Source organism: Euleptes europaea, chromosome 5, assembly GCF_029931775.1.
Source record: "Euleptes europaea isolate rEulEur1 chromosome 5, rEulEur1.hap1, whole genome shotgun sequence".
Classification (NCBI taxonomy): Eukaryota; Metazoa; Chordata; class Lepidosauria; order Squamata; family Sphaerodactylidae; genus Euleptes; species Euleptes europaea.
The window spans coordinates 40,579,167-40,723,345 of NC_079316.1; the positions used below are offsets into that span (position 1 = coordinate 40,579,167).

The window sequence follows — 144,179 nt, forward strand, 5'->3', positions numbered from 1 at the left end:
TGGTTTTAACAGCGATCCATGCAAGGTCATTTGCACAGATATGTAAAAATGAAGACAGTTAAATTATGTTTCTCGTTTGGGACATATCAGTAACTTTCAGTTTTCCAGAACATCCATAACAGGGACCCTTACAGGGCAATCCTAAAAACGCATGATATACCTGAGTAGGATTCTCAATAGACCTACTTAGGATTCCTCTCTTAGTAACGCGATCCTTAGAAGTATAAATATGAAAAGGCATGAGAATTTGGAGAATTACAATGTAGATAATGGGTGTCATATGGAGGAGACTGATTGCTAATAGATGTTTGGGTGGATAAGGAAGGGAACATATTTGACTTCAGAGGAAAGCTTTTAAAAGCAGATTCTAGTCTACTTAAAAAATAAATATCCACCAGTCAGATCAGGCTAGCCTGATCTCAGAAGTTAAGCAGGGTCAGCCCTGGTTAGTATTTGGATGGGAGACCACCAAGGAATACCAGGGTTGCTGTGCAGAGGAAGGCACCGGCAAGCCACCTCTGTTAGTCTCTTGCCATGAAAACCCCCCTAAAAAGGGGTTGCCATAAGTCGGCTGTGACTTGAAGGCACTTTACACACACACAGTCGCATAACCTTACTGGGTAAAAACTATCTGGTGCTGGTCCATGATACAACTCATTAACTCTCTAGACTGCTTGTGGCAGGCTAAGCCTAGCTGTAATGGATTTTCATGGATGAGAACAGCCAACTATTTCTGTTTCGTCTTCTTTCCCCAGATACTGCTTGTACCACTTCTATGTGCGGGCAAGAGTCTTTCAAAGGAAAATGTTTGTCAGAGTCAATTTCTCATGTCATGTTTGCTAGCGTTCCCTTTTTGCCAGATTAAGTTGATTTGAGGAACAACACCTCACAAACAGTTTTACATGTATGTTAGCTTGCTTGAAACATTAAACTATAGTGCTGCTGTCTGTCCCAGTAGACTTGAGAATTTCCTTGGACTGGTAGATGGATTTATGGAGGGAAACCGAGGGTGCAGGCAAACAATGACAAGAGATTGCCCAAGGTTTCTATTTTCATGTTTTCTGGGGGGTACTGGTGTTTCTTGCTTCCTCTGGGATCCACCTAAAGCATCCTGCACTCATCCTTGCAGTACACCTTTTTATGACCTCATTTTATACAACATCCCTATCTTTAGCTTTAAAAAAAGTTGCCAACAGCTTGCTGCGGTGATATCCTTTATATACAAACCTTGTGAAGGATGGCAATGCCACTCCAGTAAGAGAACTCTTTAACTGTAAATCCCAGCTTTAACTATCGGTTTTCTCTTGCTTCCATTCATAGCTTTTGAGGATCAAATGCTTTTTAGATATTTGCTGCATGGGGGAGATGTCACTGGAGTTTTGTCAGCTTCACTTGGAATGTTCAAATATTAGCGGAACTAGAAAACCCAGGCCTCAGGCCAATGGAAACAGAAGTGGCTGATATTCCATAGAGATACGTGGCCTCGTTTTGTGAACGAAGAAGCAAACCTCGTTAGAATTAATAAACAGGAATGCATACACAATATATTTTGTACAAAGGCTGCAGCAGTTACAAAAGTCAATCTGTAGCAACTTTATTTATCAATGTATAGCAACTATATTTATCCAAGCAACGTTAAATGATCTAGCTAACTGGCATATAAACAGTACAGTCTTGGGGCATTTTCACAGGTGATGGTGCGATCACTATATGAACCTTATTAAACTAAGTTCAGTGGTCTCCATTATGCATGTGATAGGAGCAATTCAGTTACGAAGGTGCCCTTCAGGGTATCTGCCAGCCAAAGTTTCTCATTGTGCAGTTCGGACTTAAGTTACCTCATTTCATTGTTTGTGTATTTTATGCATCTATTTCCCCCTTTCATTATCTGTTTGCATGAGCTTAGGCCAAGGTAAACAAGTTTATCCCTAAAGGATGTGAAGCCAGCACGTGCTCTCACCCTTTTTTCTATCCCTCATTTTCTATAAATGTTATTCAAAAATCACAATAGCCCTTTAGGTTATTACTGTGCAGTTGCACAGGAAACAAACCAGGATAACCCATTATGAATCAGGTATCCTCCTTACGTGTACAAGATTTTATTTTGGCTAGATTTTATGTTGACAAACCATGAGAAAGGTTAGCTAAGGATAGGTACAAAGAAATTGAAGCCATAAAGCAAAAATTGTAATAGCATATCCCCAGGGCTAATCCAGAATTCATGTTCTTATGACATAAACACAATGCATCTATTAGAAAAAAATCTTGCAAACTGAGTAACTGGTTGTTCATTGTGTATATAATATTCTGTTAAAAGGACAGTGCACAGGATTGGGCTGGACATCAACATCTCTACACTCTCTTATTTTCCTGGGTGTCCATTGGCTGTAGATGCATGATAATTTTCTCCCATGGTGACTGAAGGGAACCTTCCTCTACAGAGGCAGCAAATCTCTGAATACCAGTGCTGGAAGGCAGCTACAGGGAAAGGCCTCAGTATCTGTGCCCTGTTTGTTTGGTCATCCAGGGCAACTGATCGGCCACTGTGTGGAATTGTATGCTGGACTAGATGGACTAACAGTCTGAGCCAGCAAACTCTACTTATATCCTTATGTTCGAATGTACAGACAAAAGTTAGGAATCACACAGTAAATGGATGTGCATATATACTTCTGGGACTACATGGCATAGTTCTTAAGTACCAGTGAACCAAAGAAGCTTGGAGCTGAAAACTCAACCAAAATAAATACAAGATATAGGATCCCAATATCATCCCCAGATATGTCTGTTTTTCAGTTTGACCTAGAGGAACAACTTGGTATTCTGACCTCTCATGCCTCAACCACAAAATGTTCTTCCCTGTCAGTAAAAGGTCTGAGGTTAACTTTTTTTTTTGCTGTTCTGATCCTCATTTCCTTTAATCCAGTTATCTAAATTGCTGTGCAGATAAAATTCTTTTTCTGCTCTAATGCTTTTACACCAAACAAAATAAAGTCATAGAACCATCAGGAAGACCTTGGCAACCCTCCTCAATTCACCCTTTATACAGGGTTAGATCCATTCCCCCCCCCCCCAGTAAAAAACAGAGGAGGGTGTCCCCTTTGGCTGTGTTTGGGATCATGAGAGCTGTGTGGACATGAGGCATGTAGGATGGGGATGCTGGAGAGGAGAGGGATTAGATAAGATTTCGTGAAGAAACTAGCTGGATTCAATCCATAGTCCTAATCCAAGATATTGTGGGTTATTGCATGGTTGGTTCACTAGCCTGCTGACCTGAATAAATTTCTTCTTAGCCTTCCCCTGGCCTGCAAAAAGAAGCAATGTGGAAGAAAATGGGGAATTATAGTAAACAGGGAGCCCACAAGTTCTGTTTTCCAAATTTCAATAGGAGCAATTGTGTGAACATTCCCCTCCCGCACTGAATTGTCTCAGCCTCATGATTTCCTGCTGTACCCTGTGTTAAGTCCAATGCCAGTTCTGAACAAATAAAGCCCCCATTTTAACTGGATATAAAAGAGGATTGCTGAAAATGCAGTGTCATTCCTTGGTGTCCGGCCAGGCAGTGTTCCTGAGTCTGTTCAGCTGGCAGACAATTCCCATTTCAGGATGTGTCATCTGAAGTAACCTTTTACAACTATAGGGTAGCCAGCCTTCATATGAATCCTTTTTTTAATTAAGGAGATGGAGATTTCTTAAAATTCTACCCTTATCGCAAGCTTGTCCTGTGACATTTACAAAGGCATACAGGGCAGAGGAAGGGGAACAGTACAGTCTAATTTGGTATTTATCTCTTGTGGCTTGTCAAAAAAACTTATTGCAGCATTTATAGTCATAAAGTGGACTTGTAATTTAGTGTTAGAGCACACCCCTTGCATTCAGAAGGTTCTACTGTTAATCCCTCAGAAGAGACTACAGGTCTATCCGGTCAGACACTATAAGAAGCAGCTTTATGTGAGCATATACATAGCAATACATTTGTGGGTTTGGAATCCCCCATCCCCCACTCTGAAGAGTGGTATCTAATTCACATGGGCAATCTTATGGGACTGCAAAGCTTTATACGAACACGTTAACTGCTATCTGTTATAATAGCTCTCCCTGAGGCCCTTGTGAAATATCAGAACATTAGTCACATCTCAATAATTGCGTGTGTTCTATTGACATTGGCTAAGGATTGCTGATAATATATGGTGACTGTTTCACAGCTGGATTCATCCAGGCAGGAGACATTGTGAAATGCTGACCAGGAGAGCCTTCTTTAATTTAAAATATAAATGCTGTAATGAATTTTCTCAAAATGTTATTTATCACTGACAGCCTGATTCAATCCAAGTGGCTTTGCACAGATGTGAAGATACTAGATTTCTCTTGCTGTGGTGACGCAAGAATGTTTTGTCTTGTACTGTTTCAAGGCAGATGAACTGTGCCAGATTCCTCATGGGTTTTCAAATGAATGGAAGCAATGCTGGAAGGAATGGTGATGATGGTATTCTATCTGCAGTTCTGGGATCTGGATCCCACCTGCACTTCAAAAAATGAGTCTTAAACACAAAATTTCCGTGCACATTCCTCCATTCACCAAACTCAGAAGCACACACATTTCAGGAATACAAAAAAGAGCAACATACAACACCTGGACAAGATGTTTCCCAAAATAGCTTTCCATTATATATGCTGGAACCAGTGTGGTACAGTGCTTAGAGTGCAGGATTAGCACCTGGAAGATGAAAATTTAAGTCTCCATTCTTCCATGAAATGCACTGGGTATCCTTGGACTAATTGGTCTCTAACATACCCATGTGGGTGCTGAGAAGATAGTATGTAGGAGAGAGGAGCCAGCTATGACTTCCTTAAAAGAAGGTTAATATAAAGTGTAATAGACAATACACATTCTGGCAAGTACCCTGGAGTCAAAACACCAGGGAGGGGAACACCAAGATGTTGCAGAAAAGTAAAGATAATAAACAGTAAACAAGCAAAATACAAGCCAGGCTTCAATGCAAAGGTTCTAGCCACTGCTGAAGGGTAAATTAACAACTAGACATACTGGAGTAAAGTAAACAATTTCTTCAGTCATTTATAACTGGGAATATTGTGTGACTGGGCAGTCCAGTAGACTTTTTTCTAATGCACCAATGAAAGCTCATCCTCCAGTCTTGTTCTAAGACCTCCCAGGCTAATAGAGACCAGTGCAAACATTGTGTGTGTAAAGTGCCGTCAAGTCGCAGTCGACTTATGGCGACCCCTTTTGGGGTTTTCATGGCAAGAGACTAACAGAGGTGGTTTGCCAGTGCCTTCCTCTGCACAGCAACTCTGGTATTCCTTGGTGGTCTCCCATCCAAATACTAACCAGGGCTTACCCTGCTTAGCTTCTGAGATCTGACGAGATCAGGCTAGCCTGGGCCATCCAGATCAGGGCAGTGCAAACATTACTCACACTATATAGACATCACTTGATTTCTGTCAAGGAGTGATTGTTGTATTAGGTTTACTATATGAGATAGTTGAGTCATATGGAATACTCCATAGCAGTGATGCAGTTCCTGGCAGCATCTTTGATGTGGATTCATGGTTCAAGTGATTCAGCTAACTCATGTGATTGGCTCATTCATGGGAGAGGCTCATTAGGAATGATATAACTGTATGGAATGTTGCTGCCTACATTTTTGTTCCTTCTAGCTTCCTCTAACTGGGCTATGTAATGTTTGCATCATTCCTAAGGAACCTTTGCTTAAATCCACTCTAGCTGATTTACCTTGGTTTAAATTGTCCAGTCTTTCTCCAAAATTCCAACTTGCAGACCAGTGTTCCTGGCTGAAATGACTAGAAAAACACTAACTAGCTGCAAGGATCCTGACTATCATTTCTTCAAAGGAGTTGACTTCTTTTCTGAAGGGCTGATGGTGAAGAAGAAAATCCTGCAAAGACTTGGAGTAGTCCTTGAGATATAGAGCTTGGCACAAGGCTCTGTACATATGCTGGACTACTTGGGAATTCAAACAAATTGTCCACCAATCTCACATTTATTCCAGCATTCCACCAAGGAGCTCAGGGTGGGTGTACATGGTTTCCCCCCCCCCTCTCAACAGATCTCTGAGGCTGAGATAACAGTGACTGGCTGAAGGACACTGATTGCTCATAGGTATTTAAATGCTGGTCTCTCTAATCTAAGGTTGCCAGCTGACCTGTGGACAAATGTCCTATCTCCCTTTAATTTAGGCTTAATGGGATTATATTTATCAGGTGATGTTATTCACTACCATGTCATGAATAGGGTTGCCAACAACCTAGAGAGAAAACATCCTGCTGCTTTAATGGAGACTTAATATGTGAAAAATGGGTGGTTTAAGATTGGTTTAAGGTTTTCATTGAGCTGAGGAAAATGTCACCTGGTAAACAATAGCCTAGCCCTGTTAAAGGGACAGGACATTTCCCCCCAAACCTACTCTGGTCCTTGCTCTAGTGCTAGTCCACTACAGCACTATCCTTGCCATCCTTGGATAATCAGCAGAAAGTGAGAGACTATTCACTTCTTTTCTCCCCCACCCCTGCATATGGCAGAGAAGTTGGAAAGGGATCTTTCACACTGCCTAGTGAAGACTTTCTCCTGATTTCTGTAGCATATACCAGGAACTCATGGGAGGGGTTAGTTTCTGCATGAAGCTCTGGAGATACTTTGAAGCAATAACAATCTCTTTTGCTGCTTCAGTGTGTTTTCAAAGTCCACTATGTTTGAAATATCAAGCCAACCCCTTCCCTGAATTTACTTGGTTTCCCAGAGAATTGATGTAAGTGGTGATGACCACAGTGATTGTAAATAATGTCTGGCAGCCTAAGCCATCTAAAATGTGTGGTTTTCTATTTATACTTGTCCTTTGCTACTATTTGTAGATGGGTATAGGATCTGGCTACTCACTACTTTCTGTTTCTGCCTTTGTAGTGTTCTCAAATTCACCAATCTACCTTTGTTCACTGAAGCCGAAGTCTTACAGGAATGCTGCTGTGTTTTATTTCATATATACTAGACCTGAGTAATTCACAATTATCAGCTAAATATCAGTCATAAAACCATGGTTTTTACAGAAAGTTAAAAATAAACTAATAGAACTCTTGGAATGTGTGACGATAGCCTAGTGTTCTTACATATGGTATTAATTAGAACTGTTTGGTTTACTACCCAGATGAACAGAAGGTGTCTCTGTTTTCTCCAGGAATCAGTTCAACTGATATGCAGCAAATACTAAGAAGACTTACTTGAAAGTAAGCTTAACTGAGCTCAGTGGGATTGCTTCCTGGCTAATACATTTTGGGTGGCAACCATTGTGTTCACCTCAGTGTTTAATAAACACCCTAATAACATTCTGGGGAAAAAAAATCAGAACTTAGAAGGTTGGTAAGAGGAGGCCTGCTTTTCATGGTAAGCTTTCAGAGCTATTCAACTCTTGGAATGCTCAGTTTCTTCTATATACTTAATTAATAGCTAGCTGATTCCCTCCCAAATCCAGTTGGACCCTATCAGCTTCTGCTGTGGCTGCTAGTTTAAGGCTTTTGTGCTCTTTAATGATTGGAAGGAGCTAAGATTGCCCCTTCTGTCTACTTTTAGGAGATTTAGGTGAGTGTATAGCATATGTCCTCATATTAAAGATATGTAGTCTCAACTCAGCTTTGTTGTACTGCTGGAAAATGCTACACTAGGTTAGTTTATAATGAAGATGATTTTGCCTTCTGAGTTGTGGTTGGGGGTGCCATGTGCCAAGCAACTTAAAAATGCCCTAAATTGTGTCCAAGTAAGTTAAATTTAAAATCAAGTTTTGGGTTTTTTTTAAAGCATTTATTGTAGTGATGTTCGTTTCGTAGTTTAAGATATGAGAAACTGCCAATGATTTTAACAGGGTTTAACTTTGATAGTGAAGCATGGTTTGGAGTCGTACAGCAAGACTAGTGGTGCGAGTTTTTAAAGAGTTGGGTATAGGTTTCCTGGTCCCAGCTTGGGTACCTCACAGCTACACATTCCATAAAGGAGATCCATTTGGTCTCAGTTGAGACTCCTCCCTCTCCATCCTGCCATTTTCCTGTGCCAAATCAGTGCTGGGAGGGGAGTTATTTCCCATTTTTTCCTGCCTCACATAGAGTATTCTATGCATGTGCAATAGCAAAAATGGGGAGATAATTCCCCTCCCAGTGCCGTTTCTGCACAGGAAAATGGCAGGATGGGGAGGGAGGAGCCCCCACCAGCAGTGGCAGTTTGAGCCTAAATGGGCTCTCCTTTATTTTTTTGACAGTTATTCCTTGCAGCTGCCATGTGGCTCTTTAAAAACCAGCACTTCTGGTTTGGCCCTAAATCCCATTGAAGAGAGGGATTTATTCTATGCAAGTCTGCATAGGATCGTTACCATATACTGCAACTACTTTGGGTGTTCATATATTTTATTTGTAAAAGAACAGTTTTTTTGGCAAATGTATTATTGTGCTTCAGTCTGTCTCCCTTGGAATGGTTGAGCTAATGTGACTGTTTAAGCTCATGTGATAATTTAATATGGTGCTACTTGCCCTTCATACTAAAATGTTGGGAAAACATCTCCAGACCTTTTGGTGAGAAACTGCTATGTTTTATTATTTATTATTGTTGTTGTTGTGCTTCTTGTTTCCTGAATCTCTCCCCTGTCCCAAATTTCATCTCTTTTTGGAAACAATTTGAGAGTCTTCTGAGAAACATGATACTAAACTATAAATCCTCAACAGCAGCTAATGTGTAGAATTCATTCAGGCTCCATTCATGTTCTTATAATTGAAATTCTCCAGTGGTATTGCCACATAGTTTAAAGAGATCTGTACTCCACCAAGCCTCTTTTACCACCAAAGTCTTTTAGCCATTGTGTTGCTGAAAGCTATTGTCACATGATCAGCAGATGATGGTGGAAGTTTGAAAGTGAAGAATGCCTGTTCTTGGTGGGGAGTGTTCTTTCCTTTTGTTATTGGCAAACTAATCAACCTCACTTTGAGTGCTTGACTGAACTGTAATACTTCTTCCAGATTATACGAGCAAGCCCCTTCCCCAAGGGATGCTGGGCAATCCCTTAATCGCTCATACAATTGGTAACTCTCTTCAGTGTTATAGTATCACTCTTTTTAAGAAAGTAGAAGTATTCATTGGTTTTTACACATTTTGTTGGCTAGGGCTATAGCTTTTACTGAAGGCTAAAATCTGCTTTTAGTTGCCCGGTTGTAACTTGCATGCTTCTGTATGAGGAAGTTGAGTCTGCAGACTGTTTAAGCAGGTCGGAGACCTAACAGTATCTTTTGCCAGTGCAAATAGAAGGTATTCTGAGATTGGCTGAGTCAGACTTCTATCTTTGTTTTTCAAGAGATGAGCAACAATAACACATTTTCAGAAGTATGTAGGAAATATTATAAAGGAACTAGGGAATGTAGATAAGCATCTTTAGGCTGATAGTAATTTAAAAAAAAACACATACTGTGGTGACTTTAGAATTGTACAGAAAAGGATGATTGGGTTCTCTACTTGGCTTGTCTTTGTCTATGTGTACCCAGCCCATTATTCAATATTTCCAGCTCTTACATATTCTGTCTCATTGTTCCATTCTGATATTCATATTTGTATATACGCAGGCGCATAAAGAAACTTTAGTCTAAAGAACTCTTTACACTGAAGTAAATGTTTTCTCCTGCTTTGGTTTTATCCATATAGTTTTTAGAGGGCCAACCTCCCATGTAGTTTCTGAAAAGTAACAGTACCTCTTCAATTGCAGGAAGTACTGATAACTTACACAAGCGTGCATTCGGATGTTATGATAACTTAGCATACAAACCATGGTTTGATTGAACTGTTGTGTGGAGTGATGTCTGAATAGACTACCAAAAATATGGTGGTGGTTTGATAAGTTTGTATTGGGCTTAATTGCTATGATTTATTTATGTCGGAATTCAGAAATTCAAGTTTGTTTGACAGCACCAGGGAGGAAGAACAGAGTTGGCTCATCCTAGCCTTCCCTTCCCACCCACCTCTCCCCCCCCCCATTTATTGCAGCTGACCAATATCAAGTGGACTGATTGCATAATGAAGCTTTGCTAGCAGCCTTGTGAGCCAAGGGAGCTCTGGAGGCAAGCAGCAGACTTAAGTAGGATTGAGGAACAAATTGTAATATATTCTGTACATCTGATAGAGAAACCATGATTTGTACAACAAACCACATTTTACTGTAGCATCTGAAAGCAGCCACAGTCACTCACAGTTATGTACTTATGTTAAGTGCATTCAAGTCACAACTGGACTATGGCGACCTCAGCAAGGGGCTTTCAAGACAAGTGAGAAGCAGAGGTGGTTTGTCATTGCCTTCCTCTGCAGAGATTTCCCTTGGTGGTCTCCCATCCAAGTACCGACCTTGCTTAGCTTCTGAGAGCTGATGAGATCAGGCTATACCATGCTGCCTACCTTCCCCAACCACAGTTAAGACACACTGAAATCCACCTCAAACAAAAATGATTTATAGTGCTTAAGTAAAATTCCTGGACTGTTATCAAGCCTCTTTAGAAGTAAGCTAAGCAAAATGCTTTACATTTTCTTGGTGGAGGTTTAGCAAGAAAAAGAGGAAGAAACTTTTGGTGGTCTTAAGGAAAAGAAAATCAACCTCCTTAGTGTGGTTGGTGGTTCTGTTTAGCTGGTCATCCTGCAGTATGGTGAAGTCTCCTGGCAAGTTTGCCAAATTGGCCTCAGAAGTGATGCTGAGGTCTGATAGTCTTTTTTTCCCTCCAGCATCCACTTGGAAAAGGGTGATGAAGAAGAGTGTTAAGAGATCATTGCAACTTTGTTTTCTTATGCTTCCTTCTTCTGAAACAAAACAAGTCCAGCAGCACCTCAAAGCCTAAAAATGTTTATTCCAGTATGTGCTTTTGTGAGTCAGTGCTCACTTCTTCAGATAATGTATGTAAAGAAGTGAGCTCTGACTCATGAGAGCTTATTATTTAATTAATTAATTAATTCATTCATTTATATCCTGCCTTTTCCTCCTATACCCTGCCTTTCTCCCCAATGGGAACCCAGAACAACTTACATCGTTCTCTCTCCTCCATTTTATCCTCACAACAGCCCTCTGAGGTAGTTCAGCTGAGAGAGTGTGACTAGCCCAAGGTTACCCAGCAAGCTTCCGTGGGGTGAAAATACATGGTCGCTTTAGCCTCCTTTATTCCCTGTTTCAGTCAGGATCGAACGCACATTCGGCGAAACGCAGACGTTCGATCCTGGCTGAATCCTGGCTGAAACAGAATAAAGGAGGCTAAAGCGAACATGCATTTTTGCCCATATAGTGCACGTGGGGATTCAAACCTGGATCTCCCAATTCCTAGTCCAACTTTCTTAACCGCTACACTTCACTTGCTGTCATACTGGAATAAATGTTAAGTCTTTAAGTTTCTACCGGGCTTCTTTGTTGTGCTACAGTAGACTAACATGGCTACCCCAATGGAATTATCATGGAAGTCCCTTCCAGTAAATGTTTCCTTTTTTTGCAAGAGAAAAAAAGCAGTTCTTCAAAAAAAATTTTTTTACAGAAATTGATATGAATCTGGGTTGGGTCTTAGCCAAAATATGTATTGGCACCATATTTATCAAAGTATTATAAAGTTTGTTCCGTGAGTTGTGTATTTTTTGCTGCAGGGCTGTACATTAATGGGCAAGTGGGTCAGACTTTCTTCTGGGGATATAATGAGGACAGTATTAGTTCTCAGTAATCTCCCCCACCCCCTTAACCTTATGCTTGATTTGATGTTACAGACATATTTATTTAGAAGTAATTCCCATTGTTCTTGATGGAGCTTACTCCCAGGTAAGTGTGCATGGGACTGCAGTCTTTGATGAGAAAGTGGGTGACTTTTAAAGTGGCAGAAACAAATAGCTGTCCAGAGTGAATGCAGAGAGCAGATACAGAACAGAGTTAGCTGAGGGAGAAAGAATGCCTGTCTTTTCAGGACACCTTAATGCAATAAAATAAAATAGAAAATAAGTGGAAGAGAAGGAGTATGAGGCGGCTATTAAAGGTCCTTTGCATGTAGAGTAGGGGTGTCGATCTCGATTGTTACAAGGGCCGAATATGACATAAATGTCACTTGGTCAAGGTGGGCCATGCCTCACCATCCCAGATTGAGGGTGGGGGGTGGCTGCCTTGCCAGTCTGATAAGAGCTCTCAAGGGGCCAAATCTGGCCCGCGGGCCTTATGTTTGACACCCCTAGTGTATGCATGTTTATATCGTGTATTTCTCCACTCTTTCCCATAATGTGCTAGTATGTTGTATGAGAAATACAGTATCTACTTCAGCAACTAGTGGCAATGATGAAATTGAAATAAAACAAAACAGAAATCGAGAGGCACCTTAAAGACTAGCAACCTTTATTTCAGCATGAGCGCTCCAGATTCAGAGTTCACTTCTTCAGAGGCAAGTGGCAAGGGAAACTCCTTGTTAGCCTTTAAGGTGCGGTTGGACCTTTGTTTTATGTGGCTACAGTAGACTAACAAGGCTTCTCCTCTGGATCTATAATGGTGGAATTAGCCTAGCAGGAGACCTACAAACCTGACCATACCATCAAGTGTTTTTCTTACGACCTCTTGCTAAATGGAGCTCTAAATGAAAATATGTAGCATTATGGCACGACTTTTATCAAGGAACAGTCGACGTGTTGAGATCTCGTATGGCTGAGGGGGATGAATTGTTAATCTTACAGAGAATATTGTGATCACTGTGGGACAACTGCACATTTCCCCTCTTGTCCCTTCAGGCCATATTGGTCCAAAGCTCTAACCAAGTAAAATATGAAAGCTGTAGCACTGGCTTTCTAATGAAAACTTGTTTGTTTTTACAAGGCAAGGTTATGACCTTCTGGACATATTCTCAGTAAATTACTCACCACTGAGTTGGAATAGAATTCCAGATGTCTTCATTCCTTCTAATGTGAGTTCCTGGAAAACATTTTGTGGTAGTTGATTTTACTGGTGTGCTTTGACTTTTACAAAAGAGGGCTCATATTGAAAATGTGGGAGAGATTTATATGATTTATGTGCAACTGTAAGAAAGATTGTGGCCATTTATAAATATGGATATTTTGCCACTTCAGAATTATATTATGCATTTATATGGCACCGTTAATGTGTTGGCGCTTTACAGAATATGAAAAGGCAGATCCTTGCCCCAAGCACTTTACCATCTAATATTTGGTGTAAGGTATGTGGAGCTAGGGATAAACAGGGAAAGAACATGTTCCATTCCACCTGCATATGCTTAGGTATTTGGGCCTGACTGCGTTTTATCATGGAGCAGTAGATATGCCAGGAGATAAATTTGATAAGTCAAATTTGACTGTAAACATTTTCCAGGCTTGTGTGTCCACACTAGCCTAGTTGTTCATGGCAAGTAAAAATTTCTTCTATTGACCCAGCAGGGAAGGCTTGGCACATTAGAAGAATGACTCTTTTTTTTCCCTTTTACATTGTAATACGATTCTGTATGCAGTTGTTGCAGGTTGTAAACGATGTGGGTTTTCCTGCTTGAAATGGCTCAGATTTTTTTAAATAGTGTAGTATACAAAATGTATTAAATAAACATGTTACTATTTAGGCAGCCTTGTGGTAGTCCAGATATTGAGAACAAAGTGAAGGTAACAGTGCATTTCTGAGCATGCTTTAAGTATTGCAAGATTATTTTAAGAATGTAGGCTTTTGAACAGGTTTATGACAGAAAGGATAAATGATTGCATGATTAGATGTATCACAATGCCAATATTTCTGATCTTTTTGGTGCTGTTTCTTTACCAGCATATCAATCAGCATTCAGTTTCTTGTCCAGTTTTGTTTGTTTGTTTATCATTCTTATAACTTGCTCTACCCCAGAACCCTGGGCTCAGAGCGGCTCACATAAGACACAAAAAAGTGAATTTAAATCTGAGTTAAAAAGTGACATTATCTTGAGCACATGTCCGTGTGTGTTAGAAAAGGCCAAGATCACCCATCTCCCTTTGTTGTGTCTGTATGATTTTGCAGAGTGGTTAGTATGTGAAGAAGATAATCCCAAGAGCCTCTCTCAGAGCAAGTATCAAATGTTTTATTCTATATATGAACATAACACCAAAAAAAAAAAAAAAAGATATTGAGATAAAAAAAGCAAAAACTACAGAATAGAGGAAGCACACAGATACAAGTTCTTGCTAAATTAAACACTGGGACTACATACTTCACTCCACCTGAAAGGCAAATCAGCCTTCTCCACCCTCTAGTAAGCAAATGGGCTTGGCAAACATAGATATACTCTCTATCTAAAATTAATTAAGAGATGAGATTATTTTCCTTGATCAAAAAAGGTGTTTGCCAAGTACTAATAGCAAAAAAATAAAACTTCCAGCTATGATATTCCAGTGAGTAATTGTGAGGGCTGGTTATGGTGTATCTTGCATCCATTAATTAGCAACAGGGTGCTGTAATCCATGATTGCTAATAACCAATAGTTGTATAAATATAGGTCCTTGTTGTGCGGTCCACTGACATGGGTGTACTTATCTTGTCACACATTGAGTTGCATTTTAACAGTGAAATAACATCCCCTTGGCTTGATTTTTGCAAGTCTCCAATTTCACTGTAGTGCTGAGAATAACATTCCTTAATATCTTGGCAGTTCCACTAAAAGCACTGAAAAGTGAAACTGACACTCTTTTTCCGGCTTGGATTTGGCTTGCTCTCTGCTATGCGCATATAGAGCTCTTAATCTGATCATTTCCCAGCTACATGGGGCAGTCTAGCTTGTGAAACCATAAAACATCAGAAATAGTTAGATTTTTCTCTAAAGAACAAAGTTTCTCAACAGTTGCATAAAGAACTAATTGGAATATTAATGTATCTTCATCACCATCTCCCCCCTCCCTCCAGTTTTCTGGTATGTATATGAAAAGGTCATAAGAGTGCATAAATTCTGTAAATGCTAAAACACTTTTGAGCAGGAATAATTTCTTTAGCAGAGAAAAAATATGGGGTTTAAACATGTCTTGAATTAATTGCCATGGTGGTTTGGTTTTAGTATAGGTCTCTTGCAAGCATGTGCATACATTTTGCTATGCTTATCAGGACTTTGAAAGCTTGCATGATCTTAGCTGGAGTGAAATCAGGAAAAAGGGAAGCAGTTTGCTAATTAAACAGTGTATACGGTACTTCTGTGCACTGGCAAATTCTTGCCTTCTGCACTGAAGGATAGGAAAAAGGGATGGTAGCACTGCTGATTACCAGACAGGCTTGTACTTCATCACAGGTAAGCTAATGTAGATTGCACTCCGGGGGGAAACCATTTGCCTCACATCCTGGAATGGTTGCTCAAATTGTTCTTTTGACCTAGTCCTCCGGATGTCCATGTGTGCAACATGTACCTGCTAAAACTAACTATCTCTCCCCCCTCTATAGTACAGAAGGCTAATCATTTATGTGTGTGGCAGACTTTCCCTGCTGCTGTGGGAATAAATATAACTTGGATGCTTAGCTTAATTTTCAAAATAACACTGATATGAGAAAATGTCTAAGTGTGTGTGCAAAGATGCCCAAACCTGCAATTCCATAGTTTATGATACACGGTGCTCATTACTATAAGGATAAGTGCCTTATTGCAATAACAAGGTACATGTATTATACAACCCTAAAAATACATTGGGTGGAAATTGCCTTGTGTCAAATGTAAACCCTTGATTTCTGGCATGGTATGCAGTAAAAGTAAATAAATTGTGGACAATATCCTATCCGGAGTAGTTCAGCATCACCACTTAACACTTTATATTTTAAACCAAACACTTCACAGGTTTGGCTGGTCAAAGGACCCCTCTTAGGAATGCTTATGTTTCTGTCTACGCCTTCCCACAAGCCCATCATGAATCATAAAGTGCCCTGTACTATTTATTTAAGGGGCATGGTGCCGTTCAAAGGTGAAGTATCACATTTCACAGCTGTTTGCTATCATCAGGCCATTCATTCCAGCCATGCTAGTCTAGCTTCTCTTACAGAACATTCTTGGATTGGAAAGGCATATTCAGAAAGAAAATGCTAGAAATAAAAGTAATGAATTCTTTCGAGGCAGTTTAAAAAAGAAAATGTGAGTCAAAATGTGTGCAGCCATAGGCGTACCTGAGAATGGAGGAAAAATTCTGTGCAATGTGACTGCCTTGACTAGACTATCTGGGTGGAAGGGCAAAAGGAGTGGAATGTCTGTTATGAAGAGAAGGAAATTGCTGTCTGTATTCTGAATGCTGTGAGCTCCATATATCCAGCTGACAGTTTGACTAGTGGACACTAGCACAAAGACCACAAAGAAGAGTAATTGTAGGATCCTGATTTAAAGTAACTTGGTATACGGTAGATTAGAAAAGTTCTTCAAGAATACATATGTGGGTTATAGGTTGGCTACTTTTTAACTGGAGGTTCTCTGCTTTATTTCAGGAGGGTGTTTTCAGAAAATGGTGGCTTTAAGAGGATCCATGAAGAAGTAAATCCCGTCTGCCCACCAAGCTGTTGGCTCAGTTGAAAGTGCTTTCATGAGTTAACACTGGGCCCAGATCCACCCTTCGTTCCCTGCAGCCAGGTGATCTGCAGCCACGCAATGGGCCAAAAAATCTCAGGGAGCATAAAGTCTGTTGATGTGAGGGAGCCCCCTTACAGACCTGTCAAACGAGAACTGAGGGGCCCAGATTTCTGCAAGCCTGCACGACTGGATATGTTGTTGGATATGCCCCCAGCCTATTTGGAGGTTCAGTACAAACACGCTTGGAACAATGAAGATCGCTCCTTAAATATATTTGTGAAGGAAGATGACAAACTGACCTTTCATAGACATCCCGTTGCCCAAAGCACAGACTGTATCCGTGGCAAAGTTGGCTATACGAGAGGCCTACATGTCTGGCAGATTCACTGGCCTACCAGGCAACGAGGGACACATGCTGTGGTTGGAGTGTCGACAGCAGACGCTCCATTGCATTCTGTAGGATATACGTCATTGGTTGGTAGCAATAGTGAATCATGGGGCTGGGACCTTGGACGCAACAAACTTTATCACAACTGTAAAAATCAACCTGGAGTGACGTATCCTGTATTTTTGGAACCAGATGAGTCTTTTGTACTCCCAGATTCCTTACTAGTGGTTTTGGATATGGATGAAGGGACACTTAGCTTCATTGTAGATGGACAGTACCTTGGAGTTGCCTTCAGGGGACTAAAAGGGAAAAAACTTTATCCTATAGTCAGTGCAGTTTGGGGGCACTGTGAAATTACAATGAGATACATCAACGGACTTGATCGTAAGTGTCTTGTGATTTGTCACAATTTTTGTTCCTTATTTGCAACTGTCTTAGCTTTCCTCCTTCTTCCTGCATGGACTTTGAGGGACAGAGTGTCTTTTTTGTAACCTTTTCTGTTAAATATGCCCACTTGGGAAAGTGGAAACAATATGGCTGCTTGCTGCAGTTTTCATTTGCAGTAACGTGGTGGTGGTGGGGGGTCATTCATACAAATGTCCTCTGTTGTAGAATGAACACAGTAACATGTACTGAAGATATCTGTGCCTGTATTAATTGATGGTTTCTTTTAAAAAGAAAATTTCTTTATGAAAACATATAGTACTTTTCTAGTCTGGAGGCCTGAAATGTACTTGAACAAATGTTAATCTCTCTGTTGGACTCTGATTTAGTTAAAGCTTTGTTTTTGCAAAAACGAATAGGCAACGATCTACATTGACTGAAACCTCTAATTCCGAAACAGTAGTATAAAAAAGTTGCAAAAACAAGTAACTTATTGCAATCCTTAAAAGGTTTCAGAATGATATGTTTAGGAATTGGGTTTTTGCGATTGTTTTATCTCTTCTGTGCCCCAGTTTCGGATGCCTTTCACTAACTCCTGTGAGTTGAAACAGATTTTAGTTTCACGAGGAACATGGGGGAGAGCACAGGGACTTGTTTAGCTCTGTGTTGCAATTGAGTTTTTTTTGTCTCACCTGTCCCCCAGTACACTAATGGGCCAAACCTATGAGTGCAGCTGAACACTGGTTGCGAGTCTTTGCATCTGTTGTGAACCTTCTAGGATTACATTTGTTTATGTCATGCCACTCATAGGCCTGATGCTGTATTGATGAATAATGCAGGAACGCAAGAAGTAATCAGATTATAACAGAGGGTACTTGGAAGACCTATCCAGAGAATTTTTGTAGAAAAAGAATGCATTTTTAGCTGCTGTTCTGAAGTAGTATGACACTTAAAATGATATAGCAGTATGTTGGCATTCAATACAACGTTCACTATGGACTCTTTATTTAAGTAACTCCCAAGCAAATGGTATTTCTTTTGTAATAAAAGCAGACTTCAGAAGTCGTATGCTGTGGCTTACCCTGTTGCTTCAGAGGTGTGCTGCAGCTTTTTACATGAAGTAATTATCACAGTTAAATCTTTCTTCTATGATGGCAAGGCTTGAGAGGGTGAGAAGGGGGCGATGACTTGCTTTGTGAAGCTGCTGTCTTGCTGCTGCTTCTGCGAAATCCAATGTCTTCCACAAAAGTTTAAGTGGGAAGTCTCTCCCTACTCCCCAGAGATTCTTCAATTTACCCTTCTGTCAAAAATGTAGTTTAAGGTGTTATGAAGTCACCCACCTACATGGTTGACCGCTCCTAACACAGCCACAGGGAAAGAGCTATGCATATAAAGTAGCTTGTGTGAAAAAGGCTGAAGCAGTTTTTATTTATGCAGAAAACTCTTTCCTTCCCCCTCCTCCAGTAATTGAGAGTGCATGCTGCTGTGATTTAAGTGTATTTTGAGCCTTGAATGTAGTCACCGGCACAAACCAATTTCCACAGGGAATTTTGCCCACATGTTTGAAAGGAGAGGACATTCTGTAAATACGAAGTCCTGGTTCTGTTGTGCAATGTGCTACCTCAATCATTCCCTGTGTCAGCCCTGTCATATGAAGTGCATCTCCTACATGTGAGGACCTAGAACATGTGTTCTGGGGCAAAAAGGGATCCTTTAGTTTTTTATATATACACTGGCTTCCGGTTTGGCACAATAAATAATTGAGAAGGATGGAAGGGGGACAAGCACTTAACTAGCAAGTAACCTCATTGCCCTATCCAAGAAGAAAAAGATAATGTGGGGAATCGAGTTAAGACCATAAGGTGGCAGGTGTAAACTGTTTAATTTTCAGCATTACCATGGCAAGTTACATATGACAATCTAATAAAGCCATTCACTCTGTGTCTAGTTTATAGGTGTGTCCTCTCATATGGATAGTCCAGAGCAAACCAGCTTGGGGAGACAGATAGGTAAGAGATGGCCTTGAAGGGGTCAGAAAATGCAATGGGATAAATTAGGGGTCCCCAACCTTTTTGAGGCTGAGGGCACCTTTGGAATTTTGAGAAGGGGTGTTGAGTGCCTCCCCAAAATGGCTGCCAGAGGGGGTAAAGCCAAACCTAAAATGGCTGCCCTCAGAGGCAGAAGCCAATAACAAATCCTGTTTTACAATGGTTCCACCTACTTTCTGAACAGCTTGGTGGGCATCAAAGAAAGGACTGTTGGGCACCATGGCACCCACAGGGATCACAGAACAAGAAGGGGATGCAGTGGGAAAGACTGGCTGGCAGTAGGGCAGACCGGCCTAGAAAGGGAAGTGAAAGAGCTAAGGAATGGGGAATTAAACATGGGAGATTAAATTTGGGAGGGAGATTAAATTGAAATGTAAAAAAACAAACCTCTTCCTGACTTGAGGGGGAGGGGGCTGGACATTTTGTGCTCATGGTGCTGGAAGAAAGCTCTAGTGGAAAACCAACTACAGCAGAGATGGTTGGGCCTGGAAAACCTTATTTCTTCTAGATCTGTATGTTTTTATATCCTTGGGGAAGATAAAAAAAAATCCCTCTGATATGCAAGTACCTGACAACTGGTTGCTGTGCTCTGGTGGGCCTCTGCAGCAAGAACCCAGATTAGCTAAGACTTTTTACACACATGGGGGAGAGATTTGAAAAGGAGCAGGTCTTCCTGTGTGTGTGTGTCTGGCTGTATGTCTGAGGGGGAGCATGGCTATGTGAGTGCAGCCAGAGAACATCCTTTTTACATATACACCCATTTTGCATCTTCAGCTAGGAGAGAAGAGCAGATGCCAGGTACCACTGTTTACAAGTAAGGTTAGGTATCTTCCACTGTTTTAATTGTCTTTATTAGTATCTGTACCATAATTTCTGTAGCCTGTATAGAGATGTCAATTGTAGAGTAACATTTTGCATTTAGGAAGCTGACTTCATAGAAACCTGTGTGCTTTGCCATGTCCAACATGACCGAACAACCCATTTGATGTTCCTCCTGGCCTCAAACTGGTGATGACATAAAATGTTTGGAAGGTGGTGGCTGTGATCAAAGGGAAGCCCCCCCCCCAAACTCTTAAGAGTGGGGAGTAATGAGGAATCCCTACTGGGAAGGTAGAGATTCCCTTGGTGAAATGGATTCCTCCCTGGCTTCTGAGCAGGGCTGTGTCCAGCTTGCTTGCAGTGGAGTGTGAGAGGCTTGACAGGCTCAGTCGGGAAAAGTTTCAAAGCTCATGGGCGGCTTCCCCCACTCCCCTTCTGCTCTCCTTTGTTGCCCAGGATGGTGGAAACCTCATGCTCCGAATGATCTTTCCAAACTGGGTGAATGTGCAGTGAAATATCAAAGGAGGCTCAGTATAAGGTGATGCTCATTACAGGGGGGGGGGGCAGAGGAGAGGAACACTTGCTTCATGTAAACAGTAGAAATTAGAGGGGAGCAGAGTATCTGAGCACGCAGTGATTGACTGCAATTGGAAAGTGCTTATAAAGAGGCTGGCAATGATGACAGTAGTTGCTGCTGTCTCACCCACTTCTATATCATCATCAAAGAGAAATGGAGAGACTGGAGAAGGGGAGGAAGACAAATGGGATGTTGAGGTGGTTCCTAGATCTGGGTCAAGCTTGTACAGACCTGGAGTAAGGGGGAAGCCTAACATGTTGGGGATGTGGTAAATGATTGAATGGAAAATATTCATTTTATAATAGTGGTAAAAATTCAAATTCCATTTTGGGTATGATGCGGAAAAGAGACAGCTGATATCTTTGTATAAATCTACAGCCACACTTCATGTGGAATGCTACTGGTATTTGCAGTTTTGGTCACCTCTTCTCAGAAAGGATATTTAGGAAAGGGGAAAAAAAGTAAATTATTCTGATTACCCCTTTCTTAAGAATCTTTTTTATCCAGAAAGGCTGAAGTGGTTGGGATATTTTAACTTTGATTAAAGATTTCTTGGTGGGAGGGGGAATTAAATGAGGGAAGCTTTAAAAGTATGCGTAGGGTGGAAGAAGTGGACAGAGAAAACTCACCCACCCTAAATTTTAGAAGAGACTATGCCCTAAAACTAAATTACACTCTATTTTACAGATCTTTTTGATGCGGTGAGGCTCCAATGTATGATTAGTATGAAGAATTTAGCAGAATAATCAGGTCAAGTGTATAGATAGAAACCCAGATACCGGCATACACAGCAAGTAATATGCCAGTAAACAACATAAAAATACCAAAGAGTCCATGGATATTTCTCCCAAGCTTTTGCACTCACCATCATTTATCACACTGATTATTCTTTCCTGTGCCATAATGCTTTCAGGGATGTCTTACAGCATCTTAGGGCCTGAAGATTCAGGCAGCCTTCAGAAACTGCATTAACACTAAGGTTAAAAGGTCAAGCTGTGCAAGCACCGGGTCATTATTGACCCATGGAGTGACGTCACATCCCAACGTTTACTAGGCAGTCTATGTTTATGGGGTGTACACATAAAGCTGCCTTATACTGAATCAGACCCTTGGTCTGTCAAAGACAGTATTGTCTACTCAGACCAGCAGCTGCTCTCCAGGGTCTCAAGCAGAGGTCTTTCACATCACCTATTTGTCTAATCCCTTTAATTGGAGATGCTAGGGATTGAACCTGGGATCTTCTGCATGCCAAGCAGATGCTCTACCACTAAACCATAGCCCTTCCCCATTTTTTTTGCCATTGCCTTCCCCAGTCATCTACACTTTACCCCCAGCAAACTGGGTACTCATTTTACCAACTTCAGAAGGTTGGAAGGCTGAGTCAACCTTGAGCTGGCTATCTAAAACCAACTTCCATCGGGAACAAACTCAGATCGTGAGCAGAGCTTTGGACTGCACTACTGCAGCTTACCACTCTGCACCACGGGGCTCCAACACAAAGGTTAGGAGTTCCAAAAGAATTTGCTTGGCAAGGTTGCCAAACAGGAATCCCGTCCGAATCTCAGGCAATAACCTAAGAAAGGTCCAGAAGACAGAGCATGTGGAGTGAGTCAGGGAATGACTAGCAGAGAAAGGATTCAGAATACACAGGTAGCATTGAGCTGAGTACATGTAACGGAACTGAGGGAAAGTAAACAAGTATAGATCCTGAGGTACACAAATACACTTCTGGAGCTGAGCATGAGTGAGGGTGGCAAAGGCAGCTATTGTTATAGGAGTTGGGAATGATAAAAACAAAAGTTTTATTTTTGTGGGATTGGAGGCAGGCAGAGGCAACTCTAGGAAGCCTCTGGACTGCTTAGGAGGGGAGGAAAGGAGGAAGGCTCTTGAGGTAGAGAAGACTTCTCAAAATGAGACTGGACAACAAAACCATGATGCTTAGATTGGATGGAAAACTCTTAGAATAGGAACTATGGAACCCACCATGCTTGTTTACATTTCAGTTGTGGTGTATAATGACCAGCTAGTTTGACTAATGAAAGATATGAAGCCTTAATGCATAAATGATAAGCTGGAGAGATGCAGCAATGTAGCTGCAGTCCATTCCTGCCTTTCTCCCATCCTTTCTTAACACCTTTATTTTGAGTGATTAGGTGATCCTCTGTCAGAAGGTGCATGAACACCTTTATTTTGTGTGTTCATGCACCTTCTGACAGAGGATCACCTAATTTTTCTGGTAGACCTCTCTTGGGACAAAAGTGGGCAAGAATTGCTGCAAAATGGCAGCTGGTGATGCTGTAGGCTGGTGACTCATGCTCATGATCTCACATACATTGCAAGCTTAGGCGTTGATATTTGTGTGTGTGTGTGTGTTCTCTGTTTGGAACAGTTTTATTACTATGCTGGTCAAGCACAAGTTTTAGTTTTATGTGCTCCTTCTGGATAGTTACTGCTTTTGAAAATATAGATCCATGACACCTGATGAAAAATTGAATCTTTTTTTTTGTAGGAGAGCAGTTGTAATTTCGATTGAATGACTTGTACTGATAAGCTTCTTCTATCCATGTCTGAAATGTCATTGTTCTCACTTCACTGAAATGATGTACGATAGCAGAATGTCAAACAGAAATAAGATAGAATTCAACTACAGTAGAACTAGATGAACTGAAAAGAACTGTGGTCTTAGACTGTAGTGTGCATAGTTGTCTAGTGATATTACAAGTAGCAGTGTGGCTTACCCGATAGGTGTGTTTATCCATACATGGCTTATAACTTATAATAAAAGTGATGCCCTATTCCCAGAGTGGTTGTTTTCTTTTTATTTTGTGGGGTTGCTTCTAAGTTGTAAGCATAATTCTTCCCCTTGCTTTCTTACTGAAATCAGCCTTGCAGCAGTTCTACTTACAGGAGACACATGTTGCGTACAGAATGTTTTAACCCACTGGTCTTCTGCCTCCCCATCCCACCCACTTTGAGAAATTGTGTTTTGTATTACAACACAACACAAGCCTTTATTGGCCTATAATGTTTTGTATTATATATCCGCTTCTATGAAAAAGACTTATGCAATGATATGTACATAATTTCCATAATTCTTGTTAATGAGCATTGTGGATATAATTTTCACTGCTGCAAGCTTTGGGCTCAATTTCTGTTTGTTCCTGAGTTGTCTTCTTGTTCCTTAAAAGGGTGTAAACCTTGCTTCTGTAGTGTTATGTCAGAGATTAGAATGGGATACAGGAAAAGGTAGCCCTTCTAAACAACCTGTGAAAAAGTACAACAGCACAAAAGAGGGGAACAACTACCCGCTAATGTTGAAAAATAAATAGGAAGTCTATTTAGAAAAAGTATACAGTTACATAGGAGAAATAGGTATACCAGGATACAAGTAGATCCAATAACTACTTGCAAGAAAACATGAATGAGAAAAATACAAAAGCATTGAATTACATCATTGAAATTCAGCCACAATTGTAAAAGATATAAGCCTGATGAATAACATATATTATGGCTACCAGCAGGACATTTTGATTTATCTTCTTTAAAAAAATGTTATTATTTTTTTCAAATATGAAATATGCTTCTTTCTTACTTGCATGAAACCACCAGTAAAATGAGCTGAAGATACCAGTTTCTCTCTAACAGTCTCTCACACAGTGCAAGGTCATAGTGCTGTTACACTTTTTTTTTACAAGAGATTGGAATGGGCCAGCTCTCCAAAGGAAGTTTCAACTTGCTTGGAAATTCATGTACATCAGATCTTCTGACCATTGTGCTTTAGTCTACTGACCAAAGAGATATTGATTGGAAGGCTGAACAGAAGCAGCTCAGAAGTGATCAGATCAGTTGGTGTTTTTCTAAAGTTTGCCAAAAATTTCTAGCAATAGAAAGAAAATGGCTGAACTTATTTGTTCACTTCATTTATACACTGCCTTTGTTGCTAGTGGGAACCCAAAGTGGTTTACTTTATTCTTCTCCCCTTCATTTATCCTTGAAACAACCCTGTGGGGTAGGCTAGGCTGAGGGTGTGCCACTGGCCCAAGGTTACCCAGCAACTTTCCATGGTATGGTAGGGGATTCACACCTGGGCTTCCCAGATCCTAGTCCAACACTCTAACCATTACACCACCCTGGAAGTTAAATGGAATGTTCTTTTATCACATTTATTTTATTTACTCCAATATTTATGGCATGATCCACCATATTGGAACTCCATGTGTACTTTGTGGCAATAGAGGAGTTTCCTGAAGGCCGTAGAATCACAGAGGCCTGGGGCGATGGTGGCTGCCTGAATTTTTTTTTTTTTTTAAACTGACAATGACAGAAGACAGCAGAATGGTGTCAAGAAGTTGTAAACCCGTGATAAACTTCATGCCATAGGAGGCAGTGATGGGAAAAAAAAAGCATTGGGAGTTTTAGTAAAACTGGGCTGTACCACAACAAAGCAGCATTTCTGTTCCCTGCAATAACTTGGGTTGGGAGAAGAATGCAAAGCTGAACATTTAAGTTTTTTTTTTTCTGGCAATGATCTTGGAACATGCAGAAGGAACAGGGCATTTTTTTTTAAAGCTGTACAATACTAGACTGAGCCTTAAGAGCTAAGGTTCAGCTGAACAACTGAATATAGCTGCCCTGCTTGCTGACGAAAGGTCTGCGGGCTTATAAATGAATGGAATGATAGGATTTGTGCTAAATTGAAGCCTTGCTGGATGACATGGAGATGGATGATCCTGATAACTGATTAGGAGATTTAGCAAGGGGGGGGGAAGCACAGGAAAATAGGGGCATCTTGTGGCTCCTACCAGTTTCTAACCTAATTCATATCCCCTAAACTCAGAGTAATGACTCTTCCGAGAATAAAGTGAAACTTCATTTTACTAAGTCCTGTTGAAAGGTAAGACTGGAACTTCCAACCTTATGTGGAGCTGTGACAGCAAGACAGGGCTGTTTTAACCAGTATAAGGTATGTCAGCAACATAAGCAGGCAGGCCAGGGTGACTTGGTTTTGTTGTTCCGCCTGTCAATGGAATTAATTTGTGAAAAATGGAGCCAGATATTAGATGTTTGGAGCTGGCTATATGGTGAGCTTTTTAGAAATGCAGCATAGATGAGCTTGGTCCTCCGTGTCCATTTTGGCAGAGACTTATGCCCCACAGTGGTTTGCTATGCCTTCTTTCCATTGTGGAAGTATCAAAACATAAACTAGGAAAGTTCAGGTGGCATTTGCATTTTGCTGTCTTTTAGTCAAGTCGTCTTCTGTAGTGCGCCATCAGAATAATTTGTCTCCTTGGGCTAATTTTAAGTCACAGTATTTGAATATACTTTCTCTCTGTATTGGAACATTAATTAGAATTCTTCTCTAGCAAATTATTTTCTCCCATAATCTGGTTGTTGACATTTTTCTAATTTAGTTTCTACATAGCTTGAGGCTGCATTTTAAATTGTCATTACAGCAGACAACCAAAAAAGTATTTTTGGCGTTTGACTATTTGTTCCAACTTCTTCTTTTTTCCAGTTGCGCACATTATTAATCTTGGTTCCTCCCCTGTGCTTTCTCCTTCCATTAATTCCATGTCCATTGATGTTTTGTCAGTTTCCTTGTTGTCATTCAGGATTCTCTTACTGTGAAATGCACAGGGCAATGAACACTCCAAAGCCTGGAATCAGTAAAACCAATTAACTGTGTCATATACTTTAGATCTGCCTTTATTCTTCTAGTCAACAAATCTGTTTAGAATTAGATGACACATCTTGTGGGAAGATTTCCCCCCCCCCCCAGCAGATCCTTATTTTAATGTACAGAGCCTTGGGGCTCTTCTGTAGAGTAGACTACCAGCTCATTCCTGAGCCTGGTGGCCGAACGGGCTTAGGAGATGACCAACCCCCCAACGCCAGCATCCATGCCACTTGCACCGTGGAAAGTGGCACAGATGCCAGCGTAGTGCCACTTACAGCGGCATCCCAGGACTGGTGGTGCAGCGCGGCCCAGAGATGCCAGCTCGGCCTCCTGCCAGCGTCCTGCCAGTGCAAGTGGTCACGCTGCTGTTCTCTATGGGGAAAAAATCCTCATTTTTGATTTTTGAACTTTACAAAGCCTTTTTTTAGTGTTTCAGTGGCCGGGGAACCTCTTTGGAGGTGCCGCAGCGTCGTCTTGGCTACGCCATCGCCAGCCACCGCAAAGCTCAGGAATGAGCTGCCCACGGAGTGTGTCATTGACTGGACTAAGGAGCAGGGGAAGTGTGAGCATTTTGACATGCTACAGGTTTTGTTATGGTTAGGATGCTGGCCTCATTCATCTTTGCATTGTTTCATATTGAGACAAGAATATTTATAGGTACATCTATAGGTATGTTTGTTTGGGTCCTGTACTTTATTTCTGCTTGTGCTCCTCTTCACTTGTTCCAGAGACAATCTTCCACTGGAGATCACGTTCCTTTTGTGCTAGCCATTTCTTGGGTCATTCAAAGGCATTGCACATTGCGAGAGGGAAATGTCTGGTACCAGAGGATCGTGTGCTTGTCATTGGAGGACCACTTCAGCAATGGACAAAGAGGTGTGCAAGGGAAAACACAGTATTTGATTTAAGCTGTTGTGCCTCATCAGGTAATAAAAACTGCAGAGACAGACGTGAATTCTCAAAATAATACCCTTCTTAGAAGCAGGAACATTGAGAACAGCTGCAGTCATTGGGCTGATTCACAGACTTGCCTAGCTGCAGATTGTCCTGAGTGTATATGCTGCTTTCCATTCTGTGCATAAGGCATTGTTGAAACCAGACATTCTATACTTAGATGCATGTAGGTGTGAATTTTCATTTCTTCTCCCTTAATTAGTGGAAATGATTATGCTAATTGGACATGTTTGTATAGATAGCTTCTTCAACTCCAGCATAAGCTGTATCTTGCATTAGCTAAATTGTATTTTTTGATGAACAGGCTGTCCTTTCTCTCCCCCCGTAGTACACAAGGTTTTGTAATCCACTGAGCTCTTCTTTCTCTCCCCACCCTCAACAACCCAGGTATGCTTGGTTTTATGTGTTAAATCAGGGATTTTTTTTTTTTTTTTTAGGCTGTGAATATTTTAGTAATTTTTGAGAACAGGTAGTGGAAAAAAGGGCTAGATCCAATCACATGCCATAGAGAGATCCTACAAAATGTTAGAGAAGGTTCAAAGCCAAGTATCATATTGTGATGGAAGCAGATGTTTCCAAATGGGTGCTCACTGCAGACACAAAAGTGATGGCCCCTGGACTGTTCTGAAGTACCACCTGCTCCATTGTGATGAAAGAAACCAGGACTGACTCTCTGCTTTGGGGAAGAAGAAAGTGGATGCCAGGAAACACATTGATGTGTGCCTTGACACCCATTGGCTCCATGCTGGCTATTGCTATGTCAATAAATGGTGGCAATTGGGTTAGTGCGTAAGTTTTGAGGTTGTATACATGGTATATTTTAGACTGAGGTGTCCTGAATTCAGACACAGTATGCACAAATCCTTGTTGTCAGGAAGAATAAAAACTGGATGAAAATTACCTAAACTGGTTTTTACAACACTTCTGTTATTTTTAATGTCCTGTCTTTTTTGTCCAGATGTCAAGGCCAACTCCTTTTTCTCCTCTTCTTGTTGATGTTGTGGCTCCTGGTTAAGGCCAGCTAGATCTTTTTCATAATTTTTCAAAAAGTTTTTTACCTCCTCCTGTGAAGAGATAGTAAATCTGACCTCTTTGTAGGTAAAAGTGAGTCCCTGTGGGAAGATCCAGCAGAATCTTATTCCATTCTTCTTCAATGTCCCAGTAAATTCTTTGTACATATTTCTCTTCATCATCAAATATCGTGGGATATCCTTAAGAATGATAAGAGGATTTCCATTCACTGACAAAGGATTATCATAGAGGATTTGCATAATATAATCTTTCATCCTTATATCATAAAAGGAAATCATAATATCTCTTTCCTTTGTCTTCTCCAAACTGGTGGGTAAAGGAATTCTATATACTTTGTTTATTGCATAATCCAGATCTTGTTCACTTATATGAATCAGGTCAGCCAATGATTTTATGATAGTTATTCTGGTACATCCCATTGCTTCTGGAAAATTGCGAAGAAGTACGTTCGATTGTCTTAATTTTAACTCCATAATAGCCAGTTGGTCCATAACGTTTTCTTGTTGGAGATGTATAGCTTGAGTTTGATTACCTTGAAGTATCTGTTTATTTTTAATATCTTTCTGTTCTTCAATTGCCTTTTTAATTGAAGTATCCATTTTTCCCATATCAGTTTTCATTGTAGATATTTGAGATTTCATATTTGTAATTTCGCTTGCCAAAATGTCCAATTTCTGACTAGTCTGGTTGGTAGTTTGAGTTAGACTAGTCAATATGTTGGTTAACTGAGCCAGACATTGAGATTGTTGCTCATATTGTTTAGTAAAGGCATCCATGTGTTTTGTTAACATTTCCTGTATTTTCTCGTCGGCCTTTCCCATATTTATTTCTGAAAATAGTTCTGACAATTCACCAATACCAAGAAATGCTGTTTTAAATATGTTGGCAGGGTCCAAAACCTTGTAGTGGTTCTGTTCATCAATTATACAGGTCCCGGGATTAAATGGCTGCAAATTCTTCTCTCCGCTGTAAAACAATTAATGTTGTTGTAAAGGGCCATCAAGGTTTATTGACACTCTGCTCGATTGTAAAAGAAGGGGGTGAGCTGGGCATTATTTAAATCGCGGACCTTCGGTCGTCTTGTTTTCCAGTAGTAGGAATATGTTTCCTGTTGCACAATAAAGACGCACTTCAAGCCCTGCGATTTGGTTTCCTGTATGATCTTTCCCTTTCAGTCTCGATGGTTTTCTTTGATGAATCGGAAAGACGTCATCTCCAGAGGAATTTAGCCCATTCGCTTCTACCCCCTTTAACACCTCGGCTTCTAATTGGTAGCTAGAGTGTCTGTCAGCCGTCCCGTTTGTTATGCCAAAGTGGAGATCGAGTAGATAAGGCTCCTGCCGTTCAACTATACTCTTTTTAAACAAACAAAGTCACTTATATTCTGGACAGAGAGATGCAGATTGCATTGATGATTATTACGATCTTCCAGAGCTTCAATTTCAAGGTAAAGACAAAAGAATTCTTGCAACTTACTCAGATGTTGGATGATAAGGTTACGGTGATGATAATTTTCTTAGATGGTGATTGAAGGGGGAGGACTGAACCTTGATTACCAATGAAATGTTCCGGCGATGACTTTCCTTCTTGCCCGCGGGACCGGCATCAAAACTTCCGAGGGGCTTAAAAGCCTCCCTCGGAGAGTTCTGGAGGTCAAACCGCATAAGTGGCTGCAGGGAATTCCTGCTTCCCAAGTCCACTGTTTAGGACCGGGTTGGGGTGCTGTTTAGCACCCCAATTTGAACATTTCTTGGATTTTTCCTGGAGAGTCCAGGAAACATGGCGCTCAGCCCAGCTGCCCCAGCAGGAAGTCCTAGTTTTATAGGCTTTTGAAACTAAAACAAATGGATTCTGTAGTATTTGCTTTAAAAGGCATTTTATCCAATTGCCGTGGAATGTGAGGAAACATCTGTATTCTTGTGTGGCAGGGCAGAGGCAGACATCTGGAAATTATAGAATGTAGCTGCTGTACACTTTGGGCAGAGAGGCTCTCTTTGCCATCCCAAGATGGCAGTCAGTTAATGTGTAGAAGCTTTTATTTGGCATACCCAGGAAGATAGGACAGCAAGTTGGTATTAGCATCAATCAGCGCCCCAAGCAGACCATTAGTTACACTATCTACGCTCATCCTGACTATCACTCAGTATTCAGGAGAATACTCCAAGCATTCTGTTGTCCTAAAATCTCATCAAAGGTTCATACCTGCAATGATCACAGAGATCACAGCAATCAAGTAATATCCTAGAGAGTGAGTCAGGTATTCATGTGCTTTCTGAAGATCCATCAAGCTTCTCCCTCTCTTTTGTCTGGGTCCCAGAAAAGCAATCATTTCTTTCCCCTGGCTATCACACTTTGGTCAGGTTATGAGAAGAAAAGTCACTGGAAAAGAAAAGAATGCTAGGAAAAGTTGAAGGAAGCAGGAAAAGAAATAGACCCAACATGAGATGGATTGACTTAATCAAGGAAACCATGGCCCTCAGTTTGCAAAACCTGAGCAAGGCTATTAATGATGGCACGTTTTGGAGGATATTAATTCATAGAATTGTCATAAGTCGGGAGCGACTTGATGGCACTTAGCACAAAGACATCAATAGTTTCCTTAAACATTAATGTGTCACCACTGTAGTTGAGGTAACAGAATTATTGGGTATTGTTACCCTGAGCAACAGAGGCTAATGACATTATTGTTTGGAACAAGAAAGTGGAGCAATGAGAGGACCATATTCTTTAGGATCTGGCTGTTTTGAGGCTCTACTTGCAATCCATGGGTACATTTTTGAGAATATAGGCATACATTGGATTTGGGGTTATCTTCTACAAATGAAATTTGTATAGGCTAATTGGATTGGAATTTCATATGGTAGAGAGACTTTATCTGTCACCTGAATAAGTCTGTGTTTGTGTGCATGCATACCATCTTCTGGGTCAAACTGCTCATGTATGTTCATGAGAGTCAAAGGGTCTTGATGTCTGCTTCTGGCATATTTGTAGAGCAACTGTAAATGTTTAATAACACCATCCTTATACATTTTGCTGGTTCAGTTCATTCTGAATTTTTCACATTCTTGGTTAAGCACCTTGGAAAAGGAAATAAATTGACTTTTTACTTAGTGTTGTTTCAGCAGATTTGAAATAAGGGTGAGGATTTGCTGAATGCCTTTTTAAATTTTGTGATGTGGGGACTCCTGCTTTCCCCCCGCCCCCCCGGTCTGTCTTCATTGGTATCAATTGTACCATTGTAATTGTATCATTGTAATTGACATGAGGAAAATACACTGCTGGAACCATAAAAACAAAAAACAAAACAAAAAACCCTATACAATGCAAAATTAATACCAAGCAGAATCGTTGTAAATATGATTATTATAACTTAATGGTTAACTATGAATCCTATGAGCCTCTATATTGATAAATAAAAAAGATGAAGGAAAGATTAATATTTAGTGAATATTGTAGTCCTTGATACCAAGGAGTAACCCGCTTTTTAAACTGGGGGCGTGGAGATGGATTTTGAAAACATTTTGTTTTGTGGCATGGGGATTTGGAAGGAAAAATACTGTGCTGACCCTTGGAATCAGCCTAAAACATCTCTTTCGGTTTCAGCCATTGTTTCAAATTAAACTAGTAAAGGTGTGTAAGAGAGAATCTTTTGGCTGATTTACAAAATAAATTTCTGTGAATGGAAGATCATATGCATTGCCTAGATTTTCATTTCGGATTTTGCTGCAGCAGCTCTTGTAAAGTCTTTAAAAAGAGGGTTGATTTTCTTGTGGTTGCAACTAGTACATTGAAATTGGGGCACATACTGTGGCAGCATGTAAATATTCCTTTGGCTCCCAATTCTCCATTGATTGGCTAGCTAACAGTCCTCTGATCAGTCAACAGTTTTCATCATCCAATAACAGATTTCACCATTATTAATTTTTCCCTCTTAAAAATGATTGTGTATGTATATTAGAGTGAGAGTTTTTGCTATGATATCTCAAATGTATTCGTGTCACGGTTGCCCTGTCTGCTATGATCAATAGAATAAACTGTAGGCGGTCAGGTAGGTACTTTGCCTTTTATTTCTCCAAGGCCATTTATGCATGAGAGGTTTTGCCTTGGATTTGCCACTCTCTAGATGCACATTTTCCCCATCTGAATTCTCAAAACTCAAAGATAAGCTCCCATGCAGAGTTTTGAGAATTCAGTTGGGAAAAATGTGCATCTAGAGAGCAGCAAAACCTTCCATGCATAAGTGGCCCAAGTCAGATAAGTGATACTATTGTCAGTTATCTAGATATGACTCCCTTAGCTCATGGCTTATTTCTAACCATCAGTGCAGTACGCAGTCCTGCTATATTATGTAAGTTGGCATGATGATGCTGAATTTTCATAACCCATAAAGAACTTCTATTTAATTGTACTGTGTTTTCCAGAGCCGCTACAAGTAAAATTCTTAGAGATACATTATATTGTTGGCAGTAGCATTTCAATATCTGAAAACTGTTTTAGTGCTAATCAAGGTTTGACTCACTCAAGTATGAGGAGGGCAATAGACTAGCAGATGGAATACTTCTCATCCTTGAATTTAGGGTGTCCAATTTAATTCGAAATTTAGACTTAAAACTGCAAGCAGTTACAGAAAAATAGCTCATGCAAAGCTTACTACGGTAAAAAATCCAAAGGGAAATAACCATAGTTAACCATATGTGAATGTGTACTTAATATTTACCCCTGGGAATCAAATCAAAAGATCAAGCCATGATCTCCAGAGGAAAAGTGTAATGAAGACAGTTCATTTTTAATGAACGATCAATAAAGTGCACAAAACCGTAGTCAGTCACACTGTAACACAAGGTGTAAACGTGATTAGATACCATGTTCAAGGCTTGAGAAATGAATGAAATAGAAGGTAAACTATGACTGGAGAAGAATGGTATGAATATTCTATTGTCATATGAGATGAAGGAAGTCTACACAAAATTATGCATACATTGTTAAATCATAGTTGTAAGTCTTGGTATAAAGAAGAAGAAAATGGATAAATTGCTTCATCACCAATTGCAGAAGAAGCCTTTACAAAGAAGTTAATATAAGAGTTATTCTTCAAAGCCTTGGATAAATCGGTCAGCTAGCTAAGAATTGAGGTCAGCCAACTGGCTTTGTGGTGATCAATTTTGGCTCGGTTGGAAGCATAAAACATGTTTATATTAGCCTCACACCGGAAAATCTGCACTGGGACAGAAAATCTGCATTGGGGCATGACAAGAAATTTCTAGATTAGCAGCTAAATTATTGTTAGAACGGCTATGCTGCAGTCCTAAGAAAACTTTCTTGGGAGAAAGCCCCATTGATTATATTGGTATGTACTTCGAGTAGAATTGCTTAGATTGCACCCTAAATCATGAAGTGACATAGAAAGGTAATTTGTGATTACCATATGCTTTTAAGAGAGAGTGTTGGAATGTAGTTTTATTAATATTTGCAGTCTTATTGAAAAGAAATGTAAGAGATATATTAACAAGGAAAAATATAAATAAGTAGTGCCCAAGATCTGATTATAGATATGTTGTTCCCAACCCTCTTGAACAGTGACCAATGCAATAATTAATACAGAATTGCCCTGGTAAGCAAAGAAGGAGCTTGGTAAGGTTTTTTTTATGCCTTCACCCAATCAGTCACCATTTTGTTTACATACATACAGCCAAGATGACTGAACTGGTAGATCACAAGGAAAAGGAACGCTAAACAGGGACAGGTGGTTACAGAAAGGCTAAATGAATACTTTGGCCTTAGATTTCACAATGAATAATGTTGCAGTATTCCCAGTCGGAAAGACTGACAGTTCTTTAGAGCAGTTTTGTTTTTTGTCTGTTTTTTAAGTTTAATAATTTTATGCCACTTCTCCAGGAAACTGCCCAAGATAGCTTACAAAAGTAATGGACCCTTCAGTATCCAAAACAAATGGGTGATTATGATAAAGATTTGTAAAAATATAAGCAGATAGCCTGTGTATGTTTTAAGTGCTGTCAAGTTGCTTCCGACTTATGGCGACCCTAAGTAGTTAGGCACTTTCTCTCTCATATCACTGGATACAAATTGGCAGATTCAGGAAGGATGCATAAAAATATTTTTTCTCATAGTACATAACTAAGTTATGGAATATGCTGCTGCAAATTTGGTGATGATCACTGGCTTAGTTGAACATTGGATATATTCATAACAAATAAAATCATTAATGGCTTTGAGACATAAGAATGGGGTCTTGAAGAGGATGTCTCAAAACACCATATGCTGGGAACACCCAATGAACTGGGGTTTTTTGGCTTGGTGTATTGATTGGTGCTTCACTAGAACCTGGGGTAACTGGGTTCAAATACGTGCTCTGCCACAGATGCTAGCTGGGTGACTTTGGACCATCACAATTCCACAGCCTAACTTAATCTTATGGGGCTATTGTGAGGATAAGGTGGAAAGGGGGTGGAATGATATGATAAGTTGCTTTGGATTCCACTAGGAAGAAAAGTGGGGTATAAATGGTGGAAAATGCTTTTCATTCTCTTCTTATAGGTTTTCTAGAAAAATCTGTGTGTCACTGGTGTAAACAGGATGGTAGTTAGATGAATCCTAGGGTCAAAATCATCAGGGAAGCTATGTTTATTTTAGGGGAGCATTTCTTAGGTGTGGAAAGAATGCACTTAAGGGCAAGAAAAAAATACATCTTAACATTGTCCAGCACTAGCTCATGTGCATGTGCTTTCCTGAGCACGAACTTTCAAAGATGACCATATTGCATCTTCTGATTATGGTAGCTACAGACTAGTTTTTCAAGTCATGATGGAGATGAGTTGCAATAACTGGTCTGTAGCCAGTGAAAATACCCTGGTCAACATAAAGATGACCACAGTTTGCTCTGAAAAGTAAAAGGTGGAGAGAGGAGGAACATATGAGTCCAAGTGGCAGTGTTAACAAGGGTTGGGAAATTGTAGAATGCTTTGTCTGTACCATTCATGTATTTTGTATGGCTGCTTTCACATGTGATGCTTAAATTTTTGTCTGCATTTAATGTAGCATACAACTTTGAATGTAAAGCCTATACTGACTAGAATGTTCAAGTGATTTGAAGCTGATGTGTTTCCACTTTTGTCCCAGACCAAAACTACCTTCACAAGTGACCCATTTTAAACTAAAAGCCTCCTCCCTTTTGCCTCTCCTTTGTGGATTTAGATGCTTGATAACTTGCTCATTCTGACATTGATAATATTTATAGCCATTTTTCTCTCAAAACTACTACTTTTAATGTGTTGCATGTGAATGCTCAAGAGAGCCAGTGTGGTGTAGCAGTTAAAAGTGAGGAACTCTAATCTGCAGAACCAAGTTTGATTTCCTCCTCCTCCACAAGAAGGCTACTGGGTAAGCTTGGGCTAGTCACAGTTCTCTCAGAACTCTCAGTCTATACAGAGGCAGGCAATGACAAGCCACCTCTGAATGTCTCTTGCCTTGAAAACCCTACGGAGTCGCCATAAGTCTGCTTTGACTTAATGGCACTTTCCATCACCACCACCATGTGAACGATCAATACAAAGTGCAAATACTGAACTCACTATGTACGCTTAATTTCTTTTAATATACTTTGCCATTACTATAAAGAGAATAATTATTTAAACTGGAAAACTTTGATAGACCAGTGTCAAAATAGATATGTAATAATGAAATTCCCAGAGACATTCAGTGGCAAACAACATTTTTAACACAACATGGCAACTTAAGTTGGCTGTTCAACATTCTGAAAGTGCAGGTGAATTTTTCAGCATTAAATGGAGTTAATGGTTTTGGAAACTACTTGAAGTTGTCAGCTAAGATAAGGGCTTTATGTAAAGTTCAACAAAGACCTTTTTGTCTGGTCTACTAGCTCTATATCTTTTCCTCCAAAAAGCTTGGTGGTAAATCTATTTTTCAAATGCTAATTTGATTATCATATCTCAATTCTCAGGGAAGCTTTAGAACACTAAGTAGTATTTTTTTCTGGACTGTCACATTTTGTCATTAAAAATAATCACATACAGAAATGTTCTGTAGAGAATGCTGAACAATATATTCAGTCTGTGACAGACTAATGTTTCAACTGGGAAAGAGAGTGGGATAGAGATAATGCACTTTGGGTCCGCTGTTAGATGTTGTTTTATAAGGTTGAGTACCTCAAGGAATGGAAAAATGCTGTGCTGCCCTTGTCCAAGGGAATAAGAGTCATAAAGCATTTTTATGATTTTTTTCCGGTTAGTATGTGTAAACAATATCTATAATATTCCTTTGGGTATGAGAAATTGATTTGGTGCTGCTTTGACTTATTTTACAAGAGCTTACTTTGCACTAAAAACTGAAGCCAGTAGAGAAGTAGGTGATAACCACTGAGTATCTTATAAGGAAATTGCACACCTTGCAAAAGGGTCACATTTTTGCAAACTCTGGCAGTTTCAGGTGGACAACCTTACTAGACTGGAGAGGCTGTAACATCTTTGAGAGCAACTGGTCAGTTATGACATGAGCATCAGTAGGCTACTTTGTCGTGTATATGGAATGTGTGAAACTGCATTATGTATTGCCATTTGGTGCATTTACAGTGCAATCCTATGAAGAGTTAATCCAGTCTAAGCCCATTGTTTTCACTGGGTGATTTGTTACCAGCCACATACTTTCCACCTCACCTACCTCACAGGGTGTTGTGTCGATAAAAAGGATGAGAGGAGAATAATATAAGTGGCTTTGGTCCCCACTGTGGAGAAAGGTGGGGTATAAATGAAGTGAATAAATAATAAATACAGCTGAAGATGGGAGACAGATAAAAGGTAGGTTGGTGAATGGCTGAGAAGGCAATAATGAGGAAGGGAAATGGGAGAGGATATGGGGGCTGACAAGAGGAGGAAAAGAAGTAGTGTGGGGAGATGGATGCAAGGGGAAGCGATGTGCAGGAAGAGGGGAGCGGCTATGAGGGCTTTCAGGAAAGGAAAAGAGAAAATACTGGGGGAGGGTGAATGAAATACCTCTTGCAAGTCCTTGCGGGTTCCAGCTTGTACTATCTTATTGATACATCCTCCATTTTATCTCTTCTCTTATATCTATGTAAGAACCAACAATAATGAAACCGTGGAATTTCTAGATGCAAGTATCCATACCATGTCATTAACATAATTCCGAACCCAAAAGGAAGGCTATATGTATGAGTAAATGATATATTATCTTTAGATTCAGAGACAGAAAGAATGTAAAGTGTGAATGAATGCCAGATATGGTTGGTCTCTATTGTTCACATTTATTGTTTTGCTTGAGTAGAATTGCTATGGTTGAGTGGTAAAGCATATGTATTGTATATAGAAGGTCCATGCTAGTGTGGTCCTCTGCTCTCCTGTTAAAGGGTATACAGTTATAAGTGGGTGTGGGGGGACTTCTATATTTGCGAGGCACTGCCAGTCAGAGTAGACAAAGTTAAGCTAGACAGGAGAGATGTACATTTGGGTGTGTGTGTGTGTGTGTGTGTGTGTGTGTGTGTGTAATGTGCCATCAAGTCGCAGCCAACTCACAGCGACTCCTGATGGGGTTTTCAAGGCAGGTGATTAAGCACAGGTGGTTTGCCATTGCCTTTCTCTGCAGAGTCTTCCTTGGAGGTCTCCCTTCCAAGTAATGACTCAACTTGGGTTCTGAGATACTATACCAATCCACATCCCATGCATTTGGATATACCTGAGCCAAATATATACCTGAAAAATACCTTATTGGTCTCAAGATGTTATTTGGGATTTTCCGGGATTCCCATAAATGGGTCACAAGAAATCACATAAATATTTGGAATTAATTGGCAGTATTGGAGCCAGTGTTTGAAGGTTCCCAGAACTGTTTTTTTTCCCTTTTTTTCTTTTTTTTCCTGTTTCTGTGTCTTCCCAGGCTCAGTATTGGCTTGATAGGTTGATTTGGCTTAGATTATGCCCTCTTGAATTGTTTTTGTTGACTTTGCAAAGTTGTTTTCTTTGCTTGAATTGCTTCGTATCACGTTTGGTTTTTGCTGTGGATTCTTGGGTTTGACATTGCTGTAGCTTTTCAGCTTGTACATTGGATCAATTCTCTGATTTTACATTTGCTAGTCTTTCAATATTGGCCCTATCTAGTTTGACTTGGACAATTTTTTGGTTGTACATTGGCTTAGATTTTCTGGTTTTACATTTCTAGAGATTCTCAGGTTGTACATTTTTTACATTTATTCCCTACAGGACTCAACAGAGGATGATTGAGGCACCTTGTGCAGGGGCTCATAGAATTGGACCTCTGGTTCCAATTCATTTGAAATTTGGTGGTTATTTAAAGGACAGGCCCTTTAAAACCCTATATGGCTTGGGACCAGCATACCATAAATAATACCTTTGAGCCTACTCAACCTCTACAGTCATCTTCTGAGACCCTGCTTTGGGTGCACCTGTGATTAGACAGGTGACAAGCTGAAAGACGGTCTTCTCAGTCATGCCACCAAATTGTTTTGCCATCTTTCACCAGCAGGTGAAGACTTTTTTTGTTTCATTTGGCATTCCCTCAGTGATCCCTCCTTCTTGCCCTATGTTTTGTTTTTATGTTGCTGTATGTGTACTTGAGCTCTGATTTCAATGGTGTGTCTTTTGTTGGTTTTAAAGGTTTTGAGATGTGATTTTATTATATATGTTTTTAATCTATTGGCCACCTTGGTTGCCCTTCTGAGGGCAGAATGGCAGGGTATAAATGTTGTAGATTAATTAAATTAAATAAATTGATATATATTTAAATTTAAAGGATCTAGATGTAGCATGCTTCTCTAGAAGACTTCAAAAACCTTTTAAGGTTAAATATATGTTCATGTGGTAATAGCATGGTCAAGTCAAAGCTCTGATAGTGCCATGAAAGGTAAAAACAAATTAACCAACAGCTTTCAGAGAAATGTATCATTAAATATGTTAATAATATGTTGGCTAATTCCATCCCAAGACAATCTAGAAAGCTAACCTTTGTGAGATGATCAAGAATATTATTTTTTATCTTGCTTTCTGAGATGTTGCTTATATTGGTTATTAGACTGATTGCTCTTCCTAAATTCTTATTTTTATACACAAAGTATGGGATGTGCATGCTCTGTGATTTCCCAGTCTCCTGTCCTTGTAAGATGATAATGATTCATGGGTACACTGGCCAGCATCTCAGTTGCCTCTGCTTGGATTATAAATAAAACCAGAAATGTCATTCGTTTTGAAACTGAACTGGTTAGTAACTTTTCTAGTTTTTCTTAGCATAGCATTTTAGATTCTTAGAAAGAAAGATTAATATCCTAGAAAAGCATTCAGAAGCTGATTTATGGCCCACAACTGTGCTACAAGTAGCAGTTTAAATATGTATGCAGTCTTTTATTGTGCTCCAAAGAGCCTGGTTGTCAGATAGGGCTTCTGACACCTCCGTTTCCAAACAAGATGGTTTTCCCGCAAACAAGATGAAGTTCTCCGTGCACTCCTTCCCTCCCCGTTTTGCACCCGAGCTTCGGCCAGGGATTTACAATTGTATTGGGACCCGCCCGTGTAAATCTCCGATCTGATATCAGGTCCCACGCACAAAGCCGAGAGCTCGGCAATCTCCTCCACTGATTGCTCACAATTGTTTCTGTTCAGTTTTACTTAAGTCGTTACCGGCAGGAAACGACTACATTGTCTCTTTGTTCCTGTAACCCTATTGTATCAACCCTATATATGTATCCATACTCCCCCAGTTATGTATTCCAGCCTTGCTCGTCTCTTTACTGAAATCACTGACTTTCGGAATAAATCCTTAAATCGCTGCTCTGTCTGGATTTGAGTTCTATTGCCTGAAACGCCGTGCATTTGCTGAAGCCTGACACTGGTTTAGCAATACGTGGAATGGTTGTCCTGTTATCCTGATCCAAGATAAGGGGTCCAAAATTGTAGGTTTAAGAAAATTTATTATTAGTAGATGAATGTTAACTCAGCTGGCATATCTAAAGGTTGAGGCAGATGAAAACTGGGAAGTAGCATATGAAAAGCAGCCAAAAAGTGTTTTTCTATGTTCGCAAACAGAATAACAGAATTTAAAATCTCTTTAAATAGTCGTATTGTATGAAAACAACAGTTCTGAAATGCTTGCTGGAAGCATTAGCTTTTAGAAGGGATCTTTTTTTTTTCTTCATTTGACTGGGGATCCTAGCCACATAGTCATAAAGAAAAATATTTTGTTGCAGCTGCAATAACAGAACATTGCTGATTGCCATTTTTATGACTTAACTTTTTGTTTACCTTTCAGCTCCCAGTTTTGACCCTTCTTAGTATCCCAGATTTGCAAGTAAGCCTGTATAAACTGCTAGTTCCCACCTTTTTCAGATTAGTAGCCAGTTTACCCACATATATCTGTGGACTGGAAAAACCATTTACTTCTAGCATTTCACTGTTGAAATAAAGAGACTAGTGGGTTTGATTTAAAACAAATTGATTTAAATCACAATTTAAAGTAAGACTAAATTTAAATCATGGTTGCAAAGGCTTCTTCTTGCTGGTATAATCTTAATATTTACATCCAGATGAAGAAATTTCTCAACCCAGAATGGGCATCCCTACCTTGGAGGAAGATAAAAAATATAATAACTACCACAAAGAGGAAGTGGAGACTAACATTGCATAGAAGCAAATGACTCTATATGACATTACAAGAGAAGAGCTCTGAAGCACACATCAATAATTTGACTGCTCCCATATCAATAGGCACCTCCTTTCTTGTTATTATGACCCCCTTTCTTGTTCCTCCATTGCTTGCCCTTGGAACGTCTACCGCAGCTCTGTCTGACTTCTCCATTCTGAGCAGGCTAGGAAAAAGACAGGCCCAAAGTGCAGCCTTGTGATTTAACATTGCAAGAGGTCAGGGGAAAGAAAAATCAGTAAATTAATTTTGCAGTATTATTTTCTTCTGGCCACTGAAACTTTGCAGCTTAATCACATCAAACTGATTTGGAGGGAGGGAAGGAGCTTGACAGTACTGTAGCGCAGTCTTGTAAAGCAGAAATTCCAAGGTGGTTTGCTTTATAGGGTTATCAAGTCCACGTTGGAAAATTCCTGGAAATTTGGAGGCAGAGCCTGGGGAGGGCAGGTTGCTTAGCAGGGATGTGATGCCACAGAGCCCACCCTCCAAAGCTGCCATTTTCTCCAGGAGGTCTGATCTCTGTAGTCTGGAGATCAGGTGTCATTAGAGGAGATCTCCAGGCCCCACCTGGATCTTGGTAACACTGCCTAGGTCTGTTAGAATAAGAAGGTGAAAATCTTTATTGATCTTGTACTAAAATCCATGGAATTCAGTCTTTAACTCAGCACCTTTTCTGCAGTTCTGCATCAACTAAAAGAGAAAATATTATGAGTTGGATCCAATGTACTGTGAGCAAAATGAAATTTCAGAATTGAAGCCTAAAAATTCCACTTCCGAGTGTCAGAAACTCTCACAAATATAGCATGTAAGATGAAACGGGGGGGGGGGTTCCAGGGGAGAAAGATACTGGCAAAAATCACCTTTTCCCTCTGCTGCCAAGCAAAGTGTTGTTCCATTGATGCAAGTGCCATGATGCTGGTGCAGGGGGCACCTTTTGAAAACAGCCCAGAATGCTTTGATACTGCCTCTCCATTCCAAGCAATTCTTTATGCTGAACAAAGTGTGTGGGGGAGGGAATCTGTTTTATACAGGATTACATTATTTGTAGTTTATTGCTTAAATATGTATACACCCTTTTCCCGTAACTGACAGATCAGTTTCAAATATGCAGTATAAAATAAAACCCCAAATAACCACCCTATCCCCCAAAGAAGCCTGTGATCTGCACCCCAATAAAAGCCCCTACTTGCAGTATTCCCTAAGAATTTTTTTTTTTTTTTTGCCGTCAAGTTGCAGACGACTTACGGCAACCCCTTAGGGTTTTCAAGGCAAGAGACATTCAGTGGTGGTTTGCCATTTAGGGTTGCCAACTGCCCGGTTGTTGCGGGCAATTGCCTGCCAATCAACTGGGCTGCCCGCTGGCCAGCTGACGGCCGGCGGTAGGAGCAGAAAGGGGGGAACGATCCCCTGCGCGCTCCTGAGAAGGCACCAGCCTCCTGTTCCACGCTGCAAGCCTGATCAGGCTTGTAGCATGGAAAAGGAGGTTGCAGCGTTCCATTCAGCCCTGCTGTGCGCGTGCTTGGAGTGTGCACAGTGAGCTGGGAAGGTTCCAGCCTCCCCCCCACCCCACGCTACAAGTCCAATGGGGCTTGTAACGTGGAGAGGGAGGCTGGAGTCTTCCTCCCCATCCCAGCCTGCTGTGCTTGAAGCTTGAAGCGTGCGCACAGCGAGCTTGGAAGGCTCCAACCTCCCCCAGACCCCGCCCTCCTCAGGCTCCGCCCCTAAAACCTCCCGCTGGTGGCAAAGAGGGACCTGGCAACCCTATTGCCACTGCCTGCCTCTGTGTTGCAACCCTGGACTTCCTTGGTGGTTTCCCATCCAAATGTTGACCAGAGCTGACCCTGCTTAGCTTCCGAGATCTGACGAGATCAGGCTAGCCTGGGCTCCTCAGGTCAGGGCGAGAAATTTTTAGAGATGGCAACATTTGTGAAGTTGTACAATGTTGTTGCTGAAGATTATTTTGAATAAAAGCGGGGGGGGGGATTTTGTCTTTCTTGACTTTCTCTCTCTCCCTTTCTCTCCCTCTCCCCCCCTCTCTCTGTGGTTCTGATTTATAGATAAGAAATGGATTGGTGATGAATCTTACATTAGCACTTATATTAGTGTAGGCTGCAAAATCAGAAGACGTTTTACTAATATATTGTCCATCTTTGGTGATGGTGTTTGAAAGGTGGGCTTTTCTTAGCAAAAGGGGTCTTGCTCTTTGAACTACAGAATCGCTTTCGGTCTGGGATTGACTCATTAGGAAATAGAATCCTTGTTCATCAAAACACCATGTAGTAGAAAGGAGCTTGTGGAAATTTCTTCCAAGCAATTCCTGTGCAACAGCTGCCTTGTGAGTTTGCAGCTTCCTGGATTACTCTGTTGCATATATTCCAGTCTCGGTGGGGTTTTGTGTATATGTTATGTGAAAAACCTTTTTGTGGGAATGTTTTCGATTTGTTTACTCTAGTTTGGCATAGCTGCTCGTAAAACTAACTGGCCAAGTATTCTTAAAAACATTTAACTATGAGGAAAAATGTATAGGCTTTTTTAGCCAAAAAGCTTAGGTTGGGATACAGCCAAACTAAACAAAATTGACTTTCATTTTATAGCATGCATGCCTCTGTTTTAGTTGTTGAAAATGAAATTCTTTCCATTTCTTCTCAACTTAAAAATAACCCTGAGCAACGTATGCAGCATGTTGCTATGTGGACAAAACACTTGGAGTTACATTTAGTCTTCAGTCTGTGTTATCCTTTCATATTTTTTCATGCTTCTATACATTTACGTAATTCTGTTGACAGCGTTTCAGAGTTGGGGAATTAGTATAATGCAGAGAATACTAACAATGGCCTCATCCAGGCATCTCCCAGAGTACTGAAGAGTACAGGCTATGGAACCCGTGGCTGTGCTACTGACAGGAACATATGGACTCCAGTTGAACTCGAAGCAATGTTGATCTTTTGCAGGATACCATGTTTGCTCCATACCATGTTGTATAGTTAAAGAAAATTTTTGCATACCATTCTGAAAATGTTGCAATGTGGACAAAAGCATGCATTAGCTAGTTTGTGTGCCATTTACTTATTTACTTCATTTATACCCCATGTGAGAAGACTTGTGTGGAGCTGGAATCTTACAGAAAGGAAAACTGGAGTAAGAAGGCTGAGGAGTGAGTAATGGAATGTGTAAGTGATCAGAAATGTTTGGAGGACAGAGGAAAGACACGGCACAAAGGTCATTTATGCATGGTTGCTTTAACCTCCTTTATTCCCTGTTTCAGCCAGGATCAAAGTAACCTGGGTTGGGGGAAACTGTATGCATTGGCTGGAATGATCAGGGACAAAACTCTGTGCTAATGGAGGCATGAATACAGAAAAGCAGTTTCCCAAGTTCAAATCAAGTCCCACCCCTTTAAATGCTGCTCTGTAATTGGCTTACCTCGCGAGAGAAGATTTCCTTCCCTCAACCCAACTGCTGCATAAAAAACCATTTTAAGAACAAAAAACCGGAGCCATCTGAAAGGGGGGGGGGGAGAGAAATCCAAGCCTCGTTTTAAAAAAGCCTTTATTTTGCTCAGAATCCCTTTTCTTTTGCTTGAATCCCTGCCTCTTTACACACTGCTTCATGATTGGCTGTGATAGAAACCAATCTTCTGTGATTCCCCTGTTTGGCTATCTGTATGCTGCCTTGAAGAGGGGTTTGGAAAAGGGTGGGGCGAAGCTCAACCCGAGAAAGTTGTACGTTCGCTCAGTGATTCTGGAATGAGCCAGGATGAATGGTTTAAGAGGAATGGGAAAATCTGGGTTTGTTTTGCATTGAAGCAGTGTTGAGCTTCCAAGAAATGAGGTAACATGCATACCCAAAAATTTGATCCTGGCTGAAACAGGGAATAAAGGAGGGTTAAGCGACCATGCATAAAACACCAAAGAGAGTAAGAGAGATTAAAAAAACAATAGCCACTCATAAAAGGCACAAATGTAAAAGAAACAGCTAGAAAAGGCAGAAGCAAGAAAAACTGCCATGTAGTAGTAGAGCATGCAAAGAAGTCAGAAAGACTGAAAGGGCAAATGGAAGCATACGGAGGCTTATCACCTCCATTTATTCCCAGAAGCCTGAAAGGGAATCTGTCCCACATCCAGGATGCTATGCCTGAGCCCCCCACCCAAATTGACAAAACCCACTAGCCCCCCTTCCATGAATATCAAGCAGCTGCAGATGCTGATTTGAATGGGAAAGATCCAGCCAATCTCCCCCTTTAACTGCAGCAAAGAAGATGGGGGAATATAGTTTTAGAAAACATAAGAAATTTATGTTTTTATGATAAATTGAATTGAAAAGATTGGGAGGTGTTAGGTGGGTTAGGCTGAGTGTGTGTGACTGTCCCAATGTCACTTAGCAAGCTTCCTTGGTAGAGTGGGGAATCTCCCAGATCCTAGTCCAACACTCTAACCACTCAACCACACTGATTAGATCTCAAAGTGATCAGCTTTCTGCCCTGCATTAGCAGCATTGATACATGCACACAAATAATTCAAGAAAATCTTGCTAGTCCTTCTGGTTTTTACGTATGACTGTACTGTGATAGGCTATGATGACACTTCTCACTTCCAGGGGCATGAACATGCATGTGCCAAATTGAACTCTTGCATTTGCCAGTGCTACTGAAGAGGACAGAGTGTATTGCAGAATAATAGCTACAGCGAGATGATCATGTACCAAAACTCGGGTTCCCAAAATGTTGAAGCTGAACACTTTTTAACTCTAGCTTCCAAGTAACCTGAATGCTGAATGACTTGCAAGGTCGACTAAATAACACACAAGAGACAGCAATGGAGTTCTGGCCCACAAAGGCTGTGAACACTCTGAATAATACATGACTGACAGCTGCTCTAATAGGCTGTGTGTCAGGATAAGTCTTGAGCTAACTAACTGCTCATAACTTTAGGGAAGGACACTGAAGGATTCCCACCCACCCCTGGTCATTAAATATCACGTACTTGCTAACATTTCTTTTAGAGGTCATCTAATGGGATTATAGATATTGTTTGCCATATCCACATCAATAATGCAGTGTGAGCCTCTTGAGAAATTGATTTTCTTGTTCAAGGAGAGCAGCAAAAAGCAGAATTTAAGTATCTGGTCACAAGAGATTTGTGATATTTTAAGTTTAACATCTTCCTAATTACTGTCTATTTGATGGTTAATTGAGTTTTATAAGCATGTGTTTGGCAGAAACCTTTTTTTTTTGGAATTGGATACGTAAATCTCTAGAAAGATGGTCAGCAGAAACAAGTGAAGCACCAAATGTATATTGTGTATTTTAGTTTGCAATCTTGATAAACGGTGGGTATGTTCACTCTAGTGGATGTTGTCAGGTAGTGCGGCAAGCCAGTAATGAGGCTGCAATGAGTGAACTAGTCTTTGGTCACTGTCATCATCATATAGATTCCTTCTGACAATTTGCAGAAATGTGGTACAAATAACTTGTTCAGCTTCCAAGTACCACTGGGCGACTCTTTCACAGTTGGGGCACCTCTGGTGTTGGACACCCCATAAGCTCTGCATATCATAGAATCATAGTTGGAAGGGACCACGAGGGTCATCTAGTCCAACCCCCTGCACAATGCAGAAATTCACAACTACTTCCCCCCCACACCCCCAGTGACCCCTACTCCATGCCCAGAAGATGGCCAATATGCCCTCCCTCTCGTGATCTGCCGAAGTTCATAGAATCAGCATTCCTGACAGATGGCCATCTAGCCTCTGCTTAAAAACCTCCAGGGAAGGAGTGCTTACCACCTCCTGAGGAAGCCTGTTCCACTGAGGAACCGCTCTAACTGTTAGAAAATTCTTCCTAATGTCTAGATGGAAACTCTTTTGATTTAATTTCAATGCGTATATATTAAAACAGTTATGCTGCATCTAATATGTTATATGTTGGCTGTGGTAATACAATGGCAAAAAGGCTAATTCTGTCCCACAAGATGACCTCAAACAAAAGGAAAAATTAACTTGTTTAAAAATCAAGGAAGCACCATTTACTTGCTATTTTTGTTAGACTTTGCCACTTAAAGGCGAACACACACACCCCTTTCTCAAGTGCTCCCAAACTGGAGGCTGTATTGATTCCCCCCCCCCTGGTTTCTACTCTGATCTTCAGCAGAGAGAGCATGACCTTAGTTTTCCACTTCTAGCCTTTCCCCTCTCTCTTTTTTGAAGTTGCCAGTTGTGTACAATTGTTTCTAGTTATGCTGTCCCTATGGCTCCAGATTACTTCTAACTACTTCAGCTAAGAAAAATAAAATGAATAATCCCTCAGTTTATTGTAAGGCACTACAGACACTGTTGTAAATATATCCTGTCTGGAGATCTGATTCCAGTAATTGGTCTAAAATAACTGCTGACATTACAAATGGTAACTTAAAATCTCATCCTGAAAGAACACCACAAATCTAGTGATTGCTCCAGCTAGATGTGTCTTTCCTTTTGTATAGTTGTTGATAAAAATTTTGTGTATAAAGAAGAGGTGAGAGCCTATATTCAGAATTGCATGGCTGAATGCTGTCTCAAATGAAAAACTCCCTACAAGTCAGAGGGATTCCAGCCTAGCTGTTTCAAGTTCTGTTCCATTTGCTTTGTTGTTAGTCCAGATATATTACATTTACCTCTGTTTTCCACAGTGCTTATATTGTGACCTACTGTATTCCATACTGCCTGGTTTGCTTTTGGCCATGATCAGCATTTATTTAGTCCTTAATATGTCTTAACACTTGTTTAAGGTTTGGTTTTGGTTGAAAGGGAACAGGCTTTCCTGACGTGTTCTGTACTCTCACATTCCACTTATGATTAGATCTCTTGTGTTGAGCAGCTGTTTATATGGGTATGCCAGCTGTGGTAACCTCTGCACTGGTTCCCAGAGAGGAGTTATTGTACGGTCTCAGATTTCCTGTAAGATAATACTGTAAAAAGTGCAAGGTTACACACTGGAACTTAAACTCTTTACTGTTGAGCCTTTTCACCTTCCTATTGGAATTAATCAAAATCTTTTCATTAGTTGAGCTAGTTAGGTTGGCTTCAATTGTAGACTTTATTCATGTGGAGATGAGTCTGAAACAGGGTGTTGGTGAAGATCTTAGGTCAGAGAAGAGATCCTGAATCTGTCTTGTGTGTGAAATTGCAAAAAATATGTTCAGCACAAAGAGAATTGTCTATTTGAATTATACATTTTACCCCTGACCCAAGCCATGACAGCAAATTCCAGGTACTTTGACAATTTTTCATGGAGATCATTTACTGCCACTACAATAATATTCTGGGTACTGTAGTAATAGACCTTTCATCACTGAGGCATTTTCCCTTTAGGTCCTCACAGAATTGTTGTTTTGATTGATTTTCAGGATTGATATCCAATACGTAAACTTTGGAGAGAGAAAGCAAACTGTACAATCAAGCTTCCTCCCCCCCCTTAGGTAGTCCTTTTTTTTCCCTTCTAGAAAAAAAATCTGTCTAGATCTAGACCTAAACATTTGTTCAGAGGCTCCTTTAAAGACTAACAAAAGTTACTCCAGCATAAGCTTTCACAAACCTTGAAGAATGGTCTGGAAGCTTTAGTTGGTCCAAAATGAGGCAGCTGAGCATTTGTCAGGGGTTGATTACAGGGATTGTACTATCCTTGCGCTGCTAGATCGGCCCTGGTTACCCATCTGTTTCCAGGCACAATTTAAAGTGCTATTTCTTACCTTTAAGGCCCTGAATGTCTTGGGGCCAGGGTACCTGAAGGACTGTCTCTTCCCAACCTATCCAGCTTGCCGGTTAAGATCTGCCTCTCAGGTATGTTCTCTGTTCCCCTTGCCTTCAGAGGTGAGACAGGTGATGACTAGAGACAGAACATTTTCAGTGGTGGCATCTTGCTTCTGGAAAGTACTTTCCCTTGAGGCTTGTCTGACATCTACTTTAGCTTCTTTTAGGAGCTAGGTCAAAACATCTCTCTCTCCCCCCCACGCCTTTAATTAAGGGTTTTTATTTTATCTTTTTTAATGGTCTGCTTTTTTATGGATAGTTTTTCTGCTGTTTATATCCAATGGCTTGTTTTATATTTTTACATGGTTTTATTTGTGAGCCTCCTTGAGCAGGTCTCTGAAGAGGCAGCATAGAAATATCCTAAATAAATAAGAGCTACTTTCAACAGATGCATAAAGTGTATATCCATTAGGCAGATACATTTAGACTTAACCTAGAAACGCCACAACTTTGGAAGGGATGGGATGAAATAATACAAAGAAGCTGCTCTCCCCCACCCTCCGGCAAATACTACAAGAGAAATGGCCAGGTTCTGCTAGGGAAGAGATCCCTAAGGAATCTCAGTATTGACGTATTGGTGAAGATAGGTTTGAACCGGCAGAGGGATGGGGAGGCTTTGGCCTGTAGGCAAAATGATGTTTGAAGATGATCAAATGTAAAAGGCAGCCAATAAAGGCTGGGGTTTGTGATACTGCCTCCTGGAGTAAAACCTGTGATATACCTGATAAGTGTCTTCATGTACTCGTACAAAACATAGAGCTAGTATGATGGAGTGAATGGAATAGGAGGCTGGGATAGGGGAGATCCCTCTTCAGTCATGGAACTTGCATGAAGTTGGACCAACCACACTCTGCCTCTTCTGTATGGCATAAGGTGTCTCCCTGAGCAGGAGTCAAGGTCCTCCATAAATAGCCACAGTTGTCAACATTATGCTGTTCATGCCTGAGCCTAGAGAATCAGACCTTTCATCCACAATCTCTCTTTCCCCATCACTTTCTTTTCATTGTATTAGTTTCTTTAGCAGATCAAGTAACTGATATGGTCTGCCTGTCATCTTACTAAAGGTATTTTTGAAACAGCTTTGAACCATAATTCAGAAAATTATAGTTCTGAAATTTAGAAGTGCCTGAGCATTTTAAGAATACTGAGATTGATTTTTGCTCCAGGTTTTTGCTCCAGGTTAGATCATTATTTGGACACATCTAAGACATAGTGCTGCTTTTCCTCATAACTTGGAAGCCCTTCTGAATAGCTTGACGGATATTACTGAAGGTTCATCCTCTGTTATTGCCCCTTTCCCAATCAATTTAGAATAAGTAATCTTGTGAGAAAACTGTTTGCTAAAAGCGAGCTAGAGTTCTAACAAGTGCCTTGCTCCTGACTAAGGAAAAATATAGATTGTTTTGGAGTAGCTCTTGGAGCTCTCGTTTTCCTTTAGTATTTACAAGAATTAAAAGCAAAACATGAAATATCGACAAATAGTGGCATGATCAACAGAAGTACAGTAAAGACTAATCCTAAAGAGATTTATGTTTGATTTTTTATTTGAAGGGATAACAGGGAGCGAGCCAAGTGAGTTTTTCAAGTAAGTGTGGCCACAGTAGGAAAGGCCCTAATTATCAGGGAGGTTGCTCTTTTAAGCATAAGTAAGGGCCTTGACAGATTTTCTTCTTTGGCCCAAAAATTGAGGAGCCAGATTCCTTTTTTAGTCACTCAAAGACGCCACCGGACCTCTCCCCCTAACATCACTACTGCCCACCCTGTATCCCTTAGTTTTGAGCTGAATATGAATAAACGTTGTCAATAAAAAGTTGCAGTCTGCAATTCTATGCGTGTTTACTTGAGAACAAAACCTTCTGGGTTTAGTTACTTCCAAAAAACAAGACTGGTCTGACAAGTATAAAAAACACTGGGGGAGGGGGGGACCATTTCTGACAGTGCAATCCTATGTAGTTACTTGAGTCTAAGCCCATTAGCTTCAGTGGACTTAGAGTGGAGCAACTCTACATAGGAATGCACTGTAAGGATCTTCTGGCACTATCCTAACCAAAGAAAATAGCTTGAACACTATGCAGATTGTGTATTTTATGCATATTTTCCTGCTTTTATGTTTTTTTTAAAGATGCCTGCATGTCATAGGCAGATGACTGACTATTTTTATTATTGTACCATAAATGTAAGTTGCACTTTACACTGTAACGGACAGAAAAAGAAAAGCTTAAAGTTGGTTCTTTGCACCGAGGAGCTTATAATCTAAATTTAAACTGGGGCTTGGGGAGCTGAAATGAACAGACATTCATTCACAAAATAGCCCTTAAATTCTGAGCAACGCCATGAGCCTATGAATATTTAGGATTTTAGATTAGCTGGCTTTGCTTGAAACTTGGGCTTTTTTCTAGGGCTTTTTGGAGTGCAACTTAACTGTTGTCAAATATTATATTACAATAAAGGGTGTCAGACACATATTCAGAAATCTGAGGTCTTTAACAGAAATAAAAGGAGACTATTGGAAAAAAAAGAGTTCGGAATTCACTGTGTACCTGAGAGAATCTTAAAATACTGTTTTTAATTCAAAAACAAAAGCTGAAGCCATACAATTTCTTGTAAATACAAACCAAAATAACACAGTACGCAAGCTTTCAAGTAGGGCTGTTGAGAAAAAAAATTCGGTAAAATTCGGATTCGGCAAAATTCGGCCCATTTTTATTCAGGAAATGCCGAAGTCCGAACTCCCCCTATTCGAATCCGTGGAATTCAGCATGAAATTCGACATTCCCAAATAAATTCGGCCAAATAAAGCCATTTAAAGCACATTTGCGGCTTTCCGGGTACACTTTTCTGCACTGTATGGAAATTAAAGGCTGGATATTAAAAAGCGAAGATAAGGGGGTGGGGAAATTTTTAAGCCCTGATGCAAAAGCTTCTTTGTGTGCATGCCATGCTGACTTTGACTTTAATAGTCATGGGGTACCAGGATGTTCTTTTGCCTGTATGACAACAAGAATTTTGAAAAGGTAAGTCCTCCCGTTGGGATATAACGGGGCTGGAGCTGCCTGATTAATAGTTCTTGATCCTTAAAAACAGTTCAGGGCTTTTGAGAATCAAGAGCTAATTGATCTGTCAACCCCAGCCCTGCTTCCTACTGCTGAACTGGCCGACCCACTTGCTTACCCAGCCAGAATGCTGGAGCAGATCTCTCATCTTCTACCAGCTCTCAGCTTCTGCTGGTGGAACGTTGGGGCATTTTCAAGGCACAGTTGTGACCTGGGGTTTGTTGAGCCCTGTCTGCAAGTACATGAGAACAACCTAACCACCATGCATAACTCTTCACAACAGTTGCGAGGGAAAAAGGCATGCCGTACTGTGCATACAGACACCCCTTACTGTTCCTCCACAGGTGGGAACTTACATCACAGATGATGTAAAGACAAAAATCATAGGGAGAAGATGTATGGAATGCAGTAGGTCATTTTATGTTCTACTGGCAAGCATGCTCTTGATGTGGGTTCATTTTTACACACACTTTTCCATTCCTTGTCTGCTTTGTTTTTCTTTTTAAATAATTTGAAGTCATTTGTAATTTTTTTGTCTTTGCTTGCACTTTTCCATATGCCTACCATAAAAATCTCTCCTAGTTTACACTTACGGCTTCACTTTCCCATTTCTTACCAACTTACATCACATCTCTTAGCTGTTAGCCCCAATGAAAGGTCTTCTTTTAAAAAAGGCAAAAAGCACTGATGAGATGGACATTCATGGTACTGACATTTTAAGATGTCAGTGCCATATTGTTGAGTATAGACACCCCTTACTGAAAATACCCATGGTGATGTAGTACCCATGGTGAGTATAGACACCCCTTACTGAAAATATCCATTGTTAGAGCGCGCAGCGACCGTCCCGTAGCGTTTGGGGCAGGTGCACGGCCAGAACAGTAGTCGTGTGCCTGCATAGAGGGTTGCCAGGTCCAGTCCATATACTGCATGGTTGTAACATGCTAAAAAACCGCTTCCCTTTCATTAGCATCATTTTTTTCCAGTTGTATGTAAGTTATTGTTAGGGAAATTTTCATGTCTCTTGTATTGCTAGCAAGGTGTACAGCATTAATTTCTTAATTCACACCATAATTTTCCCCTTTTAATGACAAAAACTGGCCTGCAAAACCCATCAGTTTTCAATCTGACTCTCACAACAAACCTGCGAGGTAGGACAGACTGAGAGTATGTAGGCCAAGATCACCCACATCTTAATCCAATACTGCTAACAAGTATACCATGATAGCCTAGATTTGTGGAATTCTATCCAGGCAACGTAGTTCAGGGAGAGACTTGTTCTTTTTAGAAAACTAACACTGATGAATGGAAGCCTTCAACTGCAGTGCCCTTTTAGCTGTCCAGCAACAACAACAAAAATTAAGCAGAAATTGAGAGGGGATCTCTAAATAGTACCATGTCTTGCGCTTTGTAAACCATCAGTTTTGATTAATTTCCTAATCTGGGGAGAATGGGTCAGGTGAAATGGTAGCGACAAGCACCCATTTGAGAAACATGGCACTCTTCAACAGGGCAGCTATGAGCCTCTCCACCCTCAGATACCACAGTACAGGAGATCAGTGGCATTCCAATTTCTACAGGATAAAAGCAGCATTCTTTGATGCAATGAAGCTTTGGCAACAGATTTCTCCTCAGTGGGCCTAACCTCCATATTTTGAGAGAGTTCAGAGATAGTGGGAGAAACGCAGGTGTCCCAGGTGGGAAGATAGATGCCATGTTGATAAGTTCAGTAGCAAAACTCTTCAGCTGTGTAGTAAACATGGTGATGCAGAGTAACCATCCATCCACAAATGCTCTTTTGTAAAGAGGTCTGTTGAATTTTTTTAGTTCCTCATGCTTGTGGAACAGCTCTATGCTTGTGGAGTAGCTGTATGGTTAAGTTAAAGGAGAAGGATGATGATGAGTTCTTTCTCAGTACACAATCCAAGGATGCTGTTCAATGCTCAGAGCTGTCTATGGTTAGTTCCATAACCCTGATGTGGTTATGGCAGTTTTTAACAAAGTGATAATGCACTTAAGGTGAGCGTATATGTATATGAACTCAAGCAGGGGTGAAATGCACTGCATCATTTGCATTCATCACATGGGGTGCCTTTAGAGGCCTTGTAATACCCTTCAGCCAAGTGTTCTCTGACGACTGCTGTTTTTACTATACAAAGCTGGGACTGTTGAGAGGAAACCCACAAAACACCAGAAAGACAAAATCAGTTTGATCTGCACAATTATTCCTCCCACTCCCCAGCTGTGCATTTAGGCTCCTAAATATAAGGACCCCCACATTCCTTCTCAGGAATAAGTCTCCATGTGAACATGTTTTTTCACATACAGGGCTAGAAAGCAACCAAGCTCCCTGTGTGAAATCTGAGGTGGTACAGTTATGCAAGAGCACTTTACCATATCAGCGAAGGTGCTATTCAATGGCTTATTCGGTTAGGTAAATCACATGACTGTGTCCTTGATCTCCCTGCTCTCTCTCTCTTACCCTAAGTTGGAGCTAGAGGCAAGTCAGCAGATGTACAGCTCTCACCTGAGGATGGAAAAGATGCTTATTTCTTTTGACATACTATTGTTTACAATTTAGAGGTACACCTTTGAGCAGGGAGAGTGTAGTCTTCCAGCACGGATCATGTCAGCTGCCACTGGCTTCACCTGTTCAGCTATTCAGGCCAAGGCATCTGCTGCCCATTCTTCATAATCCCCCCCATTCCCACAGATAAGCAGGAAAAGTAATGAAGATCTCCTTTCCCATTTTGTGAAAGAACCATCCATGAAATGTGTCCAGAACACTGACATGTGCAGACTGATTAAAATGCAGAACAGACAGGAAAAGGAGAGTGTGAACCTGCATCACTTGCTGTTACGCAATTGAACTGACAGTTATGTTTGAAGTTCTGTCCCTATAATGGAGTGTCCTTGAGCTGTCAGAACAAAGAGTGGGTGGTTTCTCATCAGGATTAAATATTCAGTCTTTGCAAGAGTTTCCTCTCTTGCACTGCAGGCGCCAGTTACAGACCCAGTGCTAATCAATGACTTAGTTTTTGCCCTTAAACTAAATTTAATATTGGAAATTAAAAGTCTTGCAAGAGTGGTCCTCTGAATTGACTAACCATTTTTTTAGGTCAAAGGAAGGGAATTTGTGTGTTTTATGTTCAATCGATAAAAAAGTTTAGGTGTGATAGGAATATAGTTTTTGCATATAGTTCAGTCCCCCCCCCCCCAAAAAAAATCTAGCTTTAAAAAAACACGCACAGAGTTCAAAATTTCCAGAAATTTTACATCTGTAACTTCTGGCCATTCAGGTTATCCTCTATAGGTAGAGTTCAATGGATCTATGGTATCAGGAGTGGACAAAACCTTCAGAAAATGTACAATGCTTAGCTAGATGGAGCAGTGGTCTGACTTTGGTATAAAGTAGCTTTATGTGCTGCAGCATGTTTAAGGTACAAGAATAGTGTGGTGTAGTGGTTAAGAGCAGCAGACTCTAGAGAACCAGGTTTGATTCCCCACTCCTCCACATGAAGCCTTCTGGGTGATCTTGGGCTAGTCACAGTTCTCTCAAAACCACCTCAGCCCCACCTACCTCACAAGGTGTCTGTTGTGGGGAAAGGAAGGTGATTGTAAGCTGCATTGAAACTCTTTAAAGGTAGCAAAACACGGAGTATAAAAACCAACTCTTCTTCTTCAAAAAGTAGGCAAGGAAATGATGTCATCTGTTCCAGCATTGTGATCCTCGAGTCTAGGCTCTGGCAGTAATGTTCTGGCCCGACCCACGGTGACTCAGGCATCTAGGGCAAGCTATGTGGAAAATCAGTACAACTGCATGATGTTCAGCTTGCTTTGAGGAAAGAGCCTGGCCACAGCACTGGATATACATTGCTTCTTAAATTCACAGTGGACTCTGTCCTAAATAAGTTTTAGCTCCTTCCTTCCCAGTCAGCATCCTGCTGAACTTTTTTGCCCCATACTTAAAGGACACCCATTGAAAGTTGGCTTTAGTTTTTTATATGCTAAGCTGTAAGCAAGGGATCCTGAATGCAAGGTTATGGTATGATGCACCCCATGTGTAATGTGTGGCTCCTTTCCAATCTTAATAGCATAATAAAGTGTACTGGAATGAAACACAGAAACAGAGGATTGAATCCAACCTGCTTTTCAGGGGGTGAAAAAAGCAGGGCGGGTGAACAGAAAGTCTGTATCTACTACACATCAGCCACTAGGAATGAGAAAGTCCCAGTGGGTGGTAGGCACCCACTTTAAAAATAATGTGTTATAACTCTGGTAACTAGTAGTGCTATCGCACATCACCATGCCCTTCCCCCAAAAGCTTCCAGGAGTTGCTGACAGGCAGCTGGCGACCCTAGTAATCACAATGGCTTCTACAACATTCTGGTCCAATAGCATTCATGGTGTTTTTCTTAAAATTCAGCAGGTGTGATAATGATAACTGATCAAAGTATCTGGAAAGGAGCTTGCTGTGGAGGTGATGTTGTTGGCAGGTGATATTATTGGTAGCAGAAGGAGCAACTGAAGTCATGGCGCTAATTGGATTAGCAAGGAGAGATTCCAAGCTCTTCTAATTTCAAACCAACTTTTTGTTTGCAGTTATGTCAGTGTTTTAATGATATAATTTATGTGGTCTTTGCTCCGGCCACCTGTTACAAAGCAGCTACTTAATTAATTTCTTTACTGCAGATGTCCATTTTAGAGTCAGTTTATACATGGATGTATGTTGCTCAGTATCATTTCACTTGGACTTTCAAATGAACATGTGAATGACCTTTGTTAAAGATTACTGCATTTGCAGTGTTGTTGGACAATATTAGTGGTGCTTGGCCTTTGTTAGCTGTTTCATAGATTTGAACCATCAACTGACCGTGCAGTCATGTCAAGGGAGGGAGAGAATTGCTTTTAGGACTAGAATACAGACTATATGAAATTCCATCCCTGTAGCAAAGGTAATAACTCTGCCACCACTTTTGTGGGCAGAACTATGAAGAAGAGAACCAAGCCCCTGGAGTTCCCTTTCTCAGATGATAACTGTGCATAGTCAGCCTCTATGACAGTTCATGTATCATTAGCACAGTTAGTGCTAAAACAAAGTTTGACTCCATGCATTCAGTCTTCATCTTTCACTTTTATTGCTCTGCTGGTTGATCAGGAGCATGCTATTTTCCCTTGTTGCTTTTATGGATTTTCACTTAATAATCTTTAGTTTTAAGAAGAGTTTTTATTGGTGATACCAGGGTAGTATGCTAGACTGTTCATATCCTTCAGCTTCAGGCCAGGATTTGGAACAGAGACAGCTTTGGTTGCCTTGGCTGATGCCCTCTACCAAGAACTAGAGAGGGGATGCGACCCTGCGAGATTTGCTGGATCTCTCAGCTGTCTTTGATACCATTCTATCATAATATTCTACTGAGCCACCTCTCAGCACTGGGACTAAGGGGCACTGTATTATGGTGGTTCAAATCCTATCTGAGGGGCTGGACTCAGAAGGTAGTAAGGAGATTCCTGCTCTGCTGTTGACCTGTGGGGTGCTGCAGGTTTCCATCTTATTCCCCATGTTATTTAATATCTATATGAAGCCACTGGGAGAGGTCATCATGAGGTATGGGTCACCAATATGCAAATGATAGATACCCAGCATTCCAGGGATGCTGCTGATGTTCCGAACCGGTGCTTGGCGTCAGTAATGGGCTGGATAAGGGTGAACAATCTAAAACTTAAGATTGACAAGGCAGAGGTTTTCTGGGTTAGTAGAAAGGCAGACAAGGGACTGCATCCATTCCTGGGTCAGTTAGAAGTAGCCACAATGATCCATGCCTTAGTTACATCTAGACTGGATTATGGCACTATGCTCTACTTGGGGTTACCCTTGAAAAGTTTTCAGATGCTGTAGCTAGTGTAGAATGATGCAGCTAGACTGCTGGTCAGGGCCAGCTATTGGGAGCATATGTCCCTAATACTACCACAATTCCACTGGCTACTGATCTGCTCCTGAGGGGTGTCAGAAGGACCATCTTATTCCATATGTTCCTGCCAAGGAATTAAGATCTGGGGGGGAGGAGGAGAGATGGTCTCCTGACTGTCCCACCAATTAAAGATACTTATTTTGTGGGTACATGAGATAGGACCTTTTCTGTGGCAGCCTCTCCAGGAAGGTTCGCCTGCTCCCCTCACTGTTGATCTTCAGGAGGAAGTTGAAGACAGTTTTATTTAGGACTGCATTTAAATTGATTTAGCTTTTATTATTGGCAGGCTTAACTGGAGTTTTTAATCTGTGTCTTTTATAGGTTTTATAATTATTGCTTTTATTGTGTTTTTATAATGTTTTATTTGTATTGTAACTGCCTTGAGTTTATATCATAAGCTCCCTTGAGCAAGGGGGGAAAGTGGCTAACAAATGTTTTAAATAATGAAATAAATAAATAAAATCCTGCCCTGACTATAGACACTAAGTGGCCCAGGGCAGGTGGTATCTCTATTCAGGGAAAATTCAGTGTCTAAAAAGTGCTATATACAGTACTGTTAGAAACCATCTGGTAAAACAGAAGCCATATGATTATTTTCTTCCCTGCATTATAAATTCTCAGGAAATGGCAAAACAGGCCAAACCTAATTGCAGCACTGATGTTTTTGAAAAAGCAGAGGTATAATTATGTCAACTGTAACAGTGAAGACCAAAGCTGTTTTGTTCATGTCACTGTTCCGGTGGTTTATACTGTTGCTGTCATAATTTTGGTGAGTTAAATCTGACACATTCCAGTGTTGGATTTTGAATATTAGATATAAATGAGCAGAGAAGGTTGGTTGAGTTAATGCACAAATTAAATATATTTTTTCAGTGTCTGGTCATTTTAAGATAAGGATTTTATTTTGAAATCTTCTTGGCAGAATAAGTTTTCTAAATGAACCTTTTGAGTCTGTTTTCTTGATGTTCATTAAAGCCTTCCCCCCCCCCCCACCAAACAACCATTGCATATTTTCTGTATCTTTCTGTATGCTAAATTGAACTTACTTGAGAAGTGACAGTCTATTCAGGGGTATCCCTTCTCAGAGCTTCTGGAAGAAAGTAGAACCTTTTAAATGCTTAATGATGATTAAGGACAATGATTGATTTTCTTGTTCCAGTCTTCCAAATTGAACTGCTTAATAATGCAATCAATTGTGGACATGATTTAAGAAATCCTTCTTTGAACTTTTCTGTATTATGAGGTTGTATGTTCTTATGGAGGGAGTAAGCTGCCTTGTCTTCAGTTGCTCAACTTTTGCTAACTAATGTCAGTTTTAATACTTACAAGATGTTGTTTTGATTTATATTTGGTACATAATCCAAAATAGTAAGGGGTCCTTACTGAAAGAACAAAACTCTAAAATATGTATAAAATAAGTTACGCTGATTACTAGTTAATACTGGTTAAATCTAGAAAATAAAAACATCAGCAGTAACATCTGCTGCCCTGTGAACCAGCGTCTATGTTAAGATCACATACTGTTTACCAGAAATCTTTTGGGATGTCCTGAGTTCCTTGTTTTGAGGTTAAAGTGGAGCTACAATCTTGTTCTCTTCTGGCTGATACCTGTTGGGTTTTTTATGTTTTGCGGGGTTTTTTGCTGCTGGTTTTATGGGACCTTAGTCTGTACTTGAACTTTTTGTTGGCTGCCTTGAAAACATGCTTGGTGGTCAACCAACTCCACTCCAAAGTGACTTCCTATCTAACTGCCCTCACTGCTTGTACATGCTGAAAAATCCCATTTTGTTTCTCTGCTATGGAAGCTTTTGAAAGTCTTTCATTGTTATTTTATTTTAATATAACTGGAACAAGCATTGTGATTGTTCATGGTTAAAGCCACTATATTTTTTCTCTCTCTTGAGGTTAATTGCTAACATTCTGCCTGATGTGGGGTGCTTGTGTAAGACTATAGTCTACTGTAGGAAGACTGGTAGGCATGCATATGTGCTGTGGCACAGCTAGTCATAATTTCTCTGTGTGGTAAAATGGACACAGTTTGTGATGGGTTTTATGCCTCCAAAAGGTGGTGGTGGAAAGTGCCATCAAGTCACAGCTGACTTATGGCGACCCTATAGGGTTTTCAAGGCAACAGACATTCAGAGGTGGTTTGCCATTCCCTGCCTCTACCTTGGGCTAAGAGAACTGTGTCTGGCCCAAGGTCACCCAGCAGGCTTCATGTGGAGGAGTGGGGAATCAAACCCGGTTCTCCAGATTAGATTCCGCCACTCTTAACCCCTACTGGCTCTTAATGCTGGCTCTCAAAAAGTAGCTCAGATAAAATAAGTGTTCCTTGTCAGACAAATTAGTCAGGAGTATCCAGTTCACTTTGGAGAAACTAATGTGCTGGGCCAAATCATACAGTCCTCATTTATGAAGCTTATACTCTGAAATATATGTTTAGAAGAGCAATCCACATGATTAATTTCGTAATGATTTTTTTAAACCTATGCAGGGGCTTCTGACTTTAAAAAATGAAGATAGGAGCCGATAAAAAGGCTACCGTATTTAAGTTGTGCTTTGTTCCTGCCTCCAACTGCTACTCAAATCTGCTTGTATCCACTCTGGGCAGAAGAGGGTACCCTGTAAAACCAAAAGGGTTTTCAAAAGGGAAATGGCATAACCAGAAAGGGCTGCATTACTTGAAGCTGTGTGCTGTTTTTTAAAACCCATGGGAATAATAATTACTGTATGTGTAGCTCTGTGCTCAAACATGAAGTAACTGAACTGAAATATACTCTGTGCAGTTAAATCTTATAATAGAAGCTATTTGGGACTGCTTTTGAAACCCAATGCAAAAATCTAGAAGAATCAAGTAATTGTTGTTAACAGTGATCTTTTAATATATACTTCTGTGAGACCCTAGAGTGTTTTCTTGACTTCATTCCACTGCCTAACAGAATATATTTCTGCCTTCTCTTTTCTTTTTAATGTCAAAATATTTACTTGGGGGGAGGATGGAAGAGAAGAGTTGTGTGGTGAAGGAAAGGCATCTGGATTGTTTGTATAATACAGTTCTATTCTTAGCTCAGAGCATATTGTTGAAATGAGCATTAAGAGCTTGGATTTCCTGTGAAATCCTTTCTGCCACTGACACATTGCTTTAAAAGAACAAATTTACTTTCAGTCAAACTCTGAACACTCATCCTGTAGCAACTTAAAGATTTCTCCATCTTGTGAAAACAGCTTTAATGGGATCCACTCTAGCATAGAGGTCACCTTCTTTTTAATGACTTGCTTTTTACCTTCATATTCTTGGCAATAGATGGCACTTGCACAGTATGAGAAGCTGGATGTCTTGAGTTATTGGATTTTAACATACGTACTTTTGAAAAGGAATTTTATTTTCATTTGTGGGAGGTAGAATGATAGCCATGGCAAATTACTGATTGTTGACACCCAGGGATGATAACTGCTGAGTGTATTGCTATGTAAGATATATGCTTTGTCAATGATATAGGCTTTTCTCTTTGCCTCAGTGGAATTGAGTAATAAAAGCAGTAATTAACAATACAGAGGGTAGCATTATTAATCTGTATACAGGCTTGGAGACAACTAAAAAAGCAGGCAGGTAGGAATAACTGACATATGAGGAGGAAGGAAGGCAAGAGAAGCAAGAAGGATGACAGATACCTAGAGCTTACCTGGGGATACAAAGCAAGGCTATAGTTTTGTGATTGTGGTGATCGATAGCTCATATCTGTAGGATTTGTAGTTGAATCATAGAGTTGGATGGGGCCATACAGGCCATGTTGTCCAACCATCTGCTCAATGCCAGATCAGCCTAGAGCATCCCTGACAAGTGTTTGTCCAGCCGCTGCTTGAGTTAGGAAGAACCAGTAGAGAAGCCAGAGAGTGGAGCCACACTGAGATCAGAGTTATTGTGTGCTGCCTCTGTCCATGCCACAATTGCAAGAGGCATCACTACATAGCGGGAGGCTCTGGTTTTGAATCCCAGCTGATTTGGTCTTTTCTGGGCTTCACAGATCAAATAACAAGGCTATGTTGAGGTGTCATTTATGTTTTGTAAGCCAAGGTTGGACAGATTGCAAAGCATCACAGAACAACCTACTGTTCCCCCACCATATTTCCTTGGTACCACTCCAGTACTAAGAGCTATGCATATGTTTCACTACCATCTTTATTAGTTACAATTTACAAATGGGACTGATATCCATAGGTACAATCCTGGTACTAGCTGGCTATGACTGGTGTCTTTTCAATCCCTGATTCATGCCTCCCCTTTCCTGAATATTTAACCATCACATGAAATAGAAGACAGTCCTAGCAGGTACTGAACACAAGGCCACTTTGGCTGTTGCAAGGTTCCCCCTCCCCAAGCTATAGCAAGATATAATAATATGAATAAATGAGTCTGGAGTCGCGTTATTAGGCTTGTTTTTCACTTCATGAGTGTGATACCACTCAAGGCCATTGGGTGAAATGAGTAGTTTAATTTAAGTAATTTGATTCATGCCTCCTGGGGAGGGAGTACAAGGGAAACAAAACACCACCCTTTAAGAGTTGAGTTGCTGTATTGCCTACCAGTCTAAAGAATCAAGAATCCAGAGGTTGCACAAACTATGTTGTTCAAACTGCTGGTTGGGAGAGGAGTAGGAGGGAAGAAAAGGTAACCCCTTGACTATCTGGTCATTCAAGAACAGGGAGGAACTGTGTTTTTCCTGTAGCAAATGCCCACATCTCTCTTGAAGAGCCAAGGCATGAAAAGATTAATAAACTGTACAAAACATTTCTCAAGGATCACTTGAGGATATAGTCTACTTAGCATTGTTGTTGTTGTTTTTTAAATTGGTGTCCTTGCAACAGAACACGGAGGAGCCTGTTGATGAAATTGATAGTGGGAGTGTGTATGTCTAATTTTAGAAGTGAGACAAAATGGTCTGTTTTGTTACTGTTCCACTTTGTTGCTGCTTCTTTTTTCCTATAAATCTATGTGTGTTTATAAGTATCTGCTAATAAAATCCATCAGGGGGTTTTCTTCCATAAAAGTCCTGGGTACTAATTCCAATTTAGACAGAAGCCACACAAAGATGATATTCGTGAGAATCCAGGGAATTGTTTGGTCCTTGAGCGAGCCCACAGGGCACAGTCCTCTCTTCAGCCCATGTGATAGTAGCCAGAGGTAGAGCTGTTTGGAGACAGGGGAGGCCTTTGAAGAAGTCCCATTTTATTCAATGGGCCTTAATCCTAAAAGTACTTTTAGAACTGTAGCCTACTAAGGTTGCCAAATGATGCTTGGGAAATACTTGGAGATTTGGGGGTGGAACCTGGGAAGGATGGGGTTTAGAAAGAGAAGAGGTATAATGCCATAGAGTTCACTCTCCAAAGCAGCCATTTTCTCCAGGGGAACTGATTTCTGTAGTCTGGAGGGCAGTTGTAATTCCAGGAGATCTCCACCCCACACCTAGAGGTTGACAACCCTGCCTTAAGGCAAAGTAAAATGCTGGCCTCTCAGTCCGGAGAACAGCTAGGAAGGGTGATATCAACAGTTATGTGGGCTGTAATGAAGCTACAGGGTGGCCCACTTAGTTCCAGTTAGGGTCTATTGTGTACCCTGTTCTGAGTTGTGTACCCTGGTTTAGGGCAATGTTGCTACTATAGCCAGATTAATATGTGAACATATATATGAGTCAAAAATGCTATGAGCATACTTATTTAAACAAACATATATAGTAACTGCTGGGGAAGCAAAGGCTAGGCTGGCAAAATGGGCTTTGTACACCTGGCCAATGATGCTGTTGCAGATATGCCTGTTTATTGTGGTCATAATCCTTTGGAGCTCATTTTTGAACACCTTCTTCTCCTCTTTCCCGCCTTTCAGTCATGTAGAATTTGTTGGTCACCAGAAATCTCTTATTCCCACATTGGCTACACTTGTGTGTGCATGTCTACTCTGCATAGTTGGATTGTTTGGGAGTGGATTGTCTTTTGTTTATTCAGGTGCATTTGTCTCCCTTTGTACAAATAGGTCACAACTAGCAAAATCAGAGTACTTGGGCTCAGCTGTTCTCACTGATGCCAGAACTTCCTCAACGTAACTTGAAAGTGTCTGGGCAGTGATGAGCAGAGTGGAATTAAAGATTGGTCATGTGCATGGCAGCATTTCCTGAACAAGGCAGAAAGGAAGAGGTGCAGTTTCTTAGTGCTCATTTTGGAAGCAGATAACCACACACTGGGTTGATGGGAATCTGGGCATAGTTAATTGATTTGCAATGTCATTGAATTGAGTTCTGATCCTGAGTTCAGCATAAGTATCATATCCCATGTCTTCTTTCCTACATGTGGTCCACTCAATAATTGTATTAATGTCAACTCATCTCTATCTGTTCTGAAAGCCAATGTGGGTATATTGGTTAAAGTGGTCAGCTAGGACTAGGAAGTCTCTGGTTCAAACTCCCACTTGCCATGAAACTTACTGGGTGATTGTGGGCCAGTCATTCTCTCATACAACCTATTTCACAGGATTATTGTGAGATAAACTGGTGGTGTGCAGAACCATATATACGGAGCACCTTGGAGAAAGCGGAGATTAGAATTGACCAAATGAAATAGATCTGTACTGTATATTCTATTTAAGATTCAATTGTTGTGGATTTAAATTGTTTCCAAGAATCTTAAAGAAATTTGGCCATCTTTATTCTCCTTTTGGCTTATATTTTCAGCTTTCATTTTTTACCCTTGATATTAAATATGGTGGTATTGGTGGGGGACTTTCTGTTTATATCAATGCTGAACTTAAAGTACTTTGGTTGAACAGTACTGATATCACGTGACATGTCAACTTGTTTCCTATTTCTACATTATTTTCATAGTGGTTTAATGACAGCACACAACCCGTGTAGGCATGCATTTCACTTTTTTCTGTGCTGATTGAGAACTTAGATGTAGGAATTTGGGTGAAGTGGTAATTCACTGTACCAGAAGGCAATTATTATATCATTTAAATTCTGAATCAAATCTGCCAGTCTGCATAGAAAAGATGATCAGTTGGCCATAGATACTAAGAGCTGTGTGAATCTGCAACATATGCAGAGTTAACTATGCCCATTGATTTCAGTGAGCTTGGACTGGTGTGACTGTGCATAGAATCGCACTGTTAGACATTTTATTTATGTGACTGCAGTGGGTCAGGCCATTTAAAACATCCTAAATAGAGGAGAGGGGTAGGAAACCTAGATTTAATTGATGTTATCCAACATGTGAAGGGCAATTATTAATTATTGATGGTTCTGCTTTTGTATGTAGAACCGTACATCAATAAAGTAAATTGTATGGGGACCTTGACCTTTTTTCAGGATAGAGGGAGAGCTCAATGAATAATTCAGACTTCTTAGCCTGGAACACACAAACTTGATAGTTTTGCTATTCAATAGTGAATAAGCTGTAGACCTTTGCAGATGTCAGTTTATTCTTGAAAACCAGTGTCTTGATTTCCTATAATGCCCCTGTTAATGTTATTTTGAACCTTGGTTTATTAATAAGCGCATTTAGCCCACTGACCTATCATTAGGAAACTTCACATTTCATTTTATATCCTTTTTTAAAAGGGATGTAAGATTCATGTACTATATTTTCCTGATTGATTGGTTTGGTTGCTAGAGAAAATTTATTGAGCAAACATAGTGAAAAGGTAAAAATATCTGGGGAAGTAATTGGGGTAGAAAAGTGCCAGAACCTCACAGACTGGTTGTCTTACACTTGGTTATACTGGCCTAGCTGCAGTCTTAGATCAGGCCACTGTTGCTTTAAAAAAATCCAAACATTTTGTTGATACGTTTTTATTAATATGATTTTTAAATTGTATGTTTTCTGTTTTATTGTTGCAGCCAGGTCTGAAGAGGTAGAATACAAATTTTCTAAAGAAGTAAAATATTAATTTACTGGCCTATCGTTTGCATTTCTATTATTGAGTAACATAATCAAAAGACAAGTACCTTTCCTTGAAGAGGTCATTATCTAGGAGTTGACAAGGAGACGGCAACAGAAAATGGTTGCAAGGGATGTATATGAGCTAAGATAGTCACATGGGCTTTGGGTTCTAATAAATAATTTGGTGATTCCACAAACCCTCACATTTTCTGATTCTAATTGTTTGTTTGTTTTCCCAGAGATCTTCCCATTAAAGGATAATGCATGGCATTGGTAGGCTTTAAACTCCCAAATGTGTCCATTGTCTGGGAGTAATAGTTGTGATACTGATGTATTCCATCTTTCAAGAAGAAAGGCATTATTTTTAATGTAACAATATGTTATAAATCAACCAGGTTATGCTCCATTGTTAATACAATTCTAGAATGTTACTGATTTGGTATGCAATTCTAGAATGTTACTGATTTGGTATGTGTGTACTGCTGTTTGTTAGACTTTCTTCTGCAAGTATTTCTTTTTATGTAAGTTGGCTACAAATAAGGAAGAATTCAAACACAAATAGCTTAATTTGTACCAAAAACAGAATAGATGCATATTCCAGAATAGTAATTTCTCTACAAAATACTGTTTAGAAAATTCTGTAGCAGAAAGAGCAGACTTGGCTGGATCCATAGCTAAAGGAGAGGTCATCTTGAAATGGCAAAAATCACAGGTTATGTACCATGGGAAATGTAACAACAATACCAGGATTATGTGGAGCAATTCTTATGTTAAAATGATTATGTTGTGCATCTGTGATGGGAGAGATCATCTGTATTAACCATAATAGTGGCTGCAATATCTGGATGGTAAGCACCCAAGATTTTTAAAGGCTGTGCATTCAGGGATAATGATTTTTCCCCTTTTGATAATCTTTATGTATACTGTTGCACACAAATTTTATAAATGCTGAACTTAAAGTACTTTGGTTGAACAGTACTGATATCACGTCAACTTGTTTCCTATTTTCACATTCTTTTCATAGTGGTTTAATGACACAGTTCACACAACCCCTTTAGACATGTATTTCACTTTTTTCTGTGCTGATTGAGAACTTAGGTGTAGGAATTTGGGTGAAGTGGTAATTCACTGTACCAGAAGGCAATTATTATATCATTTAAATTCTGAATCAAATCTGCAAGTCTGGATAGAAAAGATGTTCAGTTGGCCATAGATATTAAGAGCTGTGTGAATCTGCAACCTATGCAGAGTTAAATTTAGTAAATTTATGATATGCAGCATTTGTAGTTACCTATTCTAATGAGCCCACTTGGATCTTTTTCCTGTGCGTTCATCATTGCCAGTAGTAAAGTTGTCTCCATAGGACTTCTGATGCACCTGTACAGCCTCATTAACCAGCTGTCTTCTGGGGGAAAAGAGTATCTGTTCCATAAGGTGAACACATCTGAAAAAGAACTGGTGAGTCATGAGCAGCACAGAACGCTAGGCCCTATTTAAATGGCAATTTAAGAATTCCTCTTTACTTGTTTCCTTTTGTGGTCTGGACTTGAACATTTGGCAGATGTTTGGAACAAGACAAAAATGGTTGCAATATTCTTACTGTAAAGCATAGATGAAAGGATTCTTTGTTAACCCCAGCAGTCGTCTAGTAGTTACCCTGAGCCTATGCTATACCACTGCAGATTGCCAGTGACTGAATGAAGAATTCCCTTCACGTGGAAAACTAATGCTTCAAGAGGAAAAGTTAAGCTAAATTAATTTTGTCTATGGAAAAAGGAGTATTCAGTCATGTAAGTCTGCACTTGCTGTCTTAAACAGTGCACTTCAGGCACAAGCTTATCGTCTCAACCGCAACTAGATCCCAGAGATTTAGTTATAAAAAGGGATTCAAAAAGCTCTTCAGAATTAGAAAGCTAAGTAACTAACAGAGAACAAATCCCATCTCTTTCCTACCTGTCTTCCACTCCAGTTTGAAACCATCATTCTTCCAAAGAATCAGATTTTTGGCTTGCGAGCATCCAATTGATAGCAATGGCCAGTGTGTCAGATAAAATCCTACAGTTTTTAGCAATATGTGGCTCAAAGCATTGGACTAGGGAGACCTGGGTTCAACTCCATGCTTGATATTTATTGGGGCCTTAAGTTGATTATTCTCTCTTACCTCACAGGTTGTAGTGAGGACAAAAGCCATGCATGCTGTCCTGGAGTCCTTAGAGGAAGAGCAAGAAAAGCATGCATAAAATAAATAACCTTCTAAGCAAATATGACCTCCAGTTCCACCACTATTGTATGTTCCCTCACATTAAGCAACATTCCTTGTTTGGAAAGCCTTAGTTAGCCTGGTTAGCTGAGGAATAACTAGTTTGGGGCATTTAACTGCACCTGTTTCCTAACCATGTATGAAAAGCACCAGATCACACTCTCCTCTTGCATGAGCATCACAAATGCTGGGGCAGATGCAACAGTACCCATAACTTTGAATCTGAAGGATGAAATAGAACAGAGGAAGGAGCCTGAAGGCTGGGGAAGGGATGGTCCTGATCTTTCCTTGAATCCAAATTTAGCACAACAGGCAGAGTTTGTTTCTGAGCCCTCCAATGTCTAAACTGTAGGAGTTGGTATTCCCATTCTGCCTCTGCCTATTTCTGTTAATACCAGACAGTTAATGGTATGCGGTTTTTCAAACATTGTTTAGTCTGTTGGCACCATTTTGATTTTCAGGATGCAGAACTGTCTGAGGGTAATAGAGAATCTCTGTCTTCTCTGCTGCACTGAGCAGGCACCGAGCCAGTCAGTCTGCAGACCTCCTTGCCACAGAGAGAAAAGTGACTCATCAGGAAAGAGAAAGGTGGTTAATCTGCTAAGGGCAGAACGAAAATGGAAGAGACAGGTGGTGGAGAGGAGAAGATATTTCAAAAACAATTGGTGAGATATTGTTTAGCAGCAGCAAAAGTAAATATTGCTTTCACTGTGAAGAACGGTTACTGTCTATTGACATACCCTGTATGAAACCAAACTTCAGGCTAACAACAAAAGATTGCTGATGGAAGCAAATCTAGAATTTATTTTGAGTATAATATTTATTTACTATATTTATAGTCCATCTTTCTCACTGAGGCTCAATGGAGATTGTGTGCATAAAGTTTGTCAGGTCACAGATGATTTAAGGTGACTGTAGGGTTTCATGGCAAGAAACTAACAGAGGTGGTTCTGCCGTTGCCTTCCTCTGCATAGCAACCCTGGAATTCTCTGGTGGCTTCCCATCCAAGTACTAACCATCACCAACCCTGCTTAGCTTCCAAGACCTGAAACAGTGAAAATCAGTACAAGCAATATGAAGAGACACTGAACAAACAATGTACTTGGACTAGGATTACAGAAATCTGAATAAACACAGCATAGTAGTTATGACACTGGGTGCAGATAGGATGCAGAAAAATGGTATTACATCAGTATAAAACAGTGTAGTAACAACAGGGTAATACATGCAGCAAACAGACAGTGGAGTGGGTCCTACCTTCACCCTACCACTCCACTGAGCAATGTTTATTCATTTATTTGTTAACATATTTATACCCCACCATTACTTTTGGCTCAAGTCTGAAGCCTTCCTCCAGCCTAAGGAAACTTCCTCCAACTTAGGTGGCTCTTCTGTTGGAGGAAGAGCCACTTAAACTGAAGGAAGAAATACTTACATTGGAGGAAAGCTGCTTAGAGGATGGTTGGTAGGGCTGTTGAAAAAAAAATTCGGTAAAATTCAGATTCGGAAAAATTTGGCCCGTTTTTATTCGGGAAATGCCGAAGTCCGAACTCCCCCGCTTCGGGCCCGTGCAATTCGGCATGAGGTCCGGAGTTCGGGGAAAAATTCGGCCAAATAAAGCCATTAAAATCACAACTGCATCTTTGTGCAGCTCCGGGGGGGCATTTTTTGGGGTAGAGGTCCCAGACTTTCAGTGTAGCTTCAAAGGACCCTTCTTGCAATAACCCCCAAGTTTTGTAAAGATTGGATCAGCGGGGGCTGAGATATGGGCCCCGAAAGGGGTCCCCCCTCTTTAATGTGCATTTGTAATTAGCAGAGCTTGCTGCCCACTCAAAGCTTCCAGCCCCAACAAAAGGGCGGGCCAGTTTGCAAACCATGCAAAGCAACACAGCCATGCAAACCATCATGTTTGCAACCATGCAAAGCAACACCTGACGCCTGGGAGTTTGCAAACCATGGAAAGGGACAGAAGAAGTTTGCAAACCATGCAAAGCAACACAACCATGCAAAGCAACACGTTTGTAACCATGCAAAGCAACACCTGACGCCTGGGAGTTTGCAAACCATGGAAAGGGACAGAGGCATGCTAACTAAGCATCAGGAGCAGGAGGGGGTGGAATTTCCCCTTTTGCATCGGACTCGGGACCAGGCAAATGCATTCTTTAAGTCTCAATTTGAAAACAATTTTTGAGCAAGCATCAAAATAGACCTAACCGATCTTATGAATGAGGGAAAACCTGAGGACACACAACTGAAGCCCCCCCACCTCAAACCAGGGATAGAGAGACTTGAGGGGGCACACACCCCCAGACAGAACGGGCGAAAGCCCCCTTTGGCTTCCCCCCCACCCACCCACAGAAACTGCTCCCTCCCCCCACACACAGAGAGAGACTCTGCTTCCCCCCCCCACACACACACACACACACAGGAGAAAAATTATAGATTAAAGCCCCAAAAGGGGTCTGATTGTGGATGTCTTCTGTTCCATCAGGAGGGACTTGGAGGACTGGGTAATCCAATACGGTTCCATTTAACCACGGGAGGTTTTGCCTTGGATTTGCCGCTGTCGAGATGCACATAGGATCGGATGATCCCATTCATCCCAATAGGAAAAGGGGGGCATATCTCAGCCCCCGCTGATCCAATTTTTACAAAACTTGGGGATTCTTTCAAGAAGGCCCCTCTGAAGCTACGCTGAAAGTTTGGGGGCTGTACCCCCCAAAATGTGCCCCCTGCAGCCACGGAAAGGAGCGAATGTGTGCTGTAAATGGAATAAAAATGCACATTAAGGGGGGACCCCTTTCGGGGCCCATATCTCAGCCCCCCCTGATCCAATCTTTACAAAACTTGGGAATTCTTGCAAGAAGGCTCCTCTGAAGCTATGCTGAAAGTTTGGGGGCTGTATCCAAAAAAATGCACCCCCTGCAGCCACGGAAAGGAGCGAATGTGCACAAGCACCCCCCACGGGGGTTTCTCTCTCATGCAAACAGATACTCTCTCTTTCTCTCCCCGGCTGGGCTGCACAGCAGCTGGGCTCATGCACTCAATCACGACTGATTGGCCAGAAGAAGACCCAGCTTGTCCACCGATTGGCCGGGGGAGAATGCTGCTTACTGACGGTTATGCTGCTGCGCCGAACCCTGAATTTGCTGAATTTATTCACCGAACACCCCAAACTCACTGAATTCGGTTCCCCGTTTTCCTGCCTTTTTTGAGTTCGGTTCCATCCGAACTAAAAACTGCTGAATCAGGGGAAATTCAGCTGTTTTTTGGTTCGGGACGAACCGAATCGACAGCCCTAATGGTTGGATCCACCCCAATATGTTCTATATACAATGTTGTAGTCCGCAATCCCTTTCCCTTTATAAAGTGCATTCCTGAACCATTCTGTTATGGTATAGTACTCTTATCTTTATAGAAAAGCCCTCTTGAACACTCTATTTTACATAGTTTATGAAACGACAGGAGCATGGGAGCCATTATGAATTCACAGAATATCCTTTGCAAGTATATAGCAATTTACAGTAATAGTCTGTTTTTTTTTAAAAAAAAATGTTGCTGAAGAGAGTAATTGGGATACTTGTTTTAAAAACAGTTTTATGAATTATCAGGAAACTCAAACTTATCTCACCAATTCCTTTGAGAACCTTACACCATCTCTGAACACAGATGTAAGGCTTAACAACTTCTCATGTAATGTAGGTCACAGTGTCATTTCTTGGGTTGTTGATATATTATACATACAAATGTTCCATTGGGAATATTTGTGAGTGTCAAATATTTGGGAATATTTGAGAGTATCAAGCATCCTGTCAAGAAGTTGAGGTCTCTCAATTTCTTGGATTGCATGATTTTTTTGGTTCAGGCCTGGGAGGCCTATAGATTTTGTGTTATTGGGATTTTAGACCAGCAAAATAAGTTTCCTTTTGAAAACTGCTTCTATGGAGGTAGTAAGGTAAGCCCCAGCTGGTGCTAGTTAACCTCTCCCCTTTTTGGAATGCAAGGCCGTGCATTGCCATGGTAATTCAATGGTCAGCCATCATGACAATGTCCAGGTGCAGGTAGTTCTGCAGGCTTCCTCGCCTGAACACATCTGAGTGAGTCAGCAATTCTGACCAAGCGATTAATTAACAGCTAAGTGCTTGCGTTTTCTCAATTGGCCTCTATGAGCTCATGCCACTGAGAAAACGAATATAAGGACAAACCAACCCTTGAGAAAACTATGCATGCTTTGGGGTACAGCAGGAGAGCTGTGCTGGCTGCATCACAACCCATTTGATTTTGGCCCTAAGGGGAAACTCTGGTCAAGCTGACCTGCTTGGAGAAACCTTTTGGACAACCTTTTGAAACTCTTGAATGCTGGAAGCATCTTTGGAAGTTGGTAACTATAAACCTGATGCAAGAAACCTTTGCCAATCCTTTTGAACCAAAAAGGCTTTTGAATGTATTAGCTAGTTATGCTAAATAGTTTATTATTTTCTTGCTTAACACTTCATGACTTTTCTTTCCTGTAAACCAGCTTGAATCTTATAAATAAATTGTTAGCCTTTAAATGGCTTGTGTCTGTGATTTTGGGATTCCAAGCCTAAACTCTAAGTGCCTTGTTTGAGTGTAAAAACCACCTACCAAAAACCTAAGACATTTTTAGTAATCTTTCCCTGGCAGGCCTCTACCTTGCAGGGTAAGCATTGCACTCAATGTTGGAGTGAGTTGGGAGAGGATTGCCCTTATCTTCCCCCTGGAGCTCAATCTTTTGAAAGGGCTGGTGGCAGCTACTCCTTGGATTTGGGGCGAAAGCCTGGAGTTCAAGGTTTTGTCTTTTGGAAAACTTTTGACCAAACCAAAGCAGCCTCCAACTGGTGGAGACAGGTTGGGGAGCTCTTTGACACATCCTACTGATTACATGGATATTGTATGTTGCCATTTAATGGTTTTGCTTACTAATTTGATTTTAGCATTGCCTGTGCCAAGACAAGAGCTCTGATCCAGAAGCACCTGTGTATGCTTCTATTAACTGAAATGGGGTGGGGGGAGAGATGCGCTCAGCATGTACTTTCTTACTTTGTGTGCTACGACCTTGAGAGCCAGTGTGCTGTAGTGATTTGAGTATCAGGCCAGGATCTGGGAGACCTGGGTTCTCTTCTGTGCTGTGGAAGCTTATGGGTTACCTTGGGCTGTTCACACATTCTCAGCCTAACCTGCCTCACAGGGGGGGTTGTTGTGGGGATAAAATGGACGGGGAGGATTGTCATGTGCTTTGGGTTTCCATGGAGGAGAAAGATGAGTTGTATGTAAACCCCTGTGTGTGTATTGGAATACACAAGGATCTCTGGATTGGGTGAAAAATCGGTACCTTAAGGATTCTCTAGTGGTCTTCCTAACAGCTGGTTTAATCAGATTTCCTCTTGGAAGATATCCATTCCTTCCTTTAAATTAAATTAAATTTTAAATCTTTCCACTGCAAAATGAAGGTTGTGATACTGTTTTTAATTTCATTAGCTCTGGAAAATAACTTCTGGAGACACTAAAGTGGCCGTTTTAGCAGCCTTAGCTGATAGCAGAATCTTGCCATCTGTTGCCCATTAGTCTTTTGAAGAAGACGTTACAGTAGTGTCCAGATGCTCGTATTGTGGGAGATTGGAGGGGAGTGTGTGTGCCTGGCAAAGTGTGTGTCTGAGCAGCAGGAGCTTGTGTTATACTGTTTGGGTTACAGCTTGCTGGGTAATAAAGATATTGCCTCCTGAATATCTACAGGGATATGACTTTCCCATAGAAGAACTCATCAGATCCAGTGATCTAGTTGCTATGTGTCAGCCACAGATGTATCTTTTGTTGCATGTATGGTAGCTTGCATCCTTTGATTTGCTTTTTTTTTAATAAAATTTTTTTTATTTTATTTTTCCAAATAATCATTATACATTCCATTGCACATTTTAAAAAGTATAATTCTTTGACTTCCCCTCCCCCCTCCTCTGATCTTTTAGTTAACATTTTTTTCCTCTTTGTATTGTTTTTCTAATTCAATTATAACAAAGCCATCCATGCCCAATACATCCTTTCTGAATTAGATCAAAATACATTTGTTAATATCACATTTAAGTTCATCTCTACAATAATTAATCCATGCCTCCCAATCTTTTGCAAATTCATTATCATCCTTTTGATTTACCGACGCCGTAAGTTTTGCCATTTCTACTAATTCCATCATTTTTTCAATCCACTCCGATTTGTTTGGTATATCTGTCATTTTCCATCTCCTAGCATATACCATTCTGGCGGCAATAGTAGCATACATCAAAAAAGGTCTCTGGTTCACTATAGTATTATACTCAATAGCATCATTTCTGTTGTTTTAGGGATATTTTGTTGTAATATCAACCTTAATTCATTATAAATCATGTCCCAGTAATTCTTAGCCTTCTCACATAGCCACCAAACATGATGAAAAGAACCCACTTCTTTTTGACATTTCCAACAGTTCGGTGACATATTACCATACATTTTGGCTAATTTCTTTGGTGTTAAATACCACCTATACATCATTTTATAAATGTTCTCTCTCATAGATTGTGAATATATATATTTCATATCCTTTAACCAGCATCCTTTGATTTGCCATGGTGTATGTATGTTGTATTAGTGGCTGTCATAGTTTATAGAGAGAATTTGGAAAATGTCATAGCAATTTCTCATTAATGTTACAAGCAGGTGTTTCCAGTTTTGTTAAATCTGTGAACACTTGGCAGTTTGGAAATGCGTAGTGGGCATCACCACAAAATTGTTCCCATGAGGTGGGCATTGCCAACCATAAAATGTTGGGAGGTTCCCAGCCTAGCATCTAAATGGGTGCCTGAGGCAACACCTAGTCTCCAGACTTAAATTTTACACCATACAAAAATTTTTTTGGTTTTTCAAATACTTAAAAAAAAATTGAAACTTTGGGGGCCGCATTGTCTTCTAGTCCTCTGTGAGGGCAATGCCTGGACTCAGGGTACATTCACTTGACCTGCTGTGAGGGGCCTATTGAAGCAACCACGCAGTAGGCTTGATGAAAACAACCAAGAAGTAGATTTATTTCAGGGGTATGCATGGCTTGTCTTTTTCATTGTTTCCTTTCTCTAGTGCTCTCAGTATTACAGTAACTAAGTTACTGGAGAGCTGAGGTCTGAAAATGTGTAACAGTTACAAAGCAGGTTTCTTGCATGATTGATTCCGACTTATAACATGGAACAGTTTAACTTTTAACTGTTTTTGACAGGAGCAGCACTCAAACCCTAGCTGCCTTCAAAATACCTGAAGGCCCTAAGGACTAAGTCCCTGCCTAACCAGCAAGACCCACAAAGCCTTCTCCCACCAAAATCCAGCCACCCCCAACTCTTGTCAGTTGGCCAGCAGTTAAACTGCCAAACTCCCCCCACCTTCCACATTCCAATCGATGAAAGTGATTGGCCGAGGCTTCTGGAGAGCGGAATTTGAAACCACCCATCACAGTGCGCCCTGCAGACACAGAGGGGGTGGGCTCCTCTGAACCTCCTACTAATTCAGTGAAGTTGAAGAAAGCTGGGACTGTCTGCCTGTCTGCCTTGGGGAAGGTACAAGTTTGCACCAAGAAACGAATTGATGGGTGCCTTGACACTCACAGGCTCCACATTGGGGATCACTGGTTGAAAGTACTGAATCAGAATACTCCTTACTACAGGCTCTCTATAAAGTTTACAGCCTCTCAGTAACAGCTGGATGCTTGACTGCATCCAGCATCTTCTGGAATTCTACTGTAGAAATGGACTGTCAGATTGGGGCTTTAGATTAAAAGAAATTCACTTTATGACCCAGCTTTTCCTTTTAACTAAAATCTCCATTAGCCCACAAGATTTACAATCCACAGACCCTGTTAGCCTGTGGGTATGATTCTATCTCTGTAAAAACCAAATACAAATTCTGTCAGAGTTACCTTTAATCCTATCATGTTGAATATTGCTATTTTAAAAGTTTGCTTCTGCACAAGAAATGATTCTCACTCAAGAGATTTTTTAAAATATTAGACCTGCAGAATAAAATATGTAATTGTGCTGCACGTTGTAGAAATCTATTTTCAATAGTATTCTGGGTGAATGCCCCTGTATCAGTGGAGCATATTATTTTAATTACTTCAGCAGAATGGTAAACATTACATTACACTTGCTGTTTTGTCTGGCTTTAGGTGCTTTGGACTTGTCTGATTACTAAACGGACATTAGCAATTCCCCAATGAGGTTACTCCTTCAAAGACTGAATTAGAAGCATGAAGAGAAAAGCAACCACTACGTTTATAAAACATTATAAACTGAACTATAATGAACATGGGAGGGGAGGGAGGAAAGCAAATTGTGGAGAAGCCAGCTTTCTGTGTGTGACTGAGCATAGGGTTTGGGGATAGGGCAGTGCAAATGGAGGATGGTAGTACATGGAGGTCTGGTCATGGCCAGCAACTAATTTTATATGGCCAAAGACTGAGAACAGACCCATGGATTACAGTCTGATGTTACTGCAAGCTTTTAGTGTCTCCATTCCACCTCCCTCCTCCCCCCCAAACCGCCCCCAGATTAGGTAGAAAAAAGGGAAAGTAAGCAAATCAAATTCTATGCACAAACAAAGCATAGTATTAGGGAAGCAAGTGATGTGATGTAAAATTGGTGGGTAGTAGAACAAAGAGCTTAACCAAAGAATGGGAAGAGCTTGGTTTATTATACACACACCCAACCTAGAGCAAGATTTTCAACCGCTTTACTGTACAGGCCACAATGACAAAGTGGTATCTTTTTGGTGTCTCAAGTGACTATTTTCATAGTAGACACCTGTGTCCCATGGGTGTTCATGATGGAGTGTTGCTACTAAATGCAAAATACACGCAGTTACTTGTGTGAAGTGCACACACACTGAAATGATTTTACCTCCACGGTGGCCAGACTGTCCTGAGTGTCCCATTGCGTCTAAATGCAGGCTATACACTTTAACTCAAATAAGTCACCATACAAACAACCTCTCGTTAAAACATTTTCCTACCATCGGTCCCACATCTAGCAAGAAACTTAGTAAAATTTTTGGCGTGGATGTCACGAGATAGGAGGTGCTCTCATAAAATAGCAAAGAATGTCTTGGAAGGATTGTTTTCTTAAATCTGTTATGGTTACAAATCCTGTACTTGGATAGGCTGTAACAACTTTCTCCCATACTGGAAAATACTCTTGTCACTCAGAATATTTTTGAGCTATTCATTGATAATTTTTATATCTTTTAAGTGAGCTGTTTCTGCATCTTCTATACTGTTACTTTTTGAAGGAATCCTGCACTATTGGCTGGTTGTTGTTTTCTGACTGTGATAGAGCGATAAAAATAGCTTCTGTGGAAAGGCAGAGTCTAGTTCAGTTTATCAAGTTTATTTTCCAAAGATAAATCAAGAATTGGAACTTGGATTGTGATGTGACCACCAATTGGTTCTCCTTTAGACACCTATAGCCTAACATTAATTTCTTTGCCATGAGCTATTTTTTATTCAGTCACCATGTGGCTAGTATTCGAAGGTATGTGTTACGTAACCACCAAGGAGGGGCTGGGCGCAGTGGTAGAGCATGTGCTTGGGCATGCAGAAGATCCTAGATTCAATCCATGGCATCTCCAGTTGAAAGGACCAGGTGATATGAAAAACCTCTGCCAGAGACCTCTGCTTGTTAGGGGAAGGGAATACAGAATTTACTACAAGTCCCAAGAGCACTTGCATACCCTGCCAGAAATTTTGTTAGTCTTTAAGGTGCTACTGGACTCTTGCTCTTTTCCACTGCTAAAGATTATGTTTATGTATTAGAAATGTGTGCTAGTATCTGTCTTTCTGTTTGCATCTCTGTAATGAAGGGAAAAATTAGTATTATGTGCATTTTTTCTATATTTTAAGTTGGTTCACGGCAATAGTTTTCCAGTCATTGGGCATTCTTTTAAAATATCTCCACATCAGCCTGTCCCTGGAACTGATGAATTATTGTGCTGAAGTCTAATTCTAAACTGACCCTTAGTTTTATCTCAGCATTCGTCCCCTGAAAAATTGGCTCAAGGCAACAAAAACCACACACACTCCTATTCCTGTTCCCCTCTTGGAGCTGATTTTAGATGGTTGGTTCTTGGAAACCTCAACATTTATGCCAAGGGTCCCTTATCAGGGAGGGGTATGGTTACCAACCTCCAGGTACTAGCTGGAGATCCCTCCCCAAAACATCCTGCCGGTGGCAAAGAGGGACCTGGAAACCCTAGGAAGGAGGGAAAGCAGCTCTGACAGCTGTCCCAGGTTATCTGGGTCTCAGCCCACTCAGTTTGATCTAGCGAGGCAGGATTCTGTGTTCGCTCTGTCATGAATTAACCATTGCCTGGTGATATGAGAAGGTGGTGCTAAAAGAGAGTTTTGTGACCCATGGCCAGTGGTCCATGAATGAAGACTGGGCTTGGTAGGCTAACTCGTAAAGTCCAGTTATACCACAATAGTAGCTGTTTCTGTAAAAATCCCTAGACTAACCAGGCCTTAATGAGGTGGGGGAAGTACTTGACAGGGGGAGCTTTGACTCTTGAAAGCTTATACCCCTACTCTACCATGGAAGCTTGTTGGGTGATGTTGAGCCCATCACAGTATTTCTGCCTGGCATATCAGGAGGATTGTCATGAGAATAAAGTAGAAGAAGGAAGAATGATGTATTAGCCACTCAGGGTCCACATCAGGGAGAAAAGTGGGATTTAAATAAAAAGTAGGCATGCATGTAGATCAGGAATCAGCAGTCTATGGCAAATGATATGATTTTGTGTAGCACTCACAGCCCCTTCTGAATAGACAGGTCACACCCATCAGCTATTTGGCACTAAAAGGGGAGAGAGAGCCCCACCTTTCTGAGGGGACTGACTGGCCATGGCTGTTTCCTTTGCAGTGATGACTTCACAACCAAATGTGGCCGGAAGTGACATAATACCGTTGGTGTTGGAGCAGCCACCATCTTCCCATTTCCCCAGGACATATAAATGAGACAGGAGAAGGAGGCAGAGCCAAGCAGGGTTCACACACGATAAATAGACATATATTGTATTAATTTTAAGCTACTTACTTTATTACTGGCACCCAAAATGTGACATTAGAGAAGACTCAGCACTGTGATTCTGAAAGGTTGTCTATCCAGATACAATGTCTTTTTCTTTAATTTTTTAATAAAACATTTTTCCTTTTACCTCATAGAGAACCAGCTCCCTCTTTGTGTACTGCCAAGTTTTATTTATTTTATTATTTATATTTAACTTCTATACTGCTTTTCAGCCTACCAAAGCATTCAGTGCAGCCTATAACAAAAGCGGAACTGGCACATATTACCACCCCCCCCCCAAAGCATGATTCCATTGGTGAGATTTAGTGAAATGTTGAAGATCCAATTTGTTCCATGCAGAGGTCATATTCAGTGCAAGCAGAATCTTCCCCCCATATATATGAAAGGGTTCCTCTGTGAACATGTACAACTTGGTGCATGTTGTATCTGCTGCATTAAAACTGTGCTAAGCTGGGTCAATTAACAGCGTAGGCTCATTGCAAAGCTGAAGTAGTGCTTTCATCTCAATTATTTTTAAAGGTGCTCCACTGCCAACAATATCAATCTTCTATTTAACATTTTGGTCCTAATTATGGCTAACGCTGTAACACTTTTTAAAAAGTGCCTAAGACTGAGGCAGGGGGGAAAGAAAACATTTTTAATATTTCAGCTTAGAAAAATACGTTCAAGTGTTGATGGTTACCAGCTGCTACAAGTACTCACTGACCTTTTTGTCCTTTTTTGCCACATTTAGCATTTTAAATTGTGGGCCTTGCTTGCTTATATATTTTTTTCTTAACAGCATTATAAAGCCCTAGCTGAGTTGTCTGCCTGCCAAATTGCCCATGCATACACAAGTTTACTAATCTTCAAGAAATAGTGGTGTCCTCACTTTCTGAGGCCGCCAGGAATTCTCACCTCTGTTAGTATTTAAGCTTGTTTTCTGTGCTGTGTTTAGAATAATGTTCAGCAAACCATGGTTGTGGATCTTCCAGCCCTGATCTCTCAGCCCCAGCAATTACAAAAGGGCTTTCACCATCCCGAACATTGTCTGACATTTAACTGAATTGTTCTTCTACATCATGTTCCCAGTTCTGTGTGTGTAGAATCCCACAGAGTTTTGGATAGAGGCCATACTTTTTTAAAGTTGTGTCCACACCTCCCCCCAAAAAACAGTGGAATGTTTCTGAAGGCATATATTTCCCTTTATAGACTAGTAGAATTTTTCTACAGTTCTTGAGCACGTTGAGAGATATAAATAGGTGAAATGTCTTTTTGCATATTCAAATGCTGTAACAGTGCACTGTATTGGGCCTTAAAACTTTAGAAATGTAATGCTTATGAGAACAGGCACTGAAGCAGAATGAGAGAAAGAAAGAGTTGACATATTCATGTGTTTTAGTCTTAAATCTTAACACACTTTCAGCAGTCAAGATTCTTGTATGTGTGTGTTTAAGGCTATTTAATGAAAACTGCCTTTCCAGTGAAGTGAACAAAACTTGTTTATTGTCAGGGAGGGAAAGGGGAAATTGCCCATTTCTGTTTACTTCACCATTTGGGGGGAGAAAGCCACACTACATTGAAAGGCTTCCTTTAGAAGTTCAATTACTCTTCAATTTCTTTCATCAGCTTTTAAAAGGAAGAAAGTATGGCATTTAAAGGTCAGGGATCTACTAATTTAGCTCTGAAAAATATTGTGTTTTAAAACTGACTTAGAGGGCTTTGGGTCTTAGATGGAAACTTGACAGCAAAGCTGATCGCTCATAAGAAATTTTAGAATCTTTTTTTAGAAGTCAGAGGTGAATATCGCAATGGCTCACACAAATCTTGAGTAAATGTGTAGTCGATATTACTTTGTGTTGTGTAGAGAAAAAATAGTGACACATTTTCTACTAACATTATAGCAGAAAATAACGGTTGCAGTGAATTCACTCTCCCTTTCTCGTGAAGGTTTTGGAGAAATCTGCAAATTGTCCTACCATTTCCTCATAGCCCAGGGAACCAAATGTACATAAGTATAATTAATGAAGAAAAGAAAGCAAAATGTTGATGGCGATCTTCTTCTTTTTTTCAGCGGAACCCCTGCCTTTAATGGACCTGTGCCGAAGATCAATCCGCTTTGCTCTGGGCAGAGAACGCCTGCATGATATAGAAATTCTACCTTTGCCTCAGTCTCTAAAAAATTATTTACAGTATCAGTAAGACAAATTCTAGACCTCTAAATGGTAGAAATTGTTTACATCAGAATATAAATCTTTGTGATGGATCTTTTGAGTGTTATTTAATTTTTTTACCTTTTTTTAATCACCCATGGCAGAACATTGTGGAGACTACTAAGGAATGTGAACACTCTTTGAATTGGTCTAGTTCTTTAAGTGAAATAAATGTTGCCTACGCTGTTAGCAGCCTTGAAACACAGAATCCAAAGCTTATCTTCCCAAGTCAGATCCAAAGTTGTGGTGTATATGTGGCCTGGCATTGTGTATGCACCGAATGAAGATCTAACCCTAGGTGTAGCCTGTATGCAAAAGACACAGGTTACCAGCTGCACAGCTAGTAAAATAATTACCACAGATTCTCAGAACTCAGAATCCTGAATGCTCTTGAGCACAGATACAACTAACCACAATTCTGTACACATCAGCTGTGATCCAAACCTCCTTTGCACATAGGCGCTTTTTTGTTCTTCCTTGTGACGAAGGATGCTCCAGTAAACACCAGATTCTCATGTGCACTGTATAAGGGAGTGGGGGAAGCCTTGCACATATGAAGCATTGGAGCTGCATTGAAACTGCTTTATTTGTGGCCTTTACTTTTTAAGTTGCTCTGCCTTTCAGAAAATCATGCTGTTGGTATAGTATACCGCCTGCCATATTTTAAATTATTTAATATAGCAGCCTTGTCATGATTTGTAAGGTAGTTGATCTTCCCCTTTTCAGAAGCAACTCAGACCAATCAATAAACTAGCTGAGCTGGCATACTTAAATTTTACCTGAATTCTGACCTACTTCTTCAATGGGGTGGAATTTGTTCAAATCACTGATTTCTAGTTTAGCTTGTTATTTATTAGGGTGTTATCAACTTTAGTCCCCCTCCCCACTGCAGACCAAATATCACGTCACATTTTAACTTTGAACAAATGTTATTTGTACTCCATGAATTCCAAATACTGGATTTTCTGTTTAACATGTATGCATTTTTTCCCCAAGAGTCTCCCATTTATCTGTTTTATGTCACCAGAGAAGGATGGTCTTCTGTTGTTCTCCTTCACTGCTTAAAATGTATTCATTCTGCTGGATGGATTTACTTTTTAAAGGCGCTGCTTTCTTTTTTGAGTTTTCTTCTTTGAATTGTTCAAAGATCTCTGCCTGATCAGTTGTTTAGTTTTGAACTGGAAGTTGTTGTAATGGCAGGAAGTCGAATGTTTAGACTGAGCTGCCTTCGGCATATTTTAATGTGAATTTATCGAAGGATGAAGAAAATGTTTCTAATAAAGTCTGCTGTCCAAATTGCTGTTGGTGTCTCCTTTCTAAGTTGTTTTCACAGAACTGTAGCAACACAACTGAGTTCATTTCTAAAGTACTTTAACTAATACTTCACGTTACCTTCTCTATTATTGACCATTTCCATTCCCATGTTTTTGATGAAGATATGTTGCCATGGAAGAAACATGAGCAGAATTTATCTGCATTAAACAATGCCTTGATCTAAAGACAGTGAGTTACATCAGATTCGTCAGTAATGCTGTTTCCATTATAACTACAGTTTCACCTCTGGGTCACTTCTGTCTGCTCTTTTCATTTTTCTACTTCTGTATTTGGGTTCTCTTTTTACCTTTGTCAGGATCCTAGTTGTATGTTAAAGTCACCAAGAACCCTTGGGGTTGTTAGACAAGCCTGTTTTTTTTCCCATAGTGGGCCGTGTAATTTCTGGCCGGGGAAGTAAGGAAGCTGATGAAAGTAGAAGTGGCTGCCCTGAAGAAAACAATCATGAAAGCTGGTAGGTGGGGCTCAAGTATAATTATACATCTGGGGGTAGCAAACCCACTCATGTCTGATTCAACAAACACTTATCTCAGGGAGACTTAACCTATGACCCAGTGATGGTCTGGTGGTTGATCTACCTGAAGCCATTGGATTCTGCATAGGAAGCAGCATCCACAGTCATATCAGAGCCTATATACTTTTGATGAGAGGGTCTTCCACTTGCTGAGAAGTCTCCATAGAATTCCACTATTGGAGATTTGGGGGGGAAAGAAGGAAACCTGTTGAGGCATGATGTTTGTTCCAAAAGACCTGTTTCCCAAATGTTTTATCAATGCCTGTGTACTTAACAAGCAGAAATAGCATCAATGCTTGTAATGACATAATTTAAAATTCAAATTTGCCTGCCTTACAGTGCTCAGGTTATGAACCAAATATTTCCTGGAGGATCCTCAGTTGAATCATAATGTAAAATAAGATTCTGTACCTTTAAAGGCTCTTTCCCCCCAAGCTTTTGATGCTGATCATACCTCAGACAAAGTGAGTCAATGCTTAGTAGTTTAAAGGCTTCTTGAAACTGTAGGGAAGCAGAGGAGAGGGAGATGCCATATAATTCCTGGGTTTGCCTGACTAGGTGCTGGGAAGCTCCTTAATCAGAAAGCCTATAGCTTATGCCAAGGCTTTTTATATCCTCTAATAGATCATCTACTAACCTGAACCAGGCCTGATTCAGATATATGTGCGCACTTTAGAAGCTCTAGTCATCTAGTTAGCTTTTCTATATCAGATCATTTAACTCCCAGCCAGAGCTACATGTTTCAGGTCCGTTGCAGATATAATACGTAAGTAATACTATTAGAGAATCCATTTTAAGGTTTTGTTAAAACATAACTATTGCATTCCTAACTTTGACTAAATCAACAGGAAAATTATGCCATCCATTATTGTTACCGAGATAATTAAAGGAGAGCAATAATGTTAGTCCATACAAGTTTCTTACCCACAGCATAAGGAGGTCACAGACAAGGAGCCATTTCTGAGAGAAAGCTCTTGATCTATTCCACTTCCCATAGTTTTAGGATTTTAACATTATCTCCTAACAATAGCTGCCTCTCTTGGTTCTAGGTGTACATTCTTGGTTAATTAATTATCTTGTAATTTCAAACATCACATAAGGTTATCTGTATTTGAAATGTCTTCTTAAAATATATAAAAACCGTTCATTCATTCTTGCTACTTTTTATCTGGAAGTCTATGCAAAAACAGTGATCACATGTTTTTCATACATATAACTATCTTTAGGCCCTCAACCAGCATACCTATCTTTGAATGATATCTTCACTTTTGTGAAGTTGGACATTCCTGCCATTCTTAGACACTCTCTGCACCTGGGCTTCAACAAATATTATCCATCAATAATGGGTTATATGGCAGCAATCCTGAAGGGGGGGCAAAGGTCCTTAGGAGCCGGCATGACCACACGCTGGTGTAAGTGCCCATTTAACCCAGGATAACAGGCCCTTATGCCATCCCGGGGGCAAAAAAAATGGCCCTGGGAAGCCATGGAGCTGCACCGCCCCCCCCCGCCATCGCAGTCACACCAGCAAGGAATTCCTGAAAGGAAAAGCCCATGATGGTCTGAGGTGGGCATTCCTGGGGGGCGGAGCTGCTTTTAAGCAGCTTCCTAACCCCTTCACACCAGGAACACCCCCTCGTGTGGTGGCATTTCTGCACCACCTTTTTTAGTGACGCAGACTTGCTTTGTTTTGTGGGGGCATTTTCCTGTTTTATTTTTTAAATGCCCCCTTAGGAATGAGACGTATGTCTTCTAACCTACATAGGGTCATATAATCTTGTTACTACTTTGTTTCTTGTCCCTCTCCAAGGCTATTCTATTCTGGATCTCTGGCATGTTTTAGTTGGGAGGCATGTTAGCTTTGTTTTTGTGCACGGAGACATTTTCTATGGGTTTGGGGGTGGTGGTTCTGTTTGTTTGTTTGTTTGTTTGGTCAAGCCTAACAACTGCATTTCTTGCTATATTTATGACATCTAGCTTTCTTTGACTTTCAAGCTAAAAAATTTCTTCCCCCCGCCCCAGTCTCCATGTTTACAGCATGAACTTCAGCCATTAAACATCATTAATTTGTGGTTGGCCAAGACTATGTATCTCTTGGCAGACTCACCATTCCCAAGTCCATCAAGAAGGAATGTTTCAACTTGTATTAATATTTTATACTGAAATGAATGGTATGATCTGGGGAAAACAGAAAAAACAAGGCTACACAGATGCCAGAGAGTGACAGTAATCTTTAATTTACCTGTCAGAAGGTGTGGCAATGAAATTTCGTGATATGAGAAAAAATAGAACCAATGACACTTAGGAAAATCTTAGGAATGAAGAGGCTATAGGGATGCATGTGAACAAATCTATGCTTGAATCTGCCTTATACTGAATCAGACCATTGGTCTATCAGAGTCTGTACTGTTTATTCTGATTGGCAGTGCTTTACTCATGCAGAGGTCTTTCACATCACTTCCTACCTGATCCTTTTAATTGGAGATACTGGAAAATGAACCCCAGACCTGCATGACCTTCCCATCACTCAGGTTGTGCAGGTAGTGATGAAAGGATTGAATCTCATAGGATTATATGTGTTTCAGGTGTCTAAATACGTTTTTAAAACATATATGTGGGGTGAATATGCATAACCTCACTGTTTATTTGAACCTTCTGTTTCTCCATCCCCAAGTCTCTAAAAGGGTCTCAATATCTGGTTGTAGAGTGACCCATTCAACTTTTTGGTTACTGGTTCTTCCCAAACCAATAGGCTTCTATATAGCAAGTTCAAGCAACAGACGTTAAGGTTCACTTGGGTATATTAATCAGACCTAAAACCTACAGGGTTGCCATGAGTCAGAAGCGACTTGGTGGCACGTAACACACACAAAACCCATATTTAAACATCCATGATTATGTCTTTAGCTAGGAAAAATATAATGCCCCTGTTTTGTTTCAGTGTTGTTAATAGTTGCCCGCAAAAATGGCACTGTTGTATTTGGAACGCAAACTGCTGTGAGGTTGAAACTTTAAATAATTTTAGTTCAAAGTGCTAATAACCTTTTAAATTTTAAAATTGCTTTGCACCAAACCTTAATTTCTGCCCATGTTGAGTCCATGACATGATCAAGTTGAAACATTTTCTAAACTGTACATTTTTTTAAACATTGGCACTGGCATTTCCTGGTTAAGAGACAAAAGTAAATCATGTCTTCTTTTCAGCCCTCATGCAAATGACCTGCATTATACCGTGTTTCTTATCAACCAGCTATGATGAAGGTCCTAATTTCAACCTTGTAACAGAACCGAGAGCTTTTATAACTAATACCTTCATGTTCTGTTTTTTCTTAGTGAAATGCAGTTGCCCCACAAAACAATCCTTTTGGGTTTCTTTTTTGTTTTACTTCTACCATCACACCCCAAGGTTACTATTACTTCTACCATCACACCCCAAGGTTACTATTACAACTTCATTTTGTTGTTGTTTAGTCTTTAGCTGGGAGGAGGCATTTAGTATAAAAATAATTTTAGCAAACAAAAAAAGAATCTTGCTCAGATCTAGGACTAATGGATGTACACATGCTCTGCCCTGAACCATTTTCCTTTTATCAAAAAAAATTTTTCTGCCCTTGGTACTTGACAAATATTTTTCCAAAGCAGGGACCATCAAATCCCTGTGAAACTGCATTAGGAGAAACTCAACAGCTAGTCTAAGATTATGATAATTTACCATGCAGGTTTCCCCTCCCCTTATTTACTAGGTGTTTCCATACACAGTTCTGAAAAGGATAGGCCAGGGACATCAGCTTCACTTTCAATGGGGTGTCCTGTTGGTCATTTTTTTCTAGGACACTTTCAGAGGCATTCATATTAACATTATATGGTCACACAACTAAAGAGCTTTAAAACTGCCTTCCTAGATGAGATCAAGAATTCTTCTTCCAACAGCAGCCAGGTCCCCACAACAGACACCCTGTGAGGTAGGTGGGGCTGAGAGAGTGTGACTAGCCCAAGGTCACCCAGCAGGCTTCATGTGTAGAAGTGGGGAAACCAACCTGGTTCTCCAGATTAGAGTCCACCACTCCGAACCACTGCTCTTCACCACTACACCATGCTGGCTGTCTAGCATTTCAACTCTTGTTTTAATTAAGAATGTGGTTTCCTTTTATCTTTCTCTCTTTGGATTTCAAACCTGGTTGTGTCTGTAGCATCAGAACCTTAAATATTTGTTAGACTGGATTTGGGCCTGATTTGCTCCTTTGGAGAAGCCAGTAGTAATGAACATTTGGCAGAGGTTCAAAACCTCAATTCATTCACCATTCTTGTACCCTCATCTAAAGAAGTCTTCCAGTTAGATTTATATTGTTTACACAATAAATGAAGTGTGGAATCTGGCTCACATACTCTTCCCAAACAATGGAAAGCTTCTATCAGAATTCCATTTCTTTATCCTCATTGGACCTGTATTTGATATTGATCCAACAAAAGACAATGCCAAGAGTGCACCAGATTCCCAAAATATTTCCCAAAATGGAAACGGATGCTAGTGCATGCTGCTGGAGATACAAACTACCAGAAGCTATGTCAACCACATTTCAGAATTGACCTCTGGTAACATCTCTTTGGCAAGAAATAAGTGAAACAAATTCTACGAGATGCACATTCCCACCTCTCTTCTGAGGCACTTGTTCTAGGTCATATTCTAGGGAATGGGACAGTGACTAAGAAAGGCAGTTTTGTTGAACAGCTCTGCTGATGGAAAGGCTTAGTATTGGTTTGGAAAAGTAAAAAATTCCTCCTGACACAAGTGAGTGGAAACAGGACATGCTTAAATTAGCATGAAAGGGAAAAAATGTGTTGCAGACATGGGGCCTCAGACATTTCTTAGATGCATGAAGCTTCATTTAACATTTCATGGTTTGATCAAGCTCCATTTTGCAGAGACATCTGTATTTCCTCAGATAATTGACATTTATTCCTCATAGCACAACCTATCCCAATATGTTGCTCCCCAAATTGGTATTCCAGATTCCAACACACCAAGATGCCTGCATTTAGATATCATGTTGAACTGAAGCTTTATCAAACCAAGAAGTACTGGAAATTCCTCTGTGCATGAGAGATGGATAGAAGAGCAAAGAGGACATGCAAGCATAGCAACATACTATTTGTGCCCAGACTCAGTTTTATTAAAATGTGTTGTGATGTCTGGTGGCATCCGTTCTTCATTTGTTCAATATTGTTTTATGTAATGGGAGCCAGCGTGGTTTAGTGGTTAAGAGCGGTGGTTTGGAGCTGTGGACTCTGATCTGGAGAACCGTGTTTGATTCCCCACTCCTCCACATGAGGAGGCTAATCTGGTGAACTGGATTTGTTTCCCCACTCCTACACAGGAAGCCAGCTGGGTGACCTTGAGTATGTTACAGCTCTGTTAGAGCTCTCTCAGCCTTACCTACCTCACAGGGTGTCTGCTGTGGGGAGGGGAAGGTGATTGTAAGCCAGTTTGCGTCTCCCTTAAGTGGTAGAGAAAGTCGACATATAAAAACAACTCTTCTTCTTCGTCTATGTTCTATACCACTGCTAGGATAAACTTTTATTGCAACTGGCGCCCAACATGTCTTCAAATGCCACCTTACCATTTCTTTTTTGTGGCCCTTTAAATTGCCTAAGCACTTTTGTCCTGGTCAGCGAATGTGCACGTAAGAAAATCTGCATTCTGCCTGCAGTGGGAAAGACCTAGGTAACTTAGCCCAACACACCCACTGGCTGGCTTGTTAAAATTTATTCCCAGTGGAGCAAGAGATGCTAATAATTAATATTAGGGGAATGTTTAAAGGGCCCCTTCATGCAAAGGGGAGCTCAGAAGGTATGAGGAAGATTATGCTGGGAAAACTGACACACGTACAATTAATTTTATCCGAGCATGATCTTGGCACTGGATCACATATATAAACTTTTATATTGATTTACTCTTGATGCAAGCTGGTAGTATTTACTGAAGTAAAGTTTACAGTGCTACATCCAGCCTTCCACCTGTTTAGGCTTTCATATGTAGACTAAAAATGATCAATGGTATCGCTGAGACGTTGTGTGTGTTTTAACAGACTTCAAAGGTGTCTTACACTTACAAGAACAAGCTGTTCCAAGTGGAAAACGTTCTGTAGATGAAGGAAGTGTCAGTCTATTGTGCTAGGATATCTACACTCCTAAGAAGAAAAGGAAAGAGTGATCTCATGCGTGTGAAGTTTTCCTCCCCTCATGCACAATGAATTCTACTGTCTGTTTCAAATAGTTGTTGTGAGCCTTTGTCATTGAAGCCTGCACTGTGGTTAACATCTGTTCAATGATCTGCCTGGATCAAATGGTTTTTCATCAAAGGGCAGGGATGGGGAAGAGAAATGGTGATGCATTAGATAGAAAAAAGGCTCCAATGTCAGGTTTCACATGAAAACTCAGGTGCTTCCAGTGAATGAAATCTGCTGCGTGACTCTGCCATTCACACACCTGGGAGAAATGAATGCATGTATTAACGGCAGGGAGCTTTCATCTTCAAGAATCATACAGGCAAGTGAAAACCCTTCTGAGATAAATTACAAATTGCATAAAAAGCACAGAGCCTGGATTTTACTATAACCTGCTTGGAAGTATTTCACAAGACTTCAGAAAATTTGCAGCACTAGGGAGGGGGGATATTCTATTGTTTATAAATTAACCATTAAATATTTGTGGGTTATGATTCTGCATAGAAGCATAAATTGAGTATTAGGTACAGCGTTCTGAAAGGTAGCAATCTCCCCCATAAGGTTCTAGACCTTATGATGCATAACACCTATGCTCACCTGTTTGCTGAAATGTTGTTTAGAATTTTACCTGCATGCCCCAACCTCCTTGAACCTGTGGGCACTTTTGAAATTTTGAAAATGGGGGGAGCATGGCCAACCGCAAGTAGCTACTGGAGCCAATCATAGAATGTTGGGAAATTTCAAGCCAAGTGCCTTCCTATGATGGAGATGGCACTCTCAGAATGGATGCTCCAGGCAAGCACAATGGTGATGCCTCCTTGGCTGTTCTGTAGCCCTTCTCGCTCCAATGTGATGGAAGATAACCAGGATTTGCTCTTTTCTTTGGGGAAGAAAGATATGGATACCAGGAAATACACTGCTGGGCACTATGGTGCCCATAAGCACCTCAATGCCTTATACAGACAATAATCCTGCTTTGGGGTTCAAATTGGGGTCAGATTTGTGCACAAGTGCTATTCTTTAAACAAAAAAGAGCATTCAGTGTCCTAGGCTACATAATAGTGATGTATAAACCCTACTGTGTTTAATTGGTATGTGAGCCACTAAGTATGAGCTCTCTCTTTGAGCAATTGAGGCAAGGATCACCTCCACACCAGTATTCAAAACTGGCTTATAATGTTTTGGTGCACACGCATTCTTGCAATGCTGCTTTGAAATGGTAAGGGAATACACCAACGTACTGCTTAAGCATCTCTGTGACATTTCTGTGTTGATTAGATTGCAGAGGGATCCAGGCCATAGTTCCATAAATTACAGAACCATTAAAAAAAAAAAACCTCAAGTCAATTTCAATTATCAGGAAGGAAGGATAGTTAATCATCAAAACAGAGCAAGAGGTTAAATTAATAAAGGTTCTAAGCATACATCAATTATGGCCACTAGCCTCAGCTGCCTGGTCTCATGAACACTGACTGCACAGCTGCAAAACAGATTATCAGGTCAAAATGCATGACATTATGATGACTGGAACAAAAGTTTCAAGGCAACGATGTCCAACAAGTAATAAAGAAGTATTATGAGCAACGGACATTCTTAGTACAGGCCTGGTATCTGCCAATTTTGTGAACCTTGTAGTATGTGCCGTGCTTGTTGGTTTTTAACAGAGTGTAAATTTGATTATATACCATCTAAATGGTTTTCTTTTTCCTGAAGAAACAACAGGAGGGTGTGATGATAATTCCAGTATGGTGTTCTGTTGCAGTGAAATTAAGCAAGAATTCAGTAGCACCATGAAGACCAACAAAAATTAGTTTGGCCTAAACTTCTGTCAGTCAGAGAAGCTCACATCATCATGAATTGTACACCCATTAGACAGATATGCTTATACTTAAAGTACATATAACAGCAGATAGTTTCAGAGGGCAGCTATATTGGTCTGCAGCAGAAGAGCTAGTCCAGCAGTGCCTTAAGAGACCAACAAGATTTTCAGGGTATTAGCTTTTGTCAAAGCTCTCTTTGACAGAAACCTGGTATCTGATGAAGGGAATTGTGACTCTCGATAGCGGATACCTCCAAAATCTTGTTAGCCTGTAAAGTGCTAATGGACTCAGATCTAGCTCTAAATAACAGAAAGTCAGTCCATAGTGTCATTATACAGGAAGGTTTTATTGTACTCCCTATACTGAGCTTTCTGGCAAGATCTAATTAATACCCCAAGCCTTAAATGCAATCTATAGAAGCAACTACAGAGGTAATACAGCTGTTAACAAGGTGTACCGCCTGGAGTTAACCAACTGAGAAGCAGTTATTGTATTGGGGAATGATCTCTCCTTTCATCTGCTCTTTTTCAATCTGGTCAACGCCATACTTTTCATCTTCTTTGCTTATGCACCAGGGCCTGCTCTGCTTCAGCAAAGTGCACTGCATCTGTTGCAGAAAGGCACTTCCTAGAAAAGTTCATGCTATGCTAATCAGTCTCTGAATCTCGCATGCTGTGAAGAGGTCCAGCTTGCAAAGGAGGAAATGCCAGGGCTGGAGCCTGCATTCAAGTCAACATTGTGATCCCAGATGTGAGAGAGCGGATTGTGACTCGTCAGTGGTAACAAGCATGCTGGACAATTAGCCTGGCATGAGACCAGATCCTACAGCCAAGTCCTGGTGAGCTCTGCTTCAAATTAAACCCTAATGCCGAAGCTGCTTGTATTCTTGCCGCTTCCTCCGAATATGATCTTCTGGTTGATTCCAGCCCTTTGCTTTCATTCTGACAAAATAACCAAAGAATATGGCACTCTGCGTATGGAGCTCCCAAGTATTCTACCCCCTCCCTTTAAAATGGCCAAATGTACAGCACCCTTATTCAGGACTGGGGCACTGGGAGGGGTTTAACCCGCCCCCCTCCCACGCTGTTTTCCTAACTTGCCAGCCCACAGAACTGCTGTTTGCCCTTTTTGGGCAAATCATGTATTAGGGCCTGTATGTTTGCCCCAACAAGGCAAATATCAGCTCCACAGAGATATTATGAATCAGGAAAAGGTCAGGGGAAAGTTTTAACTATCCTTAAAAGCTTGAGCTAGTAGTGGATTCTGCCCTCACTCTTGGAGAAGTGAGGAGGAGGAGGGAAGAGATAACTAAAAGGGGAGCCAGAAATGCAATCTGCTCCTTCTAACCACAAATGGAGGTGAGAATATAGGAACTGCTTCATCTCTTAGCAGAAATGCAGCACCGACAAGTATTGACCCGATGGAATGATTAATGTGATAGTGCAGTGGCTCTCTTAAACTTTTCAGTAATGGTGAGAGCCTCTCTGGCTCTTAATGGCTTTGAAGTGTAGTGCTACAGGTTCCTCAATGAGGTTTTGTACACTTACCTTTGAACTCCATAAATCACCATGTATTTCTCTGTTTTTTTTACTATCTTGTTGGATCAGCCATTGTTTATTTGTATTGATTTCTTTGATACTGGGCTACTTTCACCTGCAACCTAAGAAAACCCCATCTACGTCTAGCTTTATGGTGTTGCAATGGGGGACTTTGCATATAATGTTAACCTTTATTTTTATACATTTATATCCATTTAAAATAAATAGAATAAATACACCTGAAAGGTATATACCAGTGATGGCGAACCTTTTAGAGACTGAGTGCCCAAAATGCAACCCAAAACCCTCTTATATATCGCAAAGTGCCAACACGGCAATTTAACCTGAAGAATCCCCCTGAAGGAACCATGCAAAATAACAGCGGCGGGTTAGCTATGCACATGCTAATGGCTATGCAAACAGGAACAAAGGAGCAGGCGAGTGGGAGGGGTGGGATTTCTCCTTTTGCTTCGAGACCGTGAATAGGCAGTTTTAAATTCGCATTTAAAAAAAGAGCTTTTAGTGAATATCAAAACTGACCATGCATAAATGGCCAGGGTATCTGTTGTGGGGAGGGGGAGGTGATTGAAAGCCGGTTTGATTCTTCCTTAAGTGGTAGAGAAAGTCGGCATATAAAAACCAACTCTTCTTCAAAGTGAAACTTGATATTTGTAACTGAACCATCAGGAAAAGAGGTAAATGATTGGGGGAGAGACACCTGGCAACCCTAAGGCAAATATATGAAGCAAAACCTGCTCTATATTCAGAGGGTTCCGTCTGAAAAAAAAACTCTGCAGGGGGGCTTATTGTTGAGTTCTGAGGATCTGGATGGGGAAAATGTGCGTCTGAATGGCAAAACCTCCCATTCATAAATGGCCAATAACCCCCCATGCAGAGTTTTGAATCAAACATTGCTTTCCCTACCCCCCCGAGCCCCGACCTCCTCCTCGCCACCTGCCTTGGCGCTGCCGGCCCTCGAGCGCGCATTCAAAACCCGGCCGCGCTGTGAGGGGAGGGGGAGGGTGGCGCTTTACCTCACACACCACCTCTCTTGTGTGTGTGTGTGTGTGGGGGGAATAAACCCGAAATGGGGCGGTGAGGAGAGGCTTCATGGTCGACTTTTGGTGGGGGTGGAGCCTCCTCTGCCGGCACGCGGGTAAGTGGCTCGGGACGGGACCGAAAGTCCAGACGGGCGAGGCAGCGACGGATGGAAGAGGTGGAGAGAGAGCCAGCCCGCTTCCCGAGGGACGGGGCGAGGAACCGGCAAGCCGACAGAAGACGGAGCGCAGAGACGCGGCGGCGCACCGCCGCACCCCAGCTGTAGCCCCGCCGCCCGGTCGCGCCTGCGCCAGTCAGAGGACTTGGCTGGGGGCGTGGGGAGGAGGGCAGGATGTTCCAGCCCTCCCTCTAGTCCCGCCCCCAAGACCTTATTAGGGCTGAAACATCCTGCCCTCCTCCCCACGCCCCCAGCCAAGTCCTCTGACTAGCGCAGGTGCGACCGGGCGGCGGGGCTACAGCTGGGGTGCGGCGGTGCACCGCCGCGTCTCTGCGCTCCGTCTTCTGTCGGCTTGCCGGTTCCTCGCCCCGTCCCTCGGGAAGCGGGCTGGCTCTCTCTCCACCTCTTCCATCCGTCGCTGCCTCGCCCGTCTGGACTTTCGGTCCCGTCCCGAGCCACTTACCCGCATGCCGGCAGAGAGGGCTACGCGTGCCAGGTCGGGCACGCGTGCCATAGGTTCGCCAACACGGGTATATACCTAACTATTGACCTCATCCTCATCCAGGCATCTAGCGGTTCTCTGTAAAGCTGACACTTCTTTTTGGAAATGTTTGCTTGTTACACTAAAAAGATGAAAAACTCCTAGAGATGCATAAACCTGACAGTAAAATGGGAAAAGATGGATTCTGTGTGATTTAACAAAACCCTGAGTCTCATCATTTTTAATTAGGCTTTGCAGGGGGAAAAGGCCATGCTTTGCAAATTTCAGGAGATTTCTCACTTTGAGGAACAATACTGAGGCATGACTAAAATTTTGGGGAAAGGTGGAATGAACTATTGATGGTTTGATGGTTTCTAAATAGTAGGAATGCTTCTTAGACGAAAGGAAAGAGAACTCATGGTGTATAAATAAAAGCAACCAAAAAAGTGTAGACCTTGAGTTGGATCCAGCGCAAAATCTGCATTCGTGCTAAAGTTCTTCTGGTAGATGCTTGCATAGGGTTGCCAGCCTCCAGGTACTAGCTGGAGATCTCCTGCTATTACAACTGATCTCCAGCCGATAGAGATCAGTTCACCTGGAGAAAATGGCCACTTTGGCAATTGGACTCTATGGTATTAAAGTCTCTCCCCTCCCCAAAACCCACCCTCCTTAGGCTCTGCCCCAAAAACCTCCCACCAGTGGCGAAGAGGGACCTGGCAACCCTATGCTTGCAGTAACTCAAAATTATTATATCCCTACTAGCATTTCCTCTTCCACAAGACCTGGTGCAGCCAATTTCTGGGCATTATAATATGTAGGGAGGAAAGCACTAGGTGATGCAAAAAAAATCTTTGCACAAGCAGAACTGTACTAAACGTATTTTATGTTTCCACTTGGGCATTGCTGGATCTAAGCCCTTCACTACTGGATGAGATGCAAACACCACCAATGATTTAACATTATTAGTTAATAATTCTATCATTGGAATTACATGCAATTATGTTTTTTTTTAAATGAACACAGAATAATATTGTCGAAGGCTTTCACGGTCAGAGTTCATTGGTTCTTGTAGGTTATCCGGGCTGTGTAACCGTGGTCTTGGAATTTTCTTTCCTGACGTTTCGCCAGCAACTGTGGCAGGCATCTTCAGAGTAGTAACACTGAAGGACAGTGTCTCTCAGTGTCAAGGGTGTAGAAAGAGTAATATATAGTCAGAAAGGGTTGGGTTTGAGCTGAGTATTGTCCTGCAAAAGTATTGTCCTGTAAGTATCAAGATAATGTGCTAATGAGGGTATGGTATGTTAATATGGAACCATTGTATCCTGAAGTGATCTGTTAATGTGTGTAATCCAAAACTAATCTGTATGGCTATTGTTGAATGTTGTCTTTGTCTGGAGGTGTTTCAGGGCAGGAAGCCAAGCCTTATTCATTCTTAAACTCTCCTCTTTTCTGTTAAAGTTGTGCTGATGTTTGTGAATTTCAATGGCTTCTCTGTGCAATCTGACAAAATAGTTGGTAGAATTGTCCAGTCTTTCAGTGTCTTGGAATAAGACCCTGTGTCCTGTTTGTGTCAGTCCATGTTCAGCCACTGCTGATTTCTCAGGTTGGCCAAGTCTGCAGTATCTTTCATGTTCTTTTATCCTTGTTTGTATGCTGCGTTTTGTGGTCCCGATGTAAACTTCTCCACAGCTGCAAGGTATACGATATACTCCTGCAGAGGTGAGGGGGTCTCTTTTGTCTTTTGCTGATCGTAGCATTTGTTGTATTTTCTTGGTGGGTTTAAACACTGTTTGTAGGTTATGTTTTTTCAAAAGTTTCTCCATCCTATCAGTGACTCCTTTAATAAATGGCAAGAATACCTTTCCTATGGGAGACTGTTTTTCTTGAGTTTTCTGATTTTTGTTTGGTTCAATGGCCCTTCTGATTTCATTCTTGGAGTAGCCGTTTGCTAGCAGTGCGTGATTTAGATGGTTAGTTTCTTCCTTGAGAAACTGTGGTTCACAGATCCGTCTTGCACGGTCCATTAATGTTTTGATTATTCCTCTTTTCTGTCGGGGGTGGTGGTTGGAGTTTTTGTGTAAGTAGCGATCTGTGTGAGTTGGTTTCCGGTAGACCTTGTGACCTAACTGAAGGTTTGATTTACGGATGACAAGGGTATCAAGAAATGGGAGTTTACCCTCAATTTCCTTTTCCATGGTAAACTGAATGTTTGGATGGATATTATTAAGATTTATTAAAGGAGTCACTGATAGGATGGAGAAACTTTTGAAAAAACATAACCTACAAACAGTGTTTAAACCCACCAAGAAAATACAACAAATGCTACGATCAGCAAAAGACAAAAGAGACCCCCTCACCTCTGCAGGAGTATATCGTATACCTTGCAGCTGTGGAGAAGTTTACATCGGGACCACAAAACGCAGCATACAAACAAGGATAAAAGAACATGAAAGATACTGCAGACTTGGCCAACCTGAGAAATCAGCAGTGGCTGAACATGGACTGACACAAACAGGACACAGGGTCTTATTCCAAGACACTGAAAGACTGGACAATTCTACCAACTATTTTGTCAGATTGCACAGAGAAGCCATTGAAATTCACAAACATCAGCACAACTTTAACAGAAAAGAGGAGAGTTTAAGAATGAATAAGGCTTGGCTTCCTGCCCTGAAACACCTCCAGACAAAGACAACATTCAACAATAGCCATACAGATTAGTTTTGGATTACACACATTAACAGATCACTTCAGGATACAATGGTTCCATATTAACATACCATACCCTCATTAGCACATTATCTTGATACTTACAGGACAATACTTTTGCAGGACAATACTCAGCTCAAACCCAACCCTTTCTGACTATATATTACTCTTTCTACACCCTTGACACTGAGAGACACTGTCCTTCAGTGTTACTACTCTGAAGATGCCTGCCACAGTTGCTGGCGAAACGTCAGGAAAGAAAATTCCAAGACCACGGTTACACAGCCCGGATAACCTACAAGAACCAATGAACACAGAATAACTAGGCAGATTCATGGTACTTGCCTACTAGACGAAAGGCATAAAAATAGGTCTGTTCTTTTCATTTTGTTTTTAACTCCTATAGTATTTTTATAGTATGTCAACAGTGTTTGCTGTATGAACTCCATGACAGTCCCTCAATGACTGCTAGTCTAGTGCTGCATTCTCAGTTAAGTGGTGATGCTATTTGCACTGAATGATGGCTGTTACATTTTTCAGATCTTCAGGAAACTCTGACTACAAGGATAACACAAATGACATCTCTTACCCAAGCTCACTGGGGAGAAAGGTGGAATATAAATGAAGTAAATAAAATAAATATTGGTTCAGCATCTGATTAAGTGATTCCTGATCAAATTGGATAAGATGGTTATTTGGACAGGTGGTTATTGGGACAATACAATGGGTTGGATCCAGTGCAAAACTTCTGCTCATGCTAGAGCTCTTGTGTAAGCAGAAATACAAGGAAAAACCTGGTGCATATACCTCCAGGTTACACCCTGGGGTATTTGCCGTTTAGTTTGGGCATGTGCAGCTATTGATGTGGGACTGCTGGTATGTGTAAGATATTTTGTGGGGCATGAGCTACAATTCAGAAGAATGGATTGTAGAAAAATAAAGATATACCTGGACTAACACAATGGATTACAAAAATGGTGGAATTTGCCGCTATGACAAGACTTACAAACAAGTTGCAGGGAAATCAGAATGAAGAGCACCAACAGAAATGGCAATCGTTTTATGATAAGTATGGATGTTAATGTGTAAATCTCAGACTGATCTATAAAATTACCATGATTAGTATTGAATCTAAATTATAGTCAAGGGTACAAAAACATTAATGGATATAATGTAGTAATAGTAAAAGGAGTCTCAGAAGAATAATGGTCCACAAGAATGAAAATTGTCTAAATGATAAGTTTTATTTAGTAAGATTACAGAGATGGGTTACAAGGTACACATATATTGTAAGATCATTCTTTTTGTTTTCCCTACCTTTTCCGTTCCCCCTTTTCAATTTTGTATCCTAAAAACCAATAAAATATTTTTTTTTTTTAAAAAGAAGAATGGATTGTACAGGGGCACTTTAATTATGTGGATTTATTTTGATATATTGTCCTTGAATTTATTCCATAATATATCTTGAACTTTTAATTAAGGACATTAGTATTTATATGGAGCATATCTGTACACAAATAATTTACATCTGAAGTTTTGAGTCAGCAAAAATTTATAAATCTCATACAATGTAATCCTACACAGAAGTGTTTTCAAGTCACAGCTGACTTATGGCAACCCAATCAGAGGGCTTTCAAGGCAAGTGAGAAGCAGAGATGATTTGCTATTGTTCTTCTCTACAGAGTCTTCCTTGGAGGTCTCCCTTCCAAATACCAACCCTGTTTAGCTTCCGAGATCTGACAAGATTGGGCTATTCCATGCCACCTTCCCTCCTGTATCCTTCTAAATCTGTTGAAATCAATGCACTTAGAAGGATATACCACTCCTAAAGATTGGACTGAGTTATGGGGTGCTTTTGAGGGGGAGCACTGGAGGTTGCTTTGATAAATTAGATTGAAGGTTTTAAAGTTCAGAGTCTAGCAGTTTGGTTCTGCGTGTCTTGGCAGGACTGTCTGACTTGATTCAGTTTGGATTCCAAGGTTTGACATTTGGTTCACCTTGGCTTTGATTCTGAGTGGATTCTCTGGTTTGACATTGGTTCTGTTTGGCTATTGTTGGCTTCTTTTTTTTTTTTTTGCCCTGCAGAAAGCATGGCATATTTCTCCATAAGAAACAATGGAGACCAGGATGGCTGGGGACCTTGTTCAGGGGTCCATAAATTAAGACTCCTTTGTCCAATCTTTAGAAGAGAGGTTAGACTTGATCCTCTGCAAATTTGCTGCCATTAGCACAAAACACCCACTCCTGAACCCCGGAAAGATCTCCCATTCCCCAACTGGAAACCATGGACCTAAAAATCCAGACACCCCCCCCCAAACCCCCAAAATGAGCCCAAACATTTACCAATATTGCCAGATATTCAAGATTACAACATCAGTGCCCTACCTGAAATCCAAATCTGAATTTTTACTAATTTTTTTCCAGCCTACACCCCCAGGGGACTGCTTCTTCAGCTCACTCAAAAATATTCAGAATGCTCTTGAATGCTATTTATTTCCTAGTAGAATTTGACCACAGTGGTTTTCAATCTGAGATGGTCTGGCACCACCTTTCTGTTTCTTCAACACCTCCTTAAGAAAAATATTGCTTGTAGATAGGACAATGGCCATCTTGGAGCAGTGCCCAGGTTCTTGTTGTGACTGAGGGTTTTTGTGTCTCTTGACCCAATGTGCTCACTTAGTCTATATTAAAACAACAGAAGCAAGGCAGATAGCCAGTAAAATCCACCTATTTTTACAAGGTCACAGAGTGTTATTTTGGGTTTCTGTTGATCAGGCGATGATAGGTATTTTAAAAAATCTTCATAGGGTTGCCAAGCCCATGGGATAACATAGACATTCAGACTCCATAAATGTGAATCCCCCAAAATATTTCACTGCAATGAAATACTTTTGCCTGGCTGGTACTGTCACTATCTAAATCCAGGCTGGAAAATATAAAAACATGAATGTAATCAGAGCAAGTCTATATTTTTCAAAAAGGCTGACTGTCCTATCAGGAAATATTCATGGAATGCAATCCCACATATGAGAAGCCAAATCTTTTTGCTGTCCAAATTATGAGCAACTTCTGCTGGAATCTCAGATACTAAAGTAAGGTCATTTGAAGTTACATGCTTTAAAAAGTGCAAGACTCTAGAATAAGGATATTTTTAGCAATAAATAACACATCCAAGGTGCCCATTTTTTCAAGAAAAATTTATAATACCTTAACCTCCTCTACAGTCTTTTTTTATTTTGCTGCTTTCTTTTGGTTGTGTCAGGGTTGTTGTGCACCGGAGGGCAATGGCAAACCACTTCTGTTGCCATAAGTCGGCTGTGACATGACAGCACTTTACAGACACACACTTTTTTTTTACTGCATTTCCCTTGTTGTGTGCTGTTTGAAAGTCTTGTAGGCATCTGTTCTTTATGTTTTTGTCTCTAAAAATATCTAACTATAACTCTTCTTTCTTGGTCATGTCTCTTTGTTAAACTAGCGAAGGAATTCTTCCCTGAAGCGTTGTTTCTATCACTTGATGAGGAATAAAACCTACTTCACATTGCCCAGCAAGCTTCCATGGCAGAATGGGATTGTACCTGGACACCCCCCCCCCCAATGGGGTGTAATGGTTAAGAGTGGTGGTTATGAGCGGTGGACTCTTATCTGGAGGACTGGGTTTGATTCCCCACTCCTCCACGTGAGTGGCAGGCACTAAACTGGTGAACCAGGTTGGTTTCCCCACTTCTACACATGAAGCCATCTGGATGATCGTGGGCTAGTCACAGCTCTCTTAGGCTAGTCACAGCTCTTGTGGGCTAGTCACAGCTCTCAGCCCCACCTACCTCACAGGTTGTCTGTTGTGGGGATGGAAAGGGAAGGTGATTGTAAGCCACTTTTTCCTTAAGGGGAAGAGAAAGTCAGCATATAAAAACCAACTCTTCTTCTTCTTCCCAGATCATAGTCCGACTCTAACCACCACACCAACAAGGATGCATGTATAAATAGGATTCACATACTACTGTACTCACACCATAAAACAAATTGATCAAAAATAATTTATGACTGAACCCACACTTTACAAACTCTTCTGCTGCAGGTATACTTTGAACACCTGAGTACATGTTTCTAGGAACTCTGACAGGGATAAGAGAGTGTCATCCAGCCTCCTTTCCTGAACCACCGGTGCGATTCAGATGGGGAAGGAAGGAGTCCTGCTGCACTTGGGTTCTTTTTGTCTCTTATGATTGTCATTCCACTAGGAGTACATGTGCAGAAACCTGCTTCTCTCCATGTGGATCAGAGTACATAGCATGTATACTAAATAATGCTGAGAAGAATTCAGATTAGCAGGATATAAATCTAGCAATATTGAGAAAATTTGGTTAAATTACACCCCCCTTAAAAATTAATTTCAACTACTTATATTTTAGCAGCATGTGTATAAAAATGCATATGATACAGATTTTTGGGAAGGGTTGGTGCTCTGCAGCCTTGGCAACCTATCCAAGGTGTTATCTGTTCCCTTTATAATATACCAGTCCCTCATAATTCTGAAAGTATTGCACAGTGGCTTCTTCAACTACTCTTTGTCAGTAGACTGCTGAGTTGATTTTAAATAATTCCAGCCTCTTCCAAATGGCTTCTGCTTGGCTTATTTGATCACAGCCTGAGATGGTCTGGCGACTGGCCACAACTCCATTTAATAGGAGGAAGGGAGAAAGATAAAATCTGGAACCTCGTCAGCTATAAGAAATCTAGACAAGTCTACCTAGTACAATTCATTTTAATAAGAATAGACTCCTTGTATAATAAGCACTTCAGCATCCTGAATGTTGGCCTCATGTTTCACAACACTCTACATAAATTTAACAGACAGTGATATTTATGCCTTGTCATGCCTCACTGATTAAACTGTTGATTACTTCACACTTTGGGGCTTATTAATACAATGTTTGTGTGTATAGGCAAATAACTTGCCTTGAGATATTTGCTGTCTTACACAATAACCTTCTCCAGCAAGAGGCCATGTGTGCATTGAAGTAGGTTTACATTCATGTAAACCTAGTTTCATGAGGAATTGTGCTTGCAAATGAGTTGCTAGGCATGAGATCCATCAGTCAGGGCTGTGTATAAGTAATGTGTAATTAGAATAACCCTAATCAGTTGTTTTGGGATTGGGAGAAGGAAACTGAATTTAGTACCCCCACACCTTCATACATTCCTGGCAAATTATTGCATGGATGTTGTAAAAAGCTGACTAGGGCTATGAGTGTGCATGCTCTGACTGCTGCTGTTTTTTGGAACAGGGTTCTTACAGTCATAAAGACATCCTTATCAGGAATAAAGGAACATCTGGGCAATCACCAAATCTCTCTGCTGTCAACACCATATAGTATAATAATTGAACCAACTCTGCACCAGCAATAGATTTCAGCATAGATTCTTATTCACAGGTCCAAGGGTATGGCTAGAAAAGCACATGATGGAGCAGCTTTTCCATAGAAATGCACTAAAATAAATAAATAAAGGGCTACTTTCAATTTTTGCAATGCTATGTACTTGGGAAAACAAAATGAAATACTTCTTTATGCAATAAGTAATTAAATTATGGAATTCACTGCCAGTGATGGTAGTGATGACCACAAGCAAAAATTGTCATGATCAGAGGCAGTAAATCTCTGAAACCCAGTGCTAGGAGGCAACATCAGGGAATGCCTTGTCTTTGAGCCCTTCTGTTGGCACTCCAGGGCAACTGGTTGGCCACTGTATGAAACAGGATGCTGGACTAGATGGTCCACTGGTGTGATCTAGCAGGGCTCCCATGCTTTTATGTTGTTACTCCACCTCCCCAGTTCTAGATAGCGTTTCCAGTTCTGGGTTGGGAAATACCTGGAGATTTTGGGGGTGGAGCCTGGGGAAGGTGGGGTCTGGGGATGGGAGGCACTTCATCAGGGAATAATGCTGTAGAGTCCGTCCTCCAAAGCAGCCATTTTCTTCAGGAGAATGGATCTTGGTCACCTGGAGATTAATTGTAATAGCGGGTGATCTCCAGGTGCCACTCTGAGGCTGGCAACCCTAGTTCTAGAGCAAACAAGTGCCTTGACTATTAAACACACACAACTTCAGGGAAGATACCTCTAATCTCCAAGGAAGGCCTACAAACTGTCTATATCCTGCCCCATGTACAATTTAAAAAAAACACTGAGAAGTACTGTACATATGTAAGAATTGTGTAGAGGAGGAAATGCTATGCATGTAAACTGTAAATGCAGTTTACACACTGAATAATGCATAACATGCCTTCAGTGGAGGATTTTATAATGTCCTTTTTGAGAAGGTCAATACTGTGGTTTTCTACTACAGATAGATGTTCACTGGCTGTCGGTTTGTGGTTTAAGTCTTCATCCCACTTATTTCTTATCCTTAGATTTTGTTTTCCATTAAAATGGTGTAATTTTCTGAAAACACATGGTTTATGTTTGACAGACTTGATTCCAAGGGAAGCAATTCTTAACCTCTATCTTCTTTTCATTTGGTGGTCACAAAGCCTTAAATGGTGGGAATTATGGAAAAGAAGGCTGCATGTTGAAAATTAATAAAATTATTCCCCTTTCACAAATCTTTCCAGACAGAGAGACTATACTTTTCTCATGAAAAGAAATCTCCCAAAGACTGAATCATTCAAAGTTTTTTCTGGTACAGTATTGAAATGATAAGGAATCTAAAGGTCAAATCATATTCTTCACTGTACCCTGTAATTCTGAGATCGGTTAATAAGGAGTTTTTATAATATATCATTTGCAGTAGTACAACTCACAGCAACAGACACTATAAAAATAAAGGCTGTAGAGAGAAACCAGGCCCTGCAGTCCCCTATGCTGTGAGGTTGCTTAAATCCCTTTGCATGCTGGATTACAGCCAGTAATTGTGAAGGAAGGATAATAAAGGTGATAAATCTGCTAAATGCAGCAACCCCCAGATATACTTTAAAAGGGGTAGTTGGTGCACATTATTATAGAAAAATCATTGAAACCATTAGGCTTTAAATGTAGCCGTTGTAGGAAAAAAACGATGTAGTAAGCTTAGGATAACAGAACACACAACTCATGGTGACATACTTCATTGTTTTAAATGCTCGTTGCAGTGGTTAAAATAATGACTGTTGATTTGGAGTACAATGTACAATAACACTTTGCAAACTAAACAACACTTTAAGAAACAGGGAGTACTATAATATGAATTATCTGGATCTTAGTTACCAGCGATACATCCTTACACTTAAGAATCTTTTCTAGCTCCTTCATGGCTGCCCTCCCTCAATCTCCTTCTGATTTCTTGATTGCACTCTCCCTCTTGGTTGATAATTGAGCCTAGGAATAGAAACTCTTGAACAATTTCAATTTCCTTTTTTTCCAACTTAATGTTGAGTAATTCCCCAGTGGTCGGTACTTTTGTCTTCTTGATGTTCAGCTGTAATCCTGCTTTGGCACGTTCTGCTTTAACCTGAGCATGGCTATTAGTCAAAATGAATACCGTATATACTCGCGTATAAGCCGAGTTTTTCAGCCCAAAAAAAGGGCTGAAAAAGCCGAACTCGGCTTATACGCGGGTCAATACGGTAGAGGGGGGAGGGAGGAGGGAGGGGGGAACTTACCGCCACCGCCACCTTTCCCTGGCCGGGAGCGGCCTCCAGAAGCCTCCTGCGGCTGCAGGGTCGCCGCGCCGCCGCTGCCTTTCCCCAGCAGGAGCGGCCTCCAGAAGCCTGCGGCCTCCGCCGCCGCCCCCGCCGCTTTTCCCCGGCTGGGAGCGGCCTCCAGAAGCCTCCTGCGGCTGCAGGGAAGCTGCGCCGCCCCCCCGGCCGGGCCCGAGCCGCTTCCCGCCGTCAGGAGCGGCCTGGGGGGGGGCCTCCTGCGGCTGAAGGAAGCCGCTCCCGCCGGGCCCGAGCCGCTTCCCACCGCCAGGAGCCCGGTCAGGTAAGCCTGCGGGGGGGAGGGGTTATAAGCCAACCCTCGGCTTATACGCGGGTGCCTAATTTTTCCCCATTTTGGGGGAGAAATTAGGCACCTCGGCTTATACGCGGGTCGGCTTATACACGGGTATATACGGTACTAGTCATGCATGCCTATTCTCTCCAGGATCAGAGGAACACGCCTATTATATTAGGTGCTGTGAAACACAGGCAGGATGCTGCTTCAGTCATCTTGTTTGTGGGCTCCCTAGAGGCACCTGGTTGGCCACTGTGTGAACATACTGCTGGACTTGATGGGCCTTGGTCTGATACAGCATGGCTTTTCTTATGTTCTTATAGCTCCAAGGGGCAGTTAAGCTAAGGGAAAGAGAGTGAAACTGCCTTTCCCACAGTGTATTGCTGACCCTAATTAGCAGTCAATCAGGCACTATTGGTGGAGGGGAAATGATCTCATGGATCTTTCAGAGTCCTATCTACTTTGTATGTCTGCTTAGTATGTTGCAAGAATAAAACTCTCCAAAAGTTGAAGTCTGCTGCAATGTATGATAGATCTTAGCCTTTATTAAGAAAACCCATGGGGTTTTTTTGGGGGGGGGGGTTTGCATTATAACTTTAGGTTGACCTTTTGATTTAATGTCACATGGTCTGCTCTTTCTAAGAGGAAAGTAGGTGACAGCCAGTTTCAGAAAATTTGTGATGGGATTTGTACAGATCATTGGGATAATATATATAAGCAATGTTCAGAGCAGAGGGATCTTGACAGAAAAATAACTACTGGAGAGGAATAAATAAGAGTTGTGCTGGTCGTGGTCGAAGAAACTGTGGGTGGAAAAATCAATAGGAAATAAATGTTCTCCCTGTTTTTTTGCCTGTTCATCAATCATTCATATAACTTTGTGGAATTCAAACCTCTGAAAGTCTTGGAAAAGGAACTCAGTCAGGCCAACCATCTTTGTGCCCCGGTGCTAACAAATCTTCCAGGCTTAATGAAGAACTGGAACAAATTTGAAAATGATCTAGGAAAACAGGTGCAAAGGATTAGCCTGTCTTAAGTCAGAAATTGTGATTTCCAGATCTCCTCACATGCACCGTCTTTTTCAAATTATAACCTTATTTCCAATAAACTGTTGAAGTAAAAAACAATTGTGAAAGAAGCAGACAGGTGTTTTATTAAATTTTTAACAATGCTAATACTGAAGCATATGCATTTCTCAATCACTGAGGGTATGTCTGTGATGGAAATTTTTCTATTCTCAAATCAACCCTTCAGCACTAGACCAGAAGCAAAGGAGAAGTTCCCTTAAAATATATTTCCAATGCAGAATAAGAAAACACTGTTAATGATTGTTAGTCGGATTTATAATGTTTTGTTTTTTGTAGTGGCCTTTGCCCATATGCAATAAAACTGAACTGAAACTGAATAAGAAAACATACTGACCCTAGGCATCAGATTCTAAAGGCACTGTTAAAGCATTCTGCAGGGTCCCATTTACTGCTTTGATATACTTTGCAGATATATGAGTATATGTTCAGCTCATGGAATGTGTGGATTTCAGGGATTGGATTAGATGCTTTGAATGAAAATGCTACAGTGAATGCATGTATATCTGCTTGTAAGAAAGAGCCAACGCACATTCACTTAGCAATGGAAACAGGGACCAGTACCTGGATAAATGTAGGATCTGCATCACATGTTGAATTGTAACATGCAGTATAACATGAGAATTCCTCAATGCACATTTGGGGGAAAAAATCAAGTGTACCTTGTACATGGATTGTATGTGCATTCACTGTAACTTGTGAACAGGGCTGTTTAGTCCCTTGTTAGTCCCTGCCCTCAAATGCCTAAAGGATACTCACGAAACAAGATGTGCTTTATGGAGGTTGAGTACACTTGCCTATAAGGGCACATGTGAGAAATTATAGTGAAATGAATAGGAAATATTGGTACTTCTCTGCATTCACAAAGTCAATGTATTTACTTCCTTAGCAAATACTACTTATTTTAACATTTTTGATTGGTCATAATTTTGTGAATGCAAGGCCTACATATCCAGTTTGCTGTTCCAATAATGTACGAATGCTCGCTGAGGTTTCAAACTGTTTTAATCCTGGGGACATTTGGGTCAGCTCTAGTGAAACACTGACCTACACATGCTGGAAAACAGCAGGAGAAGAGAGTGTGCCTTACACTTCTATGCTTTTGGCATGGGAATCTTATCTCTGAACCCAGCCGGTATGCACATATTGTTCTATTATCCAATTTGATGCATAACTACACATATGGAGCCTACTTAGTGTATTTGGTGACAGCCAGCATGGTGTAGAGGTTAAGAGTGGCAGACTCTAATCTTAGGGTTGCCAGCCTCCAGGTGGTGGCTGGAGATCTCCCGCTATTACAACTGATCTCTAGGTGATAGAGATCAGTTCCCCTGGAGAAAATTGCCGCTTTGGCCATTGGACTCAATGGCATTGAAGGCCCTCCCCTCTCCAAACCCTGCCGTTCTCAGGTTCCACCCCCCAAAATCTCCAGGTAATTCCCAACCTGGAACTGGCAACCCTATCTAATCTGGAGAACTGAATTTGATTCCCCACTCCTCCACATGAAGTCTGCTGGGGGACTGTGACTAGCCCAAGGTCCCCCAGCAGACTTCATGTGGAGGAGTGGGGAATCAAATTCAAAGAGTGCTTGTTAATGGTTCCTCATCCACTTGGAGTGGAGTAACTAGTGGAGTGCCTCAGGGATTTGTCCTGGACCCTGTGTTGTTCAATATCTTTATAAATGATTTGGATGAAGGAATAGAGGGGATGCTAATTAAATTTTCAGATGATACTAAATTGGAAGGGGTAGCAAATGCAGTAGAAGACAGAGCCAGGATACAGGATGATCTTGACAGGCTGGAGAATTGGGCTAAAACCAATAAAATGCATTAGAACAAATATAAATGCAAAGTTCTGCATTTAGGTAGGAAAAATCAAATGCATAATTATAGGATGGGGGAGACTTGTTTGAGTAGTGTGTGTGAAAAGGATCTTGGGGTCCTAGTAGACCAAACACTGAACATGAGTCAGCAGTGTGATGCGGTAGCTAAAAAGGCAAATGTGATCTTGGGCTGCATCAACAGAAGTATAGTGTCCAGATCACGTGAAGTGATGGTATTGCTTTCCTCTGCTCTGGTTAGGCCTCACCTAGAACATTGTGTTCAGTTTTGGGCACCACAATTTAAGAAAGATGTAGACAAGCTGGAACATGTCCAGAGAAGGGCAACAAAGATGGTGAGGGGTCTGGAGACCAAGTCCTATGAGGAAAGGTTGAAGAAGATGGGTATGTTTAGCCTGAAGAGTAGAAGACTGAGAGGGGATATGATAACCATGTTTAAGTACATGAAGGGCTGTCATATAGAGGATGGTGCCGAGTTGTTTTCTGCTGCCCCAGAAGGTCGGACCAGAATCAAAGGGTTGAAATTAAATCAAAAGAGTTTCCATCTAGACATTAGGAAGAATTTTCTGAAGAAAATGGTGGTTTCTGAAGAAATGAATAAGAATTTGAAATATGCAAAACAAAGATATTTTGAACATGCAAATAAACCGGGAAAATGTTTGGCAACTCAACTTCGAGACTCATTTAAAAAACGGATTATAGCTAAATTACAAACAGCAAGAAGACCCGTTTATACTACAACAGATATTCAGAAAGAATTTGTATCTTTCTATGCTAGGTTGTATCAAAAAGATGAAATATCAATAAAGAAGATGGAAAAAAATTTATATTCTAAAAATATAAAAAAACTATCAATGGCCCAACAGAAACTTGTTGACAAACCGATTTCTTTAGAGGAGCTAGAAGAAGCTTTTAAAAAACAGAAAATAGACAAAACTCCAGGACAGGATTGCATAACCACTTTGTTTTATCGTACTTTTAAACTCTCTTTGATGAAAGCATTTTTGATGCTTTGTAATTCAATAATGGAAACAGGAATAGTACCAGAAACATGGACACATGCTTTTATTTCATTGATACATAAATCTGGAAGAGATCCTGAAAAAGTAACTAATTATAGACCTATTTCACTACTTAATGTGGATTATAAAATTTATGCCTCAGTTCTGTCATCTAGAATTAAAAAACTTATTGTGGACTTGATACATGAAGACCAGGCAGGTTTTGTTCCAGGAAGACAAATTAAGGACAATGTTAGGGTACTTTTAGATGCCCTGGAGTATTATGAATATCATATTCAACATAAAGCAGTTTTTGTTTTCCTGGATGCAGAAAAGGCATTTGACATGGTTTCTTGGGACTATATGAAAAACTTTGAAAACAATGAATTTTGGGAAAAGATTTAGAAGAGGTATAGACACTATATATACCAAACAACAAGCAAAAATATTGGTGAATGAATCAATGTCAGGAGAATGTACCATACAAAAAGGGACCAGACAGGGATGTCCACTTTCACCTTTGCTTTTTATCTTGGTGCTGGAGTCCCTATGTTGTAAGATTTGTGAATCGAAGGATATAACTGGTCTGAAAATAAACAAACAGGAATTTAAAATGAGAGCATTTGCTGATGATCTGCTATTGATTTTAGATGATCCCAACCAATCGGCAACAAAGTTGAAAGAGATATTGGATTAATATACCGTATATACTCGCGTATAAGCTGAGTTTTTCAGCCCCAAAAAAGGGCTGAAAAAGCCGGCCTCGGCTTATACGCGGGTCAATATGGTAAAGGAGGGAGGAGGGAGGGAGGGGGAGGGGGAACTTACTGCCGCCGCCATTGCCGCCGGGCCCGCACGGCTTCCCCGGCCAGGAGCGCCCTGGGGGGGCGTTCTGTGGCTGCTGGAGGCCCACGCCGCCATCGCCGCCAGGCGTGCGCGGCTCCCCCCGGCCAGGACCAGCCTGGGGGGGCCTCCTGCGGCCGCTGGAAGGCCACGCTGCCACCCCTGCCGGGCACGCGCAGCTCTCCCTGGCCAGGACCGGCCTGGGAGGGCCTCCTGTGGCCGCTGGAAGGCTGCGCCGCTGCCCCCGCCGGTCGCGCGCGGCTCCCCCCGGCCAGGACCAGCCTGGGAGGGCCTTCTGCGGCTGCGGGGCCCCCCGCCGCCGCCTTCGCCAGGCCTGGAGCGAACGTAAGCCTGCTGAGAGGGGAGGGGTTATAAGCCGACCCTCGGCTTATACGCGGGTGCCTAATTTTTCCCCATTTTGGGGGAGAAATTAGGCACCTCGGCTTATACGCGGGTCAGCTTATACATGGGTATATGTGGTAGTAAAGTTTCAGGATTCAAAATTAATCAGGAGAAAACACAGACGATTTTTAAAAATGTTACTGGTCTAGAACAACAAAATTTCATTGCCACGACAGGCTGGCAGAAAGTAAAAAAAGTGAAATATTTGGGAATTTGGATCTCTACAAAAAATGCAGACTTGGTTATGTATAACTACATTAAACTGTGGGAAGAAATAAAGAAAGATATGATGATCTGGACAAATAAGAATTTATCCCTTTTAGGTCGCATTTCAATGATACAAATGGATTTACTTCCAAGATTACTATTCCTGTTTCAAAATTTGCTTATTATATCTCAAGTAAAATATTTTGATACCTGGAGAAAAGACTTATTGAACTTTATTTGGCAAGGTAAAAAACCGAGGATTGCATATAAATATTTGACAGACCTTAAAGAAAGAGGTGGACTTGCACTTCCAAACTTTAAACTATATGCTGAAGCGGCTGCTTTAGTATGGCTAAGAGACTGGATGGATTTAAAAAATATTCGATTATTGGATTTGGAGGGCTATGGTAATAGAAGTGGATGGCACGGTTAGTTGTGGTATAATAAAACTAAAACTCATGCATCATTTCAGCAACATATGGTTAAATCTTCTCTTTATAGAATATGGATTAGATACAAACATTTGTTAGAACCAAAGACTCCACTGTGGATCTCATCACAAGAAATGTTAACCCTGCGCCCACTTAGACCTGCTCAATTTCTAACCTACCAAGATCTTCTGAAATGGGAAGGTACAAAATGTTCACTTAAAGGATACGAAGAAGTTAAAGAGTTATTAACTTGGTTCCAGTATCATCAAATTAACTCGGTTTATTTGCAAGATTTAAAAACAGGATTTTCAAAAACTAAATCAACTTTCCAGAAGCTTTTGCTGGATACTAGTGACCATTTAATATCTAAGATGTACAAACTCTTATTAGAATTTTATTGTGAACAAGACCGAATAAAACCAACCATGACTAGTTGGGCACAAATGTTGGGACATGATATAATGTTGCAGAAATGGGAAAAACTGTGGACAAAAGCCTTGAAGTTAATATACTCGCAATTATTAAGAGAAAATGTATATAAAATGATGTATAAATGGTATTTAACACCAAAGAAACTGGCAAAGTCATTTCCCTCAATGTCACCAAATTGCTGGAAATGTAATAAAGAAATTGATTCCCTTCATCATATTTGGTGGACTTGTGAAAAAGCCAAGAAATTTTGGGAAATGATATACGAGGAAATAAGGCTGATTTTACAACAAAATATACTTAAAACACCTGAAATGATGCTATTAAGTATGATACCAGACACCATTCTGACTCATAGAACTTTTTTGATATATGCCACCACAGCTGCACGGTTGATATATGCAGCAAAATGGAAGACTGGTGAGATACTGGAAAAAAAGGACTGGATAAATAAGATGATGGAACTGATGGAGATGGCTAACTTACTGCTTATATTAATCAGACTGATAATGCACAATTTCTGGGGGAATGGGAGGTGTGGAGAATTTATTGTGAAAACTATTTTTTGATGGGTCAATTTAAAGAATACTCTTTGATTTAATCCCTTGCATTTACTTGGTATAATGGTTATATTAAGATATTATATGAATACTAACTAGATTAAATAAGATAAGTATAAAGTAATTAAATAGAGGGGGATTATACTGTTAGCAAAAGTATATACAATTTAATTTTGGACAGAAGAGAGTGTAGGGAAAGTCACTTTCTCTTTTTTATTTTTTTGAATTAGAAACTTATTAGACTTTATTTTACATCTGTTAATTTTTAAAATGAAACAGTGATTTATGATGTATGAAATGGGAAAACAATAAAAATTTTCATTAAAAAATAGACATTAGGAAGAATTTTCTAACAGAGTGGTTCCTCAGTGGAACAGGCTTCCTTGGGAGGTGGTAAGTGCTCCTTCCCTGGAGGTTTTTAAGCAGAGGCTAGATGGCCATCTGTCAGCAATGCTGATTCTATTACCTTAGGCAGTTCATGAGAGGGAGGGCATCTTGGCCATCTTCTAGGCATGGAGTAGGGGTTGTTGGGTGTGTGTGTGGGAGGTAGTTGTGAAATTCCTGCATTGTGCAGGGGGTTGGACTAGATGACCTTGGTGGTCCCTTACCACTCTATGATTCTATGATTAACTAGATCAACGTTATATATAAATTCTAATGTTCAGCTTTTACACTGTTGAAATGTTAAAAAATTGAGAAAAATATTATCCTCCAAATTAATTTCAACAGTTAAAATACAACAATACAAAAATACAGAAAAACCTGTCATATCCACCTTACTCATAGGAAAAGTTTTCAAAATATGACACAAGGGTCTATTCCAGATAGTTTAATGTCTACAGAAATGATGAAGAAGGCATGCATAACTGTATAGAAAATGTTTAACACTGCTCATTACAGATGCATTTCAAATCTATTGTAGTTCCTCAGAGTATAGCTCAACAATTAAACCAATAGAGAAACAGCCTTTTATGCAGATTAACTGTTCACTAAAAATGTACTATCTAAAGATGAATTACATGTTCAAAGAGCCAGCATATAAGTCAATGTTATACCCAATTTTGCTCTTGCCTCCTGCATGTTTTCATGACCTAGGGTGGTGTCCTTCTGTTTGCCAATAGTTACATAGCATATAGTTTACTATGCCAACATCTATCTGTTGTGATCAAATATGAGGTAAATACTAGGGTGCCATTTATTATTATTCTCTCCTTTGCATATTTAGTTGGAAATCCAAGTGACCTTGTTATTAGTAATATAACATGATTATTTTCAAGGTCACAGTAAAGAAAAATGGAATAGTTGGTACTCTAGTAAGGAAGTCATGTGTTGAAATATTTGCTGTATGGAAATGTTTTCCAGACTGAACTCCAAGGTCCGTCAAAACATTGTCAAGCCCGATGGAGTGAGAATATATGAAGTACTACATTTCCCACACTATAGTCTATCCCACTGTAACCACAACATAACACACTCCATACAGTGTCTGTACTTTAAGAATGTTTCTCCAGCTGTCAAAGTTTGAAGCTGGAGAATGTAAAGATGAGCTTGTTCTACAGATGGGCTAAAGTTTCATCTGCCAAACGCTCTGAAACAAAAGAATTTGAGAGAAAATCAGATGAAAAAGTATACAAAACACAACATATTGAATGAGTTAGCAGGGATGCCTGCATATATAAATCATGCCATTTTCCTTCAAAGTGTACATGAATCTTTCCCATTTGAATGTATTTTAAAATGAAAATCAGCAATCTGTGTATCTTCAAACCAATGCAACGTGGGTTTATTTTGTTCCTTGGTATTTGCACCTCAGTACAAAAAGTCACATAGGAAGAAGGTTTAGTGCTGTTTTGCCTTCTTTATCTCTTTATGCTCTTAGGGTTGCCAGTGCTAGTATTTTGATATTTGAAATTTTTGACTACATAAGTCATTGCACATGAATTGATTCCCCCCACCCCCAAGAAGTAAAGTTTTACCCTACCTTGGTCACCATACATTCCTTTGATCACACATTTCCTTGCTCACATTCTGAAAATATGAGTAGGACAGTAGACAGAAAATCACTGTACATGCACATAGTTGTTTTGTGGGAAGACTCTGAGACAAAGCCTAGTGCCTAGCAAAGGCTTCACTGTTTATGCTACTTTTATCAGTGACTTTTTCCCTACATTGAGATATATAGGTTTGCTCATTGTAAAGAGCAGTGGCTATCTGTGAACATTAGCAACACAATCCAGTCACTTGCCACAGTGTGTGGTACTGGCATATAGATCTCCTACTTGGAGACTAGCTGAGGCCTGAGAATAATTGTTATTTACATAAACATATAATGGTTCCATACTATGATATTCCTACAGCCATTGAGATCAAACCCTATTCCAAGGATAGAGACCAAACATTATCCCCCTTCTCCTTATGTAAGTGACTCTTCATAAGCATTAACATTAATCAGAACTAAAATTTGGTTTCAGTAAAAATGAAAAGAGATTGCATAACAGGTTTGCAAAGAATTGGATATGTGTGTGTACCTGTGCACACATTAGGGTTGCCAGCTCCAGGTTGGGAAATACCTGGAAATTTGGGGGTGGAGCCTGAGGAGGAAGGGGTTTGGGGAGAGGAGGGACTTCAATGCCATAGAGTCTAATTGCCAAAGTGGCCATTTTTTCCAGGGGAACTGATCTCTGTCGCCTGGAAATCAGTTGTAATAGTGGGAAACCTCCCGCCACTACCTGGAGGTTGGCAACCCTAGTGCACATGTGTGTGCATACCTGATGCATACAGACATCAGTCAATATATCTAATTTTGAATATGGCCAAATCTGTGCATACTTAAATCCTGGGACTGGAGCCATGGACAGCCAAGACAGATATTTCTATAAACTTGAAAAGGCTGTATATTTTCAGGAAAAATTGAAATAAAAATATATATGAGGGGGCTTTTAAAGACCCAAATAATAGCTGCAGCATCTGTAGCTTAAAGAAATAGCTTCTCAGTGGTAACCACAACAGTATTGCTAGTCTTTGGTTTCTGTTTGTAAAAGGCGGGGAGATGGGGAGGACCCTTTCCAGGGCTTTTTTGGCCTTTGAGGACAAAGGGCTTTCCATGGCTTTTTGGGCTTCATTGGGGACAGCACTAGCAACCACCAGGTGATTAGATACCACTTGACTTGTATGACTCACCTAAGCCTGACTGCTTGCTACTGTTCAACAGAAGCCACCCCACTAGGGTTGCCAGCTCTGGGATGGGAAATATCTGGAGACTTTAGGGGTGGAACCCTGAGGAGGGTGGGGTTTGGGGAATAATGTCATAGAGTTCACCTTCCAAAGCAGCCATTTTCTCCAGGGGAACTGATCTCTGTCATTTGGAGATCATTTGTAATCCCAGGAGATCTTTAGCCACCACCTGGGGGTTGAAAACCCCACAAAACCTACTGTGGTATAGTTGTTACAATTTCAGACTAGGATCTGGGAGACCCTGGATTGAATCCCAACTTTGTCATGGAAGCTTGTTGGGTGGGTAACCTTGAGCTAGTCACACATTTTCAACCTAACCTACCACACAGGGTTATTGTGAGGACAAAATGAAGGAAAGGGGAATAATGTAAGCTGCTCTGGGAGAAATTTGGGGTATAAATGAAATAAATAATAAATGTGGTTGAAGGGGGACAGATGAAAGGCAGGTTGATGGGGGTTGGGAAGGCGAGATAAAGCCGGGAAAGGTGAGGATACAGGGGTCACCAAGACGAGGGAAAGAAAAAAATAGTGTGGAGAAGAGTCTACAGGAATAAATAACTTGGCCCCCAGAAGTCTTTGTATGTTTCCCACCACGATGGCTGTGTCTGATGAACATAAAGATGCAGTCACATGCAGCAAAGTGTGACTAGAGCTGGCTCAGAACTAAAGTCAGAAGAGTGAACAGTAAGGAGACTAAGGAGAAAAAAAGAGACTACAAGCATCAAATCCATGAGAAAGTGAATATTGGTTTCCTGAGATTATTATCTTCATATGAGTTTTTGAGGAAGGCATAGTAAGTTCTGACAATTTTATCCTACCACGTGAAACACATGAAGCCACTTTATACTGAATCAGACCAATGGTCAATCAAAGTCAGTATTGTCTACTCAGACAGGCAGCAGCTCTCAGGCTGAAGTCCTTCACAGCACCTACAACTTGATCCATAGTGGAGATGCCAGGGATTGAACCAGCCCCTCTACCAAGCATGGAATCCCAACTGCCAGAACTTATTTAAACAGCAATTGACTTCAGCTGTAGAAATGCAAACTTCCCATTAATATTTTATTATGTTAATATAGATTTCTGAACCTTTTAAATAAGTTAACAGATTCTCTGTGATATTCCCTTAAATAATTTAGTTCATTGTTCATTGGTGATTGCCTACTGGAAAAATAAACAAAAACAAAATATGGGCAGGCAGAACACAGTTTTATATAACCATTTAAAAAAGATATTAAGCTGTTTAATTGCTAATAATATGTGAGTTATAGTTTCCATAGTACGTCCACTGGTTACATAATAAATAAGAACATACCAGTGCGTGGCACAAAAATAGCACTGCAATTTATACCAACATATTAGTTTGCTTAACTTTTACAAATGAATTGGTGGAACAATGGCTCCTTTATTCATCAGTGAAACCTCTCCATTTACTGGGAATACTGAATTATTAATAGAAATGTGTTGCTAATTTACTATTAACAAGCTATGGGGCTCAGTAGGGCACTGTTGCTACACAAAGCTTCATTCATTCAATCAGCAGAGGGATGCCCATACTATCTTGACTAAGGCTGCAGGCCTAAGCACACTCCCTGTAAAGGTGTAAGTCTCAATACTGAGTGCTTTTGAGTAAAAATGACTGCAGCCTGATCCTATGACTGCTTATTTGAAAGTAGCTTCTACTTTCAATAGGCTTATTCCTAATCAAACATGGGGTTACAGTCTCAGGATTATACTCTGAGTCTTGCTGCACAAGCATCTGATGTTCTTATTTTCCATTAATTCATCTGCTATTATCTTGGTCTTTCTGCTGTTGACACAGTTTCATCATATGGCCAACTTTACATGTTGATTATGTGAAAACAATATTTCATTTTAGATGAAGACCTAGCTTGCCTCTTCTGCTAGGGTAAAAAGCTGATCTTTTAAAAAATATTTCAGCTCCTTTTAAGACAACTGATGGACAGCCAATGGAATGACTGCAGAATGGAGTGAATGTGCATGCTCCACCTAGCTCCTTATAATAACCAAGCTGCAGCATTCTGCACCAATTGGAATGTCCAAGCTGACTGTGAGGGGGGACCTATGTAGAGGTCATTACAGTAGTCTATCCTTAATATTATTGTGACAAGGGATTCAGGTGGCCAGATCAGCCAAGTCAAGGTAGGATGCCATCTTATGGGCTAAAGTAAATTGGTAGGGAAAATTTTTTTTTGGTGTCGCTGCACTAACTCGCTTCTCCAGCAGTAATGTTGGATCCAGTAGAGCCCTCAAGCTCTTGACTGAGTCAGTGAGGGTCAGCTGAACCCCCTCAAAAGTGGGAAGCAAAATGTCCTTCAAGATCTCTGCCTTCCCAGCCAGCATTACCTCTGTCTTGTCAGGATTCAGTTTCAGCTTTTTCATTCTTAGCTATTTAACCACAATGAACAGGCAGTGATTCAAGACTTCTACCGCATCACCAGGAGATTTGGATACAGAGATATAGAGCTGGATGCCATCAGCATATTGATGACAGCCAACCACTAACTCCTCATCCAAAGTACTTGAAAGCCCTCCCCCCCCCACAAGAAAGCCTTCCTGCAAAAAACTGTATTATCTGAGGCTATGTTGATTGTATGCCTCCTTTTCAATGGAGGCTTAGGTCACAAACGTAGCCAGAGTGGCATTTTCCCATCTTCGCCAGGGTAGGCTACTGATGCCCTTCCTGTCTCGCCCTGACCTAGCCACAGTGATCCATGCAATGGTAACCTCCAGATAAGACTACTGTAACTTGCTCTATGTAAGGCTACCCTTGAGGCTTCTCCGGAAACTACAGCTTATCAAGAATGCTGCGGCACGGGTCCTTACAGGGACTCCTTGGAGAGTGCATATCCAACTGGTGCTCTGCCAGCTGCACCATCTTCAGGTTGAATACTGGACCAGGTTTTGGTATTGACCTTTAAAACCCTAGATGGTCCTGGACCATAGTACTTGTGGGATCACTTCTCCCGATACAGCCCCCAAAGAGCGCTAATCTCAGCTGGTAACAACTTACTGGTGGCTCCTGGCCCAAGAAACATAAATCTGTCCTCAACCAGACAACTTTCGGCTCTGGCCTTGGCCTTTTGGAACTCTGGTGGAACTTTTTATCGAATGAGACCTGGGCCCTGCGCGACTTAGCTCAATTCCACAGGGCCTGTAAGATGGAGATGTTCCACCAGGCCTATGGCTGAGGACAGCAAAGATTCCATCTTAGCTGGCCTCTCTACCCACCTACCCTATTGTTACATACTTTCATTCATTCATTCATTCATTCATTCATTCATTCATTCTCTCTCTCTCTCTCTCTCTCTCTCTCTCTCTCTCTCTCTCTCTCTCTCTCTCTCTCTCTCTCTCTCTCTCTCTCTCTCATATGCTGCTTTAATGTTAAATCTTCATTGTCTTGGAGATCCTGAGCTGGATGCAAAAGTGGCGTAGAAATATTTTAAATAAATAAAAGGAAGCTCTGGCAGTGGGGCACAAGCACGCACACCCAGTTTCTATGAACTCTATCTCCTCTTCCTGCAGGCTGAGGAAGATACAGCCAGGATGCTATGTGTTCTTTGTTTGCAGGGACAGCATGACAAGAGAGTTTGCCTGGTGGCAACCATACCATATCCTTAAATTTCCTGTGGTTCAATGATGTGTGAACATAGCCTACTCTAAGCAAGATCACAGGCAAGAATTAAAGCAAATTAGCTCTTGTTTTCTCCCATGCCTAGTAATGTTCTGAATCATAATTAAAACATTCATTTTTATAACTGCAAATATTCTGAGACTATTCTAGAATAGCTAGCATGTCGACATTGCTCATAACTTAACCCAACCTCAGGTTGTCTGACCTGTTTAAGAAATTTAATAGGGTTCAGTGGTGGCAGTCCTAGCACAGTTATAGGGATTAACTGAGATGCAGGTTCCTAAAATATTTGGCTTCAGTCATCCATGGTCATACTTAGGATTGCATTGAAGTTGAACAGAGGAAAAACTGCAGAATCTTCGTGATTGGTAAAGAGGTGTGGATAAGAAGTAGGGATGCACCAGCCTACAGGATACTATATGGCCAAACTAGACATGCAAGTTTTAAAAATTGGGGAGAGAACCCATTTGGACTATGAATGCTGCTCCATGGGGGGGGGGGTCTCCTGCCACCCCCAGCTGTTTTCCTACACCAAAAGAGTGTTGGGGTGGGAGTTATTTCCCCATTTTCTTTGTGGAGCAGCAAAAACAGAGAAATAACTCTTGCCCAGTGCTGTTACAGTCAGGAGCTCTTATAGATTATTTATGGTTTATGCTGAGATGTAGAATAACAATAGAGTTCATAGGGAAATGTTTGAGAATCCTTTGCTTCAAGGAATGAAAGGAATTAAAATGTTTATACTGAGAATTTAAGTTTGAAAGACAGAAAAGTTTGCTTAATCTACTGTAAGGTAAAGTATTTTTGTAATCATCCTCTAGCAATCTTATTCCTCAGATTCGTAGTGAAGGAATCCAGACCCAACTCTTTAAAAAATCTGCTTGCCTAGTTTAACCCATACATACACAAAAGTACAGGGAATCAGAATAATTCTGATGCAGTTTCTCAGCCTACGTAAGTAGCATCTCTTTTAGAGGTTGTCCTCACAATGCTGAGACATAGAAGCAGACATGTCCTATGCAGATGTTGGCAGGAATGTCTGGTCCAAGATAACTCCCAGTCAACCACCTGAGGTATCCCTGATAGTGTAAAATGAGCCTTTAATGAGAGGAGAAATGATTGATGATAAACAATACACTCATCTGCAATAAATGGATAATGCTTTTCTGAGGGATGAAAAAGGACATTTTGAGAAGGCAGAATACCTTATCTAAGCTGCCAAACACAGCACAGCTTTCCTGCATCCGAAAGAGTGGTGACTGACATATTTTTATACTGCGCCGCTGTGTAAACTCATAATGAATGTAACATGATGACTCCTACAATGCCTAAAGTCATCTTTTCCCTGGTGTCAAGAAATGTTTTAAATCATGTAAGTGAAAACAGTCAAGAGTTCTTTTGGATTACTTATGGCTTATGTTGATATGTACAATAACAATGAAGTTCAGAAGGAAATGTTTGAGAATCCTTTGCTTAAATGAATTAAAATATTTACTTTGTTCTGACAATGTACATTTAAAAGAAATAAATGTTTGCTTAAACTGCTTTGAGGTAACATTTTTAATTACACCAAAACAAGTCTTATTCCTCAGGTTAATAGTAAAGGACTGCTTTAACTCTTGTGTGGGCTTGTCTTTGAGTGGAGAGTAAAGTGTATGACGTGTAATTCAAATACAAATGGAAGAGAAACATCTCACTTGAGCAACACATCTTTGTGTTGAGCAACACATCTTTGCAATATAGGCTTGCCAACCTCCAGGTACTAGCTGGAGATCTCCTGCTATTACAACTGATCTCCAGCCGATAGAGATCAGTTCACCTGGAGAAAATGGCCGATTTGGCAATTGGATTCTGTGACACTGAAGTCCCTCCCCTCCCCAAACTCTGCCCTCCTCAGGCTCTGCTCTCTTCAGGCTCCGCCAGTGGCAAAGAGGGTCCTGGCAACCCTACTGCAATGCCTTATGTCTTTGCAATACCTTATGACTGCAGCACTACATAAAACGTGTTTACACCCCTAGCTGTTGATTTGTTACATGATGAAGCATAAAATAGCTCCCATGGCTTAACACACCTAAACCCCTACAAAACCTACAGAACTCTGAAAAATGTTCAGAGTATCAAAATAAGATATGAGTATTTAATTCTGTTAAGTCCATATAATTAAATATATTTAATATTTTTCTTTTGAATTTTTGGAAAAATAATATTTTAAACAGCGAGCGTATTGTGAATCCATATATTCTTGCATTGGCCACAGGGTGTGTACATTAATGCCTCTAGGTTACAGCCATTCACATCCTCCATGGTAGAATCTTCCTTTTGCACATCCTATTAGAACAGAATCCTGGCTGTTGCAGATAGGAAAATTCGCCAGATGGGAGATCTGATCTCTAAATGGCTCCTTCCTCTGATGCATCTAGCACTAATCAATGACTAGACCACTGACATGATGCAGCATTAATTCTTATAGTCCTATTTGGGTTTGGCGACTTTCTGTCCTTTGTGAGCTCATAATATATTGATGCATAAAAGCTACTTTGTTCTATGTGCCAAATTATTATTTTCTTTTAGATCATTAAGCTGTCCCACCTTGCTTAAAAATCAAAGCATTAATTTTGAAAGATTAGAGATGTTTACACTATCAGAAAAAAAACACCCAGTAGGGAGCCTCATTGTCTGACATAATCCCAGAAATCATTAGAATGGGGAGAATATTGGACACAATCCCTTGTATCTGGTTCTTGAGGAGTTTTAAAGGCAACCTTCATTTTTTGGATTCTGTGTTTATTTTGGGGAGACTCTAAGAATTTATGGGGTCCACTCCTCCACATGAACCCTGCTGGGTGACCTTGGGCCAGTCACAGTTCTCTCAGAACTCTCTCAGCCCATGCAAAGGCAAGCAATGGCAAATCACCTATGAACGTCTGTTGCCTTGAAAATCCTATGGGGTCGCCATAAATCAGCTATAACTTGAGGGCACTTTCCACCACCACCATGCAGGGAGATTAGGAATGGGAGATGAGTACCCTGTCACTAGTCTAACTCCAATCCTAAATCTCCTCCTCCTACTTTCTAATCCAGGATATTAATTATGATTTAAGGAAAAGTGTCTCCTCTGTTCCAGATTAATCTCTCGTCCAAGACTTTTAAAGCTGTTAATAAGGCAGGGCTCTTAACATTGGAATGGGGGGGGGGTGAGATGTAGGGTTGCCAGCTGTAGGTTGGGAAATACCTGGAGATTTTGGGGGGTGGAGCCTAGGGAGGGCAGGGTTTGGAGAAGAGAAGGACTGCAGCAGGGTATAATGGCATAGAGTCCACCCTCCAAAGCAGCCATTTTCTCCAAAGGAACTGATCTTGGTCAGCTGGAGATCAATCGTAATAGCAGGAGATCTCCAGGTGCCACCTGGAGGTTTGCAGCCCTAGTGAGCAGTCAGGAAATGTGAGCGTTGAGGTATGTCGCTCCCAACCCCTTTTGTACACTTGCATGCACTTTGCAACTCTGCCATTCTGTATAAGGACTCGGAGAGAGACATAAGAATACTCTCCCTTGTGTTTCACCACCCAAATTCTTACAGCAACGTTCACCACATGGGATTGTCATAAGTTGTCTAGAGGCTGCTGAATGTGCTCAGAAGGATACTCCAAAAAAGAAAAAAAATATATATTTAATTGCCAAGTTCATAAGGATCTCTCAACTTTCTTGGGCACCAAACACAGTGCTCAATTTCTTTTAAAAATGAAAATATGTCTTAAGGCACCATCTAGTGTTCATTTCAGAAACTCAGGAAGCCTAGATGAAAACCAACAGAGGAATGCTCAGGAAATAACCTATAATTGCATGGCAAAGAGAAGTATTTAATGTAAATTTATTTTTTTTGTATTGTTAGTTTGCATTTATTTATTTATTAAAACATTTATCTTTTGTTTTTCCTCTTGCTTCCAAGTGGTTTACAATAATAGTTAAAGCATTCCCAGCTGAAACCAAAGATAAAATAGCAAGCCCCAACCCCCCGAAAATATGCCTACCATTTAACCCTCCTCAAAAACCCAGGCAAATAAGAAGGCCTTGCAGCACCTCCTGAAAATCACTGGGACGGGTGCCCCCTCACCTCTTCAGAGAGCTTATTCCACAGAGCCAGAGCCATGATGGAAAGGACCAGGCTCTGGTTGATGACAGAAGGGCAACTCTAAATGGTGGGATAGCCAAAAGATGGTTGCCTGATGACTGTAGTTGGCGCACAGGGACATATGGAAGGAGAGGGTTCTTGAAATATGTGGATTCCAGGTTGTGAAGGGCTTTAAAGGTCATAACCAGCTCCTTGAATTGAAATTGGAAACAGACTGGCAACCAATGTAGCTGTTTTTAAATGGGCAACATATGTTCCTGGAGGCTAGACCCTGAAACAGTTGAGCTGTCGCATTGTGGACCAGTTGGAGTTTCTGGGTTGTCTTCAAGGGCAGCCCCATGTAGAGCATGTTGCAACAATCCAACTGTGAGGTTACAGAAGCATGGATCAGCGTGGCCAGATCAGCTGAGTCTAGATAATGAGAAAGTTGGCAAATCAGATGCAGCTGGCCACCATGCCAACCTGCTTTTCAAACATCAAAGCAGGCTCCATGAGCACCCCGAGCTCTTAACCATCTAGGACAAGTGGATTCAGTCCCTCTAGAATATCTTCCTTCCTTCCTTCCTTCCTTCCTTCCTTCCTTCCTTCCTTCCTTCCTTCCTTCCTTCCTTCCTTCCTTCCTTCCTTCCTTCCTTCCTTCCTTCCTTCCTTCCTTCCTGGGAAAAATAGGGGAAACTCTGCTATAACACACTTTGAGATTATTAACAAATGAAGTAACATGAGCAAGCAAGTACTATGAGGATTAGAAATGTGTGTTCAGATGTTAACTAATGAAATAACGAAACAAAAATATCAAATTTGATAATACTGGCCTACTGTACTTTTTATTTACTTTAAAAAACCCAAAAAAAGGAACAAAGGAAAAAACTTTAAACCCAGCAACTAAATGCAGTTAAAAAAGAAAATATACATAGAGACAAAAATATAACAACAGTAGTGGCAGATCTACACAAAAGTTTCTATATACTACTGTACTTGTATTCTTTGGCAAATAGAGGAGAGAAAATAGTGGCAGAGGCTGCCTGAAAAGGGAAATGGGGTGTACTATCACTGAGAACTTGGTTCCAACCAAACTGAAAACTAATCAGAAACGTGTTTCTCATTTAAACTAGAGCGGAGCAGATTTCCCCCAACTTTCTCCCAACTGAAATTAATTCTGTCTTTGCTCTTGGGATTTTTCTTCCATCAAATTTCACAGAATTTAAAGGAACAAAATCCAAGGACTAAAGTAAGAACACTCATCTCTGTTTCCCCTGTGTCCATGACTGCAGACATGGGGAGATATTTAAAAATCAGATTGATGTGGATTTTTGCAATCCTGTACTTCTGTATCCCGTATTGAAACTTCAAAAAATATTCAAAAATCTTTGAAAAGTAGCCCCTAGTATAAAAGAAAGAAAGAAAGAAAGAAAGAAAGAAAGAAAGAAAGAAAGAAAGAAAGAAAGAAAGAAAGAAAGAAAGAAAGAAAGAAAGAAAGAAAGAAAGTTTCAGCACACAAAGGCCTAATTTTGAAGGGAGTTTCCCCGGGGGGTAAGGTTGTGTATTTGTGTTTGTTAAAACACCAAATCTAAAGCAAAAAGAACAACAACACAACACTTTAAAAATTAGCCTTTTGTGAAAAATTATTTGTAGTTTATCAACACTTGCAGCCTTTTGATTTGGTATTACATGGCAAACATTTTTGTCCTTTTCCTGAAATCTTCAAATCTTGGGATTGTGCAAATAAATTGATATGGGACTTCCTCTGGTGTTTGTGATGCCTTGAGACACCAGAGGAAAAATTGGCAGGAAGCAAAAGTATGACTTGTCTGACAGCTTCTTGGAAATCTCATAGATTGTGTTTCAATCTGACAAGATGTTGGAGAGAAGGGTCATGATTCAGCTGTGTAATCTATCTTCTAAGATTCTGAGGAGATCCCTAGCTGAAACCAATGAAAACAAAAAACACGATGAAATTAAAGTGAAGGGATAAAAATAAAAATTAACAGAGGAGTGTATTGCTAAGATGCAATTGTTATTTTCCTGTAAAGGATATGGAAACTATGAACATAGGAAACACCATTTCATAGTGTGCATGGAAAGCTGTGTATGCCCTGTGGAGGCTTCTGTTCTGATGCATCTTCAAAACCTTCTTTCATCAGGTATACTTTAAAAGCTGGTTTAAGTAAAATGATTTCATTGTCTGTACAGGGCTTAACTGGTCAGGTCTCATAGGACTGCTTAGGGCCACAACTCAAAAGACCCTGACCCAACTTCTAATCAATCTCACCCCTTTTTTGGAATGGACTTTGTGGTAGAGACAGCAAGAAAGTTCCAACGTGGTGTAGCGGTTAAGAGCGGTGGTTTGGAGCGGTAGACTCTAATCTGGAGAACTGACTTTGATTCCTCACTCCTCCACATGAACAGAGGATGCTAATCTGGTGAACTGGGTTGGTTTCCCCTCTCCTACACATGAAGCTAGCTGGGAGACCATGGGCTAGTCACATTGTCTCAGCTCCACATACCTCACAGGGTGACTGTTGTGGGGAGGGGAAGGTGATTATAAGCCAGTTTGAGTCTCCCTTAAATGGTAGAGAAAGTCGGCATATAAAAACCAACTCTTCTTCTTCTTCTTCTTCTTCATCATCATCATCATCATCATCAACATCATCATCAACAACATCATCATCAACAACAACCACAACAGTTTCTAAGCAGAGGCTTACTGAACATGTGCTGGGGAAAGAAGTTCTCATAGTAAGAGACCAGCATCACACAAAACCTGAATTTTTGGTATTGAATTGAATACTGCCATTGCCTATTATTGTCTATGGATGCAGAGAGACACTTTCTATCTCTTTATTCCAGGTCACAGAATCATAGAATCATAAAGTTGAAAGGGATCACCACTGTCATCTAGTCCAACCCTCTGCACAATGCAGGAAATTCACAACTACCTCCCCCCCACACCCACAGTGACCCCTACTCCACGCCCAGAAGATGGCAAAAAAAAAAAAAAAAACCCTCCAGGATCCCTGGCCAATTTGGCCTGGAGGAAAATTGCTTTCTGATGCCAAAGTGGTGATCATCACTATTCTAGGCATGCAAGAAAGGGCCACGAGAGTCAAACACTGATGCCTCTCATGATCTGCCTAAGGTAATAGAATCAGCATTGCTGACAGAAGCCATCTAACCTCTGCTTAAAAACTTCCAGGGAAGGAGAGCCCACCACCTCTCAAGGAAGCCTGTTCTACCAAGGAACCGCTCTAACTGTTAGAAAGTTCTTCCTAATGTTTAGCCAGAAACTCTTTTGATTTAATTTCAACCCATTGGTTCTGATCTGACCTTCTGCAGCAACAGAAAACAACTCAGTACCATCCTCTATATGTCAGCCCTTCAAGTAACTGACGATGGTTATCATATCACCTCTCAGTCATCTCTTCTCCAGGTTAAACATACCCAGCACCTTCAACCTCTCCTCATAGGACTTGGTCTCCAGACCCCTCACCATCTTCATTGCCCTCCTCTGGACATGCTCCAGCTTGTCTACATTCTTCTTAAATTGTGGTACCCCAAACTGAACACAATACTCTAGGTAAGGTCTAACATTTAAATCTATGAGGAAATCGATTTTAAAGATTTGAAAAATGCAGTAACAGAGCCAGCAGCCTGAATTTGGCACAGCAGGCACTTAACTTAAAGAACAGTAGTATGAGGAACAGGCAGGCTGGCAAGACAAGGCCACTTTGTGGCACAAGGTAGGGCTGTTGAAAAAAAAATTCGGTAAAATTCGGATTCGGCAAAATTTGGCCCATTTTGATTTGGGCCATGCCGAAGTCCGAACTCCCTCACTTCGGATCCCCAAAATTCGGGCGAGATCCGGAGTTTGGGGGAAAATTCGCCCCCCCCCGCGCACCTTCAGGGGGCTTCCCTGAAGGTGCGCAGGGGGCCCTTTAAACAGATCTGCGCCTCCCGGCCGGGAGGTACAAATCTATTCCAAGCCCCCCCCAACGCGCCTTCAGGGGAGTCCCCTGAAGGTGCGCGGGGGGGGGGGCTTGGAATAGATCTGTGCCTATTTAAAGCCCCCCCGCGTGCCTTCAGGGCTTAGAATAGATTTGTGCCTCCCAGCCAGGAGGCACAGATCTATTTAAAGGGCCCCCCCGGCCGCCTTCAGGGGACTCCCCTGAAGGCGCACAGGGGGGGGGGCGTGGAATAGATTTGTGCCTCCCGGCACATATTTAAACTTCGCTTTCCCAAAGATAATATATTGCAAGAGCTACGAATTACCTGCTGAGGAGAGTGGAGAGCAAGGTCCCACCCCATATCCTTCAAGTCTGGAATACATCACACAAGCATATAATCCCAACGGCTACAACTTTCAGTCAATCAAGAAAACCCAGAGGCTTTCTCTCCCAATCCCCCTAAGGAACACAGCTTATGCCCTTGTAAGGAAAATTCTGGTTGCCTTATAAAAGTGACAACGGTACATCTAGAAGATTGCAATGATGAAACAAACATTACAAAATCCATTTTGTTGTAGGCAGTTTAGATGGGGATGGGGATTTTGTTTTGTTTTTGTATTGATCATAATTTTGAAACACCCATTTTTGTCACTATTGTAATTAAGAATGAAAAAAAATTACAAGTCTAATATTGGCCGTCATATTTCCAATTCCTTTCTTAGTGATCCCCATGGAGTATGTCTTTTTTTCACCACTGCCACACACTAAATCAGCATTTTCTGAGAAGCTAAGTAGGGTCAGCCCTGATTAGGACTTAAAATTATTTAGTTTTATTTATTTTTTTGGATTTATATCCCACCTTTATCCTGGCCAAGGCCGGGCTCAGGGTGGGTAACAATATGTCATAGAAATACAATTTAAAAAACATCTAAATCCAGACAATATAGTTAAAATCAACTAAAATCAAGACAGATGGTGCTCAACTTTGGTGCACAGGGTTTGGGGCCAATTCAGAAAGGACAGCAAGGTTCCCCTCACTTAATAAATATGCGGGACGGGGGAGGGAGATAGGGAGGCCAGCTCTGATGGAAGAATCGTTGCTCAACCATAGGCCCTGAGGAACATCTCAGACTTGCAGTCCCGGCAGAACTGAGTTAGATCCCACATGGCCCTGGTCTTTGGTGGGAGACCACCAAAAACGTCCAGGGTTGCTATGCAGAAGCAGGCAATGGCAAACCACCTCTGAACATCTCTTGGCTTGAAAACCCTATGGGGTCACCATGCATCAGCTACAACTTCAGGGCACTTTGCACACACACACGTGCACTATCTTTCTCCCCAATTTGGATCTGTGGAGGAACAGTCCCACTGAACTGCAGGCCTTGTTCTGTCTTGCCCTCCAAGATATCTAGGTATCAGTAGCCATCCAAGACCAAGGGTTGCCAGGTCCCTCTTAGCCACCAGCAGGAGGTTTTTGAGACAGAACCTGAGGAGGGCAGGGTTTGGGGAGAAGAAGAAGAAGAGTTCATTTTTATAGGCCGACTTTCTCTACCACTTAAGGAAGAATCAAACCTGCTTACAATCACCTTCCCTTCCTCTTCCCCCAACAGACACCCTGTGAGGTAGGTGGGGCTGAGAGAGCTCTAACAGAGCTGTGACCAACCCAAGGTTACTCAGTTGGCTTCATGTGTAGGAGTGGGGAAACAAATCCAGTTCACCAGATTAGTGTCCGTCGCTCATGTGGAGGAGTGGGGAATCAAACCCAGTTCTCCTGATCAGAGTCCACCACTCCAAACCACCGCTCTTAATCACTACACCACACTGGCTCTCCCCTGATATTGCCTCCTAGCATTGGTGTTCCTATGAATGTGGAGGTTCCTTTTAGTGACCATGGCATTGGCTAATACCCAGCAGTACTGTTTTCAGGGGATAGAAGGGAGGGACTTCAATGCCATAGAGTCCAATTGCCAAAGCAGCCATTTTCTCCAGGTGAACTGATCTCTATCAGCTGGAGACCAGTTGTAATAGCAGGAGATCTCCAGCTAGATCTCACTCCCAACAGGAAAGTGTGGGTCCAGAGAGCAACCAACCTCAGGCTTCGAGAGGGAGGCGGACCAAAGACTTCGAGCCACCGCAGCCCCCCTTTTTTTCTTTAAAGAACAGAAAGATCTCGGACAACAGTGGGATGGAGGATTACAGCGAAGAGGAGTGCCCAGAGAGGAAAGACACCTCCGATATGCTTAGCTGATGAAGCCACGTGCGAAACGTGTGTAGGATCTAGACGACACGTCCGGACACCTCCTCTTGGCACCTCCTTGTTGTGGTCCTCTTTTTGACATCTCGTGTCCAGCTACTTTGAAGCACAGGAAAGTCTCCCATGGACAGTGACATTGTTCCTAAGTGACTCATTGAACAAATTTTTCTGTTATATTGCATATTTTGCTGGACTGTTTTGCATACTGTATAGATATTTGTGTTTCCTTTGTATATAGTTTCACTTTTTTGCACTTTTGCACTTAGATAAACTTATTTCTGGTTAAATAATTATTTTGTAGTGCTGTTTGGATCTTTTCCAGTACCTGGATGTTGGCAACCTATCTCCACCTGGCACATGCCACCCACCTAACTCTCCCGCTACCTAGAGTCAATTAGTACAGGGACAGCTTGCTGCACTTTTGCATCACTGGGGGAGTAGCAACTTGCCAATTGACTGCCCATCCCCTTCTCATGGTACTCATTTTAAAATAGCATGTATGTGGTGATGCCAACTAGTTTAGAAAAAATACAGAAAAGAGCTCACTGTGTGATAAGATTTTCTACCATTTAGTTGCTTTGTGTTCTGTATTAACTCAAATGCGGTTAACATTTTACTCATCCAAACTTTGCTTGTTTAAGCATTGCCCATCTTTTTCTTGAACTCCAGAGCCAAGGTGGGTAACTGCAGTATAAAAATATAAGATAATTGTATCAAAACAAACATTAAAACAACAAATATGAGATTCATTAAAGCACCATCCTAAAAACAGAGAGTGCTCTGCTATCAAGATAAGCCCCCACTCAGGTCAAAGCTGCCCCAAAAGCTCACCAAAGCAATTCTATTTTACAGCCTCACTAGAAAGCCAGGAGTTCACTCGACCCCTTCTAGGAGGCTGCTCCCCAAGCAGGGGTGAACCACTGAGCCCAGGCTATTGCAGAGCCTGCCTTAGACAGAGGGTTCACCTGGAAAGCATCCTGGAACCATGCAAATTGTATTTGAATCAACAGTATGACAGAGTGATCCTAGGCAGAGCTATTTGAGGCTAAACCCATTGAAATAAATAGGCTTACACTGAAGTAACTCTGCAGGGAAAAGTGCTGTGCAGTGCTTTGTGCGACTCTGTGTGACTTCGTGGGTAGAGTCTTTGTGTTCATTTAGTGGTATAAGAAATGCTGCTTAAGGAAGTGGCAGCCTTTGGGATGATGAAAATGAGAGTATCTAATTGGCCACCCGCTCATGCTCCCATTTTAATCTAGCTCTGTCGATAGCTATGTTGTAATTACTCTACTTGTCTTTTTTTCTGTTTCCCTATATTTAATTTAATGTGGGATGTGGGAATGCATCTGCTTGGCTTTCCTTGCTGCACCTGGACAGCGCCCTTGCTACTTTCCCTAACGCATTTAAATGTTAATATGGGATTGCACCTGCCTGCTTTGCAAGACTTGAGCACCAGATGGCAATGTAAGTACAATAGATGCAGTTCCCCTTCAACTACTGCTTCCTTGTTGGAAAAAAACAAATATAATAAAGCATAAGGGAAGCTTGACCTTTTCTTGCCATTTCAACATATTGCCAAGTAGGAATAGATTTTTTTTTGGTGCCAAATGAAGCATGCAGCTGCATTGATGGGGACCCGCTGCTTCATTTGTAGCAAAGATAGTTAGGGACCAAAAAAGAATTTTCCTCACCCGTATCTGCTATAATCTTTGGGTGCCAGCCAAGCTGAAGTGTCGCAACTACATAATCATAACTATCTACATCACTGTAGGAAGTGTTCAGCCAGCTGCATCCCAGTGTGCTAAGGTACTGTGACAAAGAAACCTTCTTTATTTTTCCACTGATTAATTAGACAAAGCAGATGAGATCAGCTCATCAATTAAAAAAACACTGAGCCCCAAAACAACATTCTTTGAACTTTTCACATTGACTCATCTGTGCATACATGGAAACTGCATATTACCAGGCTTTTCCTGCTATGGAATCAGTTTGCATGTAGAAATGGCTCTCAACAGGTCGACCTGAACCTTGTATGAGCAGACTTCATATTTTAGAACAAGACAAAGAATCTTTTGCAGCATTCTAAGTTAGATACTCATGCAGAATATAAAGGTGTGAATTGACCATTACAGTGATATTTTAGAAACTAGTTTTTCATACTTTTAAATAATATGGAACATATGGAATCCTATGTAGCTCCTGATTAGGATACTACCATCAAAACAAACAATATGCTTTCAGTGCTTTTCAAATGTTAATAGAATATGTGTAGGGGCCTTAATTGAGTCCCGTGGTGCAGAGTGGTAAGCTGCAGTACTGCAATCCAAGCTCTGCTCACAACCTGAGTTTGATCCCTGCAGAAGTTATTTTTAGGTAGTGGGCTCAAAGTTGACTCAGCCTCCCATCCTTCCGAGGTTGGTAAAATGAGTACCCAGCTTGCTGGGGGGTAAAGTGTAGACTACTGGGGAAGGCAATGGCAACCCACCCTGTAAACAAAGTCTGCCTAGTAAACATTGTGATGTGACATTACCTCATGGATCAGTAATGACCTGGTACTTGCACAGAAGACTACCTTTACCTTTTTTGAGGGCCCTATTTGGATTTGGACCGTGCAGGAGGAAAGGGGGAAAGTGTTCTGTGAACCAGATGCCAAGACTGGATCTCTGCATGCAAACAACGCAAGCCTAAACACAAGTCTATTGAGTTCAATGGACCTTGAAGGGTGTAATTTTGCTTACGATTTCATTGAGTTACCTGCGTTGTTCCTGACTCTGAACAGAGGCTGTGGGGGTAAAGCATTAACTTCACCCCCATTGTTTTAAAGCTGGCAATCGGTGCTGTTGAAGCTGACAGTGCTGACAGTGGTTGGGTAGTGATACAGCATGATGGTCTGTTCCACAAATGAAAAAGCTTTTTAAAAAATGAACTAGGAATGCTTGTGGCTACCAGATTGGTTTTTGCCAGATGTTGCAAGTTGAATTCTGTCCTTAAAAAGGCCTGGTTTTAAAAAGTAAAAGATCTGTATAAATTAATTACATTGACAGAGTATCATAGCTCTACAGATGTTTAGACTGCATTTTGAACCCCTTCATACTGAAAGTGGATGCTATCCCAACTGAAACCTGTCTGAAACAAGAAGTCAATTTTCTATTGATTTCTTTTTACTGATCCCCCCCCCCCATTCTTTTAAGAATTTGTTACGGGTTTTGATAAGATTAATTTATTGATTATTCATTATGAATAATTTGCCAGGATATATGTCTAATTGGTTATCTTCCTAGTTTAAAAAGGGGGAATGCTTTAAATCACAGAATGTACAAGCACAATAAATCCTAATGTTTAAAGCTTAGGACAAATTCCAGTTATCTATCTCTACCCTCCATGCTCCACTTTCCATGGCTGTGACCCTCAAAGCCTACACTTCACCAAAAGGGAGAGCTATATTCAGTGTGTCAGATAAAGTGACAATTTTCACCTTGTTTGTACAGCACATCTCTCTTGCTTCTGCTTGACATCGTAAGGTTACTGTTTTGCATTCTTAGCAGTGCAGTCTCGTATCTTCCAGCACCTACCTAAAGCAATTAGAAGAATCCTTTCAAGTCAGCAAACTATTTTCACACTGTGTGGAAGCTGGAGGAGAAAACACACCACTAGCACTTCGCTGCAGTCCTTAAAGAAGTATTGCATGAGAGTTTGAGGCCCTGAACTGTTCTATAAGGTTGGTGCCAAAGCATCATTTTAAGGATGGATGCCTATAAATTATTTTAACCACACATTTGAAAATTAGTTTTTCTTCCAATACTTGCATTTCCCTCCCACTTTCCCCAGCAAGAGGGCTTCCTTGTCGGGTTTTATTTAAAAAGAAAAAAACACCAACATGCTGACAGCCTCATTTAATTTATCTCTGTGCCGGCTTTTTTGTCGCAAAGATAGCACTGTGAAATTGAAGAAGTTTGGGAGTTTGCTGTATATCAAAGTATATTGGTCGTTAAAGCTTAAATCATACCAAGGGGTAAAAGATTAACCCATTCTAGTATATCACGCTGCCAAAAAAAGCAATAACATTCCACTAAGGATCCAAAGAACTGAGATAGGGAAAGCAAAATAAGGGTTATAAACCCTGGGATATATCCTTATCACTGTCATGCACTTGGGATTTATACATGTAATATTCCAACTGCAGAGACGAGAAAGTAACTTGAAAATAACTTTGCCCCCTAAAATGGATTGATGATCTTATTTTTCCTATTTGTAAATGTTATTGGTTTTAAAATTGGCAATATGATAAAACAAAAATTATAAACCCTAGAACAAACAGAACCAAGCTATTCAGTCCTACCTCAATAACCTACTTCTCCCTAACCCATCTATGTTCCACAAACAAAATAATCTGGGGTACAACAAGGGGAAAGGAAGGGGGCTAGAAAAGGAAAGGGAACTGTGAGGCTGTACTAGTGAGCAGTAGTTGCTCTGAGCTCTTATTCAAACTGCTGTAAAAATTCTTCTTGATCTGATCATCTTTGTGTAGTGTGTCCCAACCATCAGATTTGATCTTTTCTCTCATTTTGTCCACCATCTCCTCTGTGCAGAATGTTATTGTTGATACTTTTTCTTAGTAAAACAAGTCAAGATTCTGGGGGTTCTGTTTGGTAAAAGGTAAAGGTCCCCTGGGCAAGCATCGGGTCATTCCTGACCCATGGGGTGACGTCACATCCTGACATTTACTAGGCAGACTTTGTTTATGGGGTGGTTTGCCAGTGCCTTCCCCAGTCATCTTCCCTTTAGTCCCAGAAAGCTGGGTACTCATTTTACCAGCCTCGGAAGGATGGAAGGCTGAGTCAACCTTGAGCCAGCTACCTGAAACCAATGTCCATTGGGATTGAACTCAGGTCGTAAGCAGAGCTTGGACTGCAGTACTGCAGCTTACCACTCTGCACCACAGGGATCTTCTGTTTGGAGTGCCTCCTAAATAAGTCTTCCCAATTTCCTCCAGCAGGACTTTGTGCCAGGATCCATAGGAATTGTATGTTATGGTTTTGTTTGCTTGTTTGTTGTTGCCAACTGAATGAGTAGGCCTAGAAAAATACAAGTCATACCAACCCTAGAAATCCAGTAAACTCTGCATATGACCCTAAAGGGCTACTGGTCTGCACCCTGTAGGATGATGAATGCCAGTAACTTCATAGATGTAAATGCACTTGAAATTTTAAATTTGATAAGGAATAATTACCAGTGCAAGTGATGGATGGCTGACTTCAGAGAAAGCAAGCATTGCAAGCATGGTAACTTCATTTTTTTGAATTCATTATTTGTGAGGATCATAGCATTAGTAATGATTTAAAAAAACCAAACAACCTAACTGTTGAAGAACTATGCAAGACTGGGTTTGCCAAAGACAAACTAAACATGTACCTGAGGCTTCAAATTTATAAGTGGTTCAATTGTTTAAAAGAAAAAATGATGTAGAAAAAATAAGCCAAAGCAGTACCTTGGTTAATAATTAGGGTTTCCAGGTCCCTCTTCACCACCAACAGGAGATTTTTGGGGCGGAGCCTGAGGAGGGCAGGGTTTGGGGAGGGGAGGGACTTCAATGCTATAGAGTCCAATTGCCAAAGCAGTCATTTTCTCCAGCCGATCTGATCTCTATCGGCTGGAGATCAGTTGTAATAGCAGGAGATCTTCTGCTATTACCTGGAGGTTGGAGCAACCCAAAACAGCACTATAACACTATAAAGCAAATAAGTGAATTTTATAAAGTGCAAAGTGAATAAATATATACAGCATATACAAAGGGAGTACAAACAGATACAAAATTTACAATAACAATCCAATAAGTATGACTTATCAAGAGGATGCCAAGGATCCTGATTCAACAGGTAAGTTCAAGTAATCAACCAATTAAGGTATCATTTGATATTAGAATTTTGAATCATTCAAATTCTTTTTAGGTTGCAGTTATTGGAACAAAGCCACAGGAAAAAGATGTCAGACGTGTTGTCTAGATCGGGACCACGTTTCGCATATGGCTTCTTCGGTGACCTGTATCTGTGTATCAAAAATGCATGTATTCAACTAATAAATCAACATTTATAATAGACATTAAAACATTATTTAATCAATAATAAAAAGACTATGCAAGCATAAATATTCTTACCAATAATAGATATAAGTATAAGTGCCTTAGTAGGTGTTGTCTCATAGGGACCGCAAAGATTTGTATCCAGGTCTCCAAAAGGACAGAATAGTCAAGGAAAGATAAGGATGGTATTTAAAAGTAAAAAGGATTTGGCTCTTAAATGATCGCAGCTGTAGCAGACAGGCTCAGAAAAAACTCAGAAAAAAGGGTTCTTAAAGTGATGCTATCCTAAAAAACAGGAATAATCTAATTCATTGTTTAGACCATTGGGAGACAATGTTCCCATAAGGAAAATAAGTTTAGTCTCCATTTGGTGCAGTGTTTTTTGGATATTTTGCGAGTCATAGGGTCGACCACGGAATTGCCATAAAACACAAAAGGAGAAATCCCTATCTCCATGTCCTTTTTCCAAAAAATGGGCAGTGAGCGGGGCTTCTAAATTTCTGGAGCGAATTCTAGAAGAATGTTCAGAGATCCTGATCCTCACGGGACGTATGGTGCTGCCAATGTATTTTAAACCACATTTACATTCCACGCAATAAACAACATTTTTTGAAGCACAATTAAAGAAATTTTTTAGAAAAAAACGGAAACCAGTGGTAGTAGATGTGAGCTCTTTAACTGTAAGGCATAAATTACACACTGAGCACGTACCACAACGATGATGTCCTATTGCTGGCGGCAAAAGTAAAGAAGTGGAAAAAGAAGGCTGGGGAGAAATGTCAGTGTGGACCAGGAAGTCACGCATGGATCGTGGGCGGCGTAATCCGCATAGAGGTGGATTTTTACAGCCAGGTAAGGTTTCTACTAGGTGCCAATGTCTTTTGATTATGTTATTGATCAGATGAGCCTTGGAGCTATGTTGTAAGGACCAAGTAATGTTAGTAGAAGATGTAGGTGGTTTTGATCTTAAAAGTTCCTGTCTGTCTTTCAGATCTGCTCTGGTTTTGGCTGACTGTAAGACGTGGGGTGGATATCCTTTGGCTGACATGCACTATACAGCTGCTTCTTTAAACAATGCATTGTCAGCCAAAGGATATCCACCCCACGTCTTACAGTCAGCCAAAACCAGAGCAGATCTGAAAGACAGACAGGAACTTTTAAGATCAAAACCACCTACATCTTCTACTAACATTACTTGGTCCTTACAACATAGCTCCAAGGCTCATCTGATCAATAACATAATCAAAAGACATTGGCACCTAGTAGAAACCTTACCTGGCTGTAAAAATCCACCTCTATGCGGATTACGCCGCCCACGATCCATGCGTGACTTCCTGGTCCACACTGACATTTCTCCCCAGCCTTCTTTTTCCACTTCTTTACTTTTGCCGCCAGCAATAGGACATCATCGTTGTGGTACGTGCTCAGTGTGTAATTTATGCCTTACAGTTAAAGAGCTCACATCTACTACCACTGGTTTCCGTTTTTTTCTAAAAAATTTCTTTAATTGTGCTTCAAAAAATGTTGTTTATTGCGTGGAATGTAAATGTGGTTTAAAATACATTGGCAGCACCATACGTCCCGTGAGGATCAGGATCTCTGAACATTCTTCTAGAATTCGCTCCAGAAATTTAGAAGCCCCGCTCACTGCCCATTTTTTGGAAAAAGGACATGGAGATAGGGATTTCTCCTTTTGTGTTTTATGGCAATTCCGTGGTCGACCCTATGACTCGCAAAATATCCAAAAAACACTGCACCAAATGGAGACTAAACTTATTTTCCTTATGGGAACATTGTCTCCCAATGGTCTAAACAATGAATTAGATTATTCCTGTTTTTTAGGATAGCATCACTTTAAGAACCCTTTTTTCTGAGTTTTTTCTGAGCCTGTCTGCTACAGCTGCGATCATTTAAGAGCCAAATCCTTTTTACTTTTAAATACCATCCTTATCTTTCCTTGACTATTCTGTCCTTTTGGAGACCTGGATACAAATCTTTGCGGTCCCTATGAGACAACACCTACTAAGGCACTTATACTTATATCTATTATTGGTAAGAATATTTATGCTTGCATAGTCTTTTTATTATTGATTAAATAATGTTTTAATGTCTATTATAAATGTTGATTTATTAGTTGAATACATGCATTTTTGATACACAGATACAGGTCACCGAAGAAGCCATATGCGAAACGTGGTCCCGATCTAGACAACACGTCTGACATCTTTTTCCTGTGGCTTTGTTCCAATAACTGCAACCTAAAAAGAATTTGAATGATTCAAAAAATTCTAATATCAAATGATACCTTAATTGGTTGATTACTTGAACTTACCTGTTGAATCAGGATCCTTGGCATCCTCTTGATAAGTCATACTTATTGGATTGTTATTGTAAATTTTGTATCTGTTTGTACTCCCTTTGTATATGCTGTATATATTTATTCACTTTGCACTTTATAAAATTCACTTATTTGCTTTATAGTGTTATAGTGCTGTTTTGGGTTGCTCCAATTATCCTTACAGCACTGAGCCTTCTTTTCTTGTGGATTACCTGGAGGTTGGCAACCCTATTCATAATTTTTGGTGTGTGGTTTATGACGTAGTTTAGATAAGTCTTTCAACACTAGGCTCCTTTCCAACAACATAGATTCCAACTGAATGGTGCATGGAGAAATCATCATCACCATCACCATCACCATCACCATCACCATCACCATCATCATCATCAGCAGCAGCAGCAGCAGCAGCCCTTTCCTGGCCAAAGCCAGGTTCAGAGTGGCTCACAAGCTTTTAAAACAGTTTAAAATCATCCTTACAATATATAACAGTTACAATGATAAAAACCAGATGCCTTCAACTATAGCAGCAACAGTGTAATATTCATACCAATTTGGGGGAGTGTAGCAGAGGTGGAGTGAAGAGAAGGAGTGGAGGCCAGCCAGATGGAGAACCGTTTCAATTGTAATGGCAGAAATCTTGTTTCTTCAACAAATAATTAGCACGTAAGTCACAGATTGGAGGAACTGTGAATGGAACAAAGTTGGTGGAACAGATCTTTGCCACCTCCGCTTTCTAAATGGACCCCCTGTGAGCCCTAAAAACCCATCCTTGATTGTTGGGTGATCTACAGGAAAGGCAAAAGATATGGTGTGCATGCATGAACTACTGCTTGAGGGGGCTCAACTCTCATCCTGCATCATCTGTTGCTCCCATTGTGCAAGAGGTCATGCAAGTGTGGAGGGGCAATTTGAAATGATTTTCCCCTCTAGCTACAACCATCCATTATGCATTCCACTTTCTTCTGAAGAGCCCTTTCATCCTGATAAACAGCTTTTCAGGAAGCTCCAGCAGAAAGAGCCAAGAGCCCTCTTGCGAACTCTTCTCTGTTCATGGTTCTTAGGAAAGAATTAAAGGAATAATTTACAGGCAACACCACAAAAGGAGAAATATATGAGATGCAGAGAAAGTAATTGGGTCTTATTTTGACAATTCGCAATACATATCTGAATTAAAAACAACCCAGACTCTGCTAAGATATTAGAGTAATGAGAGATTTATAACAGCTGCACAAACACACTGATGAGTAAAGTGTATGAGTGTATAAAATCAGATATTTGTAAAAGAGCAATGTAATATAATGTGTGTGTGTAAAGTGACCTCAAGTTGCAGCCAACCTATGGCATCCCAGTAGGGTTTTCAAGGCAAGAAACTAACAGAGGTGCTTTGCCATTGCCTTCCCTTGCTCAAAGACCTTGGTATTCCTTGGTGGTCTCCCTAGTCCAAGTCCTAACCAGGGCTGATGCTGCTTAGTTTCTGAGATCTGATGAGATCAGTCTAGCCTGGGCCATCCAGGTCAGGGTGTATATTATAATAAGTCATCAAATGAAAAAGAGTTGGTTTTTATACCCCACTTTTCTCCACTGTAAGGGTTTCAAAGTGGCTTGCAATTGCCTTCCCCCCTCCCAACAGGCACCTTGTGAGGTAGGTGGGGCTGAGAGAGTTCTGAGAGAACTGTGACTAGCCCAAGGTCACCCAGCAAGCTTCATGTGGAGGAGTGGGGAATCAAACTTGGTTCTCCAGATTAGAGTCCGCCGCTCATGAAGAAATCTTTGAGATAACTTAAACAAAGAGAGTCTGAACTAGGAACAAGCCTATCAAAGCTAGCCAAATAGCTCAGAAAAAAGAGGCAGCTTGATACCCTATTGTGCAAGACATTATGATTTTTCAAATGGCACAAGAACTATCAAATAAATGCCACATCTGATCAAGCTGCATCACTTAGAATAGGACATGCCTTTTAGTTTACATTCAACATCCCATCAAAACAATTGCATGACTAGTTTCACAGCTTGTTCAGGTGCAACTGAGGTTGGATCAGTGTTTTTATTGATGTCACTTATCACTTCTGTCCAGCTCTAACAAGCCCAAGCATGTTAAACATTTAATTGCTGTTTGAAAACCCCCAAATCATATACAAGAAACTTTCTGTTATTTGCAGTGCTAGCCTAAGCAGAACTATGCCCCCTAAATCCACGGAAGTCAAGAGGTGTAGAGCCAAAATATATGTTACATCTGACATGAGTCAGATCATGGGTTCTTGATCCAACTCTCAGTCACATGTTCATATGGGAATCAAGCTTTAATAACCTCTCTGTTATCCCACATGGCTCCAAATACTGCAAGAGAGAAGGAAGGGCTTTAGGCTTCCCTCCTGCACCATTTTTGCCAGTGGAAATGGCGGGGGGGGGGAGGTAACCGTTTGCCACTTTCCCAGGCTCTGAATGCCTTGGGATGGTCATATAGAGCCCGAGGAAAGGGCAAACAAGCCACAACACAGCCAATTTTGCTGGCGAGAATGGCACAGGAGGAAGCCTTCCCCTTCACCATGTTTTGAGTTACATGGAGTGTCAGTGGGGTTGCCAGCTCCAGGTTGGGAAATAGCTGGAAATTTAGGGGTAAAGGCTGAGGGGGACAGGGTTAGGGGAAGGGAGGGACTTCAGTGGGGTATAATGCCATAGAGTCTACCTTCCAAAGTGGCCATTTTCTCCAGGTGAACTGAGCTCTGTCACCAAGAGATCAGATGTAATAGCATGAGATCTCCAGCCACCACCTGGAGGTTGCAATCCTATAAACACAGCAGCTTAAGACAACAAAACACATTAATCATACTATGCAAAGTGTGCTATATTCTATGTGCAGTGATCAAATACAGTGACCAGATATATACAGTGATGTTATCTAAACAAATACAACTATATTCAATTTTTTTTTTTTTTAGAACCAATGTGTTTGGAATCATTGTCCATATGTAATCCTTTCAAGGTTGCCGCAATTGGGTGCCTTGTTTTTGAGGGGCATCATGGAGTCGTATCCTATGGATACACATTGGTTCTAAAAAAAAAATGTATAACTTTTGTATATAGTTGTATTTGTTTAGATAACATCACTGTATATATCTGGTCATTGTATTTGATCACTGCACATAGAATATACACACTTTGCATAATATGATTAATGTGTTTTGTTGTCTTATGCTGCTGTGTTTATAGGATTGCAACTAACATTACAGCAGGCTGATTACTTATTTGCCACCACCTGGAGGTTAGAGCAATCAAAGTACAAGACAAGTGCCCCAACTATAGGTTATGGAAATCTCAGGCACTTATGGCAAAAATTATACAAATTCAAAATTGCTGTTGCAAATTGTATATTGTGAACACAACATAAACACATACAAATAAATCCAACTGATGCTATAACATGATTATACACGTGTAAGATCCATCTGGAGTCGCATCAACAGTCTTAGACTGAAAAGTCCTGAAAGTGGTGCAGTGAACGCCAAAATAGGTCGCAAGCCGCTTTTTCTTTTTCTTTTTTTGCGAAATAGGATACTTACCGGAGACCTATTTTAGCGTTCACTGCACCACTTTCAGGACTTTTCAGTCTAAGACTGTTGATACGACTCCAGATGGATCTTACACGTGTATAATCATGTTATATCATCAATTGGATTTATTTGTATGTGTTCATGCTGTGTTCACAATATACAATTTGCAACAGCAATTTTGAATTTGTATAATTTTTGCCATAAGTGCCTGAGATTTCCATAACCTCCTGGAGGTTGGCAACTCTGTGTCATAGAGGTTTTTTTAAAAAGTTTAAGCCCTGTGTGAATGTGTGACTGAGAGTTGTGTCATCACGCATGACACCACTCATAATAATGTGTGTTTTGGCCCTTAGCAGGGCTTAAGTTTGTATAGGACTGCACTGCTAATATATCCCTTCATACCAAATTTAAAAAATAGGCCTCAGTCCTCATGCTCTGTACCTGTTAATTTTACATCCTCCAATGGGAATTATCTATGGCATAAAAACCAGCTACAAAGCGCACCAATTCCGTTGTCTTAATAATTGTGATCCAGCTAAAACATCAGCCAGAATTAAAATACTTCACAATCTCTGCAAGAAAAGACTCACATAACCTTTTGCCAGAAGACACACCATACGGTTGTTGTGCTTCAACAATTTAATTGATCCCTGAGTTTCAAAGTTATATAGTTTGCTTGTGACCGTGAACAGGATAGTGAGCAACGGGAGTGTTGCTGAATAGTAATGGAAGATGAAAGGCTAAATCTAGGGCAATTTAAATATGAACCATTTTGCCATAAACCAGCTGTGCTGCTCGGAGAGAGTGCCCCAAGGGTTCCGAGAGCAGAAAGGGGCAGACCTGGTGCACTATTTGCCATTTCCATTTTTATCTAAAAGCCCTATTCATTCTATTTGTTCGTAGCGAAGTTGGCAGGGCTGAGGCTGTAGATTTATTATTGTCAAAGGCTTATTATCTTCTGACCATATTGAAAACATCTATTATCCTTGTGGCATTCTGGAAAATATATGCTATAAAAGTGTTTGGAATCTTTTGAAAAAACTGCCTGCAATTTTAAGAAGAGATGGGCATCCTATTATTATCAAATCATCCCATGGCTAACTTCAATCCTACAGCAGTACCAGAGCTCTGCAGATGTCCAAGAACTTTGACTTACCCTTTCAGTGAATATTTACAAGAAAGCTTCTCCCCACCCTCAGCCTATCCAGCTCCAGTTTATATTGCAAGAATATATCTTTGTACCTTGATTCTCTTACTATGAATGGACATGTTGCTGTTATCATTTTAAAATTTGTCTCCAAGATCTGGGCATCAGTCCTTGAAAGCGAAGAGGTCAACTCCTGTCCAACCTAGATGTCTACAAAATATTAAAGATAATTACCAGCAGGTTCCTCCTCCTCCTCCTCCTCCTCCTCCTCCACCACCACCACCACTACCACCACCACCACCACCACCACCACCACAGGGTAAGACAAATCACATAGGGGTCATGGTAATGGAAGATAGGGACATGTATCCTCATAGCATTTTTTACCTTTCACTGAAGCTACACATATATTAAAGCTCTATGTTTTCCTCCATGGTATGAATCACAGCTTTAGTACTGATAGGGGTAGGGATCAAACTGGGGAAAATGGCACAAGAAAAGAGTTAACCCTCTTTCCCAGCACCATAACCTTTATGGCCATTTATGCTTGGTAATTAGCAGTGCATTCGAGGCTGAAGTGACCTGCATATGTTTTTGAGTTTTTTACGGTGAACCATCGTTCAGGAAGTGACTGCGAAGCCAATGCATACCTGCTTCACATTACTTAAGAGCCCCTTTAACACGACCTTTGTGTTTGCTCTGCTGCCTCTGCGAAGAATCCCCTCAAGGAAACATGCAAAATTCACAGCCACGCGTTAGCTATGCGAATGGAGGTTGCTAATGGAAGGAACAAAGGAGCAGGTGAGGGTGTGTGTGTGCAATTTCTCCTTTTGCATTGGGACCGTGAATAAGCATTTTAAAGGTTGCATTAAAAAAAAAACAGCTTTGAGCAAGAATCAAAATTGGCCCTACGTAAATGGCATAAATGATTTGTTCTACCCCGTGCCATGGCTGTTTTTAACCTTGAGGTTCTGGTCATAGGTTTCCCATGTCTAGTTTGGTCCTAAGAGGCTGCTATCAATGAAGTAGAAAAAATCTAAGTCCATACAAATTGTTCCCCTTATTACAGGCAGCAAAAGATCTACCATATCCAATGAGCAGCAGCTATGGCGGCCTCTTAGGACAACCTGGTGGCAGTTAACACATTACTCTGTTAACTAGGTAATGAAATCTTCTAGGGACAGAATACAATTTAATGCACAAAGGAGTAAGTAAAAATTTCTCATTGTGGGAATAAAGTTGTAATTATATTTTTAAAAGAAAATAACAGCCAGTAGGGCTAGCCAATGTACACAAAGAGTGCTACCTCACATGCATGGGCTCTTGTCACATGTGGGAGTTCTGATATGTACATGACACTGTTCTGTATGCCTGGAGACCAATGTGGGGGACAGTTCTAGAAGACTTCCCCACTGCATCCACAGCACTATCATGAATGTGCACCCAGGGAATTCCGTGTATGATTCAAAACTGTTTTAATATACCCAAGCAAAAACCTGTTCTCCCAACTTTTAGTGGATTGTTCAGTATGTAAATTGGGCTGACTACAATGCTGGAAAAAAAAAATCTCCTGCAGCTATATTTTCAGTGTAAAATACAACAGTGAATCAATACAGCAATAGGACATAAAAGCAATACAGGTGCCAGACACAATTATATTACAATATGCTTTGATTACCATCTGCTTAGTTTTAATTAATTTTCTTAATTGGAGAACAATGCATTTTCTAATTACACACAAAAACACTACCAGTTAATTCCAGGTCTTTATCTCTTGCACAAACTCTCCTTTAAGATTCACAGTCTGGCTCATTTTAACAACC

The 144,179-nt window shown here is 40.8% G+C and overlaps 1 protein-coding gene across 1 annotated transcript; it reads left to right on the plus strand.

Moving 5' to 3' along the window:
• Nucleotides 1-16,479: 16,479 nt before the first annotated feature.
• On the plus strand, nt 16,480-82,289 carry SPSB4 (splA/ryanodine receptor domain and SOCS box containing 4). The gene is made up of 2 exons (XM_056849709.1): nt 16,480-17,329; nt 81,296-82,289. The coding sequence occupies exons 1-2, from the start codon at nt 16,636-16,638 to the stop codon at nt 81,421-81,423; spliced, it is 822 nt and encodes a 273-aa protein (XP_056705687.1). The 5' UTR covers nt 16,480-16,635; the 3' UTR covers nt 81,424-82,289.
• The last annotated feature ends 61,890 nt before the right edge of the window (nt 82,290-144,179 follow it).

Coding starts and splice junctions, on each gene's coding strand:
- SPSB4 (XM_056849709.1), top strand. CDS start 16,636: ATGGGCCAAAAAATCTCAGGGAGCATAAAGTCTGTTGATGTGAGGGAG. Junction 17,330..81,295: donor ATACATCAACGGACTTGATC/GTAAGTGTCTTG, acceptor TCTTTTTTTCAG/CGGAACCCCTGCCTTTAATG.